Raw genomic sequence first — 144179 nt, forward strand, 5'->3', positions numbered from 1 at the left:
TGCCCTTGGTGACAGTGCCCATGAAGACAGTACTTATGGTGACAGTTTTCTCGCTGACAGTGCCCATGGTGAGAGTGCGCATGGTGGTAGTGCACATGGTGTCAGTGAAAAATGGTGAAAGGGCTCATGGTGACAGTTCTCACGGTAAAAACCCATGCTGACAGTACTCACAGAGACACTGCTCATGGTGGCAGTACCCATGGTGACAGTGCTCACAGTGACAGTGCCCACAGTATGAGTGCCCATGTTGACAGTGCTCATGGTGACACTGACCAAGGTGACATTGCCTATGGTGACAGTGCTCATGGTGACAGTGCCCATGGTGACACTGACCACAGTGAGAATGCTCACAGTGATAGTGCCAATGGTGACAGCACTCATGTTGACAGCCCCCATTGTGCAAGGTGCCATGGTGACAGTGACCATGGTGAGAGATCTCATGGTGATAGCGCTCACGGTTATAGTCTTCATTGTGACAGTGCAAATGGTGACAATACACAGGGTGACAGTACTCATGGTGAAAATACCCATGGTAGCAGTTCTCATAGTGACAGTGCTCATGGGGGAAGTGCCCATGCTGACAGTGCTCATTGTGGCAGTGCTCATGGTGACAGTACCAATGAGGCCAGTGATTATGGTGATGGTGTTCACAGTGGCTGTGCTCATGGAGATATTGCTCACGGTGAACTTGCCCATGATGACAGTGCCCAGGGTGACAGTGCTCACGGGGAAAGTGCCAATGATAACATTAACAATGGTGATAGTGCCCCTGGTGACATGTCCCACAGTGACATTGCTCATGGCGATAGTGCCTTTGGTGACAGTGCTCATGGTGAAATTGCCCATCCTGACAATGCTCATGGTGACATTGCCCTTTGAGATAGTACCCATGTTGACAGTGCCCATGGTGACGTGCTCATGTTGACAGTGCTCACAGTGATAGTGCCCATGGTGACATTGCCCATGGTGGAAGTGGCCATGGTGCCTTGCCAACAGTGACAGTGCCCACGCTGACAGTTCTCATTGTGATAGTGCTCATGGTGACAGTGCACATGGTGATACTCGCAATGGTGACAGTGCTCATGGTGACAGTGCTCATGGTTGCAGTACCCATGGTGACAGTGCTCAAAATGACAGTGACAGTGGTGGTAGTGACCATGGTGACAGTGCCCACAGTGACATTGCCTATGGTGAAACTTCTCACAGTGACATTGCCCATGGTGACAGGGCTCATGGTGACGTGCTCATGTTGAGAGTGCTCACAACGTTAGTGCCCATGGTGACATTGCCCATGTTGGAATTGCTCACGATGGCAGTGCCCACAGTGACAGTGCTCACTCTGAGAGTTGTCATGGTGATAGTGCCCATGGTGACAGTGCGCCTGGTGATACTGCCAATGGTGACAGTACTCATGGTGACAGTACTCATGGTTGCAGTACCCATGGTGACAGTGCTCAAAATGGCATTTCCCATGGTGACATTGCCCATGGTGACATTGTCTATGGTGACACATCTCACGGTGACATTTCCCATGGTGACATGGCTCATGGTGACACTCCACATTGTGACAGTGCCCATGGTGACAGTGCTCACAGTGAAAGTGCTCATGGTAATACTGTTTACGTTGAGAGTGCCCAAGGTGAAAATACCCATGGTGAGAGTACTCATCGAGAAATTGCCCATGGTTACATTTCTCATAGTAACAGTTCTCATGGTGACAGTGCTCATGGTGGCAGTTCCCATGGTGAGAGTACCAATGGGGCATTGCACATCGTGACAGTGCCCATGGCAACCGTGCTCACGGTGATATGACCCATGGTGACAGTTATCACGCCTGTTGAGCCGATGCTGATAATGCTCCCGGTGATAGTGCCCATGGTTACGGTGCCCATGGTGACAGTGTTCAGAGTAATAGTGAGCATAGTGATAGTGTACTTGGTGAGTGTGCCCATGGTGACTGTGCCCAAGATGACAGTACACATGGTGATACAACTCAATGTGATAGTACCCTTGTGGACAGTGCGCATGGTGATAGTTCTCACGGTGACATTGCCTATGATGACAATGCTCATGGTGACAGTGCCCATGGTGACCGTTCTCACGTTCATAGTGCCCATGATGAGAGTTCTTATGGTGAAAGTGCTCATGATGACAGTGCCCATGTTGGTAGTTCCATTGGTGACTGTGCTCACAGTGATAGTGACCATGGTAAGATTGCAGATGGTGGCTGTGCCATTGCCCATGATGACAGTACTCATGGTGACAGTGATCGTGGTGATAGTGTCCAAGGTGACAGTGCACATGGTGGCACTGAAAAATAGTTATAGTGCCCATGGTGACAGTGCTCATGCTGACCGTGCACAAGGTGACAACCCATGCTGACAGTGCTCACGGTGACTGGGCTCATGGTTGCATTACCCATTGTGACAGTGCTCACAGTTACAATGCTCATGTTAACTGTGCTCACCATGATAGTGTCTATGGTGACAGTGATCACAGTGATAGTGCCGATGGTGATAGTGCTCACGGTGATAGTGCCCATGATTAAGGTGCCCATGGTGACAGTGTTCACGGTCATAGTGAGCATACTGAGACTGCACTTGTTGACCGTGACCACGCTGAGAGAACAAATGGTGATAATTCTCATGTTGGTAGTGTCCATGGTGGCAGTGCCCATGGACATCACCGTCAAAGTGATAGTGCTCACTGAGACAGGGCCCAAGGGGACAGTGCAAACCGTGACTTTGCCTATCGTGACAGTGCTCACAGTGACAAATTCCATCGTGACAGTGACCACGGTGACAGTTCTAATGCTGATAGTGCCCATGGCGATAATTCCCGTGGTGAGAGTCCTCACGGTGATAGTGCCCATTGTGACAGTTCCCGTTCTGAAAGTGCTCATGATGACAGTGCCTATGTTGGTAATTCCCATGGTGACACTTCTCACAGTGATACTGACAATGGTTACAGTTCACATGTTGGCCGTGCCCTTGGTGACAGTGCCCATGAAGACAGTACTTATGGTGACAGTTTTCTCGGTGACAGTGCCCATGGTGAGAGTGCGCATGGTGGTAGTGCACATGGTGTCACTGAAAAATGGTGACAGGGCACATGGTGACAGTGCTCACGGTAAAAACCCATGCTGACAGTACTCACAGAGACACTGCTCATGGTGGCAGTACCCATGGTGACAGTGCTCACAGTGACAGTGCCCACTGTATGAGTGCCCATGTTGACAGTGCTCATGGTGACACTGACCAAGGTGACATTGCCTATGGTGACAGTGCTCATGGTGACAGTGCCCATCGTGACACTGACCACAGTGAGAATGCTCACAGTGATAGTGCCAATGGTGACAGCACTCATGTTGACAGCCCCCATTGTGCAAGGTGCCATGGTGACAGTGACCATGGTGAGAGATCTCATGGTGATAGCGCTCACGGTTATAGTCTTCATGGTGACAGTGCAAATGGTGACAATACACAGGGTGACAGTACTCATGGTGAAAATACCCATGGTAGCAGTTCTCATAGTGACAGTGCTCATGGGGGATGTGCCCATGCTGACAGTGCTCATTGTGCGCAGTGCTCATGGTGACAGTACCGCTGAGGCCAGTGATTATGGTGATGGTGTTCACAGTGGCTGTGCTCATGGAGATATTGCTCACGGTGACCGTGCCCATGATGACAGTGCCCAGGGTGACAGTGCTCACGGGGAAAGTGCCAATGATGACATTAACCATGGTGATAGTGACCCTGGTGACACGGCCCACAGTGACATTGCTCATGGCGATAGTGCCTTTGGTGACAGTGCCCATGGTGAAATTGCCCATCCTGACAATGCTAATGGTGACATTGCCCTTTGAGATAGAACCCATGTTGACAGTGCCCATGATGACGTGCTCATATTGACAGTGCTCACAGTGATAGTGCCCATGGTGACATTGCCCATGGTGGAAGTGGCCATGGTGCCCTTGCCAACAGTGACAGTGCCCACCCTGACAGTGATCATTGTGATAGTGCTCATGGTGACAGTGCACATGGTGATACTCGCAATGGTGACAGTGCTCATGGTGACAGTGCTCATGGTTGCAGTACCCATGGTGACAGTGCTCAAAATGACAGTGACAGTGGTGGCAGTGACCATGGTCACAGTGCCCACAGTGACATTGCCTATGGTGAAACTTCTCACAGTGACATTGCCCATGGTGACAGGGCTCATGGTGACGTGCTCATGTTGAGAGTGCTCAAAACGTTAGTGCCCATGGTGACATTGCCCATGGTGGAATTGCTCACGATGGCAGTGCCCACAGTGACAGTGCTCACTCTGAGAGTTGTCATGGTGATAGTGCCCATGGTGACAGTGCGCCTGGTGATACTGCCAATGGTGACAGTACTCATGGTGACAGTACTCATGGTTGCAGTACCCATGGTGACAGTGCTCAAAATGGCATTTCACATGGTGACATTGCCCATGGTGACATTGCCTATGGTGACATTTCTCACGGTGACATTTCCCATGGTGACATGGCTCATTGTGACACTCCACATTGTGACAGTGCCCATGGTGACAGTGCTCACAGTGAAAGTGCTCATGGTAATACTGTTTACGTTGAGAGTGCCCAAGGTGAAAATACCCATGGTGAGAGTACTCATCGAGAAATTGCCCATGGTTACATTTCTCATAGTAACAGTTCTCATGGTGACAGTGCTCATGGTGGCAGTTCCCATGGTGAGAGTACCAATGGGGCATTGCACATCGTGACAGTGCCCATGGCAACCGTGCTCACGGTGATATGACCCATGGTGACAGTTATCACGCCTGTTGAGCCGATGCTGATAATGCTCCCGGTGATAGTGCCCATGGTTACGGTGCCCATGGTGACAGTGCTCAGAGTAATAGTGAGCATAGTGATAGTGTACTTGGTGAGTGTGCCCATGGTGACTGTGCCCAAGATGACAGTACACATGGCGATACAACTCAATGTGATAGTACCCTTGTGGACAGTGTGCATGGTGATAGTTCTCACGGTGACATTGCCTATGATGACAATGCTCATGGTGACAGTGCCCATGGTGACCGTTCTCACGTTCATAGTGCCCATGGTGAGAGTTCGTATGGTGAAAGTGCTCATGGTGACAGTGCCCATGTTGGTAGTTCCATTGGTGACAGTGCTCACAGTGATAGTGACCATGGTAAGATTGCAGATGGTGGCTGTGCCATTGCCCATGATGACAGTACTCATGGTGACAGTGCTCGTGGTGATAGTGTCCAAGGTGACAGTGCACATGGTGGCACTGGAAAATAGTTATAGTGCCCATGGTGACAGTGCTCATGCTGACCGTGCACAAGGTGACAACCCATGCTGACAGTGCTCACGGTGACTGGGCTCATGGTTGCATTACCCATTGTGACAGTGCTCACAGTTACAATGCTCATGTTAACTGTGCTCACCATGATAGTGTCTATGGTGACAGTGATCACAGTGATAGTGCCGATGGTGATAGTGCTCACGGTGATAGTGCCCATGATTAAGGTGCCCATGGTGACAGTGTTCACGGTCATAGTGAGCATAGTGAGAGTGCCCTTGTTGACCGTGACAACGCTGAGAGAACAAATGTTGATAATTCTCAAGTTGGTAGTGTCCATGGTGGCAGTGCCCATGGCCACCACCGTCAAAGTGATAGTGCTCGCTGTGACAGGGCCCAAGGGGACAGTGCAAACCGTGACTTTGCCTATCGTGACAGTATTCACAGTGACAAATTCCATCGTGACAGTGACCACGGTGACAGTTCTAATGCTGATAGTGCCCATGGCGATAATTCCCATGGTGAGAGTCCTCACGGTTATAGTGCCCATGTTGACAGTTCCCGTTCTGAAAGTGCTCATGATGACAGTGCCTATGTTGGTAATTCCCATGGTGACACTTCTCACGGTGATACTGACAATGGTTACAGTTCACATGTTGGCCGTGCCTTTGGTGACAGTGCCCATGAAGACAGTACTTATGGTGACAGTTTTCTCGGTGACAGTGCCCATGGTGAGAGTGCGCATGGTGGTAGTGCACATGGTGTCACTAAAAAATGGTGACAGGGCTCATGGTGACAGTGCTCACGGTAAAAACCCATGCTGACAGTACTCACAGAGACACTGCTTATGGTGGCAGTACCCATGGTGACAGTGCTCACAGTGACAGTGCCCACTGTATGAGTGCCCATGTTGACAGTGCTCATGGTGACACTGACCACGGTGACATTGCCTATGGTGACAGTGCTCATGGTGACCGTGCCCATGGTGACACTGACCACAGTGAGAATGCTCACAGTGAGAGTGCCAATGGTGACAGCACTCATGTTGACAGCCCCCATTGTGCAAGGTGCCATGGTGACAGTGACCATGGTGAGAGATCTCATGGTGATAGAGCTCACGGTTATAGTCTTCATGGTGACAGTGCAAATGGTGACAATACACAGGGTGACAGTACTCATGGTGAAAATACCCATGGTAGCAGTTCTCATAGTGACAGTGCTCATGGGGGAAGTGCCCATGCTGACAGTGCTCATTGTGGCAGTGCTCATGGTGACAGTACCAATGAGGCCAGTGATTATGGTGATGGTGTTCACAGTGGCTGTGCTCATGGAGATAGTGCTCACGGTGACCGTGCCCATGATGACAGTGCCCAGGGTGACAGTGCTCACGGGGAAAGTGCCAATGATAACTTTAACCATGGGGATAGTGCCCCTGGTGACACGGCCCACAGTGACATTGCTCATGGCGATAGTGCCTTTGGTGACAGTGCTCATGGTGAAATTGCCCATCCTGACAATGCTCATGGTGACATTGCCCTTTGAGATAGTACTCATGTTGACAGTGCCCATGGTGACGTGCTCATGTTGACAGTGCTCACAGTGATAGTGCCCATGTTGACATTGCCCATGTTGGAAGTGGCCATGGTGCCCTTGCCAACAGTGACAGTGCCCACGCTGACAGTTCTCATTGTGATAGTGCTCATGGTGACAGTGCACATGGTGATACTCGCAATGGTGACAGTGCTCATGGTGACAGTGCTCATGGTTGCAGTACCCATGGTGACAGTGCTCAAAATGACAGTGACAGTGGTGGCAGTGACCATGGTGACAGTGCCCACGGTGACATTGCCTATGGTGAAACTTCTCACAGTGACATTGCCCATGGTGACAGGGCTCATGGTGACGTGCTCATGTTGAGAGTGCTCACAACGTTAGTGCCCATGGTGACATTGCCCATGGTGTAATTGCTCACGATGGCAGTGCCCACAGTGACAGTGCTCACTCTGAGAGTTGTCATGGTGATAGTGCCCATGGTGACAGTGCGCCTGGTGATACTGCCAATGGTGACAGTACTACTCATGGTGACAGTAGTCATGGTTGCAGTACCCATGTTGACAGTGCTCAAAATGGCATTTCCCATGGTGACATTGCCCATGGTGACATTGCCTATGGTGACACTTCTCACCGTGACATTTCCCATGGTGACATGGATCATGGTGACACTCCGCATTGTGACAGTGCCCTTGGTGACAGTGCTCACAGTGAAAGTGCTCATGGTAATACTGTTTACGTTGAGAGTGCCCAAGGTGAAAATACCCATGGTGAGAGTACTCATCGAGAAATTGCCCATGGTTACATTTCTCGTAGTAACAGTTCTCATGGTGACAGTGCTCATGGTTGCAGTGCCCTCGGTGGCAGTGATGGTGGTGTCAGTGCTCATGGTGACAGTGCTCATGGTGGCAGTTCCCATGGTGAGAGTACCAATGGGGCATTGCACATCGTGACAGTGCCCATGGCAACCGTGCTCACGGTGATATGACCCATGGTGACAGTTATCACGCCTGTTGTGCCGATGCTGATAATGCTCCCGGTGATAGTGCCCATGGTTACGGTGCCCATGGTGACAGTGTTCAGAGTAATAGTGAGCATAGTGATAGTGTACTTGGTGAGTGTGCCCATGGTGACTGTGCCCAAGATGACAGTACACATGGTGATACAACTCAATGTGATAGTGCCCTTGTGGACAGTGCGCATGGTGATAGTTCTCACGGTGACATTGCCTATGATGACAATGCTCAAGGTGACAGTGCCCATGGTGACCGTTCTCACGTTTATAGTGCCCATGTTGAGAGTTCGCATGGTGAAAGTGCCCATGATGACAGTGCCCATGTTGGTAGTTCCATTGGTGACAGTGCTCACAGTGATAGTGACCATGGTAAGATTTCAGATGGTGGCTGTGCCATTGCCCATGTTGACAGTACTCATGGTGACACTGCTCGTGGTGATAGTGTCCAAGGTGACAGTGCACATGTTGGCACTGAAAAATAGTTATAGTGCCCATGGTGACAGTGCTCATGCTGACCGTGCACAAGGTGACAACCCATGCTGATAGTGCTCACGGTGACTGGGCTCATGCTTGCATTACCCATTGTGACAGTGCTCACAGTTACAATGCTCATGTTAACTGTGCTCACCATGATAGTGTCTATGGTGACAGTGATCACAGTGATAGTGCCGATGGTGATAGTGCTCACGGTGATTGTGCCCATGATTAAGGTGCCCATGGTGACAGTGTTCACGGTCATAGTGAGCATACTGAGACTGCACTTGTTGACCGTGACCACGCTGAGAGAACAAATGGTGATAATTCTCAAGGTGGTAGTGTCCATGGTGGCAGTGCCCATGGCCACCACCGTCAAAGTGATAGTGCTCACTGTGACAGGGCCCAAGGGGACAGTGCAAACCGTGACTTTGCCTATCGTGACACTGCTCACCGTGACAAATTCCATCGTGACAGTGACCACGGTGACAGTTCTAATGCTGATAGTGCCCATGGCGATAATTCCCATGGTGAGAGTCCTCACGGTGATAGTGCCCATGGTGACAGTTCCCGTTCTGAAAGTGCTCATGATGACAGTGCCTATGTTGGTAATTCCCATGGTGACACTTCTCACGGTGATACTGACAATGGTTACAGTTCACATGTTGGCCGTGCCCTTGGTGACAGTGCCCATGAAGACAGTACTTATGGTGACAGTTTTCTCGGTGACAGTGCCCATGGTGAGAGTGCGCATGGTGGTAGTGCACATGGTGTCACTAAAAAATGGTGACAGGGCTCATGGTGACAGTGCTCACGGTAAAAACCCATGCTGACAGTACTCACAGAGACACTGCTTATGGTGGCAGTACCCATGGTGACAGTGATCACAGTGACAGTGCCCACTGTATGAGTGTCCCTGTTGACAGTGCTCATGGTGACACTGACCACGGTGACATTGCCTATAGTGACAGTGCTCATGGTGACCGTGCCCATGGTGACACTGACCACAGTGAGAATGCTCACAGTGATAGTGCCAATGGTGACAGCACTCATGTTGACAGCCCCCATTGTGCAAGGTGCCATGGTGACAGTGACCATGGTGAGAGATCTCATGGTGATAGCGCTCACGGTTATAGTCTTCATGGTGACAGTGCAAATGGTGACAATACACAGGGTGACAGTACTCATGGTGAAAATACCCATGGTAGCAGTTCTCATAGTGACAGTGCTCATGGGGGAAGTGCCCATGCTGACAGAGCTCATTGTGGCAGTGCTCATGGTGACAGTACCGATGAGGCCAGTGATTATGGTGATGGTGTTCACAGTGGCTGTGCTCATGGAGATAGTGCTCATGGTGACCGTGCCCATGATGACAGTGCCCAGGGTGACAGTGCTCACGGGGAAAGTGCCAATGATAACATTAACCATGGTGATAGTGCCCCTGGTGACACGGCCCACAGTGACATTGCTCATGGCGTTAGTGCCTTTGGTGACAGTGCTCATGGTGAAATTGCCCATCCTGACAATGCTCATGGTGACATTGCCCTTTGAGATAGTACCCATGTTGACGGTGCCCATGGTGACGTGCTCATGTTGACAGTGCTCACAGTGATAGTGCCCATGGTGACATTGCCCATGGTGGAAGTGGCCATGGTGCCCTTGCCAACAGTGACAGTGCCCACGCTGACAGTTCTCATTGTGATATTGCCCATGGTGACAGTGCACATGGTGATACTCGCAATGGTGACAGTGCTCATGGTGACAGTGCTCATGGTTGCAGTACCCATGGTGACAGTGCCCAAAATGACAGTGACAGTGGTGGCATTGACCATGCTGACAGTGCCCACGGTGACATTGCCTATGGTGAAACTTCTCACAGTGACATTTTCCATGGTGACAGGGCTCATGGTGACATGCTCATGTTGAGAGTGCTCACAGCGTTAGTGCCCATGGTGGAATTGCTCACGATGGCAGTGCCCACAGTGACAGTGCTCACTCTGAGAGTTGTCATGGTGATAGTGCCCATGGTGACAGTGCGCCTGGTGATACTGCCAATGGTGACAGTACTCATGGTGACAGTACTCATGGTTGCAGTACCCATGGTGACAGTGCTCAAAATGGCATTTCCCATGGTGACATTACCCATGGTGACATTGCCTATGGTGACACATCTCACGGTGACATTTCCCATGGTGACATGGCTCATGGTGACACTCCGCATTGTGACAGTGCCCATGGTGACAGTGCTCACAGTGAAAGTGCTCATGGTAATACTGTTTACGTTGAGAGTGCCCAAGGTGAAAATACCCATGGTGAGAGTACTCATCGAGAAATTGCCCATGGTTACATTTCTCATAGTAACAGTTCTCATGGTGACAGTGCTCATGGTGGCAGTTCCCATGGTGAGAGTACCAATGGGGCATTGCACATCGTGACAGTGCCCATGGCAACCGTGCTCACGGTGATATGACCCATGGTGACAGTTATCACGCCTGTTGAGCCGATGCTGATAATGCTCCCGGTGATAGTGCCCATGGTTACGGTGCCCATGGTGACAGTGTTCAGAGTAATAGTGAGCATAGTGATAGTGTACTTGGTGAGTGTGCCCATGGTGACTGTGCCCAAGATGACAGTACACATGGTGATACAACTCAATGTGATAGTACCCTTGTGGACAGTGCGCATGGTGATAGTTCTCACGGTGACATTGCCTATGATGACAATGCTCATGGTGACAGTGCCCATGGTGACCGTTCTCACGTTCATAGTGCCCATGATGAGAGTTCTTATGGTGAAAGTGCTCATGATGACAGTGCCCATGTTGGTAGTTCCATTGGTGACAGTGCTCACAGTGATAGTGACCATGGTAAGATTGCAGATGGTGGCTGTGCCATTGCCCATGATGACAGTACTCATGGTGACAGTGATCGTGGTGATAGTGTCCAAGGTGACAGTGCACATGGTGGCACTGAAAAATAGTTATAGTGCCCATGGTGACAGTGCTCATGCTGACCGTGCACAAGGTGACAACCCATGCTGACAGTGCTCACGGTGACTGGGCTCATGGTTGCATTACCCATTGTGACAGTGCTCACAGTTACAATGCTCATGTTAACTGTGCTCACCATGATAGTGTCTATGGTGACAGTGATCACAGTGATAGTGCCGATGGTGATAGTGCTCACGGTGATAGTGCCCATGATTAAGGTGCCCATGGTGAGAGTGTTCACGGTCATAGTGAGCATAGTGAGAGTGCCCTTGTTGACCGTGACCACGCTGAGAGAACAAATGGTGATAATTCTCAAGTTGGTAGTGTCCATGGTGGCAGTGCCCATGGACATCACCGTCAAAGTGATAGTGCTCACTGAGACAGGGCCCAAGGGGACAGTGCAAACCGTGACTTTGCCTATCGTGACAGTGCTCACAGTGACAAATTCCATCGTGACAGTGACCACGGTGACAGTTCTAATGCTGATAGTGCCCATGGCGATAATTCCCGTGGTGAGAGTCCTCACGGTGATAGTGCCCATTGTGACAGTTCCCGTTCTGAAAGTGCTCATGATGACAGTGCCTATGTTGGTAATTCCCATGGTGACACTTCTCACAGTGATACTGACAATGGTTACAGTTCACATGTTGGCCTTGCCCTTGGTGACAGTGCCCATGAAGACAGTACTTATGGTGACAGTTTTCTCGGTGACAGTGCCCATGGTGAGAGTGCGCATGGTGGTAGTGCACATGGTGTCACTGAAAAATGGTGACAGGGCTCATGGTGACAGTGCACACGGTAAAAACCCATGCTGACAGTACTCACAGAGACACTGCTCATGGTGGCAGTACCCATGGTGACAGTGCTCACAGTGACAGTGCCCACTGTATGAGTGCCCACCTTGACAGTGCTCATGGTGACACTGACCAAGGTGACATTGCCTATGGTGACAGTGCTCATGGTGACAGTGCCCATCGTGACACTGACCACAGTGAGAATGCTCACAGTGATAGTGCCAATGGTGACAGCACTCATGTTGACAGCCCCCATTGTGCAAGGGGCCATGGTGACAGTGACCATGGTGAGAGATCTCATGGTGATAGCGCTCACGGTTATAGTCTTCATGGTGACAGTGCAAATGGTGACAATACACAGGGTGACAGTACTCATGGTGAAAATACCCATGGTAGCAGTTCTCATAGTGACAGTGCTCATGGGGGATGTGCCCATGCTGACAGTGCTCATTGTGCGCAGTGCTCATGGTGACAGTACCGCTGAGGCCAGTGATTATGGTGATGGTGTTCACAGTGGCTGTGCTCATGGAGATATTGCTCACGGTGACCGTGCCCATGATGACAGTGCCCAGGGTGACAGTGCTCACGGGGAAAGTGCCAATGATGACATTAACCATGGTGATAGTGACCCTGGTGACACGGCCCACAGTGACATTGCTCATGGCGATTGTGCCTTTGGTGACAGTGCTCATGGTGAAATTGCCCATCCTGACAATGCTAATGGTGACATTGCCCTTTGAGATAGAACCCATGTTGACAGTGCCCATGATGACGTGCTCATATTGACAGTGCTCACAGTGATAGTGCCCATGGTGACATTGCCCATGGTGGAAGTGGCCATGGTGCCCTTGCCAACAGTGACAGTGCCCACCCTGACAGTGATCATTGTGATAGTGCTCATGGTGACAGTGCACATGGTGATACTCGCAATGGTGACAGTGCTCATGGTGACAGTGCTCATGGTTGCAGTACCCATGGTGACAGTGCTCAAAATGACAGTGACAGTGGTGGCAGTGACCATGGTGACAGTGCCCACGGTGACATTGCCTATGGTGAAACTTCTCACAGTGACATTGCCCATGGTGACAGGGCTCATGGTGACGTGCTCATGTTGAGAGTGCTCACAACGTTAGTGCCCATGGTGACATTGCCCATGGTGGAATTGCTCACGATGGCAGTGCCCACAGTGACAGTGCTCACTCTGAGAGTTGTCATGGTGATAGTGCCCATGGTGACAGTGCGCCTGGTGATACTGCCAATGGTGACAGTACTCATGGTGACAGTACTCATGGTTGCAGTACCCATGGTGACAGTGCTCAAAATGGCATTTCACATGGTGACATTGCCCATGGTGACATTGCCTATGGTGACATTTCTCACGGTGACATTTCCCATGGTGACATGGCTCATAGTGACACTCCACATTGTGACAGTGCCCATGGTGACAGTGCTCACAGTGAAAGTGCTCAAGGTAATACTGTTTACGTTGAGAGTGCCCAAGGTGAAAATACCCATGGTGAGAGTACTCATCGAGAAATTGCCCATGGTTACATTTCTCATAGTAACAGTTCTCATGGTGACAGTGCTCATGGTGGCAGTTCCCATGGTGAGAGTACCAATGGGGCATTGCACATCGTGACAGTGCCCATGGCAACCGTGCTCACGGTGATATGACCCATGGTGACAGTTATCACGCCTGTTGAGCCGATGCTGATAATGCTCCCGGTGATAGTGCCCATGGTTACGGTGCCCATGGTGACAGTGCTCAGAGTAATAGTGAGCATAGTGATAGTGTACTTGGTGAGTGTGCCCATGGTGACTGTGCCCAAGATGACAGTACACATGGTGATACAACTCAATGTGATAGTACCCTTGTGGACAGTGTGCATGGTGATAGTTCTCACGGTGACATTGCCTATGATGACAATGCTCATGGTGACAGTGCCCATGGTGACCGTTCTCACGTTCATAGTGCCCATGGTGAGAGTTCGTATGGTGAAAGTGCTCATGGTGACAGTGCCCATGTTGGTAGTTCCATTGGTGACAGTGCTCACAGTGATAGTGACCATGGTAAGATTGCAGATGGTGGCTGTGCCATTGCCCATGATGACAGTACTCATGGTGACAGTGCTCGTGGTGATAGTGTCCAAGGTGACAGTGCACATGGTGGCAATGAAAAATAGTTATAGTGCCCATGGTGACAGTGCTCATGCTGACCGTGCACAAGGTGACAACCCATGCTGACAGTGCTCACGGTGACTGGGCTCATGGTTGCATTACCCATTGTGACAGTGCTCACAGTTACAATGCTCATGTTAACTGTGCTCACCATGATAGTGTCTATGGTGACAGTGATCACAGTGATAGTGCCGATGGTGATAGTGCTCACGGTGATAGTGCCCATGATTAAGGTGCCCATGGTGACAGTGTTCACGGTCATAGTGAGCATAGTGAGAGTGCCCTTGTTGACCGTGACCACGCTGAGAGAACAAATGTTGATAATTCTCAAGTTGGTAGTGTCCATGGTGGCAGTGCCCATGGCCACCACCGTCAAAGTGATAGTGCTCGCTGTGACAGGGCCCAAGGGGACAGTGCAAACCGTGACTTTGCCTATCGTGACAGTATTCACAGTGACAAATTCCATCGTGACAGTGACCACGGTGACAGTTCTAATGCTGATAGTGCCCATGGCGATAATTCCCATGGTGAGAGTCCTCACGGTTATAGTGCCCATGTTGACAGTTCCCGTTCTGAAAGTGCTCATGATGACAGTGCCTATGTTGGTAATTCCCATGGTGACACTTCTCACGGTGATACTGACAATGGTTACAGTTCACATGTTGGCCGTGCCTTTGGTGACAGTGCCCATGAAGACAGTACTTATGGTGACAGTTTTCTCGGTGACAGTGCCCATGGTGAGAGTGCGCATGGTGGTAGTGCACATGGTGTCACTAAAAAATGGTGACAGGGCTCATGGTGACAGTGCTCACGGTAAAAACCCATGCTGACAGTACTCACAGAGACACTGCTTATGGTGGCAGTACCCATGGTGACAGTGCTCACAGTGACAGTGCCCACTGTATGAGTGCCCATGTTGACAGTGCTCATGGTGACACTGACCACGGTGACATTGCCTATGGTGACAGTGCTCATGGTGACCGTGCCCATGGTGACACTGACCACAGTGAGAATGCTCACAGTGAGAGTGCCAATGGTGACAGCACTCATGTTGACAGCCCCCATTGTGCAAGGTGCCATGGTGACAGTGACCATGGTGAGAGATCTCATGGTGATGGAGCTCACGGTTATAGTCTTCATGGTGACAGTGCAAATGGTGACAATACACAGGGTGACAGTACTCATGGTGAAAATACCCATGGTAGCAGTTCTCATAGTGACAGTGCTCATGGGGGAAGTGCCCATGCTGACAGTGCTCATTGTGGCAGTGCTCATGGTGACAGTACCAATGAGGCCAGTGATTATGGTGATGGTGTTCACAGTGGCTGTGCTCATGGAGATAGTGCTCACGGTGACCGTGCCCATGATGACAGTGCCCAGGGTGACAGTGCTCACGGGGAAAGTGCCAATGATAACTTTAACCATGGGGATAGTGCCCCTGGTGACACGGCCCACAGTGACATTGCTCATGGCGATAGTGCCTTTGGTGACAGTGCTCATGGTGAAATTGCCCATCCTGACAATGCTCATGGTGACATTGCCCTTTGAGATAGTACTCATGTTGACAGTGCCCATGGTGACGTGCTCATGTTGACAGTGCTCACAGTGATAGTGCCCATGTTGACATTGCCCATGTTGGAAGTGGCCATGGTGCCCTTGCCAACAGTGACAGTGCCCACGCTGACAGTTCTCATTGTGATAGTGCTCATGGTGACAGTGCACATGGTGATATTCGCAATGGTGACAGTGCTCATGGTGACAGTGCTCATGGTTGCAGTACCCATGGTGACAGTGCTCAAAATGACAGTGACAGTGGTGGCAGTGACCATGGTGACAGTGCCCACGGTGACATTGCCTATGGTGAAACTTCTCACAGTGACATTGCCCATGGTGACAGGGCTCATGGTGACGTGCTCATGTTGAGAGTGCTCACAACGTTAGTGCCCATGGTGACATTGCCCATGGTGTAATTGCTCACGATGGCAGTGCCCACAGTGACAGTGCTCACTCTGAGAGTTGTCATGGTGATAGTGCCCATGGTGACAGTGCGCCTGGTGATACTGCCAATGGTGACAGTACTACTCATGGTGACAGTAGTCATGGTTGCAGTACCCATGTTGACAGTGCTCAAAATGGCATTTCCCATGGTGACATTGCCCATGGTGACATTGCCTATGGTGACACTTCTCACCGTGACATTTCCCATGGTGACATGGATCATGGTGACACTCCGCATTGTGACAGTGCCCTTGGTGACAGTGCTCACAGTGAAAGTGCTCATGGTAATACTGTTTACGTTGAGAGTGCCCAAGGTGAAAATACCCATGGTGAGAGTACTCATCGAGAAATTGCCCATGGTTACATTTCTCGTAGTAACAGTTCTCATGGTGACAGTGCTCATGGTTGCAGTGCCCTCGGTGGCAGTGATGGTGGTGTCAGTGCTCATGGTGACAGTGCTCATGGTGGCAGTTCCCATGGTGAGAGTACCAATGGGGCATTGCACATCGTGACAGTGCCCATGGCAACCGTGCTCACGGTGATATGACCCATGGTGACAGTTATCACGCCTGTTGTGCCGATGCTGATAATGCTCCCGGTGATAGTGCCCATGGTTACGGTGCCCATGGTGACAGTGTTCAGAGTAATAGTGAGCATAGTGATAGTGTACTTGGTGAGTGTGCCCATGGTGACTGTGCCCAAGATGACAGTACACATGGTGATACAACTCAATGTGATAGTGCCCTTGTGGACAGTGCGCATGGTGATAGTTCTCACGGTGACATTGCCTATGATGACAATGCTCAAGGTGACAGTGCCCATGGTGACCGTTCTCACGTTTATAGTGCCCATGTTGAGAGTTCGCATGGTGAAAGTGCTCATGATGACAGTGCCCATGTTGGTAGTTCCATTGGTGACAGTGCTCACAGTGATAGTGACCATGGTAAGATTTCAGATGGTGGCTGTGCCATTGCCCATGTTGACAGTACTCATGGTGACACTGCTCGTGGTGATAGTGTCCAAGGTGACAGTGCACATGTTGGCACTGAAAAATAGTTATAGTGCCCATGGTGACAGTGCTCATGCTGACCGTGCACAAGGTGACAACCCATGCTGACAGTGCTCACGGTGACTGGGCTCATGGTTGCATTACCCATTGTGACAGTGCTCACAGTTACAATGCTCATGTTAACTGTGCTCACCATGATAGTGTCTATGGTGACAGTGATCACAGTGATAGTGCCGATGGTGATAGTGCTCACGGTGATAGTGCCCATGATTAAGGTGCCCATGGTGACAGTGTTCACGGTCATAGTGAGCATAGTGAGAGTGCCCTTGTTGACCGTGACCACGCTGAGAGAACAAATGTTGATAATTCTCAAGTTGGTAGTGTCCATGGTGGCAGTGCCCATGGCCACCACCGTCAAAGTGATAGTGCTCGCTGTGACAGGGCCCAAGGGGACAGTGCAAACCGTGACTTTGCCTATCGTGACAGTATTCACAGTGACAAATTCCATCGTGACAGTGACCACGGTGACAGTTCTAATGCTGATAGTGCCCATGGCGATAATTCCCATGGTGAGAGTCCTCACGGTTATAGTGCCCATGTTGACAGTTCCCGTTCTGAAAGTGCTCATGATGACAGTGCCTATGTTGGTAATTCCCATGGTGACACTTCTCACGGTGATACTGACAATGGTTACAGTTCACATGTTGGCCGTGCCTTTGGTGACAGTGCCCATGAAGACAGTACTTATGGTGACAGTTTTCTCGGTGACAGTGCCCATGGTGAGAGTGCGCATGGTGGTAGTGCACATGGTGTCACTAAAAAATGGTGACAGGGCTCATGGTGACAGTGCTCACGGTAAAAACCCATGCTGACAGTACTCACAGAGACACTGCTTATGGTGGCAGTACCCATGGTGACAGTGCTCACAGTGACAGTGCCCACTGTATGAGTGCCCATGTTGACAGTGCTCATGGTGACACTGACCACGGTGACATTGCCTATGGTGACAGTGCTCATGGTGACCGTGCCCATGGTGACACTGACCACAGTGAGAATGCTCACAGTGAGAGTGCCAATGGTGACAGCACTCATGTTGACAGCCCCCATTGTGCAAGGTGCCATGGTGACAGTGACCATGGTGAGAGATCTCATGGTGATGGAGCTCACGGTTATAGTCTTCATGGTGACAGTGCAAATGGTGACAATACACAGGGTGACAGTACTCATGGTGAAAATACCCATGGTAGCAGTTCTCATAGTGACAGTGCTCATGGGGGAAGTGCCCATGCTGACAGTGCTCATTGTGGCAGTGCTCATGGTGACAGTACCAATGAGGCCAGTGATTATGGTGATGGTGTTCACAGTGGCTGTGCTCATGGAGATAGTGCTCACGGTGACCGTGCCCATGATGACAGTGCCCAGGGTGACAGTGCTCACGGGGAAAGTGCCAATGATAACTTTAACCATGGGGATAGTGCCCCTGGTGACACGGCCCACAGTGACATTGCTCATGGCAATAGTGCCTTTGGTGACAGTGCTCATGGTGAAATTGCCCATCCTGACAATGCTCATGGTGACATTGCCCTTTGAGATAGTACTCATGTTGACAGTGCCCATGGTGACGTGCTCATGTTGACAGTGCTCACAGTGATAGTGCCCATGTTGACATTGCCCATGTTGGAAGTGGCCATGGTGCCCTTGCCAACAGTGACAGTGCCCACGCTGACAGTTCTCATTGTGATAGTGCTCATGGTGACAGTGCACATGGTGATATTCGCAATGGTGACAGTGCTCATGGTGACAGTGCTCATGGTTGCAGTACCCATGGTGACAGTGCTCAAAATGACAGTGACAGTGGTGGCAGTGACCATGGTGACAGTGCCCACGGTGACATTGCCTATGGTGAAACTTCTCACAGTGACATTGCCCATGGTGACAGGGCTCATGGTGACGTGCTCATGTTGAGAGTGCTCACAACGTTAGTGCCCATGGTGACATTGCCCATGGTGTAATTGCTCACGATGGCAGTGCCCACAGTGACAGTGCTCACTCTGAGAGTTGTCATGGTGATAGTGCCCATGGTGACAGTGCGCCTGGTGATACTGCCAATGGTGACAGTACTACTCATGGTGACAGTAGTCATGGTTGCAGTACCCATGTTGACAGTGCTCAAAATGGCATTTCCCATGGTGACATTGCCCATGGTGACATTGCCTATGGTGACACTTCTCACCGTGACATTTCCCATGGTGACATGGATCATGGTGACACTCCGCATTGTGACAGTGCCCTTGGTGACAGTGCTCACAGTGAAAGTGCTCATGGTAATACTGTTTACGTTGAGAGTGCCCAAGGTGAAAATACCCATGGTGAGAGTACTCATCGAGAAATTGCCCATGGTTACATTTCTCGTAGTAACAGTTCTCATGGTGACAGTGCTCATGGTTGCAGTGCCCTCGGTGGCAGTGATGGTGGTGTCAGTGCTCATGGTGACAGTGCTCATGGTGGCAGTTCCCATGGTGAGAGTACCAATGGGGCATTGCACATCGTGACAGTGCCCATGGCAACCGTGCTCACGGTGATATGACCCATGGTGACAGTTATCACGCCTGTTGTGCCGATGCTGATAATGCTCCCGGTGATAGTGCCCATGGTTACGGTGCCCATGGTGACAGTGTTCAGAGTAATAGTGAGCATAGTGATAGTGTACTTGGTGAGTGTGCCCATGGTGACTGTGCCCAAGATGACAGTACACATGGTGATACAACTCAATGTGATAGTGCCCTTGTGGACAGTGCGCATGGTGATAGTTCTCACGGTGACATTGCCTATGATGACAATGCTCAAGGTGACAGTGCCCATGGTGACCGTTCTCACGTTTATAGTGCCCATGTTGAGAGTTCGCATGGTGAAAGTGCTCATGATGACAGTGCCCATGTTGGTAGTTCCATTGGTGACAGTGCTCACAGTGATAGTGACCATGGTAAGATTTCAGATGGTGGCTGTGCCATTGCCCATGTTGACAGTACTCATGGTGACACTGCTCGTGGTGATAGTGTCCAAGGTGACAGTGCACATGTTGGCACTGAAAAATAGTTATAGTGCCCAGGGTGACAGTGCTCATGCTGACCGTGCACAAGGTGACAACCCATGCTGATAGTGCTCACGGTGACTGGGCTCATGCTTGCATTACCCATTGTGACAGTGCTCACAGTTACAATGCTCATGTTAACTGTGCTCACCATGATAGTGTCTATGGTGACAGTGATCACAGTGATAGTGCCGATGGTGATAGTGCTCACGGTGATTGTGCCCATGATTAAGGTGCCCATGGTGACAGTGTTCACGGTCATAGTGAGCATACTGAGACTGCACTTGTTGACCGTGACCACGCTGAGAGAACAAATGGTGATAATTCTCAAGGTGGTAGTGTCCATGGTGGCAGTGCCCATGGCCACCACCGTCAAAGTGATAGTGCTCACTGTGACAGGGCCCAAGGGGACAGTGCAAACCGTGACTTTGCCTATCGTGACACTGCTCACCGTGACAAATTCCATCGTGACAGTGACCACGGTGACAGTTCTAATGCTGATAGTGCCCATGGCGATAATTCCCATGGTGAGAGTCCTCACGGTGATAGTGCCCATGGTGACAGTTCCCGTTCTGAAAGTGCTCATGATGACAGTGCCTATGTTGGTAATTCCCATGGTGACACTTCTCACGGTGATACTGACAATGGTTACAGTTCACATGTTGGCCGTGCCCTTGGTGACAGTGCCCATGAAGACAGTACTTATGGTGACAGTTTTCTCGGTGACAGTGCCCATGGTGAGAGTGCGCATGGTGGTAGTGCACATGGTGTCACTAAAAAATGGTGACAGGGCTCATGGTGACAGTGCACACGGTAAAAACCCATGCTGACAGTACTCACAGAGACACTGCTTATGGTGGCAGTACCCATGGTGACAGTGCTCACAGTGACAGTGCCCACTGTATGAGTGTCCCTGTTGACAGTGCTCATGGTGACACTGACCACGGTGACATTGCCTATAGTGACAGTGCTCATGGTGACCGTGCCCATGGTGACACTGACCACAGTGAGAATGCTCACAGTGATAGTGCCAATGGTGACAGCACTCATGTTGACAGCCCCCATTGTGCAAGGTGCCATGGTGACAGTGACCATGGTGAGAGATCTCATGGTGATAGCGCTCACGGTTATAGTCTTCATGGTGACAGTGCAAATGGTGACAATACACAGGGTGACAGTACTCATGGTGAAAATACCCATGGTAGCAGTTCTCATAGTGACAGTGCTCATGGGGGAAGTGCCCATGCTGACAGTGCTCATTGTGGCAGTGCTCATGGTGACAGTACCAATGAGGCCAGTGATTATGGTGATGGTGTTCACAGTGGCTGTGCTCATGGAGATAGTGCTCACGGTGACCGTGCCCATGATGACAGTGCCCAGGGTGACAGTGCTCACGGGGAAATTGCCAATGATAACTTTAACCATGGGGATAGTGCCCCTGGTGACACGGCCCACAGTGACATTGCTCATGGCGATAGTGCCTTTGGTGACAGTGCTCATGGTGAAATTGCCCATCCTGACAATGCTCATGGTGACATTGCCCTTTGAGATAGTACTCATGTTGACAGTGCCCATGGTGACGTGCTCATGTTGACAGTGCTCACAGTGATAGTGCCCATGTTGACATTGCCCATGTTGGAAGTGGCCATGGTGCCCTTGCCAACAGTGACAGTGCCCACGCTGACAGTTCTCATTGTGATAGTGCTCATGGTGACAGTGCACATGGTGATATTCGCAATGGTGACAGTGCTCATGGTGACAGTGCTCATGGTTGCAGTACCCATGGTGACAGTGCTCAAAATGACAGTGACAGTGGTGGCAGTGACCATGGTGACAGTGCCCACGGTGACATTGCCTATGGTGAAACTTCTCACAGTGACATTGCCCATGGTGACAGGGCTCATGGTGACGTGCTCATGTTGAGAGTGCTCACAACGTTAGTGCCCATGGTGACATTGCCCATGGTGGAATTGCTCACGATGGCAGTGCCCACAGTGACAGTGCTCACTCTGAGAGTTGTCATGGTGATAGTGCCCATGGTGACAGTGCGCCTGGTGATACTGCCAATGGTGACAGTACTACTCATGGTGACAGTAGTCATGGTTGCAGTACCCATGTTGACAGTGCTCAAAATGGCATTTCCCATGGTGACATTGCCCATGGTGACATTGCCTATGGTGACACTTCTCACCGTGACATTTCCCATGGTGACATGGATCATGGTGACACTCCGCATTGTGACAGTGCCCTTGGTGACAGTGCTCACAGTGAAAGTGCTCATGGTAATACTGTTTACGTTGAGAGTGCCCAAGGTGAAAATACCCATGGTGAGAGTACTCATCGAGAAATTGCCCATGGTTACATTTCTCGTAGTAACAGTTCTCATGGTGACAGTGCTCATGGTTGCAGTGCCCTCGGTGGCAGTGATGGTGGTGTCAGTGCTCATGGTGACAGTGCTCATGGTGGCAGTTCCCATGGTGAGAGTACCAATGGGGCATTGCACATCGTGACAGTGCCCATGGCAACCGTGCTCACGGTGATATGACCCATGGTGACAGTTATCACGCCTGTTGTGCCGATGCTGATAATGCTCCCGGTGATAGTGCCCATGGTTACGGTGCCCATGGTGACAGTGTTCAGAGTAATAGTGAGCATAGTGATAGTGTACTTGGTGAGTGTGCCCATGGTGACTGTGCCCAAGATGACAGTACACATGGTGATACAACTCAATGTGATAGTGCCCTTGTGGACAGTGCGCATGGTGATAGTTCTCACGGTGACATTGCCTATGATGACAATGCTCAAGGTGACAGTGCCCATGGTGACCGTTCTCACGTTTATAGTGCCCATGTTGAGAGTTCGCATGGTGAAAGTGCCCATGATGACAGTGCCCATGTTGGTAGTTCCATTGGTGACAGTGCTCACAGTGATAGTGACCATGGTAAGATTTCAGATGGTGGCTGTGCCATTGCCCATGTTGACAGTACTCATGGTGACACTGCTCGTGGTGATAGTGTCCAAGGTGACAGTGCACATGTTGGCACTGAAAAATAGTTATAGTGCCCATGGTGACAGTGCTCATGCTGACCGTGCACAAGGTGACAACCCATGCTGATAGTGCTCACGGTGACTGGGCTCATGCTTGCATTACCCATTGTGACAGTGCTCACAGTTACAATGCTCATGTTAACTGTGCTCACCATGATAGTGTCTATGGTGACAGTGATCACAGTGATAGTGCCGATGGTGATAGTGCTCACGGTGATTGTGCCCATGATTAAGGTGCCCATGGTGACAGTGTTCACGGTCATAGTGAGCATACTGAGACTGCACTTGTTGACCGTGACCACGCTGAGAGAACAAATGGTGATAATTCTCAAGGTGGTAGTGTCCATGGTGGCAGTGCCCATGGCCACCACCGTCAAAGTGATAGTGCTCACTGTGACAGGGCCCAAGGGGACAGTGCAAACCGTGACTTTGCCTATCGTGACACTGCTCACCGTGACAAATTCCATCGTGACAGTGACCACGGTGACAGTTCTAATGCTGATAGTGCCCATGGCGATAATTCCCATGGTGAGAGTCCTCACGGTGATAGTGCCCATGGTGACAGTTCCCGTTCTGAAAGTGCTCATGATGACAGTGCCTATGTTGGTAATTCCCATGGTGACACTTCTCACGGTGATACTGACAATGGTTACAGTTCACATGTTGGCCGTGCCCTTGGTGACAGTGCCCATGAAGACAGTACTTATGGTGACAGTTTTCTCGGTGACAGTGCCCATGGTGAGAGTGCGCATGGTGGTAGTGCACATGGTGTCACTAAAAAATGGTGACAGGGCTCATGGTGACAGTGCTCACGGTAAAAACCCATGCTGACAGTACTCACAGAGACACTGCTTATGGTGGCAGTACCCATGGTGACAGTGCTCACAGTGACAGTGCCCACTGTATGAGTGTCCCTGTTGACAGTGCTCATGGTGACACTGACCACGGTGACATTGCCTATAGTGACAGTGCTCATGGTGACCGTGCCCATGGTGACACTGACCACAGTGAGAATGCTCACAGTGATAGTGCCAATGGTGACAGCACTCATGTTGAGAGCCCCCATTGTGCAAGGTGCCATGGTGACAGTGACCATGGTGAGAGATCTCATGGTGATAGCGCTCACGGTTATAGTCTTCATGGTGACAGTGCAAATGGTGACAATACACAGGGTGACAGTACTCATGGTGAAAATACCCATGGTAGCAGTTCTCATAGTGACAGTGCTCATGGGGGAAGTGCCCATGCTGACAGAGCTCATTGTGGCAGTGCTCATGGTGACAGTACCGATGAGGCCAGTGATTATGGTGATGGTGTTCACAGTGGCTGTGCTCATGGAGATAGTGCTCATGGTGACCGTGCCCATGATGACAGTGCCCAGGGTGACAGTGCTCACGGGGAAAGTGCCAATGATAACATTAACCATGGTGATAGTGCCCCTGGTGACACGGCCCACAGTGACATTGCTCATGGCGTTAGTGCCTTTGGTGACAGTGCTCATGGTGAAATTGCCCATCCTGACAATGCTCATGGTGACATTGCCCTTTGAGATAGTACCCATGTTGACGGTGCCCATGGTGACGTGCTCATGTTGACAGTGCTCACAGTGATAGTGCCCATGGTGACATTGCCCATGGTGGAAGTGGCCATGGTGCCCTTGCCAACAGTGACAGTGCCCACGCTGACAGTTCTCATTGTGATATTGCCCATGGTGACAGTGCACATGGTGATACTCGCAATGGTGACAGTGCTCATGGTGACAGTGCTCATGGTTGCAGTACCCATGGTGACAGTGCCCAAAATGACAGTGACAGTGGTGGCATTGACCATGGTGACAGTGCCCACGGTGACATTGCCTATGGTGAAACTTCTCACAGTGACATTTTCCATGGTGACAGGGCTCATGGTGACATGCTCATGTTGAGAGTGCTCACAGCGTTAGTGCCCATGGTGGAATTGCTCACGATGGCAGTGCCCACAGTGACAGTGCTCACTCTGAGAGTTGTCATGGTGATAGTGCCCATGGTGACAGTGCGCCTGGTGATACTGCCAATGGTGACAGTACTCATGGTGACAGTACTCATGGTTGCAGTACCCATGGTGACAGTGCTCAAAATGGCATTTCCCATGGTGACATTACCCATGGTGACATTGCCTATGGTGACACATCTCACGGTGACATTTCCCATGGTGACATGGCTCATGGTGACACTCCGCATTGTGACAGTGCCCATGGTGACAGTGCTCACAGTGAAAGTGCTCATGGTAATACTGTTTACGTTGAGAGTGCCCAAGGTGAAAATACCCATGGTGAGAGTACTCATCGAGAAATTGCCCATGGTTACATTTCTCATAGTAACAGTTCTCATGGTGACAGTGCTCATGGTGGCAGTTCCCATGGTGAGAGTACCAATGGGGCATTGCACATCGTGACAGTGCCCATGGCAACCGTGCTCACGGTGATATGACCCATGGTGACAGTTATCACGCCTGTTGAGCCGATGCTGATAATGCTCCCGGTGATAGTGCCCATGGTTACGGTGCCCATGGTGACAGTGTTCAGAGTAATAGTGAGCATAGTGATAGTGTACTTGGTGAGTGTGCCCATGGTGACTGTGCCCAAGATGACAGTACACATGGTGATACAACTCAATGTGATAGTACCCTTGTGGACAGTGCGCATGGTGATAGTTCTCACGGTGACATTGCCTATGATGACAATGCTCATGGTGACAGTGCCCATGGTGACCGTTCTCACGTTCATAGTGCCCATGATGAGAGTTCTTATGGTGAAAGTGCTCATGATGACAGTGCCCATGTTGGTAGTTCCATTGGTGACAGTGCTCACAGTGATAGTGACCATGGTAAGATTGCAGATGGTGGCTGTGCCATTGCCCATGATGACAGTACTCATGGTGACAGTGCTCGTGGTGATAGTGTCCAAGGTGACAGTGCACATGGTGGCACTGAAAAATAGTTATAGTGCCCATGGTGACAGTGCTCATGCTGACCGTGCACAAGGTGACAACCCATGCTGACAGTGCTCACGGTGACTGGGCTCATGGTTGCATTACCCATTGTGACAGTGCTCACAGTTACAATGCTCATGTTAACTGTGCTCACCATGATAGTGTCTATGGTGACAGTGATCACAGTGATAGTGCCGATGGTGATAGTGCTCACGGTGATAGTGCCCATGATTAAGGTGCCCATGGTGAGAGTGTTCACGGTCATAGTGAGCATAGTGAGAGTGCCCTTGTTGACCGTGACCACGCTGAGAGAACAAATGGTGATAATTCTCAAGTTGGTAGTGTCCATGGTGGCAGTGCCCATGGACATCACCGTCAAAGTGATAGTGCTCACTGAGACAGGGCCCAAGGGGACAGTGCAAACCGTGACTTTGCCTATCGTGACAGTGCTCACAGTGACAAATTCCATCGTGACAGTGACCACGGTGACAGTTCTAATGCTGATAGTGCCCATGGCGATAATTCCCGTGGTGAGAGTCCTCACGGTGATAGTGCCCATTGTGACAGTTCCCGTTTTGAAAGTGCTCATGATGACAGTGCCTATGTTGGTAATTCCCATGGTGACACTTCTCACAGTGATACTGACAATGGTTACAGTTCACATGTTGGCCGTGCCCTTGGTGACAGTGCCCATGAAGACAGTACTTATGGTGACAGTTTTCTCGGTGACAGTGCCCATGGTGAGAGTGCGCATGGTGGTAGTGCACATGGTGTCACTGAAAAATGGTGACAGGGCTCATGGTGACAGTGCACACGGTAAAAACCCATGCTGACAGTACTCACAGAGACACTGCTCATGGTGGCAGTACCCATGGTGACAGTGCTCACAGTGACAGTGCCCACTGTATGAGTGCCCACCTTGACAGTGCTCATGGTGACACTGACCACGGTGACATTGCCTATGGTGACAGTGCTCATGGTGACAGTGCCCATGGTGACACTGACCACAGTGAGAATGCTCACAGTGAGAGTGCCAATGGTGACAGCACTCATGTTGACAGCCCCCATTGTGCAAGGTGCCATGGTGACAGTGACCATGGTGAGAGATCTCATGGTGATAGAGCTCACGGTTATAGTCTTCATGGTGACAGTGCAAATGGTGACAATACACAGGGTGACAGTACTCATGGTGAAAATACCCATGGTAGCAGTTCTCATAGTGACAGTGCTCATGGGGGAAGTGCCCATGCTGACAGTGCTCATTGTGGCAGTGCTCATGGTGACAGTACCAATGAGGCCAGTGATTATGGTGATGGTGTTCACAGTGGCTGTGCTCATGGAGATAGTGCTCACGGTGACCGTGCCCATGATGACAGTGCCCAGGGTGACAGTGCTCACGGGGAAAGTGCCAATGATAACTTTAACCATGGGGATAGTGCCCCTGGTGACACGGCCCACAGTGACATTGCTCATGGCGATAGTGCCTTTGGTGACAGTGCTCATGGTGAAATTGCCCATCCTGACAATGCTCATGGTGACATTGCCCTTTGAGATAGTACTCATGTTGACAGTGCCCATGGTGACGTGCTCATGTTGACAGTGCTCACAGTGATAGTGCCCATGTTGACATTGCCCATGTTGGAAGTGGCCATGGTGCCCTTGCCAACAGTGACAGTGCCCACGCTGACAGTTCTCATTGTGATAGTGCTCATGGTGACAGTGCACATGGTGATACTCGCAATGGTGACAGTGCTCATGGTGACAGTGCTCATGGTTGCAGTACCCATGATGACAGTGCTCAAAATGACAGTGACAGTGGTGGCAGTGACCATGGTGACAGTGCCCACGGTGACATTGCCTATGGTGAAACTTCTCACAGTGACATTGCCCATGGTGACAGGGCTCATGGTGACGTGCTCATGTTGAGAGTGCTCAAAACGTTAGTGCCCATGGTGACATTGCCCATGGTGTAATTGCTCACGATGGCAGTGCCCACAGTGACAGTGCTCACTCTGAGAGTTGTCATGGTGATAGTGCCCATGGTGACAGTGCGCCTGGTGATACTGCCAATGGTGACAGTACTACTCATGGTGACAGTAGTCATGGTTGCAGTACCCATGTTGACAGTGCTCAAAATGGCATTTCCCATGGTGACATTGCCCATGGTGACATTGCCTATGGTGACACTTCTCACCGTGACATTTCCCATGGTGACATGGATCATGGTGACACTCCGCATTGTGACAGTGCCCTTGGTGACAGTGCTCACAGTGAAAGTGCTCATGGTAATACTGTTTACGTTGAGAGTGCCCAAGGTGAAAATACCCATGGTGAGAGTACTCATCGAGAAATTGCCCATGGTTACATTTCTCGTAGTAACAGTTCTCATGGTGACAGTGCTCATGGTTGCAGTGCCCTCGGTGGCAGTGATGGTGGTGTCAGTGCTCATGGTGACAGTGCTCATGGTGGCAGTTCCCATGGTGAGAGTACCAATGGGGCATTGCACATCGTGACAGTGCCCATGGCAACCGTGCTCACGGTGATATGACCCATGGTGACAGTTATCACGCCTGTTGTGCCGATGCTGATAATGCTCCCGGTGATAGTGCCCATGGTTACGGTGCCCATGGTGACAGTGTTCAGAGTAATAGTGAGCATAGTGATAGTGTACTTGGTGAGTGTGCCCATGGTGACTGTGCCCAAGATGACAGTACACATGGTGATACAACTCAATGTGATAGTGCCCTTGTGGACAGTGCGCATGGTGATAGTTCTCACGGTGACATTGCCTATGATGACAATGCTCAAGGTGACAGTGCCCATGGTGACCGTTCTCACGTTTATAGTGCCCATGTTGAGAGTTCGCATGGTGAAAGTGCCCATGATGACAGTGCCCATGTTGGTAGTTCCATTGGTGACAGTGCTCACAGTGATAGTGACCATGGTAAGATTTCAGATGGTGGCTGTGCCATTGCCCATGTTGACAGTACTCATGGTGACACTGCTCGTGGTGATAGTGTCCAAGGTGACAGTGCACATGTTGGCACTGAAAAATAGTTATAGTGCCCATGGTGACAGTGCTCATGCTGACCGTGCACAAGGTGACAACCCATGCTGATAGTGCTCACGGTGACTGGGCTCATGCTTGCATTACCCATTGTGACAGTGCTCACAGTTACAATGCTCATGTTAACTGTGCTCACCATGATAGTGTCTATGGTGACAGTGATCACAGTGATAGTGCCGATGGTGATAGTGCTCACGGTGATTGTGCCCATGATTAAGGTGCCCATGGTGACAGTGTTCACGGTCATAGTGAGCATACTGAGACTGCACTTGTTGACCGTGACCACGCTGAGAGAACAAATGGTGATAATTCTCAAGGTGGTAGTGTCCATGGTGGCAGTGCCCATGGCCACCACCGTCAAAGTGATAGTGCTCACTGAGACAGGGCCCAAGGGGACAGTGCAAACCGTGACTTTGCCTATCGTGACACTGCTCACCGTGACAAATTCCATCGTGACAGTGACCACGGTGACAGTTCTAATGCTGATAGTGCCCATGGCGATAATTCCCATGGTGAGAGTCCTCACGGTGATAGTGCCCATGGTGACAGTTCCCGTTCTGAAAGTGCTCATGATGACAGTGCCTATGTTGGTAATTCCCATGGTGACACTTCTCACGGTGATACTGACAATGGTTACAGTTCACATGTTGGCCGTGCCCTTGGTGACAGTGCCCATGAAGACAGTACTTATGGTGACAGTTTTCTCGGTGACAGTGCCCATGGTGAGAGTGCGCATGGTGGTAGTGCACATGGTGTCACTAAAAAATGGTGACAGGGCTCATGGTGACAGTGCTCACGGTAAAAACCCATGCTGACAGTACTCACAGAGACACTGCTTATGGTGGCAGTACCCATGGTGACAGTGCTCACAGTGACAGTGCCCACTGTATGAGTGTCCATGTTGACAGTGCTCATGGTGACACTGACCACGGTGACATTGCCTATGGTGACAGTGCTCATGGTGACCGTGCCCATGGTGACACTGACCACAGTGAGAATGCTCACAGTGATAGTGCTAATGGTGACAGCACTCATGTTGACAGCCCCCATTGTGCAAGGTGCCATGGTGACAGTGACCATGGTGAGAGATCTCATGGTGATAGCGCTCACGGTTATAGTCTTCATGGTGACAGTGCAAATGGTGACAATACACAGGGTGACAGTACTCATGGTGAAAATACCCATGGTAGCAGTTCTCATAGTGACAGTGCTCATGGGGGAAGTGCCCATGCTGACAGAGCTCATTGTGGCAGTGCTCATGGTGACATTACCGATGAGGCCAGTGATTATGGTGATGGTGTTCACAGTGGCTGTGCTCATGGAGATAGTGCTCACGGTGACCGTGCCCATGATGACAGTGCCCAGGGTGACAGTGCTCACGGGGAAAGTGCCAATGATAACATTAACCATGGTGATAGTGCCCCTGGTGACACGGCCCACAGTGACATTGCTCATGGCGTTAGTGCCTTTGGTGACAGTGCTCATGGTGAAATTGCCCATCCTGACAATGCTCATGGTGACATTGCCCTTTGAGATAGTACCCATGTTGACAGTGCCCATGGTGACGTGCTCATGTTGACAGTGCTCACAGTGATAGTGCCCATGGTGACATTGCCCATGGTGGAAGTGGCCATGGTGCCCTTGCCAACAGTGACAGTGCCCAGGCTGACAGTTCTCTTTGTGATAGTGCTCATGGTGACAGTGCACATGGTGATACTCGCAATGGTGACAGTGCTCATGGTGACAGTGCTCATGGTTGCAGTACCCATGGGACAGTGCTCAAAATGACAGTGACAGTGGTGGCAGTGACCATGGTGACAGTGCCCACGGTGACATTGCCTATGGCGAAACTTCTCACAGTGACATTGCCCATGGTGACAGGGCTCATGGTGACGTGCTCATGTTGAGAGTGCTCACAACGTTAGTGCCCATGGTGACATTGCCCATGGTGGAATTGCTCACGATGGCAGTGCCCAGAGTGACAGTGCTCACTCTGAGAGTTGTCATGGTGATAGTGCCCATGGTGACAGTGCGCCTGGTGATACTGCCAATGGTGACAGTACTCATGGTGACAGTACTCATGGTTGCAGTACCCATGGTGACAGTGCTCAAAATGGCATTTCCCATGGTGACATTGCCCATGGTGACATTGCCTATGGTGACAGTTCTCACGGTGACATTTCCCATGGTGACATGGCTCATGGTGACACTCCGCAGTGTGACAGTGCCCATGGTGACAGTGCTCACAGTGAAAGTGCTCATGGTAATACTGTTTACGTTGAGAGTGCCCAAGGTGAAAATACCCATGGTGAGAGTACTGATCGAGAAATTGCCCATGGTTACATTTCTCATAGTAACAGTTCTCATGGTGACAGTGCTCATGGTGGCAGTGCCCTCGGTGGCAGTGATCGTGGTGTCAGTGCTCATGGTGACAGATCTCATGGTGGCAGTTCCCATGGTGAGAGTACCAATGGGGCATTGCACATCGTGACAGTGCCCATGGCAACCGTGCTCACGGTGATATGACCCATGGTGACAGTTATCACGCCTGTTGTGCCGATGCTGATAATGCTCCCGGTGATAGTGCCCATGGTTACGGTGCCCATGGTGACAGTGTTCAGAGTAATAGTGAGCATAGTGATAGTGTACTTCGTGAGTGTACCCATGGTGACTGTGCCCAAGATGACAGTACACATGGTGATACAACTCAATGTGATAGTGCCCTTGTGGACAGTGCGCATGGTGATAGTTCTCACGGTGACATTGCCTATGATGACAATGCTCATGGTGACAGTGCCCATGGTGACCGTTCTCACGTTCATAGTGCCCATGGTGAGAGTTCGTATGGTGAAAGTGCTCATGATGACAGTGCCCATGTTGGTAGTTCCATTGGTGACAGTGCTCACAGTGATAGTGACCATGGTAAGATTGCAGATGGTGGCTGTGCCATTGCCCATGATGACAGTACTCATGGTGACAATGCTCGTGGTTATAGTGTCCAAGGTGACAGTGCACATGGTGACACTGAAAAATAGTTATAGTCCCTTGGTGACAGTGCTCATGCTGACCGTGCACAAGGTGACAACCCATGCTGACAGTGCTCACGGTGACTGGGCTCATGGTTGCATTACCCATTGTGACAGTGCTCACAGTTACAATGCTCATGTTAACTGTGCTCACCATGATAGTGTCTATGGTGACAGTGATCACAGTGATAGTGCCGATGGTGATAGTGCTCACAGTGATAGTGCCCATGATTAAGGTGCCCATGGTGACAGTGTTCACGGTCATAGTGAGCATACTGAGACTGCACTTGTTGACCGTGACCACGCTGAGAGAACAAATGGTGATAATTCTCAAGGTGGTAGTGTCCATGGTGGCAGTGCCCATGGCCACCACCGTCAAAGTGATAGTGCTCACTGTGACAGGGCCCAAGGGGACAGTGCAAACCGTGACTTTGCCTATCGTGACACTGCTCACCGTGACAAATTCCATCGTGACAGTGACCACGGTGACAGTTCTAATGCTGATAGTGCCCATGGCGATACCTCCCATGGTGAGAGTCCTCACGGTGATAGTGCCCATGGTGACAGTTCCCGTTCTGAAAGTGCTCATGATGACAGTGCCTATGTTGGTAATTCCCATGGTGACACTTCTCACGGTGATACTGACAATGGTTACAGTTCACATGTTGGCCGTGCCCTTGGTGACAGTGCCCATGAAGACAGTACTTATGGTGACAGTTTTCTCGGTGACAGTGACCATGGTGAGAGTGCGCATGGTGGTAGTGCACATGGTGTCACTAAAAAATGGTGACAGGGCTCATGGTGACAGTGCTCACGGTAAAAACCCATGCTGACAGTATTCACAGAGACAGTGCTCATGGTGGCAGTACCCATGGTGACAGTGCTCACAGTGACAGTGCCCACTGTATGAGTGCCCATGTTGACAGTGCTCATGGTGACACTGACCACGGTGACATTGCCTATGGTGACAGTGCTCATGGTGACCGTGCCCATGGTGACACTGACCACAGTGAGAATGCTCACAGTGATAGTGCCAATGGTGACAGCACTCATGTTGACAGCCCCCATTGTGCAAGGTGCCATGGTGACAGTGACCATGGTGAGAGATCTCATGGTGATAGCGCTCACGGTTATAGTCTTCATGGTGACAGTGCAAATGGTGACAATACACAGGGTGACAGTACTCATGGTGAAAATACCCATGGTAGCAGTTCTCATAGTGACAGTGCTCATGGGGGAAGTGCCCATGCTGACAGTGCTCATTGTGGCAGTGCTCATGGTGACAGTACCGATGAGGCCAGTGATTATGGTGATGGTGTTCACAGTGGCTGTGCTCATGGAGATAGTGCTCACGGTGACCGTGCCCATGAAGACAGTGCCCAGGGTGACAGTGCTCACGGGGAAAGTGCCAATGATAACATTAACCATGGTGATAGTGCCCCTGGTGACACGGCCCACAGTGACATTGCTCATGGCGATAGTGCCTTTGGTGACAGTGCCCATGGTGAAATTGCCCATCCTGACAATGCTCATGGTGACATTGCCCTTTGAGATAGTACCCATGTTGACAGTGCCCATGGTGACGTGCTCATGTTGACAGTGCTCACAGTGATAGTGCCCATGGTGACATTGCCCATGGTGGAAGTGGCCATGGTGCCCTTGCCAACAGTGACAGTGCCCACGCTGACAGTTCTCATTGTGATAGTGCCCATGGTGACAGTGCACATGGTGATACTCGCAATGGAGACAGTGCTCATGGTGACAGTGCTCATGGTTGCAGTACCCATGGTGACAGTGCCCAAAATGACAGTGACAGTGGTGGCAGTGACCATGGTGACAGTGCCCACGGTGACATTGCCTATGGTGAAACTTCTCACAGTGACATTGCCCATGGTGACAGGGCTCATGGTGACGTGCTCATGTTGAGAGTGCTCACAGCGTTAGTGCCCATGGTGACATTGCCCATGGTGGAATTGCTCACGATGGCAGTGCCCACAGTGACAGTGCTCACTCTGAGAGTTGTCATGGTGATAGTGCCCGTGGTGACAGTGCGCCTGGTGATACTGCCAATGGTGACAGTACTCATGGTGACAGTACTCATGGTTGCAGTACCCATGGTGACAGTGTTCAAAATGGCATTTCCCATGGTGACATTGCCCATGGTGACATTGCCTATGGTGACACTTCTCACGGTGACATTTCCCATGGTGACATGGCTCATGGTGACACTCCGCATTGTGACAGTGCCCATGGTGACAGTGCTCACAGTGAAAGTGCTCATGGTAATACTGTTTACGTTGAGAGTGCCCAAGGTGAAAATACCCATGGTGAGAGTACTCATGGAGAAATTGCCCATGGTTACATTTCTCATAGTAACAGTTCTCATGGTGACAGTGCTCATGGTGTCAGTTCCCATTGTGAGAGTACCAATGGGGCATTGCACATCGTGACAGTGCCCATGGCAACCGTGCTCACGGTGATATGACCCATGGTGACAGTTATCACGCCTGTTGAGCCGATGCTGATAATGCTCCCGGTGATAGTGCCCATGGTTACGGTGCCCATGGTGACAGTGCTCAGAGTAATAGTGAGCATAGTGATAGTGTACTTGGTGAGTGTGCCCATGGTGACTGTGCCCAACATGACAGTACACATGGTGATACAACTCAATGTGATAGTACCCTTGTGGACAGTGTGCATGGTGATAGTTCTCACGGTGACATTGCCTATGATGACAATTCTCATGGTGACAGTGCCCATGGTGACCGTTCTCACGTTCATAGTGCCCATGGTGAGAGTTCGTATGGTGAAAGTGCTCATGGTGACAGTGCCCATGTTGGTAGTTCCATTGGTGACAGTGCTCACAGTGATAGTGACCATGGTAAGATTGCAGATGGTGGCTGTGCCATTGCCCATGATGACAGTACTCATGGTGACAGTGCTCGTGGTGATAGTGTCCAAGGTGACAGTGCACATGGTGGCACTGAAAAATAGTTATAGTGCCCATGGTGACAGTGCTCATGCTGACCGTGCACAAGGTGACAACCCATGCTGACAGTGCTCACGGTGACTGGGCTCATGGTTGCATTACCCATTGTGACAGTGCTCACAGTTACAATGCTCATGTTAACTGTGCTCACCATGATAGTGTCTATGGGGACAGTGATCACAGTGATAGTGCCGATGGTGATAGTGCTCACGGTGATAGTGCCCATGATTAAGGTGCCCATGGTGACAGTGTTCACGGTCATAGTGAGCATAGTGAGAGTGCACTTGTTGACCGTGACCACGCTGAGAGAACAAATGTTGATAATTCTCAAGTTGGTAGTGTCCATGGTGGCAGTGCCCATGGCCACCACCGTCAAAGTGATAGTGCTCACTGTGACAGGGCCCAAGGGGACAGTGCAAACCGTGACTTTGCCTATCGTGACAGTATTCACAGTGACAAATTCCATCGTGACAGTGACCACGGTGACAGTTCTAATGCTGATAGTGCCCATGGCGATAATTCCCATGGTGAGAGTCCTCACGGTGATAGTGCGCATGGTGACAGTTCCCGTTCTGAAAGTGCTCATGATGACAGTGCCTATGTTGGTAATTCCCATGGTGACACTTCTCACGGTGATACTGACAATGGTTACAGTTCACATGTTGGCCGTGCCTTTGGTGACAGTGCCCATGAAGACAGTACTTATGGTGACAGTTTTCTCGGTGACAGTGCCCATGGTGAGAGTGCGCATGGTGGTAGTGCACATGGTGTCACTAAAAAATTGTGACAGGGCTCATGGTGACAGTGCTCACGGTAAAAACCCATGCTGACAGTACTCACAGAGACACTGCTTATGGTGGCAGTACCCATGGTGACAGTGCTCACAGTGACAGTGCCCACTATATGAGTGCCCATGTTGACAGTGCTCATGGTGACACTGACCACGGTGACATTGCCTATTGTGACAGTGCTCATGGTGACCGTGCCCATGATGACACTGACCACAGTGAGAATGCTCACAGTGATAGTGCCAATGGTGACAGCACTCATGTTGACAGCCCCCATTGTGCAAGGTGCCATGGTGACAGTGACCATGGTGAGAGATCTCATGGTGATAGCGCTCACGGTTATAGTCTTCATGGTGACAGTGCAAATGGTGACAATACACAGGGTGACAGTACTCATGGTGAAAATACCCATGGTAGCAGTTCTCATAGTGACAGTGCTCATGGGGGAAGTGCCCATGCTGACAGTGCTCATTGTGGCAGTGCTCATGGTGACAGTACCGATGAGGCCAGTGATTATGGTGATGGTGTTCACAGTGGCTGTGCTCATGGAGATAGTGCTCACGGTGACCGTGCCCATGATGACAGTGCCCAGGGTGACAGTGCTCACGGGGAAAGTGCCAATGATAACTTTAACCATGGGGATAGTGCCCCTGGTGACACGGCCCAGAGTGACATTGCTCATGGCGATAGTGCCTTTGGTGACAGTGCTCATGGTGAAATTGCCCATCCTGACAATGCTCATGGTGACATTGCCCTTTGAGATAGTACCCATGTTGACAGTGCCCATGGTGACGTGCTCATGTTGACAGTGCTCACAGTGATAGTGCCCATGGTGACATTGCCCATGGTGGAAGTGGCCATGGTGCCCTTGCCAACAGTGACAGTGCCCACGCTGACAGTTCTCATTGTGATAGTGCTCATGGTGAAAGAGCACATGGTGATACTCGCAATGGTGACAGTGCTCATGGTGACAGTGCTCATGGTTGCAGTACCCATGGTGACAGTGCTCAAAATGACAGTGACAGTGGTGGCAGTGACCATGGTGACAGTGCCCACGGTGACATTGCCTATGGTGAAACTTCTCAGAGTGACATTGCCCATGGTGACAGGGCTCATGGTGACGTGCTCATGTTGAGAGTGCTCACAACGTTAGTGCCCATGGTGACATTGCCCATGGTGGAATTGCTCACGATGGCAGTGCCCACAGTGACAGTGCTCACTCTGAGAGTTGTCATGGTGATAGTGCCCATGGTGACAGTGCGCCTGGAGATACTGCCAATGGTGACAGTACTACTCATTTTGACAGTACTCATGGTTGCAGTACCCATGTTGACAGTGCTCAAAATGGCATTTCCCATGGTGACATTGCCCATGGTGACATTGCCTATGGTGACACTTCTCACCGTGACAATTCCCATGGTGACATGGATCATGGTGACACTCCGCCTTGTGACAGTGCCCTTGGTGACAGTGCTCACAGTGAAAGTGCTCATGGTAATACTGTTTACGTTGAGAGTGCCCAAGGTGAAAATACCCATGGTGAGAGTACTCATCGAGAAATTGCCCATGGTTACATTTCTCATAGTAACAGTTCTCATGGTGACAGTGCTCATGGTTGCAGTGCCCTCGGTGGCAGTGATGGTGGTGTCAGTGCTCATGGTGACAGTGCTCATGGTGGCAGTTCCCATGGTGAGAGTACCAATGGGGCATTGCACATCGTGACAGTGCCCATGGCAACCGTGCTCACGGTGATATGACCCATGGTGACAGTTATCACGCCTGTTGTGCCGAAGCTGATAATGCTCCCGGTGATAGTGCCCATGGTTACGGTGCCCATGGTGACAGTGTTCAGAGTAATCGTGAGCATAGTGATAGTGTACTTGGTGAGTGTGCCCATGGTGACTGTGCCCAATATGACAGTACACATGGTGATACAACTCAATGTGATAGTACCCTTGTGGACAGTGCACATGGTGATAGTTCTCACGGTGACATTGCCTATGATGACAATGCTCATGGTGACAGTGCCCATGGTGACCGTTCTCACGTTCATAGTGCCCATGGTGAGAGTTCGTATGGTGAAAGTGCTCATGATGACAGTGCCCATGTTGGTAGTTCCATTGGTGACAGTGCTCACAGTGATAGTGACCATGGTAAGATTGCAGATGGTGGCTGTGCCATTGCCCATGATGACAGTACTCATGGTGACAGTGCTCGTGGTGATAGTGTCCAAGGTGACAGTGCACATGGTGGCACTGAAAAATAGTTATAGTGCCCATGGTGACAGTGCTCATGCTGACCGTGCACAAGGTGACAACCCATGCTGACAGTGCTCACGGTGACTGGGCTCATGGTTGCATTACCCATTGTGACAGTGCTCACAGTTACAATGCTCATGTTAACGGTGCTCACCATGATAGCGTCTATGGTGACAGTGATCACAGTGATAGTGCCGATGGTGATAGTGCTCACAGTGATAGTGCCCATGATTAAGGTGCCCATGGTGACAGTGTTCACGGTCATAGTGAGCATAGTGAGAGTGCACTTGTTTACCGTGACCACGCTGAGAGAACAAATGGTGATAATTCTCAAGTTGGTAGTGTCCATGGTGGCAGTGCCCATGGACATCACCGTCAAAGTGATAGTGCTCACTGTGACAGGGCCCAAGGGGACAGTGCAAACCGTGACTTTGCCTATCGTGATAGTGCTCACAGTGACAAATTCCATCGTGACAGTGACCACGGTGACAGTTCTAATGCTGATAGTGCCCATGGCGATAATTCCCGTGGTGAGAATCCTCACGGTGATAGTGCCCATTGTGAGAGTTCCCGTTCTGAAAGTGCTAAGGATGACAGTGCCTATGTTGGTAATTCCCATGGTGACACTTCTCACAGTGATACTGACAATGGTTACAGTTCACATGTTGGCCGTGCCCTTGGTGACAGTGCCCATGAAGACAGTACTTATGGTGACAGTTTTCTCGGTGACAGTGCCCATGGTGAGAGTGCGCATGGTGGTAGTGCACATGGTGTCACTGAAAAATGTTGACAGGGCTCATGGTGACAGTGCTCACGGTAAAAACCCATGCTGACAGTACTCACAGAGACACTGCTCATGGTGGCAGTACCCATGGTGACAGTGCTCACAGTGACAGTGCCCACTGTATGAGTGCCCATGTTGACAGTGCTCATGGTGACACTGACCTAGGTGACATTGCCTATGGTGACAGTGCTCATGGTGACAGTGCCCATCGTGACACTGACCACAGTGAGAATGCTCACAGTGATAGTGCCAATGGTGACAGCACTCATGTTGACAGCCCCCATTGTGCAAGGTGCCATGGTGACAGTGACCATGGTGAGAGATCTCATGGTAATAGCGCTCACGGTTATAGTCTTCATGGTGACAGTGCAAATGGTGACAATACACAGGGTGGCAGTACTCATGGGGAAAATACCCATGGTAGCAGTTCTCATAGTGACAGTGCTCATGGGGGAAGTGCCCATGCTGACAGTGCTCATTGTGGCAGTGCTCATGGTGACAGTACCGATGAGGCCAGTGATTATGGTGATGGTGTTCACAGTGGCTGTGCTCATGGAGATAGTGCTCACGGTGACCGTGCCCATGATGACAGTGCCCAGGGTGACAGTGCTCACGGGGAAAGTGCCAATGATAACATTAACCACGGTGATAGTGCCCCTGGTGACACGGCCCACAGTGACATTGCTCATGGCGATAGTGCCTTTGGTGACAGTGCCCATGGTGAAATTGCCCATCCTGACAATGCTCATGGTGACATTGCCCTTTGAGATAGTACCCATGTTGACAGTGCCCATGGTGACGTGCTCATGTTGACAGTGCTCACAGTGATAGTGCCCATGGTGACATTGCCCATGGTGGAAGTGGCCATGGTGCCCTTGCCAACAGTGACAGTGCCCACGCTGACAGTTCTCATTGTGATAGTGCCCATGGTGACAGTGCACATGGTGATACTCGCAATGGTGACAGTGCTCATGGTGACAGTGCTCATGGTTGCAGTACCCATGGTGACAGTGCTCAAAATGACAGTGACAGTGGTGGCAGTGACCATGGTGACAGTGCCTACGGTGACATTGCCTATGGTGAAACTTCTCACAGTGACATTGTCCATGGTGACAGGGCTCATGGTGACGTGCTCATGCTGAGAGTGCTCACAGTGTTAGTGCCCATGGTGACATTGCCCATGGTGGAATTGCTCACGATGGCAGTGCCCACAGTGACAGTGCTCACTCTGAGAGTTGTCATGGTGATAGTGCCCATGGTGACAGTGCGCCTGGTGATACTGCCAATGGTGACAGTACTCATGGTGACAGTACTCATGGTTGCAGTACCCATGGTGACAGTGCTCAAAATGGCATTTCCCATGGTGACATTGCCCATGGTGACATTGCCTATGGTGACACTTCTCACGGTGACATTTCCCATGGTGACAGGCCTCATGGTGACACTCTGCATTGTGACAGTGCCCATGGTGACAGTGCTCACAGTGAAAGTGCTCATGGTAATACTGTTTACGTTGAGAGTGCCCAAGGTGAAAATACCCATGGTGAGAGTACTCATCGAGAAATTGCCCATGGTTACATTTCACATAGTAACCGTTCTCATGGTGACAGTGCTCATGGTGGCAGTTCCCATGGTGAGAGTACCAATGGGGCATTGCACATCGTGACAGTGCCCATGGCAACCGTGCTCCGGTGATATGACCCATGGTGACAGTTATCACGCCTGTTGTGCCGATGCTGATAATGCTCCCGGTGATAGTGCCCATGGTTACGGTTCCCGTGGTGACAGTGTTCAGAGTAATAGTGAGCATAGTGATAGTGTACTTGGTGAGTGTGCCCATGGTGACTGTGCCCAAGATGACAGTACACATGGTGATACAACTCAATGTGATAGTACCCTTGTGGACAGTGTGCATGGTGATAGTTCTCACGGTGACATTGCCTATGATGACAATGCTCATGGTGACAGTGCCCATGGTGACCGTTCTCACGTTCATAGTGCCCATGGTGAGAGTTCGTATGGTGAAAGTGCTCATGATGACAGTGCCCATGTTGGTAGTTCCATTGGTGACAGTGCTCACAGTGATAGTGACCATGGTAAGATTGCAGATGGTGGCTGTGCCATTGCCCATGATGACAGTACTCATGGTGACAGTGCTCGTGGTGATAGTGTCCAAGGTGACAGTGCACATGTTGGCACTGAAAAATAGTTACAGTGCCCATGGCGACAGTGCTCATGCTGACCGTGCACAAGGTGACAACCCATGCTGACAGTGCTCACGGTGACTGGGCTCATGGTTGCATTACCCATTGTGACAGTGCTCACAGTTACAATGCTCATGTTAACTGTGCTCACCATGATAGTGTCTATGGTGACAGTGATCACAGTGATAGTGCCGATGGTGATAGTGCTCACAGTGATAGTGCCAATGATTAAGGTGCCCATGGTGTCAGAGTTCACGGTCATAGTGAGCACAGTGAGAGTGCACTTGTTGACCGTGACAATGCTGAGAGATCAAATGGTGATAATTCTCAAGTTGGTAGTGTCCATGGTGGCAGAGCCCATGGCCACAACCTTCAAAGTGATAGTGCTCACTGTGACAGGGCCCAAGGGGACAGTGCAAACCGTGACTTTGCCTATCGTGACAGTGCTCACCGTGACAAATTCCATCGTGACAGTGACCACGGTGACAGTTCTAATGCTGATAGTGCCCATGGCGATAATTCCCATGGTGAGAGTCCTCACGGTGATAGTGCCCATGGTGACATTTCCCGTTCTGAAAGTGCTAAGGATGACAGTGCCTATGTTGGTAATTCCCATGGTGACACTCCTCACAGTGATACTGACAATGGTTACATTTCACATGTTGGCCGTGCCCTTGGTGACAGTGCCCATGAAGACAGTACTTATGGTGACAGTTTTCTCAGTGACAGTGCCCATGGTGAGAGTGTGCATGGTGGTAGTGCACATGGTGTCACTAAAAAATGGTGACAGGGCTCATGGTGACAGTGCTCACGGTAAAAACCCATGCTGACAGTACTCACAGAGACACTGCTCATGGTGGCAGTACCCATGGTGACAGTGCTCATAGTGACAGTGCCCACTGTATGAGTGCCCATGTTGACAGTGCTCATGGTGACACTGACCACGGTGACATTGCCTATGGTGACAGTGCTCATGGTGACACTGACCACGGTGACATTGCCTATGGTGACAGTGCTCATGGTGACCGTGCCCATGGTGACACTGACCACAGTGAGAATGCTCACAGTGATAGTGCCAATGGTGACAGAACTCATGTTGACAGCCCCCATTGTGCAAGGTGCCATGGTGACAGTGACCATGGTGAGAGATCTCATGGTGATAGCGCTCACGGTTATAGTCTTCATGGTGACAGTGCAAATGGTGACAATACACAGGGTGACAGTACTCATGGTGAAAATACCCATGGTAGCAGTTCTCATAGTGACAGTGCTCATGGGGGAAGTGCCCATGCTGACAGTGCTCATTGTGGCAGTGCTCATGGTGACAGTACCGATGAGGCCAGTGATTATGGTGATGGTGTTCACAGTGGCTGTGCTCATGGAGATAGTGCTCACGGTGACCGTGCCCATGATGACAGTACCCAGGGTGACAGTGCTCACGGGGAAAGTGCCAATGATAACATTAACCATGGTGATAGTGCCCCTGGTGACACGGCCCACAGTGACATTGCTCATGGCGATAGTGCCTTTGGTGACAGTGCCCATGGTGAAATTGCCCATCCTGACAATGCTCATGGTGACATTGCCCTTTGAGATAGTACCCATGTTGACAGTGCCCATGGTGACGTGCTCATGTTGACAGTGCTCACAGTGATAGTGCCCATGGTGACATTGCCCATGGTGGAAGTGGCCATGGTGCCCTTGCCAACAGTGACAGTGCCCACGCTGACAGTTCTCATTGTGATAGTGCCCATGGTGACAGTGCACATGGTGATACTCGCAATGGTGACAGTGCTCATGGTGACAGTGCTCATGGTTGCAGTACCCATGGTGACAGTGCTCAAAATGACAGTGACAGTGGTGGCAGTGACCATGGTGACAGTGCCCACGGTGACATTGCCTATGGTGAAACTTCTCACAGTGACATTGTCCATGGTGACAGGGCTCATGGTGACGTGCTCATGCTGAGAGTGCTCACAGTGTTAGTGCCCATGGTGACATTGCCCATGGTGGAATTGCTCACGATGGCAGTGCCCACAGTGACAGTGCTCACTCTGAGAGTTGTCATGGTGATAGTGCCCATGGTGACAGTGCGCCTGGTGATACTGCCAATGGTGACAGTACTCATGGTGACAGTACTCATGGTTGCAGTACCCATGTTGACAGTGCTCAAAATGGCATTTCCCATGGTGACATTGCCCATGGTGACATTGCCTATGGTGACACTTCTCACGGTGACATTTCCCATGGTGACATGGCTCATGGTGACACTCCGCATTGTGACAGTGCCCATGGTGACTGTGCTCACAGTGAAACTGCTCATGGTAATACTGTTTACGTTGAGAGTGCCCAAGGTGAAAATACCCATGGTGAGAGTACTCATCGAGAAATTGCCCATGGTTACATTTCACATAGTAACCGTTCTCATGGTGACAGTGCTCATGGTTGCAGTGCCCTCGGTGGCAGTGATCGTGGTGTCAGTGCTCATGGTGACAGTGCTCATGGTGGCAGTTCCCATGGTGAGAGTACCAATGGGGCATTGCACATCGTGACAGTGCCCATGGCAACCGTGCTCACGGTGATATGACCCATGGTGACAGTTATCACGCCTGTTGAGCTGATGCTGATAATGCTCCCGGTGATAATGCCCATGGTTACAGTGCCCATGGTGACAGTGTTCAGAGTAATCGTGAGCATAGTGATAGTGTACTTGGTGAGTGTGCCCATGGTGACTGTGCCCAATATGACAGTACACATGGTGATACAACTCAATGTGATAGTACCCTTGTGGACAGTGCACATGGTGATAGTTCTCACGGTGACATTGCCTATGATGACAATGCTCATGGTGACAGTGCCCATGGTGACCGTTCTCACGTTCATAGTGCCCATGGTGAGAGTTCGTATGGTGAAAGTGCTCATGATGACAGTGCCCATGTTGGTAGTTCCATTGTTGACAGTGCTCACAGTGATAGTGACCATGGTAAGATTGCAGATGGTGGCTGTGCCATTGCCCATGATGACAGTACTCATGGTGACAGTGCTCGTGGTGATAGTGTCCAAGGTGACAGTGCACATGGTGGCACTGAAAAATAGTTATAGTGCCCATGGTGACAGTGCTCATGCTGACCGTGCACAAGGTGACAACCCATGCTGACAGTGCTCACGGTGACTGGGCTCATGGTTGCATTACCCATTGTGACAGTGCTCACAGTTACAATGCTCATGTTAACGGTGCTCACCATGATAGCGTCTATGGTGACAGTGATCACAGTGATAGTGCCGATGGTGATAGTGCTCACAGTGATAGTGCCCATGATTAAGGTGCCCATGGTGACAGTGTTCACGGTCATAGTGAGCATAGTGAGAGTGCACTTGTTGACCGTGACCACGCTGAGAGAACAAATGGTGATAATTCTCAAGTTGGTAGTGTCCATGGTGGCAGTGCCCATGGACATCACCGTCAAAGTGATAGTGCTCACTGTGACAGGGCCCAAGGGGACAGTGCAAACCGTGACTTTGCCTATCGTGATAGTGCTCACAGTGACAAATTCCATCGTGACAGTGACCACGGTGACAGTTCTAATGCTGATAGTGCCCATGGCGATAATTCCCGTGGTGAGAATCCTCACGGTGATAGTGCCCATTGTGACAGTTCCCGTTCTGAAAGTGCTAAGGATGACAGTGCCTATGTTGGTAATTCCCATGGTGACACTTCTCACAGTGATACTGACAATGGTTACAGTTCACATGTTGGCCGTGCCCTTGGTGACAGTGCCCATGAAGACAGTACTTATGGTGACAGTTTTCTCGGTGACAGTGCCCATGGTGAGAGTGCGCATGGTGGTAGTGCACATGGTGTCACTCAAAAATGGTGACAGGGCTCATGGTGACAGTGCTCACGGTAAAAACCCATGCTGACAGTACTCACAGAGACACTGCTCATGGTGGCAGTACCCATGGTGACAGTGCTCACAGTGACAGTGCCCACTGTATGAGTGCCCATGTTGACAGTGCTCATGGTGACACTGACCAAGGTGACATTGCCTATGGTGACAGTGCTCATGGTGACAGTGCCCATCGTGACACTGACCACAGTGAGAATGCTCACAGTGATAGTGCCAATGGTGACAGCACTCATGTTGACAGCCCCCATTGTGCAAGGTGCCATGGTGACAGTGACCATGGTGAGAGATCTCATGGTAATAGCGCTCACGGTTATAGTCTTCATGGTGACAGTGCAAATGGTGACAATACACAGGGTGGCAGTACTCATGGGGAAATTACCCATGGTAGCAGTTCTCATAGTGACAGTGCTCATGGGGGAAGTGCCCATGCTGACAGTGCTCATTGTGGCAGTGCTCATGGTGACAGTACCGATGAGGCCAGTGATTATGGTGATGGTGTTCACAGTGGCTGTGCTCATGGAGATAGTGCTCACGGTGACCGTGCCCATGATGACAGTGCCCAGGGTGACAGTGCTCACGGGGAAAGTGCCAATGATAACATTAACCATGGTGATAGTGCCCCTGGTGACACGGCCCACAGTGACATTGCTCATGGCGATAGTGCCTTTGGTGACAGTGCCCATGGTGAAATTGCCCATCCTGACAATGCTCATGGTGACATTGCCCTTTGAGATAGTACCCATGTTGACAGTGCCCATGGTGACGTGCTCATGTTGACAGTGCTCACAGTGATAGTGCCCATGGTGACATTGCCCATGGTGGAAGTGGCCATGGTGCCCTTGCCAACAGTGACAGTGCCCACGCTGACAGTTCTCATTGTGATAGTGCCCATGGTGACAGTGCACATGGTGATACTCGCAATGGTGACAGTGCTCATGGTGACAGTGCTCATGGTTGCAGTACCCATGGTGACAGTGCTCAAAATGACAGTGACAGTGGTGGCAGTGACCATGGTGACAGTGCCCACGGTGACATTGCCTATGGTGAAACTTCTCACAGTGACATTGTCCATGGTGACAGGGCTCATGGTGACGTGCTCATGCTGAGAGTGCTCACAGTGTTAGTGCCCATGGTGACATTGCCCATGGTGGAATTGCTCACGATGGCAGTGCCCACAGTGACAGTGCTCACTCTGAGAGTTGTCATGGTGATAGTGCCCATGGTGACAGTGCGCCTGGTGATACTGCCAATGGTGACAGTACTCATGGTGACAGTACTCATGGTTGCAGTACCCATGTTGACAGTGCTCAAAATGGCATTTCCCATGGTGACATTGCCCATGGTGACATTGCCTATGGTGACACTTCTCACGGTGACAATTCCCATGGTGACATGGCTCATGGTGACACTCCGCCTTGTGACAGTGCCCATGGTGACTGTGCTCACAGTGAAACTGCTCATGGTAATACTGTTTACGTTGAGAGTGCCCAAGGTGAAAATACCCATGGTGAGAGTACTCATCGAGAAATTGCCCATGGTTACATTTCACATAGTAACCGTTCTCATGGTGACAGTGCTCATGGTTGCAGTGCCCTCGGTGGCAGTGATCGTGGTGTCAGTGCTCATGGTGACAGTGCTCATGGTGGCAGTTCCCATGGTGAGAGTACCAATGGGGCATTGCACATCGTGACAGTGCCCATGGCAACCGTGCTCACGGTAATATGACCCATGGTGACAGTTATCACGCCTGTTGAGCTGATGCTGATAATGCTCCCGGTGATAATGCCCATGGTTACAGTGCCCATGGTGACAGTGTTCAGAGTAATCGTGAGCATAGTGATAGTGTACTTGGTGAGTGTGCCCATGGTGACTGTGCCCAATATGACAGTACACATGGTGATACAACTCAATGTGATAGTACCCTTGTGGACAGTGCACATGGTGATAGTTCTCACGGTGACATTGCCTATGATGACAATGCTCATGGTGACAGTGCCCATGGTGACCGTTCTCACGTTCATAGTGCCCATGGTGAGAGTTCGTATGGTGAAAGTGCTCATGATGACAGTGCCCATGTTGGTAGTTCCATTGGTGACAGTGCTCACAGTGATAGTGACCATGGTAAGATTGCAGATGGTGGCTGTGCCATTGCCCATGATGACAGTACTCATGGTGACAGTGCTCGTGGTGATAGTGTCCAAGGTGACAGTGCACATGTTGGCACTGAAAAATAGTTACAGTGCCCATGGCGACAGTGCTCATGCTGACCGTGCACAAGGTGACAACCCATGCTGACAGTGCTCACGGTGACTGGGCTCATGGTTGCATTACCCATTGTGACAGTGCTCACAGTTACAATGCTCATGTTAACTGTGCTCACCATGATAGTGTCTATGGTGACAGTGATCACAGTGATAGTGCCGATGGTGATAGTGCTCACAGTGATAGTGCCAATGATTAACGTGCCCATGGTGTCAGAGTTCACGGTCATAGTGAGCACAGTGAGAGTGCACTTGTTGACCGTGACAATGCTGAGAGATCAAATGGTGATAATTCTCAAGTTGGTAGTGTCCATGGTGGCAGAGCCCATGGCCACAACCTTCAAAGTGATAGTGCTCACTGTGACAGGGCCCAAGGGGACAGTGCAAACCGTGACTTTGCCTATCGTGACAGTGCTCACCGTGACAAATTCCATCGTGACAGTGACCACGGTGACAGTTCTAATGCTGATAGTGCCCATGGCGATAATTCCCATGGTGAGAGTCCTCACGGTGATAGTGCCCATGGTGACATTTCCCGTTCTGAAAGTGCTAAGGATGACAGTGCCTATGTTGGTAATTCCCATGGTGACACTCCTCACAGTGATACTGACAATGGTTACATTTCACATGTTGGCCGTGCCCTTGGTGACAGTGCCCATGAAGACAGTACTTATGGTGACAGTTTTCTCAGTGACAGTGCCCATGGTGAGAGTGCGCATGGTGGTAGTGCACATGGTGTCACTTAAAAATGGTGACAGGGCTCATGGTGACAGTGCTCACGGTAAAAACCCATGCTGACAGTACTCACAGAGACACTGCTCATGGTGGCAGTACCCATGGTGACAGTGCTCATAGTGACAGTGCCCACTGTATGAGTGCCCATGTTGACAGTGCTCATGGTGACACTGACCACGGTGACATTGCCTATGGTGACAGTGCTCATGGTGACACTGACCACGGTGACATTGCCTATGGTGACCTTGCTCATGGTGACCGTGCCCATGGTGACACTGACCACAGTGAGAATGCTCACAGTGATAGTGCCAATGGTGACAGAACTCATGTTGACTGCCCCCATTGTGCAAGGTGCCATGGTGACAGTGACCATGGTGAGAGATCTCATGGTGATAGCGCTCACGGTTACAGTCTTCATGGTGACAGTGCAAATGGTGACAATACACAGGGTGACAGTACTCATGGTGAAAATACCCATGGTAGCAGTTCTCATAGTGACAGTGCTCATGGGGGAAGTGCCCATGCTGACAGTGCTCATTGTGGCAGTGCTCATGGTGACAGTACCGATGAGGCCAGTGATTATGGTGATGGTGTTCACAGTGGCTGTGCTCATGGAGATAGTGCTCACGGTGACCGTGCCCATGATGACAGTGCCCAGGGTGACAGTGCTCACGGGGAAAGTGCCAATGATAACATTAACCATGGTGATAGTGCCCCTGGTGACACGGCCCACAGTGACATTGCTCATGGCGATAGTGCCTTTGGTGACAGTGCCCATGGTGAAATTGCCCATCCTGACAATGCTCATGGTGACATTGCCCTTTGAGATAGTACCCATGTTGACAGTGCCCATGGTGACGTGCTCATGTTGACAGTGCTCACAGTGATAGTGCCCATGGTGACATTGCCCATGGTGGAAGTGGCCATGGTGCCCTTGCCAACAGTGACAGTGCCCACGCTGACAGTTCTCATTGTGATAGTGCCCATGGTGACAGTGCACATGGTGATACTCGCAATGGTGACAGTGCTCATGGTGACAGTGCTCATGGTTGCAGTACCCATGGTGACAGTGCTCAAAATGACAGTGACAGTGGTGGCAGTGACCATGGTGACAGTGCCCACGGTGACATTGCCTATGGTGAAACTTCTCACAGTGACATTGTCCATGGTGACAGGGCTCATGGTGACGTGCTCATGCTGAGAGTGCTCACAGTGTTAGTGCCCATGGTGACATTGCCCATGGTGGAATTGCTCACGATGGCAGTGCCCACAGTGACAGTGCTCACTCTGAGAGTTGTCATGGTGATAGTGCCCATGGTGACAGTGCGCCTGGTGATACTGCCAATGGTGACAGTACTCATGGTGACAGTACTCATGGTTGCAGTACCCATGTTGACAGTGCTCAAAATGGCATTTCCCATGGTGACATTGCCCATGGTGACATTGCCTATGGTGACACTTCTCACGGTGACATTTCCCATGGTGACATGGCTCATGGTGACACTCCGCATTGTGACAGTGCCCATGGTGACTGTGCTCACAGTGAAACTGCTCATGGTAATACTGTTTACGTTGAGAGTGCCCAAGGTGAAAATACCCATGGTGAGAGTACTCATCGAGAAATTGCCCATGGTTACATTTCACATAGTAACCGTTCTCATGGTGACAGTGCTCATGGTTGCAGTGCCCTCGGTGGCAGTGATCGTGGTGTCAGTGCTCATGGTGACAGTGCTCATGGTGGCAGTTCCCATGGTGAGAGTACCAATGGGGCATTGCACATCGTGACAGTGCCCATGGCAACCGTGCTCACGGTGATATGACCCATGGTGACAGTTATCACGCCTGTTGAGCTGATGCTGATAATGCTCCCGGTGATAATGCCCATGGTTACAGTGCCCATGGTGACAGTGTTCAGAGTAATCGTGAGCATAGTGATAGTGTACTTGGTGAGTGTGCCCATGGTGACTGTGCCCAATATGACAGTACACATGGTGATACAACTCAATGTGATAGTACCCTTGTGGACAGTGCACATGGTGATAGTTCTCACGGTGACATTGCCTATGATGACAATGCTCATGGTGACAGTGCCCATGGTGACCGTTCTCACGTTCATAGTGCCCATGGTGAGAGTTCGTATGGTGAAAGTGCTCATGATGACAGTGCCCATGTTGGTAGTTCCATTGGTGACAGTGCTCACAGTGATAGTGACCATGGTAAGATTGCAGATGGTGGCTGTGCCATTGCCCATGATGACAGTACTCATGGTGACAGTGCTCGTGGTGATAGTGTCCAAGGTGACAGTGCACATGGTGGCACTGAAAAATAGTTATAGTGCCCATGGTGACAGTGCTCATGCTGACCGTGCACAAGGTGACAACCCATGCTGACAGTGCTCACGGTGACTGGGCTCATGGTTGCATTACCCATTGTGACAGTGCTCACAGTTACAATGCTCATGTTAACGGTGCTCACCATGATAGCGTCTATGGTGACAGTGATCACAGTGATAGTGCCGATGGTGATAGTGCTCACAGTGATAGTGCCCATGATTAAGGTGCCCATGGTGACAGTGTTCACGGTCATAGTGAGCATAGTGAGAGTGCACTTGTTTACCGTGACCACGCTGAGAGAACAAATGGTGATAATTCTCAAGTTGGTAGTGTCCATGGTGGCAGTGCCCATGGACATCACCGTCAAAGTGATAGTGCTCACTGTGACAGGGCCCAAGGGGACAGTGCAAACCGTGACTTTGCCTATCGTGATAGTGCTCACAGTGACAAATTCCATCGTGACAGTGACCACGGTGACAGTTCTAATGCTGATAGTGCCCATGGCGATAATTCCCGTGGTGAGAATCCTCACGGTGATAGTGCCCATTGTGACAGTTCCCGTTCTGAAAGTGCTAAGGATGACAGTGCCTATGTTGGTAATTCCCATGGTGACACTTCTCACAGTGATACTGACAATGGTTACAGTTCACATGTTGGCCGTGCCCTTGGTGACAGTGCCCATGAAGACAGTACTTATGGTGACAGTTTTCTCGGTGGCAGTGCCCATGGTGAGAGTGCGCATGGTGGTAGTGCACATGGTGTCACTGAAAAATGTTGACAGGGCTCATGGTGACAGTGCTCACGGTAAAAACCCATGCTGACAGTACTCACAGAGACACTGCTCATGGTGGCAGTACCCATGGTGACAGTGCTCACAGTGACAGTGCCCACTGTATGAGTGCCCATGTTGACAGTGCTCATGGTGACACTGACCTAGGAGACATTGCCTATGGTGACAGTGCTCATGGTGACAGTGCCCATCGTGACACTGACCACAGTGAGAATGCTCACAGTGATAGTGTCAATGGTGACAGCACTCATGTTGACAGCCCCCATTGTGCAAGGTGCCATGGTGACAGTGACCATGGTGAGAGATCTCATGGTAATAGCGCTCACGGTTATAGTCTTCATGGTGACAGTGCAAATGGTGACAATACACAGGGTGGCAGTACTCATGGGGAAAATACCCATGGTAGCAGTTCTCATAGTGACAGTGCTCATGGGGGAAGTGCCCATGCTGACAGTGCTCATTGTGGCAGTGCTCATGGTGACAGTACCGATGAGGCCAGTGATTATGGTGATGGTGTTCACAGTGGCTGTGCTCATGGAGATAGTGCTCACGGTGACCGTGCCCATGATGACAGTGCCCAGGGTGACAGTGCTCACGGGGAAAGTGCCAATGATAACATTAACCACGGTGATAGTGCCCCTGGTGACACGGCCCACAGTGACATTGCTCATGGCGATAGTGCCTTTGGTGACAGTGCCCATGGTGAAATTGCCCATCCTGACAATGCTCATGGTGACATTGCCCTTTGAGATAGTACCCATGTTGACAGTGCCCATGGTGACGTGCTCATGTTGACAGTGCTCACAGTGATAGTGCCCATGGTGACATTGCCCATGGTGGAAGTGGCCATGGTGCCCTTGCCAACAGTGACAGTGCCCACACTGACAGTTCTCATTGTGATAGTGCCCATGGTGAAAGTGCACATGGTGATACTCGCAATGGTGACAATGCTCATGGTGACAGTGCTCATGGTTGCAGTACCCATGGTGACAGTGCTCAAAATGACAGTGACAGTGGTGGCAGTGACCATGGTGACAGTGCCCACGGTGACATTGCCTATGGTGAATATTCTCACAGTGACATTGCCCATGGTGACAGGGCTCATGGTGATGTGCTCATGTTGAGAGTGCTCACAACGTTAGTGCCCATGGTGACATTGCCCATGGTGGAATTGCTCACGATGGCAGTGCCCACAGTGACAGTGCTCACTCTGAGAGTTGTCATGGTGATAGTGCCCATGGTGACAGTGCGCCTGGTGATACTGCCAATGGTGACAGTACTCATGGTGACAGTACTCATGGTTGCAGTACCCATGGTGACAGGGCTCAAAATGGCATTTCCCATGGTGACATTGCCCATGGTGACATTGCCTATGGTGACACTTCTCACGGTGACATTTCCCATGGTGACATGGCTCATGGTGACACTCCGCATTGTGACAGTGCCCATGGTGACAGTGCTCACAGTGAAAGTGCTCATGGTAATACTGTTTACGTTGAGAGTGCCCAAGGTGAAAATACCCATGGTGAGAGTACTCATCGAGAAATTGCCCATGGTTACATTTCTCATAGTAACAGTTCTCATGGTGACAGTGCTCATGGTTGCAGTGCCCTCGGTGGCAGTGATCGTGGTGTCAGTGCTCATGGTGACAGTGCTCATGGTGGCAGTTCCCATGGTGAGAGTACCAATGGGGCATTGCACATCGTGACAGTGCCCATGGCAACCGTGCTCCGGTGATATGACCCATGGTGACAGTTATCACGCCTGTTGTGCCGATGCTGATAATGCTCCCGGTGATAGTGCCCATGGTTACGGTGCCCATGGTGACAGTGTTCAGAGTAATAGTGAGCATAGTGATAGTGTACTTCGTGAGTGTACCCATGGTGACTGTGCCCAAGATGACAGTACACATGGTGATACAACTCAATGTGATAGTACCCTTGTGGACAGTGCGCATGGTGATAGTGCTCACGGTGACATTGCCTATGATGACAATGCTCATGGTGACAGTGCCCATGGTGACCGTTCTCACGTTCATAGTGCCCATGGTGAGAGTTCGTATGGTGAAAGTGCTCATGATGACAGTGCCCATGTTGGTAGTTCCATTGGTGACAGTGCTCACAGTGATAGTGACCATGGTAAGATTGCAGATGGTGGCTGTGCCATTGCCCATGATGACAGTACTCATGGTGACAGTGCTCGTGGTGATAGTGTCCAAGGTGACAGTGCACATGGCGGCACTGAAAAATAATTATAGTCCCTTGGTGACAGTGCTCATGCTGACCGTGCACAAGGTGACAACCCATGCTGACAGTGCTCACGGTGACTGGGCTCATGGTTGCATTACCCATTGTGACAGTGCTCACAGTTACAATGCTCATATTAACATGCTCACCATGATAGTGTCTATGGTGACAGTGATAACAGTGATAGTGCCGATGGTGATAGTGTTCACGGTGATAGTGCCCATGATTAAGGTGCCCATGGTGTCAGAGTTCACGGTCATAGTGAGCACAGTGAGAGTGCACTTGTTGACCGTGACAATGCTGAGAGAACAAATGTTGATAATTCTCAAGTTGGTAGTGTCCATGGTGGCAGAGCCCATGGCCACCACCGTCAAAGTGATAGTGCTCACTGTGACAGGGCCCAAGGGGACAGTGCAAACCGTGACTTTGCCTATCGTGACACTGCTCACCGTGACAAATTCCATCGTGACAGTGACCACGGTGACAGTTCTAATGCTGATAGTGCCCATGGCGATAATTCCCATGGTGAGAGTCCTCACGGTGATAGTGCCCATGGTGACAGTTCCCGTTCTGAAAGTGCTCATGATGACAGTGCCTATGTTGGTAATTCCCATGGTGACACTTCTCACGGTGATACTGACAATGGTTACAGTTCACATGTTGGCCGTGCCTTTGGTGACAGTGCCCATGAAGACAGTACTTATGGTGACAGTTTTCTCGGTGACAGTGCCCATGGTGAGAGTGCGCATGGTGGTAGTGCACATGGTGTCACTAAAAAATGGTGACAGGGCTCATGGTGACAGTGCTCACGGTAAAAACCCATGCTGACAGTACTCACAGAGACACTGCTTATGGTGGCAGTACCCATGGTGACAGTGCTCACAGTGACAGTGCCCACTGTATGAGTGCCCATGTTGACAGTGCTCATGGTGACACTGACCACGGTGACATTGCCTATGGTGACAGTGCTCATGGTGACACTGACCACGGTGACATTGCCTATGGTGACAGTGCTCATGGTGGCCGTGCCCATGGTGACACTGACCACAGTGAGAATGCTCACAGTGATAGTGCCAATGGTGACAGAACTCATGTTGACAGCCCCCATTGTGCAAGGTGCCATGGTGACAGTGACCATGGTGAGAGATCTCATGGTGATTGTGCTCACGGTTATAGTCTTCATGGAGACAGTGCAAATGGTGACAATACACAGTGTGACAGTACTCATGGTGAAAATACCCATGGTAGCAGTTCTCATAGTGACAGTGCTCATGGGGGAAGTGCCCATGCTGACAGTGCTCATTGTGGCAGTGCTCATGGTGACAGTACCGATGAGGCCAGTGATTATGGTGATGGTGTTCACAGTGGCTGTGCTCATGGAGATAGTGCTCACGGTGACCGTGCCCATGATGACAGTGCCCAGGGTGACAGTGCTCACGGGGAAAGTGCCAATGATAACATTAACCATGGTGATAGTGCCCCTGGTGACACGGCCCACAGTGACATTGCTCATGGCGATAGTGCCTTTGGTGACAGTGCCCATGGTGAAATTGCCCATCCTGACAATGCTCATGGTGACATTGCCCTTTGAGATAGTACCCATGTTGACAGTGCCCATGGTGACGTGCTCATGTTGACAGTGCTCACAGTGATAGTGCCCATGGTGACATTGCCCATGGTGGAAGTGGCCATGGTGCCCTTGCCAACAGTGACAGTGCCCACGCTGACAGTTCTCATTGTGACAGTGCCCACGGTGACATTGCCTATGGTGAAACTTCTCACAGTGACATTGCCCATGGTGACAGGGCTCATGGTGACGTGCTCATGTTGAGAGTGCTCACAACGTTAGTGCCCATGGTGACATTGCCCATGGTGGAATTGCTCACGATGGCAGTGCCCACAGTGACAGTGCTCACTCTGAGAGTTGTCATGGTGATAGTGCCCATGGTGACAGTGCGCCTGGTGATACTGCCAATGGTGACAGTACTCATGGTGACAGTACTCATGGTTGCAGTACCCATGGTGACAGTGCTCAAAATGGCATTTCCCATGGTGACATTGCCCATGGTGACATTGCCTATGGTGACACTTCTCACGGTGACATTTCCCATGGTGACATGGCTCATGGTGACACTCCGCATTGTGACAGTGCCCATGGTGACAGTGCTCACAGTGAAAGTGCTCATGGTAATACTGTTTACGTTGAGAGTGCCCAAGGTGAAAATACCCATGGTGAGAGTACTCATGGAGAAATTGCCCATGGTTACATTTCTCATAGTAACAGTTCTCATGGTGACAGTGCTCATGGTGGCAGTTCCCATGGTGAGAGTACCAATGGGGCATTGCACATCGTGACAGTGCCCATGGCAACCGTGCTCACGGTGATATGACCCATGGTGACAGTTATCACGCCTGTTGTGCCGATGCTGATAATGCTTCCGGTGATAGTGCCCATGGTTACGGTGACCATGGTGACAGTGTTCAGAGTAATAGTGAGCATAGTGATAGTGTACTTGGTGAGTGTGCCCATGGTGACTGTGCCCAAGATGACAGTACACATGGTGATACAACTCAATGTGATAGTGCCCTTGTGGACAGTGCGCATGGTGATAGTTCTCACGGTGACATTGCCTATGATGACAATGCTCATGGTGACAGTGCCCATGGTGACCGTTCTCACGTTCATAGTGCCCATGGTGAGAGTTCGTATGGTGAAAGTGCTCATGATGACAGTGCCCATGTTGGTAGTTCCATTGTTGACAGTGCTCACAGTGATAGTGACCATGGTAAGATTGCAGATGGTGGCTGTGCCATTGCCCATGATGACAGTACTCATGGTGACAGTGCTCGTGGTGATAGTGTCCAAGGTGACAGTGCACATGTTGGCACTGAAAAATAGTTATAGAGCCCTTGGTGACAGTGCTCATGCTGACCGTGCACAAGGTGACAACCCATGCTGACAGTGCTCACGGTGACTGGGCTCATGGTTGCATTACCCATTGTGACAGTGCTCACAGTTACAATGCTCATGTTAACTGTGCTCACCATGATAGTGTCTATGGGGACAGTGATCACAGTGATAGTGCCGATGGTGATAGTGCTCACGGTGATAGTGCCCATGATTAAGGTGCCCATGGTGACAGTGTTCACGGTCATAGTGAGCATACTGAGACTGCACATGTTGACCGTGACCACGCTGAGAGAACAAATGGTGATAATTCTCATGTTGGTAGTGTCCATGGTGGCAGTGCCCATGGCCACCACCGTCAAAGTGATAGTGCTCACTGTGACAGGGCCCAAGGGGACAGTGTAAACCGTGACTTTGCATACCGTGACAGTGCTCACCGTGACAAATTCCATCGTGACAGTGACCACGGTGACAGTTCTAATGCTGATAGTGCCCATGGCGGTAACTCCCATGGTGAGAGTCCTCACGGTGATAGTGCCCATGGTGACAGTTCCCGTTCTGAAAGTGCTCATGATGACAGTGCCTATGTTGGTAATTCCCATGGTGACACTTCTCACAGTGATACTGACAATGGTTACAGTTCACATGTTGGCCGTGCCCTTGGTGACAGTGCCCATGAAGACAGTACTTATGGTGACAGTTTTCTCGGTGACAGTGCCCATGGTGAGAGTGCGCATGGTGGTAGTGCACATGGTGTCACTAAAAAATGGTGACAGGGCTCATGGTGACAGTGCTCACGGTAAAAACCCATGCTGACAGTATTCACAGAGACACTGCTCATGGTGGCAGTACCCATGGTGACAGTGCTCACAGTGACAGTGCCCACTGTCTGAGTGCCCATGTTGACAGTGCTCATGGTGACACTGACCACGGTGACATTGCCTATGGTGACAGTGCTCATGGTGACCGTGCCCATGGTGACACTGACCACAGTGAGAATGCTCACAGTGATAGTGCCAATGGTGACAGCACTCATGTTGACAGCCCCCATTGTGCAAGGTGCCATGGTGACAGTGACCATGGTGAGAGATCTCATGGTGATAGCGCTCACGGTTATAGTCTTCATGGTGACAGTGCAAATGGTGACAATACACAGGGTGACAGTACTCATGGTGAAAATACCCATGGTAGCAGTTCTCATAGTGACAGTGCTCATGGGGGAAGTGCCCATGCTGACAGTGCTCATTGTGGCAGTGCTCATGGTGACAGTACCGATGAGGCCAGTAATTATGGTGATGGTGTTCACAGTGGCTGTGCTCATGGAGATAGTGCTCACGGTGACCGTGCCCATGATGACAGTGCCCAGGGTGACAGTGCTCACGGGGAAAGTGCCAATGATAACATTAACCATGGTGATAGTGCCCCTGGTGACACGGCCCACAGTGACATTGCTCATGGCGATAGTGCCTTTGGTGACAGTGCCCATGGTGAAATTGCCCATCCTGACAATGCTCATGGTGACATTGCCCTTTGAGATAGTACCCATGTTGACAGTGCCCATGGTGACGTGCTCATGTTGACAGTGCTCACAGTGATAGTGCCCATGGTGACATTGCCCATGGTGGAAGTGGCCATGGTGCCCTTGCCAACAGTGACAGTGCCCACGCTGACAGTTCTCATTGTGACAGTGCCCACGGTGACATTGCCTATGGTGAAACTTCTCACAGTGACATTGCCCATGGTGACAGGGCTCATGGTGACGTGCTCATGTTGAGAGTGCTCACAACGTTAGTGCCCATGGTGACATTGCCCATGGTGGAATTGCTCACGATGGCAGTGCCCACAGTGACAGTGCTCACTCTGAGAGTTGTCATGGTGATAGTGCCCATGGTGACAGTGCGCCTGGTGATACTGCCAATGGTGACAGTACTCATGGTGACAGTACTCATGGTTGCAGTACCCATGGTGACAGTGCTCAAAATGGCATTTCCCATGGTGACATTGCCCATGGTGACATTGCCTATGGTGACACTTCTCACGGTGACATTTCCCATGGTGACATGGCTCATGGTGACACTCCGCATTGTGACAGTGCCCATGGTGACAGTGCTCACAGTGAAAGTGCTCATGGTAATACTGTTTACGTTGAGAGTGCCCAAGGTGAAAATACCCATGGTGAGAGTACTCATGGAGAAATTGCCCATGGTTACATTTCTCATAGTAACAGTTCTCATGGTGACAGTGCTCATGGTGGCAGTTCCCATGGTGAGAGTACCAATGGGGCATTGCACATCGTGACAGTGCCCATGGCAACCGTGCTCACGGTGATATGACCCATGGTGACAGTTATCACGCCTGTTGTGCCGATGCTGATAATGCTTCCGGTGATAGTGCCCATGGTTACGGTGACCATGGTGACAGTGTTCAGAGTAATAGTGAGCATAGTGATAGTGTACTTGGTGAGTGTGCCCATGGTGACTGTGCCCAAGATGACAGTACACATGGTGATACAACTCAATGTGATAGTGCCCTTGTGGACAGTGCGCATGGTGATAGTTCTCACGGTGACATTGCCTATGATGACAATGCTCATGGTGACAGTGCCCATGGTGACCGTTCTCACGTTCATAGTGCCCATGGTGAGAGTTCGTATGGTGAAAGTGCTCATGATGACAGTGCCCATGTTGGTAGTTCCATTGTTGACAGTGCTCACAGTGATAGTGACCATGGTAAGATTGCAGATGGTGGCTGTGCCATTGCCCATGATGACAGTACTCATGGTGACAGTGCTCGTGGTGATAGTGTCCAAGGTGACAGTGCACATGTTGGCACTGAAAAATAGTTATAGAGCCCTTGGTGACAGTGCTCATGCTGACCGTGCACAAGGTGACAACCCATGCTGACAGTGCTCACGGTGACTGGGCTCATGGTTGCATTACCCATTGTGACAGTGCTCACAGTTACAATGCTCATGTTAACTGTGCTCACCATGATAGTGTCTATGGGGACAGTGATCACAGTGATAGTGCCGATGGTGATAGTGCTCACGGTGATAGTGCCCATGATTAAGGTGCCCATGGTGACAGTGTTCACGGTCATAGTGAGCATACTGAGACTGCACATGTTGACCGTGACCACGCTGAGAGAACAAATGGTGATAATTCTCATGTTGGTAGTGTCCATGGTGGCAGTGCCCATGGCCACCACCGTCAAAGTGATAGTGCTCACTGTGACAGGGCCCAAGGGGACAGTGTAAACCGTGACTTTGCATACCGTGACAGTGCTCACCGTGACAAATTCCATCGTGACAGTGACCACGGTGACAGTTCTAATGCTGATAGTGCCCATGGCGGTAACTCCCATGGTGAGAGTCCTCACGGTGATAGTGCCCATGGTGACAGTTCCCGTTCTGAAAGTGCTCATGATGACAGTGCCTATGTTGGTAATTCCCATGGTGACACTTCTCACAGTGATACTGACAATGGTTACAGTTCACATGTTGGCCGTGCCCTTGGTGACAGTGCCCATGAAGACAGTACTTATGGTGACAGTTTTCTCGGTGACAGTGCCCATGGTGAGAGTGCGCATGGTGGTAGTGCACATGGTGTCACTAAAAAATGGTGACAGGGCTCATGGTGACAGTGCTCACGGTAAAAACCCATGCTGACAGTATTCACAGAGACACTGCTCATGGTGGCAGTACCCATGGTGACAGTGCTCACAGTGACAGTGCCCACTGTCTGAGTGCCCATGTTGACAGTGCTCATGGTGACACTGACCACGGTGACATTGCCTATGGTGACAGTGCTCATGGTGACCGTGCCCATGGTGACACTGACCACAGTGAGAATGCTCACAGTGATAGTGCCAATGGTGACAGCACTCATGTTGACAGCCCCCATTGTGCAAGGTGCCATGGTGACAGTGACCATGGTGAGAGATCTCATGGTGATAGCGCTCACGGTTATAGTCTTCATGGTGACAGTGCAAATGGTGACAATACACAGGGTGACAGTACTCATGGTGAAAATACCCATGGTAGCAGTTCTCATAGTGACAGTGCTCATGGGGGAAGTGCCCATGCTGACAGTGCTCATTGTGGCAGTGCTCATGGTGACAGTACCGATGAGGCCAGTAATTATGGTGATGGTGTTCACAGTGGCTGTGCTCATGGAGATAGTGCTCACGGTGACCGTGCCCATGATGACAGTGCCCAGGGTGACAGTGCTCACGGGGAAAGTGCCAATGATAACATTAAGCACGGTGATAGTGCCCCTGGTGACACGGCCCACAGTGACATTGCTCATGGCGATAGTGCCTTTGGTGACAGTGCCCATGGTGAAATTGCCCATCCTGACAATGCTCATGGTGACATTGCCCTTTGAGATAGTACCCATGTTGACAGTGCCCATGGTGACGTGCTCATGTTGACAGTGCTCACAGTGATAGTGCCCATGGTGACATTGCCCATGGTGGAAGTGGCCATGGTGCCCTTGCCAACAGTGACAGTGCCCACACTGACAGTTCTCATTGTGATAGTGCCCATGGTGAAAGTGCACATGGTGATACTCGCAATGGTGACAGTGCTCATGGTGACAGTGCTCATGGTTGCAGTACCCATGGTGACAGTGCTCAAAATGACAGTGACAGTGGTGGCAGTGACCATGGTGACAGTGCCCACGGTGACATTGCCTATGGTGAATATTCTCACAGTGACATTGCCCATGGTGACAGGGCTCATGGTGACGTGCTCATGTTGAGAGTGCTCACAACGTTAGTGCCCATGGTGACATTGCCCATGGTGGAATTGCTCACGATGGCAGTGCCCACAGTGACAGTGCTCACTCTGAGAGTTGTCATGGTGATAGTGCCCATGGTGACAGTGCGCCTGGTGATACTGCCAATGGTGACAGTACTCATGGTGACAGTACTCATGGTTGCAGTACCCATGGTGACAGGGCTCAAAATGGCATTTCCAATGGTGACATTGCCCATGGTGACATTGCCTATGGTGACACTTCTCACGGTGACATTTCCCATGGTGACATGGCTCATGGTGACACTCCGCATTGTGACAGTGCCCATGGTGACAGTGCTCACAGTGAAAGTGCTCATGGTAATACTGTTTACGTTGAGAGTGCCCAAGGTGAAAATACCCATGGTGAGAGTACTGATCGAGAAATTGCCCATGGTTACATTTCTCATAGTAACAGTTCTCATGGTGACAGTGCTCATGGTTGCAGTGCCCTCGGTGGCAGTGATCGTGGTGTCAGTGCTCATGGTGACAGTGCTCATGGTGGCAGTTCCCATGGTGAGAGTACCAATGGGGCATTGCACATCGTGACAGTGCCCATGGCAACCGTGCGCACGGTGATATGACCCATGGTGACAGTTATCACGCCTGTTGTGCCGATGCTGATAATGCTCCCGGTGATAGTGCCCATGGTTACGGTGCCCATGGTGACAGTGTTCAGAGTAATAGTGAGCATAGTGATAGTGTACTTGGTGAGTGTGCCCATGGTGACTGTGCCCAAGATGACAGTACACATGGTGATACAACTCAATGTGATAGTGCCCTTGTGGACAGTGCGCATGGTGATAGTTCTCACGGTGACATTGCCTATGATGATAATGCTCATGGTGACAGTGCCCATGGTGACCGTTCTCACGTTCATAGTGCCCATGGTGAGAGTTCGTATGGTGAAAGTGCTCATGATGACAGTGCCCATGTTGGTAGTTCCATTGGTTACAGTGCTCACAGTGATAGTGACCATGGTAAGATTGCAGATGGTGGCTGTGCCATTGCCCATGATGACAGTACTCATGGTGACAGTGCTCGTGGTGATAGTGTCCAAGGTGACAGTGCACATGGCGGCACTGAAAAATAATTATAGTCCCTTGGTGACAGTGCTCATGCTGACCGTGCACAAGGTGACAACCCATGCGGACAGTGCTCACGGTGACTGGGCTCATGGTTGCATTACCCATTGTGACAGTGCTCACAGTTACAATGCTCATATTAACATGCTCACCATGATAGTGTCTATGGTGACAGTGATCACAGTGATAGTGCCGATGGTGATAGTGCTCACGGTGATAGTGCCCATGATTAAGGTGCCCATGGTGTCAGAGTTCACGGTCATAGTGAGCACAGTGAGAGTGCACTTGTTGACCATGACAATGCTGAGAGAACAAATGGTGATAATTCTCAAGTTGGTAGTGTCCATGGTGGCAGAGCCCATGGCCACCACCGTCAAAGTGATAGTGCTCACTGTGACAGGGCCCAAGGGGACAGTGCAAACCGTGACTTTGCCTATCGTGACACTGCTCACCGTGACAAATTCCATCGTGACAGTGACCACGGTGTCAGTTCTAATGCTGATAGTGCCCATGGCGATAATTCCCATGGTGAGAGTCCTCACGGTGATAGTGCCCATGGTGACAGTTCCCGTTCTGAAAGTGCTCATGATGACAGTGCCTATGTTGGTAATTCCCATGGTGACACTTCTCACGGTGATACTGACAATGGTTACAGTTCACATGTTGGCCGTGCCTTTGGTGACAGTGCCCATGAAGACAGTACTTATGGTGACAGTTTTCTCGGTGACAGTGCCCATGGTGAGAGTGCGCATGGTGGTAGTGCACATGGTGTCACTAAAAAATGGTGACAGGGCTCATGGTGACAGTGCTCACGGTAAAAACCCATGCTGACAGTACTCACAGAGACACTGCTTATGGTGGCAGTACCCATGGTGACAGTGCTCACAGTGACAGTGCCCACTGTATGAGTGCCCAAGTTGACAGTGCTCATGGTGACACTGACCACGGTGACATTGCCTATGGTGACAGTGCTCATGGTGACTGTGCCCATGGTGACACTGACCACAGTGAGAATGCTCACAGTGATAGTGCCAATGGTGACAGCACTCATGTTGACAGCCCCCATTGTGCAAAGTGCCATGGTGACAGTGACCATGGTGAGAGATCTCATGGTGATAGCGCTCACGGTTATAGTCTTCATGGTGACAGTGCAAATGGTGACAATACACAGGGTGACAGTACTCATGGTGAAAATACCCATGGTAGCAGTTCTCATAGTGACAGTGCTCATGGGGGAAGTGCCCATGCTGACAGTGCTCATTGTGGCAGTGCTCATGGTGACAGTACCGATGAGGCCAGTGATTATGGTGATGGTGTTCACAGTGGCTGTGCTCATGGAGATAGTGCTCACGGTGACCGTGCCCATTATGACAGTGCCCTGGGTGACAGTGCTCACGGGGAAAGTGCCAATTATAACATTAACCATGGGGATAGTGCCCCTGGTGACACGGCCCACAGTGACATTGCTCATGGCGATAGTGCCTTTGGTGACAGTGCTCATGGTGAAATTGCCCATCCTGACAATGCTCATGGTGACATTGCCCTTTGAGATAGTACCCATGTTGACAGTGCCCATGGTGACGTGCTCATGTTGACAGTGCTCACAGTGATAGTGCCCATGGTGACATTGCCCATGGTGGAAGTGGCCATGGTGCCCTTGCCAACAGTGACAGTGCCCACGCTGACAGTTCTCATTGTGATAGTGCTCATGGTGACAGTGCACATGGTGATACTCGCAATGGTGACAGTGCTCATGGTGACAGTGCTCATGGTTGCAATACCCATGGTGACAGTGCTCAAAATGACAGTGACAGTGGTGGCAGTGACCATGGTGACAGTGCCCACGGTGACATTGCCTATGGTGAAACTTCTCACAGTGACATTGCCCATGGTGACAGGGCTCATGGTGACGTGCTCATGTTGAGAGTGCTCACAACGTTAGTGCCCATGGTGACATTGCCCATGGTGGAATTGCTCACGATGGCAGTGCCCACAGTGACAGTGCTCACTCTGAGAGTTGTCATGGTGATAGTGCCCATGGTGACAGTGCGCCTGGTGATACTGCCAATGGTGACAGTACTCATGGTGACAGTACTCATGGTTGCAGTACCCATGTTGACAGTGCTCAAAATGGCATTTCCCATGGTGACATTGCCCATGGTGACATTGCCTATGGTGACACTTCTCACGGTGACATTTCCCATGGTGACATGGCTCATGGTGACACTCCGCATTGTGACAGTGCCCATGGTGACTGTGCTCACAGTGAAAATGCTCATGGTAATACTGTTTACGTTGAGAGTGCCCAAGGTGAAAATACCCATGGTGAGAGTACTCATCGAGAAATTGCCCATGGTTACATTTCACATAGTAACCGTTCTCATGGTGACAGTGCTCATGGTTGCAGTGCCCTCGGTGGCAGTGATCGTGGTGTCAGTGCTCATGGTGACAGTGCTCATGGTGGCAGTTCCCATGGTGAGAGTACCAATGGGGCATTGCACATCGTGACAGTGCCCATGGCAACCGTGCTCACGGTGATATGACCCATGGTGACAGTTATCACGCCTGTTGAGCTGATGCTGATAATGCTCCCGGTGATAATGCCCATGGTTACAGTGCCCATGGTGACAGTGTTCAGAGTAATCGTGAGCATAGTGATAGTGTACTTGGTGAGTGTGCCCATGGTGACTGTGCCCAATATGACAGTACACATGGTGATACAACTCAATGTGATAGTACCCTTGTGGACAGTGCACATGGTGATAGTTCTCACGGTGACATTGCCTATGATGACAATGCTCATGGTGACAGTGCCCATGGTGACCGTTCTCACGTTCATAGTGCCCATGGTGAGAGTTCGTATGGTGAAAGTGCTCATGATGACAGTGCCCATGTTGGTAGTTCCATTGGTGACAGTGCTCACAGTGATAGTGACCATGGTAAGATTGCAGATGGTGGCTGTGCCATTGCCCATGATGACAGTACTCATGGTGACAGTGCTCGTGGTGATAGTGTCCAAGGTGACAGTGCACATGGTGGCACTGAAAAATAGTTATAGTGCCCATGGTGACAGTGCTCATGCTGACCGTGCACAAGGTGACAACCCATGCTGACAGTGCTCACGGTGACTGGGCTCATGGTTGCATTACCCATTGTGACAGTGCTCACAGTTACAATGCTCATGTTAACGGTGCTCACCATGATAGCGTCTATGGTGACAGTGATCACAGTGATAGTGCCGATGGTGATAGTGCTCACAGTGATAGTGCCCATGATTAAGGTGCCCATGGTGACAGTGTTCACGGTCATAGTGAGCATAGTGAGAGTGCACTTGTTTACCGTGACCACGCTGAGAGAACAAATGGTGATAATTCTCAAGTTGGTAGTGTCCATGGTGGCAGTGCCCATGGACATCACCGTCAAAGTGATAGTGCTCACTGTGACAGGGCCCAAGGGGACAGTGCAAACCGTGACTTTGCCTATCGTGATAGTGCTCACAGTGACAAATTCCATCGTGACAGTGACCACGGTGACAGTTCTAATGCTGATAGTGCCCATGGCGATAATTCCCGTGGTGAGAATCCTCACGGTGATAGTGCCCATTGTGACAGTTCCCGTTCTGAAAGTGCTAAGGATGACAGTGCCTATGTTGGTAATTCCCATGGTGAGACTTCTCACAGTGATACTGACAATGGTTACAGTTCACATGTTGGCCGTGCCCTTGGTGACAGTGCCCATGAAGACAGTACTTATGGTGACAGTTTTCTCGGTGACAGTGCCCATGGTGAGAGTGCGCATGGTGGTAGTGCACATGGTGTCACTCAAAAATGGTGACAGGGCTCATGGTGACAGTGCTCACGGTAAAAACCCATGCTGACAGTACTCACAGAGACACTGCTCATGGTGGCAGTACCCATGGTGACAGTGCTCACAGTGACAGTGCCCACTGTATGAGTGCCCATGTTGACAGTGCTCATGGTGACACTGACCAAGGTGACATTGCCTATGGTGACAGTGCTCATGGTGACAGTGCCCCTCGTGACACTGACCACAGTGAGAATGCTCACAGTGATAGTGCCAATGGTGACAGCACTCATGTTGACAGCCCCCATTGTGCAAGGTGCCATGGTGACAGTGACCATGGTGAGAGATCTCATGGTAATAGCGCTCACGGTTATAGTCTTCATGGTGACAGTGCAAATGGTGACAATACACAGGGTGACAGTACTCATGGGGAAAATACCCATGGTAGCAGTTCTCATAGTGACAGTGCTCATGGGGGAAGTGCCCATGCTGACAGTGCTCATTGTGGCAGTGCTCATGGTGACAGTACCGATGAGGCCAGTGATTATGGTGATGGTGTTCACAGTGGCTGTGCTCATGGAGATAGTGCTCACGGTGACCGTGCCCATGATGACAGTGCCCAGGGTGACAGTGCTCACGGGGAAAGTGCCAATGATAACGTTAACCACGGTGATAGTGCCCCTGGTGACACGGCCCACAGTGACATTGCTCATGGCGATAGTGCCTTTGGTGACAGTGCCCATGGTGAAATTGCCCATCCTGACAATGCTCATGGTGACATTGCCCTTTGAGATAGTACCCATGTTGACAGTGCCCATGGTGACGTGCTCATGTTGACAGTGCTCACAGTGATAGTGCCCATGGTGACATTGCCCATGGTGGAAGTGGCCATGGTGCCCTTGCCAACAGTGACAGTGCCCACGCTGACAGTTCTCATTGTGATAGTGCCCATGGTGACAGTGCACATGGTGATACTCGCAATGGTGACAGTGCTCATGGTGACAGTGCTCATGGTTGCAGTACCCATGGTGACAGTGCTCAAAATGACAGTGACAGTGGTGGCAGTGACCATGGTGACAGTGCCCACGGTGACATTGCCTATGGTGAATATTCTCACAGTGACATTGCCCATGGTGACAGGGCTCATGGTGACGTGCTCATGTTGAGAGTGCTCACAACGTTAGTGCCCATGGTGACATTGCCCATGGTAGAATTGCTCACGATGGCAGTGCCCACAGTGACAGTGCTCACTCTGAGAGTTGTCATGGTGATAGTGCCCATGGTGACAGTGCGCCTGGTGATACTGCCAATGGTGACAGTACTCATGGTGACAGTACTCATGGTTGCAGTACCCATGGTGACAGGGCTCAAAATGGCATTTCCCATAGTGACATTGCCCATGGTGACATTGCCTATGGTGACACTTCTCACGGTGACATTTGCCATGGTGACATGACTCATGGTGACTCTCCGCATTGTGACAGTGCCCATGGTGACAGTGCTCACAGTGAAAGTGCTCATGGTAATACTGTTTACGTTGAGAGTGCCCAAGGTGAAAATACCCATGGTGAGAGTACTCATCGAGAAATTGCCCATGGTTACATTTCTCATAGTAACAGTTCTCATGGTGACAGTGCTCATGGTTGCAGTGCCCTCGGTGGCAGTGATCGTGGTGTCAGTGCTCATGGTGACAGTGCTCATGGTGGCAGTTCCCATGGTGAGAGTACCAATGGGGCATTGCACATCGTGACAGTGCCCATGGCAACCGTGCTCACGGTGATATGACCCATGGTGACAGTTATCACGCCTGTTGTGCCGATGCTGATAATGCTCCCGGTGATAGTGCCCATGGTTACGGTGCCCATGGTGACAGTGTTCAGAGTAATAGTGAGCATAGTGATAGTGTACTTCGTGAGTGTACCCATGGTGACTGTGCCCAAGATGACAGTACACATGGTGATACAACTCAATGTGATAGTACCCTTGTGGACAGTGCGCATGGTGATAGTTCTCACGGTGACATTGCCTATGATGACAATGCTCATGGTGACAGTGCCCATGGTGACCGTTCTCACGTTCATAGGGCCCATGGTGAGAGTTCGTATGGTGAAAGTGTTCATGATGACAGTGCCCATGTTGGTAGTTCCATTGGTGACAGTGCTCACAGTGATAGTGCCCATGGTGACATTGCCCATGGTGGAAGTGGCCATGGTGCCCTTGCCAACAGTGACAGTGCCCACGCTGACAGTTCTCATTGTGATAGTGCCCATGGTGACAGTGCACATGGTGATACTCGCAATGGTGACAGTGCTCATGGTGACAGTGCTCATGGTTGCAGTACCCATGGTGACAGTGCTCAAAATGACAGTGACAGTGGTGGCAGTGACCATGGTGACAGTGCCCACGGTGACATTGCCTATGGTGAATATTCTCACAGTGACATTGCCCATGGTGACAGGGCTCATGGTGACGTGCTCATGTTGAGAGTGCTCACAACGTTAGTGCCCATGGTGACATTGCCCATGGTGGAATTGCTCACGATGGCAGTGCCCACAGTGACAGTGCTCACTCTGAGAGTTGTCATGGTGATAGTGCCCATGGTGACAGTGCGCCTGGTGATACTGCCAATGGTGACAGTACTCATGGTGACAGTACTCATGGTTGCAGTACCCATGGTGACAGGGCTCAAAATGGCATTTCCCATAGTGACATTGCCCATGGTGACATTGCCTATGGTGACACTTCTCACGGTGACATTTGCCATGGTGACATGGCTCATGGTGACACTCCGCATTGTGACAGTGCCCATGGTGACAGTGCTCACAGTGAAAGTGCTCATGGTAATACTGTTTACGTTGAGAGTGCCCAAGGTGAAAATACCCATGGTGAGAGTACTCATCGAGAAATTGCCCATGGTTACATTTCTCATAGTAACAGTTCTCATGGTGACAGTGCTCATGGTTGCAGTGCCCTCGGTGGCAGTGATCGTGGTGTCAGTGCTCATGGTGACAGTGCTCATGGTGGCAGTTCCCATGGTGAGAGTACCAATGGGGCATTGCACATCGTGACAGTGCCCATGGCAACCGTGCTCACGGTGATATGACCCATGGTGACAGTTATCACGCCTGTTGTGCCGATGCAGATAATGCTCCCGGTGATAGTGCCCATGGTTACGGTGCCCATGGTGACAGTGTTCAGAGTAATAGTGAGCATAGTGATAGTGTACTTCGTGAGTGTACCCATGGTGACTGTGCCCAAGATGACAGTACACATGGTGATACAACTCAATGTGATAGTACCCTTGTGGACAGTGCGCATGGTGATAGTTCTCACGGTGACATTGCCTATGATGACAATGCTCATGGTGACAGTGCCCATGGTGACCGTTCTCACGTTCATAGGGCCCATGGTGAGAGTTCGTATGGTGAAAGTGTTCATGATGACAGTGCCCATGTTGGTAGTTCCATTGGTGACAGTGCTCACAGTGATAGTGACCATGGTGACATTGCCCATGGTGGAAGTGGCCATGGTGCCCTTGCCAACAGTGACAGGGCCCACGCTGACAGTTCTCATTGTGATAGTGCCCATGGTGACAGTGCACATGGTGATACTCGCAATGGTGACAGTGCTCATGGTGACAGTGCTCATGGTTGCAGTACCCATGCTGACAGTGCTCAAAATGACAGTGACAGTGGTGGCAGTGACCATGGTGACAGTGCCCACGGTGACATTGCCTATGGTGAATATTCTCACAGTGACATTGCCCATGGTGACAGGGCTCATGGTGACGTGCTCATGTTGAGAGTGCTCACAACGTTAGTGCCCATGGTGACATTGCCCATGGTGGAATTGCTCACGATGGCAGTGCCCACAGTGACAGTGCTCACTCTGAGAGTTGTCATGGTGATAGTGCCCATGGTGACAGTGCGCCTGGTGATACTGCCAATGGTGACAGTACTCATGGTGACAGTACTCATGGTTGCAGTACCCATGGTGACAGGGCTCAAAATGGCATTTCCCATGGTGACATTGCCCATGGTGACATTGCCTATGGTGACACTTCTCACGGTGACATTTCCCATGGTGACATGGCTCATGGTGACACTCCGCATTGTGACAGTGCCCATGGTGAGAGTCCTCACAGTGAAAGTGCTCATGGTAATACTGTTTACGTTGAGAGTGCCCAAGGTGAAAATACCCATGGTGAGAGTACTCATCGAGAAATTGCCCATGGTTACATTTCTCATAGTAACAGTTCTCATGGTGACAGTGCTCATGGTTGCAGTGCCCTCGGTGGCAGTGATCGTGGTGTCAGTGCTCATGGTGACAGTGCTCACGGTGGCAGTTCCCATGGTGAGAGTACCAATGGGGCATTGCACATCGTGACAGTGCCCATGGCAACCGTGCTCACGGTGATATGACCCATGGTGACAGTTATCACGCCTGTTGTGCCGATGCTGATAATGCTCCCGGTGATAGTGCCCATGGTTACGGTGCCCATGGTGACAGTGTTCAGAGTAATAGTGAGCATAGTGATAGTGTACTTCGTGAGTGTACCCATGGTGACTGTGCCCAAGATGACAGTACACATGGTGATACAACTCAATGTGATAGTACCCTTGTGGACAGTGCGCATGGTGATAGTTCTCACGGTGACATTGCCTATGATGACAATGCTCATGGTGACAGTGCCCATGGTGACCGTTCTCACGTTCATAGGGCCCATGGTGAGAGTTCGTATGGTGAAAGTGCTCATGATGACAGTGCCCATGTTGGTAGTTCCATTGGTGACAGTGCTCACAGTGATAGTGACCATGGTAAGATTGCAGATGGTGGCTGTGCCATTGCCCATGATGACAGTACTCATGGTGACAGTGCTCGTGGTGATAGTGTCCAAGGTGACAGTGCACATGGCGGCACTGAAAAATAATTATAGTCCCTTGGTGACAGTGCTCATGCTGACCGTGCACAAGGTGACAACCCATGCTGACAGTGCTCACGGTGACTGGGCTCATGGTTGCATTACCCATTGTGACAGTGCTCACAGTTACAATGCTCATATTAACATGCTCACCATGATAGTGTCTATGGTGACAGTGATCACAGTGATAGTGCCGATGGTGATAGTGCTCACGGTGATAGTGCCCATGATTAAGGTGCCCATGGTGTCAGAGTTCACGGTCATAGTGAGCACAGTGAGAGTGCACTTGTTGACCGTGACAATGCTGAGAGAACAAATGGTGATAATTCTCAAGTTGGTAGTGTCCATGGTGGCAGAGCCCATGGCCACCACCGTCAAAGTGATAGTGCTCACTGTGACAGGGCCCAAGGGGACAGTGCAAACCGTGACTTTGCCTATCGTGACACTGCTCACCGTGACAAATTCCATCGTGACAGTGACCACGGTGACAGTTCTAATGCTGATAGTGCCCATGGCGATAATTCCCATGGTGAGAGTCCTCACGGTGATAGTGCCCATGGTGACAGTTCCCGTTCTGAAAGTGCTCATGATGACAGTGCCTATGTTGGTAATTCCCATGGTGACACTTCTCACGGTGATACTGACAATGGTTACAGTTCACATGTTGGCCGTGCCTTTGGTGACAGTGCCCATGAAGACAGTACTTATGGTGACAGTTTTCTCGGTGACAGTGCCCATGGTGAGAGTGCGCATGGTGGTAGTGCACATGGTGTCACTAAAAAATGGTGACAGGGCTCATGGTGACAGTGCTCACGGTAAAAACCCATGCTGACAGTACTCACAGAGACACTGCTTATGGTGGCAGTACCCATGGTGACAGTGCTCACAGTGACAGTGCCCACTGTATGAGTGCCCATGTTGACAGTGCTCATGGTGACACTGACCACGGTGACATTGCCTATGGTGACAGTGCTCATGGTGACTGTGCCCATGGTGACACTGACCACAGTGAGAATGCTCACAGTGATAGTGCCAATGGTGACAGCACTCATGTTGACAGCCCCCATTGTGCAAGGTGCCATGGTGACAGTGACCATGGTGAGAGATCTCATGGTGATAGCGCTCACGGTTATAGTCTTCATGGTGACAGCGCAAATGGTGACAATACACAGGGTGACAGTACTCATGGTGAAAATACCCATGGTAGCAGTTCTCATAGTGACAGTGCTCATGGGGGAAGTGCCCATGCTGACAGTGCTCATTGTGGCAGTGCTCATGGTGACAGTACCGATGAGGCCAGTGATTATGGTGATGGTGTTCACAGTGGCTGTGCTCATGGAGATAGCGCTCACGGTGACCGTGCCCATGATGACAGTGCCCTGGGTGACAGTGCTCACGGGGAAAGTGCCAATTATAACATTAACCATGGGGATAGTGCCCCTGGTGACACGGCCCAGAGTGACATTGCTCATGGCGATAGTGCCTTTGGTGACAGTGCTCATGGTGAAATTGCCCATCCTGACAATGCTCATGGTGACATTGCCCTTTGAGATAGTACCCATGTTGACAGTGCCCATGGTGACGTGCTCATGTTGACAGTGCTCACAGTGATAGTGCCCATGGTGACATTGCCCATGGTGGAAGTGGCCATGGTGCCCTTGCCAACAGTGACAGTTCCCACGCTGACAGTTCTCATTGTGATAGTGCTCATGGTGACAGTGCACATGGTGATACTCGCAATGGTGACAGTGCTCATGGTGACAGTGCTCATGGTTGCAATACCCATGGTGACAGTGCTCAAAATGACAGTGACAGTGGTGGCAGTGACCATGGTGACAGTGCCCACGGTGACATTGCCTATGGTGAAACTTCTCACAGTGACATTGCCCATGGTGACAGGGCTCATGGTGACGTGCTCATGTTGAGAGTGCTCACAACGTTAGTGCCCATGGTGACATTGCCCATGGTGGAATTGCTCACGATGGCAGTGCCCACAGTGACAGTGCTCACTCTGAGAGTTGTCATGGTGATAGTGCCCATGGTGACAGTGCGCCTGGTGATACTGCCAATGGTGACAGTACTCATGGTGACAGTACTCATGGTTGCAGTACCCATGGTGACAGTGCTCAAAATGGCATTTCCCATGGTGACATTGCCCATGGTGACATTGCCTATGGTGACACTTCTCACGGTGACATTTCCCATGGTGACATGGCTCATGGTGACACTCCGCATTGTGACAGTGCCCATGGTGACAGTGCTCACAGTGAAAGTGCTCATGGTAATACTGTTTACGTTGAGAGTGCCCAAGGTTTAAATACCCATGGTGAGAGTACTCATGGAGAAATTGCCCATGGTTACATTTCTCATAGTAACAGTTCTCATGGTGACAGTGCTCATGGTGGCAGTTCCCATGGTGAGAGTACCAATGGGGCATTGCACATCGTGACAGTGCCCATGGCAACAGTGCTCACGGTGATATGACCCATGGTGACAGTTATCACGCCTGTTGTGCCGATGCTGATAATGCTCCCGGTGATAGTGCCCATGGTTACGGTGACCATGGTGACAGTGTTCAGAGTAATACTGAGCATAGTGATAGTGTACTTGGTGAGTGTGCCCATGGTGACTGTGCCCAAGATGACAGTACACATGGTGATACAACTCAATGTGATAGTGCCCTTGTGGACAGTGCGCATGTTGATAGTTCTCACGGTGACATTGCCTATGATGACAATGCTCATGGTGACAGTGCCCATGGTGACGGTTCTCACGTTCATAGTGCCCATGGTGAGAGTTCGTATGGTGAAAGTGCTCATGATGACAGTGCCCATGTTGGTAGTTCCATTGGTGACAGTGCTCACAGTGATAGTGACCATGGTAAGATTGCAGATGGTGGCTGTGCCATTGCCCATGATGACAGTACTCATGGTGACAGTGCTCGTGGTGATAGTGTCCAAGGTGACAGTGCACATGTTGGCACTGAAAAATAGTTATAGTGCCCTTGGTGACAGTGCTCATGCTGACCGTGCACAAGGTGACAACCCATGCTGACAGTGCTCACGGTGACTGGGCTCATGGTTGCATTACCCATTGTGACAGTGCTCACAGTTACAATGCTCATGTTAACTGTTCTCACCATGATAGTGTCTATGGGGACAGTGATCACAGTGATAGTGCCGATGGTGATAGTGCTCACGGTGATAGTGCCCATGATTAAGGTGCCCATGGTGACAGTGTTCACGGTCATAGTGAGCATACTGAGACTGCACATGGTGACCGTGACCACGCTTAGAGAACAAATGGTGATAATTCTCATGTTGGTAGTGTCCATGGTGGCAGTGCCCATGGCCACCACCGTCAAAGTGATAGTGCTCACTGTGACAGGGCCCAAGGGGAGAGTGGAAACCGTGACTTTGCATACCGTGACAGTTCTCACCGTGACAAATTCCATCGTGACAGTGACCACGGTGACAGTTCTAATGCTGATAGTGCCCATGGCGGTAACTCCCATGGTGAGAGTCCTCACGGTGATAGTGCCCATGGTGACAGTTCCCGTTCTGAAAGTGCTCATGATGACAGTGCCTATGTTGGTAATTCCCATGGTGACACTTCTCACGGTGATACTGACAATGGTTACAGTTCACATGTTGGCCGTGCCCTTGGTGACAGTGCCCATGAAGACAGTACTTATGGTGACAGTTTTCTCGGTGACAGTGCCCATGGTGAGAGTGCGCATGGTGGTAGTGCACATGGTGTCACTAAAAAATGGTGACAGGGCTCATGGTGACAGTGCTCACGGTAAAAACCCATGCTGACAGTACTCACAGAGACACTGCTTATGGTGGCAGTACCCATGGTGACAGTGCTCACAGTGACAGTGCCCACTGTATGAGTGCCCAAGTTGACAGTGCTCATGGTGACACTGACCACGGTGACATTGCCTATGGTGACAGTGCTCATGGTGACTGTGCCCATGGTGACACTGACCACAGTGAGAATGCTCACAGTGATAGTGCCAATGGTGACAGCACTCATGTTGACAGCCCCCATTGTGCAAAGTGCCATGGTGACAGTGACCATGGTGAGAGATCTCATGGTGATAGCGCTCACGGTTATAGTCTTCATGGTGACAGTGCAAATGGTGACAATACACAGGGTGACAGTACTCATGGTGAAAATACCCATGGTAGCAGTTCTCATAGTGACAGTGCTCATGGGGGAAGTGCCCATGCTGACAGTGCTCATTGTGGCAGTGCTCATGGTGACAGTACCGACGAGGCCAGTGATTATGGTGATGGTGTTCACAGTGGCTGTGCTCATGGAGATAGTGCTCACGGTGACCGTGCCCATTATGACAGTGCCCTGGGTGACAGTGCTCACGGGGAAAGTGCCAATTATAACATTAACCATGGGGATAGTGCCCCTGGTGACACGGCCCACAGTGACATTGCTCATGGCGATAGTGCCTTTGGTGACAGTGCTCATGGTGAAATTGCCCATCCTGACAATGCTCATGGTGACATTGCCCTTTGAGATAGTACCCATGTTGACAGTGCCCATGGTGACGTGCTCATGTTGACAGTGCTCACAGTGATAGTGCCCATGGTGACATTGCCCATGGTGGAAGTGGCCATGGTGCCCTTGCCAACAGTGACAGTGCCCACGCTGACAGTTCTCATTGTGATAGTGCTCATGGTGACAGTGCACATGGTGATACTCGCAATGGTGACAGTGCTCATGGTGACAGTGCTCATGGTTGCAATACCCATGGTGACAGTGCTCAAAATGACAGTGACAGTGGTGGCAGTGACCATGGTGACAGTGCCCACGGTGACATTGCCTATGGTGAAACTTCTCACAGTGACATTGCCCATGGTGACAGGGCTCATGGTGACGTGCTCATGTTGAGAGTGCTCACAACGTTAGTGCCCATGGTGACATTGCCCATGGTGGAATTGCTCACGATGGCAGTGCCCACAGTGACAGTGCTCACTCTGAGAGTTGTCATGGTGATAGTGCCCATGGTGACAGTGCGCCTGGTGATACTGCCAATGGTGACAGTACTCATGGTGACAGTACTCATGGTTGCAGTACCCATGTTGACAGTGCTCAAAATGGCATTTCCCATGGTGACATTGCCCATGGTGACATTGCCTATGGTGACACTTCTCACGGTGACATTTCCCATGGTGACATGGCTCATGGTGACACTCCGCATTGTGACAGTGCCCATGGTGACTGTGCTCACAGTGAAAATGCTCATGGTAATACTGTTTACGTTGAGAGTGCCCAAGGTGAAAATACCCATGGTGAGAGTACTCATCGAGAAATTGCCCATGGTTACATTTCACATAGTAACCGTTCTCATGGTGACAGTGCTCATGGTTGCAGTGCCCTCGGTGGCAGTGATCGTGGTGTCAGTGCTCATGGTGACAGTGCTCATGGTGGCAGTTCCCATGGTGAGAGTACCAATGGGGCATTGCACATCGTGACAGTGCCCATGGCAACCGTGCTCACGGTGATATGACCCATGGTGACAGTTATCACGCCTGTTGAGCTGATGCTGATAATGCTCCCGGTGATAATGCCCATGGTTACAGTGCCCATGGTGACAGTGTTCAGAGTAATCGTGAGCATAGTGATAGTGTACTTGGTGAGTGTGCCCATGGTGACTGTGCCCAATATGACAGTACACATGGTGATACAACTCAATGTGATAGTACCCTTGTGGACAGTGCACATGGTGATAGTTCTCACGGTGACATTGCCTATGATGACAATGCTCATGGTGACAGTGCCCATGGTGACCGTTCTCACGTTCATAGTGCCCATGGTGAGAGTTCGTATGGTGAAAGTGCTCATGATGACAGTGCCCATGTTGGTAGTTCCATTGGTGACAGTGCTCACAGTGATAGTGACCATGGTAAGATTGCAGATGGTGGCTGTGCCATTGCCCATGATGACAGTACTCATGGTGACAGTGCTCGTGGTGATAGTGTCCAAGGTGACAGTGCACATGGTGGCACTGAAAAATAGTTATAGTGCCCATGGTGACAGTGCTCATGCTGACCGTGCACAAGGTGACAACCCATGCTGACAGTGCTCACGGTGACTGGGCTCATGGTTGCATTACCCATTGTGACAGTGCTCACAGTTACAATGCTCATGTTAACGGTGCTCACCATGATAGCGTCTATGGTGACAGTGATCACAGTGATAGTGCCGATGGTGATAGTGCTCACAGTGATAGTGCCCATGATTAAGGTGCCCATGGTGACAGTGTTCACGGTCATAGTGAGCATAGTGAGAGTGCACTTGTTTACCGTGACCACGCTGAGAGAACAAATGGTGATAATTCTCAAGTTGGTAGTGTCCATGGTGGCAGTGCCCATGGACATCACCGTCAAAGTGATAGTGCTCACTGTGACAGGGCCCAAGGGGACAGTGCAAACCGTGACTTTGCCTATCGTGATAGTGCTCACAGTGACAAATTCCATCGTGACAGTGACCACGGTGACAGTTCTAATGCTGATAGTGCCCATGGCGATAATTCCCGTGGTGAGAATCCTCACGGTGATAGTGCCCATTGTGACAGTTCCCGTTCTGAAAGTGCTAAGGATGACAGTGCCTATGTTGGTAATTCCCATGGTGAGACTTCTCACAGTGATACTGACAATGGTTACAGTTCACATGTTGGCCGTGCCCTTGGTGACAGTGCCCATGAAGACAGTACTTATGGTGACAGTTTTCTCGGTGACAGTGCCCATGGTGAGAGTGCGCATGGTGGTAGTGCACATGGTGTCACTGAAAAATGGTGACAGGGCTCATGGTGACAGTGCTCACGGTAAAAACCCATGCTGACAGTACTCACAGAGACACTGCTCATGGTGGCAGTACCCATGGTGACAGTGCTCACAGTGACAGTGCCCACTGTATGAGTGCCCATGTTGACAGTGCTCATGGTGACACTGACCAAGGTGACATTGCCTATGGTGACAGTGCTCATGGTGACAGTGCCCCTCGTGACACTGACCACAGTGAGAATGCTCACAGTGATAGTGCCAATGGTGACAGCACTCATGTTGACAGCCCCCATTGTGCAAGGTGCCATGGTGACAGTGACCATGGTGAGAGATCTCATGGTAATAGCGCTCACGGTTATAGTCTTCATGGTGACAGTGCAAATGGTGACAATACACAGGGTGACAGTACTCATGGGGAAAATACCCATGGTAGCAGTTCTCATAGTGACAGTGCTCATGGGGGAAGTGCCCATGCTGACAGTGCTCATTGTGGCAGTGCTCATGGTGACAGTACCGATGAGGCCAGTGATTATGGTGATGGTGTTCACAGTGGCTGTGCTCATGGAGATAGTGCTCACGGTGACCGTGCCCATGATGACAGTGCCCAGGGTGACAGTGCTCACGGGGAAAGTGCCAATGATAACGTTAACCACGGTGATAGTGCCCCTGGTGACACGGCCCACAGTGACATTGCTCATGGCGATAGTGCCTTTGGTGACAGTGCCCATGGTGAAATTGCCCATCCTGACAATGCTCATGGTGACATTGCCCTTTGAGATAGTACCCATGTTGACAGTGCCCATGGTGACGTGCTCATGTTGACAGTGCTCACAGTGATAGTGCCCATGGTGACATTGCCCATGGTGGAAGTGGCCATGGTGCCCTTGCCAACAGTGACAGTGCCCACGCTGACAGTTCTCATTGTGATAGTGCCCATGGTGACAGTGCACATGGTGATACTCGCAATGGTGACAGTGCTCATGGTGACAGTGCTCATGGTTGCAGTACCCATGGTGACAGTGCTCAAAATGACAGTGACAGTGGTGGCAGTGACCATGGTGACAGTGCCCATGGTGACATTGCCTATGGTGAATATTCTCACAGTGACATTGCCCATGGTGACAGGGCTCATGGTGACGTGCTCATGTTGAGAGTGCTCACAACGTTAGTGCCCATGGTGACATTGCCCATGGTGGAATTGCTCACGATGGCAGTGCCCACAGTGACAGTGCTCACTCTGAGAGTTGTCATGGTGATAGTGCCCATGGTGACAGTGCGCCTGGTGATACTGCCAATGGTGACAGTACTCATGGTGACAGTACTCATGGTTGCAGTACCCATGGTGACAGGGCTCAAAATGGCATTTCCCATAGTGACATTGCCCATGGTGACATTGCCTATGGTGACACTTCTCACGGTGACATTTGCCATGGTGACATGACTCATGGTGACACTCCGCATTGTGACAGTGCCCATGGTGACAGTGCTCACAGTGAAAGTGCTCATGGTAATACTGTTTACGTTGAGAGTGCCCAAGGTGAAAATACCCATGGTGAGAGTACTCATCGAGAAATTGCCCATGGTTACATTTCTCATAGTAACAGTTCTCATGGTGACAGTGCTCATGGTTGCAGTGCCCTCGGTGGCAGTGATCGTGGTGTCAGTGCTCATGGTGACAGTGCTCATGGTGGCAGTTCCCATGGTGAGAGTACCAATGGGGCATTGCACATCGTGATAGTGCCCATGGCAACCGTGCTCACGGTGATATGACCCATGGTGACAGTTATCACGCCTGTTGTGCCGATGCTGATAATGCTCCCGGTGATAGTGCCCATGGTTACGGTGCCCATGGTGACAGTGTTCAGAGTAATAGTGAGCATAGTGATAGTGTACTTCGTGAGTGTACCCATGGTGACTGTGCCCAAGATGACAGTACACATGGTGATACAACTCAATGTGATAGTACCCTTGTGGACAGTGCGCATGGTGATAGTTCTCACGGTGACATTGCCTATGATGACAATGCTCATGGTGACAGTGCCCATGGTGACCGTTCTCACGTTCATAGGGCCCATGGTGAGAGTTCGTATGGTGAAAGTGTTCATGATGACAGTGCCCATGTTGGTAGTTCCATTGGTGACAGTGCTCACAGTGATAGTGCCCATGGTGACATTGCCCATGGTGGAAGTGGCCATGGTGCCCTTGCCAACAGTGACAGTGCCCACGCTGACAGTTCTCATTGTGATAGTGCCCATGGTGACAGTGCACATGGTGATACTCGCAATGGTGACAGTGCTCATGGTGACAGTGCTCATGGTTGCAGTACCCATGGTGACAGTGCTCAAAATGACAGTGACAGTGGTGGCAGTGACCATGGTGACAGTGCCCACGGTGACATTGCCTATGGTGAATATTCTCACAGTGACATTGCCCATGGTGACAGGGCTCATGGTGACGTGCTCATGTTGAGAGTGCTCACAACGTTAGTGCCCATGGTGACATTGCCCATGGTGGAATTGCTCACGATGGCAGTGCCCACAGTGACAGTGCTCACTCTGAGAGTTGTCATGGTGATAGTGCCCATGGTGACAGTGCGCCTGGTGATACTGCCAATGGTGACAGTACTCATGGTGACAGTACTCATGGTTGCAGTACCCATGGTGACAGGGCTCAAAATGGCATTTCCCATAGTGACATTGCCCATGGTGACATTGCCTATGGTGACACTTCTCACGGTGACATTTGCCATGGTGACATGGCTCATGGTGACACTCCGCATTGTGACAGTGCCCATGGTGACAGTGCTCACAGTGAAAGTGCTCATGGTAATACTGTTTACGTTGAGAGTGCCCAAGGTGAAAATACCCATGGTGAGAGTACTCATCGAGAAATTGCCCATGGTTACATTTCTCATAGTAACAGTTCTCATGGTGACAGTGCTCATGGTTGCAGTGCCCTCGGTGGCAGTGATCGTGGTGTCAGTGCTCATGGTGACAGTGCTCATGGTGGCAGTTCCCATGGTGAGAGTACCAATGGGGCATTGCACATCGTGACAGTGCCCATGGCAACCGTGCTCACGGTGATATGACCCATGGTGACAGTTATCACGCCTGTTGTGCCGATGCTGATAATGCTCCCGGTGATAGTGCCCATGGTTACGGTGCCCATGGTGACAGTGTTCAGAGTAATAGTGAGCATAGTGATAGTGTACTTCGTGAGTGTACCCATGGTGACTGTGCCCAAGATGACAGTACACATGGTGATACAACTCAATGTGATAGTACCCTTGTGGACAGTGCGCATGGTGATAGTTCTCACGGTGACATTGCCTATGATGACAATGCTCATGGTGACAGTGCCCATGGTGACCGTTCTCACGTTCATAGGGCCCATGGTGAGAGTTCGTATGGTGAAAGTGTTCATGATGACAGTGCCCATGTTGGTAGTTCCATTGGTGACAGTGCTCACAGTGATAGTGACCATGGTGACATTGCCCATGGTGGAAGTGGCCATGGTGCCCTTGCCAACAGTGACAGTGCCCACGCTGACAGTTCTCATTGTGATAGTGCCCATGGTGACAGTGCACATGGTGATACTCGCAATGGTGACAGTGCTCATGGTGACAGTGCTCATGGTTGCAGTACCCATGGTGACAGTGCTCAAAATGACAGTGACAGTGGTGGCAGTGACCATGGTGACAGTGCCCACGGTGACATTGCCTATGGTGAATATTCTCACAGTGACATTGCCCATGGTGACAGGGCTCATGGTGACGTGCTCATGTTGAGAGTGCTCACAACGTTAGTGCCCATGGTGACATTGCCCATGGTGGAATTGCTCACGATGGCAGTGCCCACAGTGACAGTGCGCACTCTGAGAGTTGTCATGGTGATAGTGCCCATGGTGACAGTGCGCCTGGTGATACTGCCAATGGTGACAGTACTCATGGTGACAGTACTCATGGTTGCAGTACCCATGGTGACAGGGCTCAAAATGGCATTTCCCATGGTGACATTGCCCATGGTGACATTGCCTATGGTGACACTTCTCACGGTGACATTTCCCATGGTGACATGGCTCATGGTGACACTCCGCATTGTGACAGTGCCCATGGTGAGAGTCCTCACAGTGAAAGTGCTCATGGTAATACTGTTTACGTTGAGAGTGCCCAAGGTGAAAATACCCATGGTGAGAGTACTCATCGAGAAATTGCCCATGGTTACATTTCTCATAGTAACACTTCTCATGGTGACAGTGCTCATGGTTGCAGTGCCCTCGGTGGCAGTGATCGTGGTGTCAGTGCTCATGGTGACAGTGCTCATGGTGGCAGTTCCCATGGTGAGAGTACCAATGGGGCATTGCACATCGTGACAGTGCCCATGGCAACCGTGCTCACGGTGATATGACCCATGGTGACAGTTTTCACGCCTGTTGTGCCGATGCTGATAATGCTCCCGGTGATAGTGCCCATGGTTACGGTGCCCATGGTGACAGTGTTCAGAGTAATAGTGAGCATAGTGATAGTGTACTTCGTGAGTGTACCCATGGTGACTGTGCCCAAGATGACAGTACACATGGTGATACAACTCAATGTGATAGTACCCTTGTGGACAGTGCGCATGGTGATAGTTCTCACGGTGACATTGCCTATGATGACAATGCTCATGGTGACAGTGCCCATGGTGACCGTTCTCACGTTCATAGGGCCCATGGTGAGAGTTCGTATGGTGAAAGTGCTCATGATGACAGTGCCCATGTTGGTAGTTCCATTGGTGACAGTGCTCACAGTGATAGTGACCATGGTAAGATTGCAGATGGTGGCTGTGCCATTGCCCATGATGACAGTACTCATGGTGACAGTGCTCGTGGTGATAGTGTCCAAGGTGACAGTGCACATGGCGGCACTGAAAAATAATTATATTCCCTTGGTGACAGTGCTCATGCTGACCGTGCACAAGGTGACAACCCATGCTGACAGTGCTCACGGTGACTGGGCTCATGGTTGCATTACCCATTGTGACAGTGCTCACAGTTACAATGCTCATATTAACATGCTCACCATGATAGTGTCTATGGTGACAGTGATCACAGTGATAGTGCCGATGGTGATAGTGCTCACGGTGATAGTGCCCATGATTAAGGTGCCCATGGTGTCAGAGTTCACGGTCATAGTGAGCACAGTGAGAGTGCACTTGTTGACCGTGACAATGCTGAGAGAACAAATGGTGATAATTCTCAAGTTGGTAGTGTCCATGGTGGCAGAGCCCATGGCCACCACCGTCAAAGTGATAGTGCTCACTGTGACAGGGCCCAAGGGGACAGTGCAAACCGTGACTTTGCCTATCGTGACACTGCTCACCGTGACAAATTCCATCGTGACAGTGACCACGGTGACAGTTCTAATGCTGATAGTGCCCATGGCGATAATTCCCATGGTGAGAGTCCTCACGGTGATAGTGCCCATGGTGACAGTTCCCGTTCTGAAAGTGCTCATGATGACAGTGCCTATGTTGGTAATTCCCATGGTGACACTTCTCACGGTGATACTGACAATGGTTACAGTTCACATGTTGGCCGTGCCTTTGGTGACAGTGCCCATGAAGACAGTACTTATGGTGACAGTTTTCTCGGTGACAGTGCCCATGGTGAGAGTGCGCATGGTGGTAGTGCACATGGTGTCACTAAAAAATGGTGACAGGGCTCATGGTGACAGTGCTCACGGTAAAAACCCATGCTGACAGTACTCACAGAGACACTGCTTATGGTGGCAGTACCCATGGTGACAGTGCTCACAGTGACAGTGCCCACTGTATGAGTGCCCATGTTGACAGTGCTCATGGTGACACTGACCACGGTGACATTGCCTATGGTGACAGTGCTCATGGTGACTGTGCCCATGGTGACACTGACCACAGTGAGAATGCTCACAGTGATAGTGCCAATGGTGACAGCACTCATGTTGACAGCCCCCATTGTGCAAGGTGCCATGGTGACAGTGACCATGGTGAGAGATCTCATGGTGATAGCGCTCACGGTTATAGTCTTCATGGTGACAGTGCAAATGGTGACAATACACAGGGTGACAGTACTCATGGTGAAAATACCCATGGTAGCAGTTCTCATAGTGACAGTGCTCATGGGGGAAGTGCCCATGCTGACAGTGCTCATTGTGGCAGTGCTCATGGTGACAGTACCGATGAGGCCAGTGATTATGGTGATGGTGTTCACAGTGGCTGTGCTCATGGAGATAGCGCTCACGGTGACCGTGCCCATGATGACAGTGCCCTGGGTGACAGTGCTCACGGGGAAAGTGCCAATTATAACATTAACCATGGGGATAGTGCCCCTGGTGACACGGCCCACAGTGACATTGCTCATGGCGATAGTGCCTTTGGTGACAGTGCTCATGGTGAAATTGCCCATCCTGACAATGCTCATGGTGACATTGCCCTTTGAGATAGTACCCATGTTGACAGTGCCCATGGTGACGTGCTCATGTTGACAGTGCTCACAGTGATAGTGCCCATGGTGACATTGCCCATGGTGGAAGTGGCCATGGTGCCCTTGCCAACAGTGACAGTTCCCACGCTGACAGTTCTCATTGTGATAGTGCTCATGGTGACAGTGCACATGGTGATACTCGCAATGGTGACAGTGCTCATGGTGACAGTGCTCATGGTTGCAATACCCATGGTGACAGTGCTCAAAATGACAGTGACAGTGGTGGCAGTGACCATGGTGACAGTGCCCACGGTGACATTGCCTATGGTGAAACTTCTCACAGTGACATTGCCCATGGTGACAGGGCTCATGGTGACGTGCTCATGTTGAGAGTGCTCACAACGTTAGTGCCCATGGTGACATTGCCCATGGTGGAATTGCTCACGATGGCAGTGCCCACAGTGACAGTGCTCACTCTGAGAGTTGTCATGGTGATAGTGCCCATGGTGACAGTGCGCCTGGTGATACTGCCAATGGTGACAGTACTCATGGTGACAGTACTCATGGTTGCAGTACCCATGGTGACAGTGCTCAAAATGGCATTTCCCATGGTGACATTGCCCATGGTGACATTGCCTATGGTGACACTTCTCACGGTGACATTTCCCATGGTGACATGGCTCATGGTGACACTCCGCATTGTGACAGTGCCCATGGTGACAGTGCTCACAGTGAAAGTGCTCATGGTAATACTGTTTACGTTGAGAGTGCCCAAGTTTTAAATACCCATGGTGAGAGTACTCATGGAGAAATTGCCCATGGTTACATTTCTCATAGTAACAGTTCTCATGGTGACAGTGCTCATGGTGGCAGTTCCCATGGTGAGAGTACCAATGGGGCATTGCACATCGTGACAGTGCCCATGGCAACAGTGCTCACGGTGATATGACCCATGGTGACAGTTATCACGCCTGTTGTGCCGATGCTGATAATGCTCCCGGTGATAGTGCCCATGGTTACGGTGACCATGGTGACAGTGTTCAGAGTAATACTGAGCATAGTGATAGTGTACTTGGTGAGTGTGCCCATGGTGACTGTGCCCAAGATGACAGTACACATGGTGATACAACTCAATGTGATAGTGCCCTTGTGGACAGTGCGCATGTTGATAGTTCTCACGGTGACATTGCCTATGATGACAATGCTCATGGTGACAGTGCCCATGGTGACCGTTCTCACGTTCATAGTGCCCATGGTGAGAGTTCGTATGGTGAAAGTGCTCATGATGACAGTGCCCATGTTGGTAGTTCCATTGGTGACAGTGCTCACAGTGATAGTGACCATGGTAAGATTGCAGATGGTGGCTGTGCCATTGCCCATGATGACAGTACTCATGGTGACAGTGCTCGTGGTGATAGTGTCCAAGGTGACAGTGCACATGTTGGCACTGAAAAATAGTTATAGTGCCCTTGGTGACAGTGCTCATGCTGACCGTGCACAAGGTGACAACCCATGCTGACAGTGCTCACGGTGACTGGGCTCATGGTTGCATTACCCATTGTGACAGTGCTCACAGTTACAATGCTCATGTTAACTGTGCTCACCATGATAGTGTCTATGGGGACAGTGATCACAGTGATAGTGCCGATGGTGATAGTGCTCACGGTGATAGTGCCCATGATTAAGGTGCCCATGGTGAGAGTGTTCACGGTCATAGTGAGCATACTGAGACTGCACATGTTGACCGTGACCACGCTTAGAGAACAAATGGTGATAATTCTCATGTTGGTAGTGTCCATGGTGGCAGTGCCCATGGCCACCACTGTCAAAGTGATAGTGCTCACTGTGACAGGGCCCAAGGGGAGAGTGGAAACCGTGACTTTGCATACCGTGACAGTTCTCACCGTGACAAATTCCATCGTGACAGTGACCACGGTGACAGTTCTAATGCTGATAGTGCCCATGGCGGTAACTCCCATGGTGAGAGTCCTCACGGTGATAGTGCCCATGGTGACAGTTCCCGTTCTGAAAGTGCTCATGATGACAGTGCCTATGTTGGTAATTCCCATGGTGACACTTCTCACAGTGATACTGACAATGGTTACAGTTCACATGTTGGCCGTGCCCTTGGTGACAGTGCCCATGAAGACAGTACTTATGGTGACAGTTTTCTCGGTGACAGTGCCCATGGTGAGAGTGCGCATGGTGGTAGTGCACATGGTGTCACTAAAAAATGGTGACAGGGCTCATGGTGACAGTGCTCACGGTAAAAACCCATGCTGACAGTATTCACAGAGACACTGCTCATGGTGGCAGTACCCATGGTGACAGTGCTCACAGTGACAGTGCCCACTGTCTGAGTGCCCATGTTGACAGTGCTCATGGTGACACTGACCACGGTGACATTGCCTATGGTGACAGTGCTCATGGTGACCGTGCCCATGGTGACACTGACCACAGTGAGAATGCTCACAGTGATAGTGCCAATGGTGACAGCACTCATGTTGACAGCCCCCATTGTGCAAGGTGCCATGGTGACAGTGACCATGGTGAGAGATCTCATGGTGATAGCGCTCACGGTTATAGTCTTCATGGTGACAGGGCAAATGGTGACAATACACAGGGTGACAGTACTCATGGTGAAAATACCCATGGTAGCAGTTCTCATAGTGACAGTGCTCATGGGGGAAGTGCCCATGCTGACAGTGCTCATTGTGGCAGTGCTCATGGTGACAGTACCGATGAGGCCAGTGATTATGGTGATGGTGTTCACAGTGGCTGTGCTCATGGAGATAGTGCTCACGGTGACCGTGCCCATGATGACAGTGCCCAGGGTGACAGTGCTCACGGGGAAAGTGCCAATGATAACATTAACCACGGTGATAGTGCCCCTGGTGACACGGCCCACAGTGACATTGCTCATGGCGATAGTGCCTTTGGTGACAGTGCCCATGGTGAAATTGCCCATCCTGACAATGCTCATGGTGACATTGCCCTTTGAGATAGTACCCATGTTGACAGTGCCCATGGTGACGTGCTCATGTTGACAGTGCTCACAGTGATAGTGCCCATGGTGACATTGCCCATGGTGGAAGTGGCCATGGTGCCCTTGCCAACAGTGACAGTGCCCACACTGACAGTTCTCATTGTGATAGTGCCCATGGTGAAAGTGCACATGGTGATACTCGCAATGGTGACAGTGCTCATGGTGACAGTGCTCATGGTTGCAGTACCCATGGTGACAGTGCTCAAAATGACAGTGACAGTGGTGGCAGTGACCATGGTGACAGTGCCCACGGTGACATTGCCTATGGTGAATATTCTCACAGTGACATTGCCCATGGTGACAGGGCTCATGGTGACGTGCTCATGTTGAGAGTGCTCACAACGTTAGTGCCCATGGTGACATTGCCCATGGTGGAATTGCTCACGATGGCAGTGCCCACAGTGACAGTGCTCACTCTGAGAGTTGTCATGGTGATAGTGCCCATGGTGACAGTGCGCCTGGTGATACTGCCAATGGTGACAGTACTCATGGTGACAGTACTCATGGTTGCAGTACCCATGGTGACAGGGCTCAAAATGGCATTTCCCATGGTGACATTGCCCATGGTGACATTGCCTATGGTGACACTTCTCACGGTGACATTTCCCATGGTGACATGGCTCATGGTGACACTCCGCATTGTGACAGTGCCCATGGTGACAGTGCTCACAGTGAAAGTGCTCATGGTAATACTGTTTACGTTGAGAGTACCCAAGGTGAAAATACCCATGGTGAGAGTACTCATGGAGAAATTGCCCATGGTTACATTTCTCATAGTAACAGTTCTCATGGTGACAGTGCTCATGGTTGCAGTGCCATCGGTGGCAGTGATCGTGGTGTCAGTGCTCATGGTGACAGTGCTCATGGTGGCAGTTCCCATGGTGAGAGTACCAATGGGGCATTGCACATCGTGACAGTGCCCATGGCAACCGTGCTCACGGTGATATGACCCATGGTGACAGTTATCACGCCTGTTGTGCCGATGCTGATAATGCTCCCGGTGATAGTGCCCATGGTTACGGTGCCCATGGTGACAGTGTTCAGAGTAATAGTGAGCATAGTGATAGTGTACTTCGTGAGTGTACCCATGGTGACTGTGCCCAAGATGACAGTACACATGGTGATACAACTCAATGTGATAATACCCTTGTGGACAGTGCACATGGTGATAGTTCTCACGGTGACATTGCCTATGATGACAATGCTCATGGTGACAGTGCCCATGGTGACCGTTCTCACGTTCATAGTGCCCATGGTGAGAGTTCGTATGGTGAAAGTGCTCATGATGACAGTGCCCATGTTGGTACTTCCATTGGTGACAGTGCTCACAGTGATAGTGACCATGGTAAGATTGCAGATGGTGGCTGTGCCATTGCCCATGATGACAGTACTCATGGTGACAGTGCTCGTGGTGATAGTGTCCAAGGTGACAGTGCACATGGCGGCACTGAAAAATAATTATAGTCCCTTGGTGACAGTGCTCATGCTGACCGTGCACAAGGTGACAACCCATGCTGACAGTGCTCACGGTGACTGGGCTCATGGTTGCATTACCCATTGTGACAGTGCTCACAGTTACAATGCTCATATTAACATGCTCACCATGATAGTGTCTATGGTGACAGTGATCACAGTGATAGTGCCGATGGTGATAGTGCTCACGGTGATAGTGCCCATGATTAAGGTGCCCATGGTGTCAGTGTTCACGGTCATAGTGAGCACAGTGAGAGTGCACTTGTTGACCGTGACAATGCTGAGAGAACAAATGGTGATAATTCTCAAGTTGGTAGTGTCCATGGTGGCAGAGCCCATGGCCACCACCGTCAAAGTGATAGTGCTCACTGTGACAGGGCCCAAGGGGACAGTGCAAACCGTGACTTTGCCTATCGTGACACTGCTCACCGTGACAAATTCCATCGTGACAGTGACCACGGTGACAGTTCTAATGCTGATAGTGCCCATGGCGATAATTCCCATGGTGAGAGTCCTCACGGTGATAGTGCCCATGGTGACAGTTCCCGTTCTGAAAGTGCTCATGATGACAGTGCCTATGTTGGTAATTCCCATGGTGACACTTCTCACGGTGATACTGACAATGGTTACAGTTCACATGTTGGCCGTGCCTTTGGTGACAGTGCCCATGAAGACAGTACTTATGGTGACAGTTTTCTCGGTGACAGTGCCCATGGTGAGAGTGCGCATGGTGGTAGTGCACATGGTGTCACTAAAAAATGGTGACAGGGCTCATGGTGACAGTGCTCACGGTAAAAACCCATGCTGACAGTACTCACAGAGACACTGCTCATGGTGGCAGTACCCATGGTGACAGTGCTCACAGTGACAGTGCCCACTGTCTGAGTGCCCATGTTGACAGTGCTCATGGTGACACTGACCACGGTGACATTGCCTATGGTGACAGTGCTCATGGTGACCGTGCCCATGGTGACACTGACCACAGTGAGAATGCTCACAGTGATAGTGCCAATGGTGACAGCACTCATGTTGACAGCCCCCATTGTGCAAGGTGCCATGGTGACAGTGACCATGGTGAGAGATCTCATGGTGATAGCGCTCACGGTTATAGTCTTCATGGTGACAGTGCAAATGGTGACAATACACAGGGTGACAGTACTCATGGTGAAAATACCCATGGTAGCAGTTCTCATAGTGACAGTGCTCATGGGGGAAGTGCCCATGCTGACAGTGCTCATTGTGGCAGTGCTCATGGTGACAGTACCGATGAGGCCAGTGATTATGGTGATGGTGTTCACAGTGGCTGTGCTCATGGAGATAGTGCTCACGGTGACCGTGCCCATGATGACAGTGCCCTGGGTGACAGTGCTCACGGGGAAAGTGCCAATTATAACATTAACCATGGGGATAGTGCCCCTGGTGACACGGCCCACAGTGACATTGCTCATGGCGATAGTGCCTTTGGTGACAGTGCTCATGGTGAAATTGCCCATCCTGACAATGCTCATGGTGACATTGCCCTTTGAGATAGTACCCATGTTGACAGTGCCCATGGTGACGTGCTCATGTTGACAGTGCTCACAGTGATAGTGCCCATGGTGACATTGCCCATGGTGGAAGTGGCCATGGTGCCCTTGCCAACAGTGACAGTGCCCACGCTGACAGTTCTCATTGTGATAGTGCTCATGGTGACAGTGCACATGGTGATACTCGCAATGGTGACAGTGCTCATGGTGACAGTGCTCATGGTTGCAATACCCATGGTGACAGTGCTCAAAATGACAGTGACAGTGGTGGCAGTGACCATGGTGACAGTGCCCACGGTGACATTGCCTATGGTGAAACTTCTCACAGTGACATTGCCCATGGTGACAGGGCTCATGGTGACGTGCTCATGTTGAGAGTGCTCACAACGTTAGTGCCCATGGTGACATTGCCCATGGTGGAATTGCTCACGATGGCAGTGCCCACAGTGACAGTGCTCACTCTGAGAGTTGTCATGGTGATAGTGCCCATGGTGACAGTGCGCCTGGTGATACTGCCAATGGTGACAGTACTCATGGTGACAGTACTCATGGTTGCAGTACCCATGGTGACAGTGCTCAAAATGGCATTTCCCATGGTGACATTGCCCATGGTGACATTGCCTATGGTGACACTTCTCACGGTGACATTTCCCATGGTGACATGGCTCATGGTGACACTCCGCATTGTGACAGTGCCCATGGTGACAGTGCTCACAGTGAAAGTGCTCATGGTAATACTGTTTACGTTGAGAGTGCCCAAGGTGAAAATACCCATGGTGAGAGTACTCATGGAGAAATTGCCCATGGTTACATTTCTCATAGTAACAGTTCTCATGGTGACAGTGCTCATGGTGGCAGTTCCCATGGTGAGAGTACCAATGGGGCATTGCACATCGTGACAGTGCCCATGGCAACCGTGCTCACGGTGATATGACCCATGGTGACACTTATCACGCCTGTTGTGCCGATGCTGATAATGCTCCCGGTGATAGTGCCCATGGTTACGGTGACCATGGTGACAGTGTTCAGAGTAATAGTGAGCATAGTGATAGTGTACTTGGTGAGTGTGCCCATGGTGACTGTGCCCAAGATGACAGTACACATGGTGATACAACTCAATGTGATAGTGCCCTTGTGGACAGTGCGCATGTTGATATTTCTCACGGTGACATTGCCTATGATGACAATGCTCATGGTGACAGTGCTCGTGGTGATAGTGTCCAAGGTGACAGTGCACATGTTGGCACTGAAAAATAGTTATAGTGCCCTTGGTGACAGTGCTCATGCTGACCGTGCACAAGGTGACAACCCATGCTGACAGTGCTCACGGTGACTGGGCTCATGGTTGCATTACCCATTGTGACAGTGCTCACAGTTACAATGCTCATGTTAACGGTGCTCACCATGATAGCGTCTATGGGGACAGTGATCACAGTGATAGTGCCGATGGTGATAGTGCTCACGGTGATAGTGCCCATGATTAAGGTGCCCATGGTGACAGTGTTCACGGTCATAGTGAGCATACTGAGACTGCACTTGTTGACCGTGACCACGCTGAGAGAACAAATGGTGATAATTCTCATGTTGGTAGTGTCCATGGTGGCAGTGCCCATGGCCACCACCGTCAAAGTGATAGTGCTCACTGTGACAGGGCCCAAGGGGACAGTGGAAACCGTGACTTTGCATACCGTGACAGTGCTCACCGTGACAAATTCCATCGTGACAGTGACCACGGTGACAGTTCTAATGCTGATAGTGCCCATGGCGGTAACTCCCATGGTGAGAGTCCTCACGGTGATAGTGCCCATGGTGACAGTTCCCGTTCTGAAAGTGCTCATGATGACAGTGCCTATGTTGGTAATTCCCATGGTGACACTTCTCACAGTGATACTGACAATGGTTACAGTTCACATGTTGGCCGTGCCCTTGGTGACAGTGCCCATGAAGACAGTACTTATGGTGACAGTTTTCTCGGTGACAGTGCCCATGGTGAGAGTGCGCATGGTGGTAGTGCACATGGTGTCACTAAAAAATGGTGACAGGGCTCATGGTGACAGTGCTCACGGTAAAAACCCATGCTGACAGTATTCACAGAGACACTGCTCATGGTGGCAGTACCCATGGTGACAGTGCTCACAGTGACAGTGCCCACTGTCTGAGTGCCCATGTTGACAGTGCTCATGGTGACACTGACCACGGTGACATTGCCTATGGTGACAGTGCTCATGGTGACCGTGCCCATGGTGACACTGACCACAGTGAGAATGCTCACAGTGATAGTGCCAATGGTGACAGCACTCATGTTGACAGCCCCCATTGTGCAAGGTGCCATGGTGACAGTGACCATGGTGAGAGATCTCATGGTGATAGCGCTCACGGTTATAGTCTTCATGGTGACAGTGCAAATGGTGACAATACACAGGGTGACAGTACTCATGGTGAAAATACCCATGGTAGCAGTTCTCATAGTGACAGTGCTCATGGGGGAAGTGCCCATGCTGACAGTGCTCATTGTGGCAGTGCTCATGGTGACAGTACCGATGAGGCCAGTGATTATGGTGATGGTGTTCACAGTGGCTGTGCTCATGGAGATAGTGCTCACGGTGACCGTGCCCATGATGACAGTGCCCAGGGTGACAGTGCTCACGGGGAAAGTGCCAATGATAACATTAACCACGGTGATAGTGCCCCTGGTGACACGGCCCACAGTGACATTGCTCATGGCGATAGTGCCTTTGGTGACAGTGCCCATGGTGAAATTGCCCATCCTGACAATGCTCATGGTGACATTGCCCTTTGAGATAGTACCCATGTTGACAGTGCCCATGGTGACGTGCTCATGTTGACAGTGCTCACAGTGATAGTGCCCATGGTGACATTGCCCATGGTGGAAGTGGCCATGGTGCCCTTGCCAACAGTGACAGTGCCCACACTGACAGTTCTCATTGTGATAGTGCCCATGGTGAAAGTGCACATGGTGATACTCGCAATGGTGACAGTGCTCATGGTGACAGTGCTCATGGTTGCAGTACCCATGGTGACAGTGCTCAAAATGACAGTGACAGTGGTGGCAGTGACCATGGTGACAGTGCCCACGGTGACATTGCCTATGGTGAATATTCTCACAGTGACATTGCCCATGGTGACAGGGCTCATGGTGACGTGCTCATGTTGAGAGTGCTCAAAACGTTAGTGCCCATGGTGACATTGCCCATGGTGGAATTGCTCACGATGGCAGTGCCCACAGTGACAGTGCTCACTCTGAGAGTTGTCATGGTGATAGTGCCCATGGTGACAGTGCGCCTGGTGATACTGCCAATGGTGACAGTACTCATGGTGACAGTACTCATGGTTGCAGTACCCATGGTGACAGTGCTCAAAATGGCATTTCCCATGGTGACATTGCCCATGGTGACATTGCCTATGGTGACACTTCTCACGGTGACATTTCCCATGGTGACATGGCTCATGGTGACACTCCGCATTGTGACAGTGCCCATGGTGACAGTGCTCACAGTGAAAGTGCTCATGGTAATACTGTTTACGTTGAGAGTGCCCAAGGTGAAAATACCCATGGTGAGAGTACTCATGGAGAAATTGCCCATGGTTACATTTCTCATAGTAACAGTTCTCATGGTGACAGTGCTCATGGTGGCAGTTCCCATGGTGAGAGTACCAATGGGGCATTGCACATCGTGACAGTGCCCATGGCAACCGTGCTCACGGTGATATGACCCATGGTGACACTTATCACGCCTGTTGTGCCGATGCTGATAATGCTCCCGGTGATAGTGCCCATGGTTACGGTGACCATGGTGACAGTGTTCAGAGTAATAGTGAGCATAGTGATAGTGTACTTGGTGAGTGTGCCCATGGTGACTGTGCCCAAGATGACAGTACACATGGTGATACAACTCAATGTGATAGTGCCCTTGTGGACAGTGCGCATGTTGATATTTCTCACGGTGACATTGCCTATGATGACAATGCTCATGGTGACAGTGCTCGTGGTGATAGTGTCCAAGGTGACAGTGCACATGTTGGCACTGAAAAATAGTTATAGTGCCCTTGGTGACAGTGCTCATGCTGACCGTGCACAAGGTGACAACCCATGCTGACAGTGCTCACGGTGACTGGGCTCATGGTTGCATTACCCATTGTGACAGTGCTCACAGTTACAATGCTCATGTTAACGGTGCTCACCATGATAGCGTCTATGGGGACAGTGATCACAGTGATAGTGCCGATGGTGATAGTGCTCACGGTGATAGTGCCCATGATTAAGGTGCCCATGGTGACAGTGTTCACGGTCATAGTGAGCATACTGAGACTGCACTTGTTGACCGTGACCACGCTGAGAGAACAAATGGTGATAATTCTCATGTTGGTAGTGTCCATGGTGGCAGTGCCCATGGCCACCACCGTCAAAGTGATAGTGCTCACTGTGACAGGGCCCAAGGGGACAGTGGAAACCGTGACTTTGCATACCGTGACAGTGCTCACCGTGACAAATTCCATCGTGACAGTGACCACGGTGACAGTTCTAATGCTGATAGTGCCCATGGCGGTAACTCCCATGGTGAGAGTCCTCACGGTGATAGTGCCCATGGTGACAGTTCCCGTTCTGAAAGTGCTCATGATGACAGTGCCTATGTTGGTAATTCCCATGGTGACACTTCTCACAGTGATACTGACAATGGTTACAGTTCACATGTTGGCCGTGCCCTTGGTGACAGTGCCCATGAAGACAGTACTTATGGTGACAGTTTTCTCGGTGACAGTGCCCATGGTGAGAGTGCGCATGGTGGTAGTGCACATGGTGTCACTAAAAAATGGTGACAGGGCTCATGGTGACAGTGCTCACGGTAAAAACCCATGCTGACAGTATTCACAGAGACACTGCTCATGGTGGCAGTACCCATGGTGACAGTGCTCACAGTGACAGTGCCCACTGTCTGAGTGCCCATGTTGACAGTGCTCATGGTGACACTGACCACGGTGACATTGCCTATGGTGACAGTGCTCATGGTGACCGTGCCCATGGTGACACTGACCACAGTGAGAATGCTCACAGTGATAGTGCCAATGGTGACAGCACTCATGTTGACAGCCCCCATTGTGCAAGGTGCCATGGTGACAGTGACCATGGTGAGAGATCTCATGGTGATAGCGCTCACGGTTATAGTCTTCATGGTGACAGTGCAAATGGTGACAATACACAGGGTGACAGTACTCATGGTGAAAATACCCATGGTAGCAGTTCTCATAGTGACAGTGCTCATGGGGGAAGTGCCCATGCTGACAGTGCTCATTGTGGCAGTGCTCATGGTGACAGTACCGATGAGGCCAGTGATTATGGTGATGGTGTTCACAGTGGCTGTGCTCATGGAGATAGTGCTCACGGTGACCGTGCCCATTATGACAGTGCCCTGGGTGACAGTGCTCACGGGGAAAGTGCCAAATATAACATTAACCATGGGGATAGTGCCCCTGGTGACACGGCCCACAGTGACATTGCTCATGGCGATAGTGCCTTTGGTGACAGTGCTCATGGTGAAATTGCCCATCCTGACAATGCTCATGGTGACATTGCCCTTTGAGATAGTGCCCATGTTGACAGTGCCCATGGTGACGTGCTCATGTTGACAGTGCTCACAGTGATAGTGCCCATGGTGACATTGCCCATGGTGGAAGTGGCCATGGTGCCCTTGCCAACAGTGACAGTGCCCACACTGACAGTTCTCATTGTGATAGTGCCCATGGTGAAAGTGCACATGGTGATACTCGCAATGGTGACAGTGCTCATGGTGACAGTGCTCATGGTTGCAGTACCCATGGTGACAGTGCTCAAAATGACAGTGACAGTGGTGGCAGTGACCATGGTGACAGTGCCCACGGTGACATTGCCTATGGTGAAACTTCTCACAGTGACATTGCCCATGGTGACAGGGCTCATGGTGACGTGCTCATGTTGAGAGTGCTCACAACGTTAGTGCCCATGGTGACATTGCCCATGGTGGAATTGCTCACGATGGCAGTGCCCACAGTGACAGTGCTCACTCTGAGAGTTGTCATGGTGATAGTGCCCATGGTGACAGTGCGCCTGGTGATACTGCCAATGGTGACAGTACTCATGGTGACAGTACTCATGGTTGCAGTACCCATGGTGACAGGGCTCAAAATGGCATTTCCCATGGTGACATTGCCCATGGTGACATTGCCTATGGTGACACTTCTCACGGCGGCATTTCCCATGGTGACATGGCTCATGGTGACACTCCGCATTGTGACAGTGCCCATGGTGACAGTGCTCACAGTGAAAGTGCTCATGGTAATACTGTTTACGTTGAGAGTGCCCAAGGTGAAAATACCCATGGTGAGAGTACTCATCGAGAAATTGCCCATGGTTACATTTCTCATAGTAACAGTTCTCATGGTGACAGTGCTCATGGTTGCAGTGCCCTCGGTGGAAGTGATCGTGGTGTCAGTGCTCATGGTGACAGTGCTCATGGTGGCAGTTCCCATGGTGAGAGTACCAATGGGGCATTGCACATCGTGACAGTGCCCATGGCAACCGTGCTCACGGTGATATGACCCATGGTGACAGTTATCACGCCTGTTGTGCCGATGCTGATAATGCTCCCGGTGATAGTGCCCATGGTTACGGTGCCCATGGTGACAGTGTTCAGAGTAATAGTGAGCATAGTGATAGTGTACTTCGTGAGTGTACCCATGGTGACTGTGCCCAAGATGACAGTACACATGGTGATACAACTCAATGTGATAATACCCTTGTGGACAGTGCGCATGGTGATAGTTCTCACGGTGACATTGCCTATGATGACAATGCTCATGGTGACAGTGCCCATGGTGACCGTTCTCACGTTCATAGTGCCCATGGTGAGAGTTCGTATGGTGAAAGTGCTCATGATGACAGTGCCCATGTTGGTAGTTCCATTGGTGACAGTGCTCACAGTGATAGTGACCATGGTAAGATTGCAGATGGTGGCTGTGCCATTGCCCATGATGACAGTACTCATGGTGAGAGTGCTCGTGGTGATAGTGTCCAAGGTGACAGTGCACATGGCGGCACTGAAAAATAATTATAGTCCCTTGGTGACAGTGCTCATGCTGACCGTGCACAAGGTGACAACCCATGCGGACAGTGCTCACGGTGACTGGGCTCATGGTTGCATTACCCATTGTGACAGTGCTCACAGTTACAATGCTCATATTAACATGCTCACCATGATAGTGTCTATGGTGACAGTGATCACAGTGATAGTGCCGATGGTGATAGTGCTCACGGTGATAGTGCCCATGATTAAGGTGCCCATGGTGTCAGAGTTCACGGTCATAGTGAGCACAGTGAGAGTGCACTTGTTGACCGTGACAATGCTGAGAGAACAAATGGTGATAATTCTCAAGTTGGTAGTGTCCATGGTGGCAGAGCCCATGGCCACCACCGTCAAAGTGATAGTGCTCACTGTGACAGGGCCCAAGGGGACAGTGGAAACCGTGACTTTGCCTATCGTGACACTGCTCACCGTGACAAATTCCATCGTGACAGTGACCACGGTGACAGTTCTAATGCTGATAGTGCCCATGGCGATAATTCCCATGGTGAGAGTCCTCACGGTGATAGTGCCCATGGTGACAGTTCCCGTTCTGAAAGTGCTCATGATGACAGTGCCTATGTTGGTAATTCCCATGGTGACACTTCTCACAGTGATACTGACAATGGTTACAGTTCACATGTTGGCCGTGCCCTTGGTGACAGTGCCCATGAAGACAGTACTTATGGTGACAGTTTTCTCGGTGACAGTGCCCATGGTGAGAGTGCGCATGGTGGTAGTGCACATGGTGTCACTAAAAAATGGTGACAGGGCTCATGGTGACAGTGCTCACGGTAAAAACCCATGCTGACAGTATTCACAGAGACACTGCTCATGGTGGCAGTACCCATGGTGACAGTGCTCACAGTGACAGTGCCCACTGTCTGAGTGCCCATGTTGACAGTGCTCATGGTGACACTGACCACGGTGACATTGCCTATGGTGACAGTGCTCATGGTGACCGTGCCCATGGTGACACTGACCACAGTGAGAATGCTCACAGTGATAGTGCCAATGGTGACAGCACTCATGTTGACAGCCCCCATTGTGCAAGGTGCCATGGTGACAGTGACCATGGTGAGAGATCTCATGGTGATAGCGCTCACGGTTATAGTCTTCATGGTGACAGGGCAAATGGTGACAATACACAGGGTGACAGTACTCATGGTGAAAATACCCATGGTAGCAGTTCTCATAGTGACAGTGCTCATGGGGGAAGTGCCCATGCTGACAGTGCTCATTGTGGCAGTGCTCATGGTGACAGTACCGATGAGGCCAGTGATTATGGTGATGGTGTTCACAGTGGCTGTGCTCATGGAGATAGTGCTCACGGTGACCGTGCCCATGATGACAGTGCCCAGGGTGACAGTGCTCACGGGGAAAGTGCCAATGATAACATTAACCACGGTGATAGTGCCCCTGGTGACACGGCCCACAGTGACATTGCTCATGGCGATAGTGCCTTTGGTGACAGTGCCCATGGTGAAATTGCCCATCCTGACAATGCTCATGGTGACATTGCCCTTTGAGATAGTACCCATGTTGACAGTGCCCATGGTGACGTGCTCATGTTGACAGTGCTCACAGTGATAGTGCCCATGGTGACATTGCCCATGGTGGAAGTGGCCATGGTGCCCTTGCCAACAGTGACAGTGCCCACACTGACAGTTCTCATTGTGATAGTGCCCATGGTGAAAGTGCACATGGTGATACTCGCAATGGTGACAGTGCTCATGGTGACAGTGCTCATGGTTGCAGTACCCATGGTGACAGTGCTCAAAATGACAGTGACAGTGGTGGCAGTGACCATGGTGACAGTGCCCACGGTGACATTGCCTATGGTGAATATTCTCACAGTGACATTGCCCATGGTGACAGGGCTCATGGTGACGTGCTCATGTTGAGAGTGCTCACAACGTTAGTGCCCATGGTGACATTGCCCATGGTGGAATTGCTCACGATGGCAGTGCCCACAGTGACAGTGCTCACTCTGAGAGTTGTCATGGTGATAGTGCCCATGGTGACAGTGCGCCTGGTGATACTGCCAATGGTGACAGTACTCATGGTGACAGTACTCATGGTTGCAGTACCCATGGTGACAGGGCTCAAAATGGCATTTCCCATGGTGACATTGCCCATGGTGACATTGCCTATGGTGACACTTCTCACGGCGACATTTCCCATGGTGACATGGCTCATGGTGACACTCCGCATTGTGACAGTGCCCATGGTGACAGTGCTCACAGTGAAAGTGCTCATGGTAATACTGTTTACGTTGAGAGTGCCCAAGGTGAAAATACCCATGGTGAGAGTACTCATGGAGAAATTGCCCATGGTTACATTTCTAATAGTAACAGTTCTCATGGTGACAGTGCTCATGGTTGCAGTGCCCTCGGTGGCAGTGATCGTGGTGTCAGTGCTCATGGTGACAGTGCTCATGGTGGCAGTTCCCATGGTGAGAGTACCAATGGGGCATTGCACATCGTGACAGTGCCCATGGCAACCGTGCTCACGGTGATATGACCCATGGTGACAGTTATCACGCCTGTTGTGCCGATGCTGATAATGCTCCCGGTGATAGTGCCCATGGTTACGGTGCCCATGGTGACAGTGTTCAGAGTAATAGTGAGCATAGTGATAGTGTACTTCGTGAGTGTACCCATGGTGACTGTGCCCAAGATGACAGTACACATGGTGATACAACTCAATGTGATAATACCCTTGTGGACAGTGCACATGGTGATAGTTCTCACGGTGACATTGCCTATGATGACAATGCTCATGGTGACAGTGCCCATGGTGACCGTTCTCACGTTCATAGTGCCCATGGTGAGAGTTCGTATGGTGAAAGTGCTCATGATGACAGTGCCCATGTTGGTAGTTCCATTGGTGACAGTGCTCACAGTGATAGTGACCATGGTAAGATTGCAGATGGTGGCTGTGCCATTGCCCATGATGACAGTACTCATGGTGACAGTGCTCGTGGTGATAGTGTCCAAGGTGACAGTGCACATGGCGGCACTGAAAAATAATTATAGTCCCTTGGTGACAGTGCTCATGCTGACCGTGCACAAGGTGACAACCCATGCTGACAGTGCTCACGGTGACTGGGCTCATGGTTGCATTACCCATTGTGACAGTGCTCACAGTTACAATGCTCATATTAACATGCTCACCATGATAGTGTCTATGGTGACAGTGATCACAGTGATAGTGCCGATGGTGATAGTGCTCACGGTGATAGTGCCCATGATTAAGGTGCCCATGGTGTCAGTGTTCACGGTCATAGTGAGCACAGTGAGAGTGCACTTGTTGACCGTGACAATGCTGAGAGAACAAATGGTGATAATTCTCAAGTTGGTAGTGTCCATGGTGGCAGAGCCCATGGCCACCACCGTCAAAGTGATAGTGCTCACTGTGACAGGGCCCAAGGGGACAGTGCAAACCGTGACTTTGCCTATCGTGACACTGCTCACCGTGACAAATTCCATCGTGACAGTGACCACGGTGACAGTTCTAATGCTGATAGTGCCCATGGCGATAATTCCCATGGTGAGAGTCCTCACGGTGATAGTGCCCATGGTGACAGTTCCCGTTCTGAAAGTGCTCATGATGACAGTGCCTATGTTGGTAATTCCCATGGTGACACTTCTCACGGTGATACTGACAATGGTTACAGTTCACATGTTGGCCGTGCCTTTGGTGACAGTGCCCATGAAGACAGTACTTATGGTGACAGTTTTCTCGGTGACAGTGCCCATGGTGAGAGTGCGCATGGTGGTAGTGCACATGGTGTCACTAAAAAATGGTGACAGGGCTCATGGTGACAGTGCTCACGGTAAAAACCCATGCTGACAGTACTCACAGAGACACTGCTCATGGTGGCAGTACCCATGGTGACAGTGCTCACAGTGACAGTGCCCACTGTCTGAGTGCCCATGTTGACAGTGCTCATGGTGACACTGACCACGGTGACATTGCCTATGGTGACAGTGCTCATGGTGACCGTGCCCATGGTGACACTGACCACAGTGAGAATGCTCACAGTGATAGTGCCAATGGTGACAGCACTCATGTTGACAGCCCCCATTGTGCAAGGTGCCATGGTGACAGTGACCATGGTGAGAGATCTCATGGTGATAGCGCTCACGGTTATAGTCTTCATGGTGACAGTGCAAATGGTGACAATACACAGGGTGACAGTACTCATGGTGAAAATACCCATGGTAGCAGTTCTCATAGTGACAGTGCTCATGGGGGAAGTGCCCATGCTGACAGTGCTCATTGTGGCAGTGCTCATGGTGACAGTACCGATGAGGCCAGTGATTATGGTGATTGTGTTCACAGTGGCTGTGCTCATGGAGATAGTGCTCACGGTGACCGTGCCCATGATGACAGTGCCCTGGGTGACAGTGCTCACGGGGAAAGTGCCAATTATAACATTAACCATGGGGATAGTGCCCCTGGTGACACGGCCCACAGTGACATTGCTCATGGCGATAGTGCCTTTGGTGACAGTGCTCATGGTGAAATTGCCCATCCTGACAATGCTCATGGTGACATTGCCCTTTGAGATAGTACCCATGTTGACAGTGCCAATGGTGACGTGCTCATGTTGACAGTGCTCACAGTGATAGTGCCCATGTTGACATTGCCCATGGTGGAAGTGGCCATGGTGCCCTTGCCAACAGTGACAGTGCCCAGGCTGACAGTTCTCTTTGTGATAGTGCTCATGGTGACAGTGCACATGGTGATACTCGCAATGGTGACAGTGCTCATGGTGACAGTGCTCATGGTTGCAGTACCCATGGGGACAGTGCTCAAAATGACAGTGACAGTGGTGGCAGTGACCATGGTGACAGTGCCCACGGTGACATTGCCTATGGTGAAACTTCTCACAGTGACACTGCCCATGGTGACAGGGCTCATGGTGACGTGCTCATGTTGAGAGTGCTCACAACGTTAGTGCCCATGGTGACATTGCCCATGGTGGAATTGCTCACGATGGCAGTGCCCACAGTGACAGTGCTCACTCTGAGAGTTGTCATGGTGATAGTGCCCATGGTGACAGTGCGCCTGGTGATACTGCCAATGGTGACAGTACTCATGGTGACAGTACTCATGGTTGCAGTACCCATGGTGACAGTGCTCAAAATGGCATTTCCCATGGTGACATTGCCCATGGTGACATTGCCTATGGTGACAGTTCTCACGGTGACATTTCCCATGGTGACATGGCTCATGGTGACACTCCGCAGTGTGACAGTGCCCATGGTGACAGTGCTCACAGTGAAAGTGCTCATGGTAATACTGTTTACGTTGAGAGTGCCCAAGGTGAAAATACCCATGGTGAGAGTACTCATGGAGAAATTGCCCATGGTTACATTTCTCATAGTAACAGTTCTCATGGTGACAGTGCTCATGGTGGCAGTTCCCATGGTGAGAGTACCAATGGGGCATTGCACATCGTGACAGTGCCCATGGCAACCGTGCTCACGGTGATATGACCCATGGTGACACTTATCACGCCTGTTGTGCCGATGCTGATAATGCTCCCGGTGATAGTGCCCATGGTTACGGTGACCATGGTGACAGTGTTCAGAGTAATAGTGAGCATAGTGATAGTGTATTTGGTGAGTGTGCCCATGGTGACTGTGCCCAAGATGACAGTACACATGGTGATACAACTCAATGTGATAGTGCCCTTGTGGACAGTGCGCATGTTGATATTTCTCACGGTGACATTGCCTATGATGACAATGCTCATGGTGACAGTGCTCGTGGTGATAGTGTCCAAGGTGACAGTGCACATGTTGGCACTGAAAAATAGTTATAGTGCCCTTGGTGACAGTGCTCATGCTGACCGTGCACAAGGTGACAACCCATGCTGACAGTGCTCACGGTGACTGGGCACATGGTTGCATTACCCATTGTGACAGTGCTCACAGTTACAATGCTCATGTTAACGGTGCTCACCATGATAGCGTCTATGGGGACAGTGATCACAGTGATAGTGCCGATGGTGATAGTGCTCACGGTGATAGTGCCCATGATTAAGGTGCCCATGGTGACAGTGTTCACGGTCATAGTGAGCATACTGAGACTGCACTTGTTGACCGTGACCACGCTGAGAGAACAAATGGTGATAATTCTCATGTTGGTAGTGTCCATGGTGGCAGTGCCCATGGCCACCACCGTCAAAGTGATAGTGCTCACTGTGACAGGGCCCAAGGGGACAGTGGAAACCGTGACTTTGCATACCGTGACAGTGCTCACCGTGACAAATTCCATCGTGACAGTGACCACGGTGACAGTTCTAATGCTGATAGTGCCCATGGCGGTAACTCCCATGGTGAGAGTCCTCACGGTGATAGTGCCCATGGTGACAGTTCCCGTTCTGAAAGTGCTCATGATGACAGTGCCTATGTTGGTAATTCCCATGGTGACACTTCTCACAGTGATACTGACAATGGTTACAGTTCACATGTTGGCCGTGCCCTTGGTGACAGTGCCCATGAAGACAGTACTTATGGTGACAGTTTTCTCGGTGACAGTGCCCATGGTGAGAGTGCGCATGGTGGTAGTGCACATGGTGTCTCTAAAAAATGGTGACAGGGCTCATGGTGACAGTGCTCACGGTAAAAACCCATGCTGACAGTATTCACAGAGACACTGCTCATGGTGGCAGTACCCATGGTGACAGTGCTCACAGTGACAGTGCCCACTGTATGAGTGCCCATGTTGACAGTGCTCATGGTGACACTGACCACGGTGACATTGCCTATGGTGACAGTGCTCATGGTGACCGTGCCCATAGTGACACTGACCACAGTGAGAATGCTCACAGTGATAGTGCCAATGGTGACAGCACTCATGTTGACAGCCCCCATTGTGCAAGGTGCCATGGTGACAGTGACCATGGTGAGAGATCTCATGGTGATAGCGCTCACGGTTATAGTCTTCATGGTGACAGTGCAAATGGTGACAATACACAGGGTGACAGGACTCATGGTGAAAATACCCATGGTAGCAGTTCTCATAGTGACAGTGCTCATGGGGGAAGTGCCCATGCTGACAGTGCTCATTGTGGCAGTGCTCATGGTGACAGTACCGATGAGGCCAGTGATTATGGTGATGGTGTTCACAGTGGCTGTGCTCATGGAGATAGTGCTCACGGTGACCGTGCCCATGATGACAGTGCCCAGGGTGACAGTGCTCACGGGGAAAGTGCCAATGATAACATTAACCACGGTGATAGTGCCCCTGGTGACACGGCCCACAGTGACATTGCTCATGGCGATAGTGCCTTTGGTGACAGTGCCCATGGTGAAATTGCCCATCCTGACAATGCTCATGGTGACATTGCCCTTTGAGATAGTACCCATGTTGACAGTGCCCATGGTGACGTGCTCATGTTGACAGTGCTCACAGTGATAGTGCCCATGGTGACATTGCCCATGGTGGAAGTGGCCATGGTGCCCTTGCCAACAGTGACAGTGCCCACGCTGACAGTTCTCATTGTGATAGTGCCCATGGTGAGAGTGCACATGGTGATACTCGCAATGGTGACAGTGCTCATGGTGACAGTGCTCATGGTTGCAGTACCCATGGTGACAGTGCTCAAAATGACAGTGACAGTGGTGGCAGTGACCATGGTGACAGTGCCCACGGTGACATTGCCTATGGTGAAACTTCTCACTGTGACATTGTCCATGGTGACAGGGCTCATGGTGACGTGCTCATGTTGAGAGTGCTCACAGCGTTAGTGCCCATGGTGACATTGCCCATGGTGGAATTGCTCACGATGGCAGTGCCCACAGTGACAGTGCTCACTCTGAGAGTTGTCATGGTGATAGTGCCCATGGTGACAGTGCGCCTGGTGATACTGCCAATGGTGACTGTACTCATGGTGACAGTACTCATGGTTGCAGTACCCATGGTGACAGGGCTCAAAATGGCATTTCCCATGGTGACATTGCCCATGGTGACATTGCCTATGGTGACACTTCTCACGGTGGCATTTCCCATGGTGACATGGCTCATGGTGACAGTCCGCATTGTGACAGTGCCCATGGTGACAGTGCTCACAGTGAAAGTGCTCATGGTAATACTGTTTACGTTGAGAGTGCACAAGGTGAAAATACCCATGGTGAGAGTACTCATCGAGAAATTGCCCATGGTTACATTTCTCATAGTAACAGTTCTCATGGTGACAGTGCTCATGGTGGCAGTGCCCTCGGTGGCAGTGATCGTGGTGTCAGTGCTCATGGTGACAGTGCTCATGGTGGCAGTTCCCATGGTGAGAGTACCAATGGGGCATTGCACATCGTGACAGTGCCCATGGCAACCGTGCTCACGGTGATATGACCCATGGTGACAGTTATCACGCCTGTTGTGCCGATGCTGATAATGCTCCCGGTGATAGTGCCCATGGTTACGGTGCCCATGGTGACAGTGTTCAGAGTAATAGTGAGCATAGTGATGGCGTACTTCGTGAGTGTACCCATGGTGACTGTGCCCAAGATGACAGTACACATGGTGATATAACTCAATGTGATAGTGCCCTTGTGGACAGTGCGCATGGTGATAGTTCTCACGGTGACATTGCCTATGATGACAATGCTCATGGTGACAGTGCCCATGGTGACCGTTCTCACGTTCATAGTGCCCATGGTGAGAGTTCGTATGGTGAAAGTGCTCATGATGACAGTGCCCATGTTGGTAGTTCCATTGGTGACAGTGCTCACAGTGATAGTGACCATGGTAAGATTGCAGATGGTGGCTGTGCCATTGCCCATGATGACAGTACTCATGGTGACAGTGCTCGTGGTATAGTGTTCAAGGTGACAGAGCACATGGCGGCACGGAAAAATATTTATAGTCCCTTGGTGACAGTGCTCATGCTGACCGTGCACAAGGTGACAACCCATGCTGACAGTGCTCACGGTGACTGGGCTCATGGTTGCATTACCCATTGTGACAGTGCTCACAGTTACAATGCTCATATTAACTGTGCTCACCATGATAGTGTCTATGGTGTCAGTGATCACAGTGATAGTGCCGATGGTGATAGTGCTCACGGTGATAGTGCCCATGATTAAGATGCCCATGGTGTCAGAGTTCACGGTCATAGTGAGCACAGTGAGAGTGCACTTGTTGACCGTGACAATGCTGATAGAACTAATGGTGATAATTCTCAAGTTGGTAGTGTCCTTGGTGGCAGAGCCCATGGCCACCACCGTCAAAGTGATAGTGCTCACTGTGACAGGGCCCAAGGGGACAGTGCAAACCGTGACTTTGCCTATCGTGACAGTGCTCACCGTGACAAATTCCATCGTGACAGTGACCACGGTGACAGTTCTAATGCTGATAGTGCCCATGGCGATAATTCCCATGATGAGTGTCCTCACGGTGATAGTGCCCATGGTGACAGTTCCCGTTCTGAAAGTGCTCATGATGACAGTGCCTATGTTGGTAATTCCCATGGTGACACTTCTCACGGTGATACTGACAATGGTTACAGTTCACATGTTGGCCGTGCCTTTGGTGACAGTGCCCATGAAGACAGTACTTATGGTGACAGTTTTCTCGGTGACAGTGCCCATGGTGAGAGTGCGCATGGTGGTAGTGCACATGGTGTCACTAAAAAATGGTGACAGGGCTCATGGTGACAGTGCTCACGGTAAAAACCCATGCTGACAGTACTCACAGAGACACTGCTTATGGTGGCAGTACCCATGGTGACAGTGCTCACAGTGACAGTGCCCACTGTATGAGTGCCCATGTTGACAGTGCTCATGGTGACACTGACCACGGTGACATTGCCTATGGTGACAGTGCTCATGGTGACCGTGCCCATGGTGACACTGACCACAGTGAGAATGCTCACAGTGATAGTGCCAATGGTGACAGCACTCATGTTGACAGCCCCCGTTGTGCAAGGTGCCATGGTGACAGTGACCATGGTGAAAGATCTCAAGGTGATAGCGCTCACGGTTATAGTCTTCATGGTGACAGTGCAAATGGTGACAATACACAGGGTGACAGTACTCATGGTGAAAATACCCATGGTAGCAGTTCTCATAGTGACAGTGCTCATGGGGGAAGTGCCCATGCTGACAGTGCTCATTGTGGCCGTGCTCATGGTGACAGTACCAATGAGGCCAGTGATTATGGTGATGGTGTTCACAATGGCTGTGCTCATGGAGATATTGCTCACGGTGACCGTGCCCATGATGACAGTGCCCAGGGTGACAGTGCTCACGGGGAAAGTGCCAATGATAACATTAACCATGGTGATAGTGCCCCTGGTGACACGGCCCACAGTGACATTGCTCATGGCGATAGTGCCTTTGGTGACAGTGCTCATGGTGAAATTGCCCATCCTGACAATGCTCATGGTGACATTGCCCTTTGAGATAGTACCCATGTTGACAGTGCCCATGGTGACGTGCTCATGTTGACAGTGCTCACAGTGATAGTGCCCATGGTGACATTGCCCATGGTGGAAGTGGCCATGGTGCCCTTGCCAACAGTGACAGTGCCCACGCTGACAGTTCTCATTGTGATAGTGCTCATGGTGACAGTGCACATGGTGATACTCGCAATGGTGACAGTGCTCATGGTGACAGTGCTCATGGTTGCAGTACCCATGGTGACAGTGCTCAAAATGACAGTGACAGTGGAGGCAGTGACCATGGTGACAGTGCCCACGGTGACATTGCCTATGGTGAAACTTCTCACAGTGACATTGCCCATGGTGACAGGGCTCATGGTGACGTGCTCATGTTGAGAGTGCTCACAACGTTAGTGCCCATGGTGACATTGCCCATGGTGGAATTGCTCACGATGGCAGTGCCCACAGTGACAGTGCTCACTCTGAGAGTTGTCATGGTGATAGTGCCCATGGTGACAGTGCGCCTGGTGATACTGCCAATGGTGACAGTACTCATGGTGACAGTACTCATGGTTGCAGTACCCATGGTGACAGTGCTCAAAATGGCATTTCCCATGGTGACATTGCCCATGGTGACATTGCCTATGGTGACACTTCTCACGGTGACATTTCCCATGGTGACATGGCTCATGGTGACACTCCGCATTGTGACAGTGCCCATGGTGACAGTGCTCACCGTGAAAATGCTCATGGTAATACTGTTTACGTTGAGAGTGCCCAAGGTGAAAATACCCATGGTGAGAGTACTCATCGAGAAATTGCCCATGGTTACATTTCTCATAGTAACAGTTCTCATGGTGACAGTGCTCATGGTTGCAGTGCCCTCGGTGGCAGTGATCGTGGTGTCAGTGCTCATGGTGACAGTGCTCATGGTGGCAGTTCCCATGGTGAGAGTACCAATGGGGCATTGCACATCGTGACAGTGCCCATGGCAACCGTGCTCACGGTGATATGACCCATGGTGACATTTATCACGCCTGTTGAGCTGATGCTGATAATGCTCCCGGTGATAATGCCCATGGTTACAGTGCCCATGGTGACAGTGTTCAGAGTAATAGTGAGCATAGTGATAGTGTACTTGGTGAGTGTGCCCATGGTGACTGTGTCCAAGATGACAGTACACATGGTGATACAACTCAATGTGATAGTGCCCTTGTGGACCGTGCGCATGGTGATAGTTCTCACGGTGACATTGCCTATGATGACAATGCTCATGGGGACAGTGCGCATGGTGACCGTTCTCACGTTCATAGTGCCCATGGTGAGAGTTCGTATGGTGAAAGTGTTCATGATGACAGTGCCCATGTTGGTAGTTCCATTGGTGACAGTGCTCACAGTGATAGTGACCATGGTGACATTGCCCATGGTGGAAGTGGCCATGGTGCCCTTGCCAACAGTGACAGTGCCCACGCTGACAGTTCTCATTGTGATAGTGCCCATGGTGACAGTGCACATGGTGATACTCGCAATGGTGACAGTGCTCATGGTGACAGTGCTCATGGTTGCAGTACCCATGGTGACAGTGCTCAAAATGACAGTGACAGTGGTGGCAGTGACCATGGTGACAGTGCCCACGGTGACATTGCCTATGGTGAAACTTCTCACAGTGACATTGTCCATGGTGACAGGGCTCATGGTGACGTGCTCATGTTGAGAGTGCTCACAGTGTTAGTGCCCATGGTGACATTGCCCATGGTGGAATTGCTCACGATGGCAGTGCCCACAGTGACAGTGCTCACTCTGAGAGTTGTCATGGTGATAGTGCCCATGGTGACAGTGCGCCTGGTGATACTGCCAATGGTGACAGTACTCATGGTGACAGAACTCATGGTTGCAGTACCCATGTTGACAGTGCTCAAAATGGCATTTCCCATGGTGACATTGCCCATGGTGACATTGCCTATGGTGACACTTCTCACGGTGACATTTCCCATGGTGACATGGCTCATGGTGACACTCCGCATTGTGACAGTGCCCATGGTGACTGTGCTTACAGTGAAACTGCTCATGGTAATACTGTTTACGTTGAGAGTGCCCAAGGTGAAAATACCCATGGTGAGAGTACTCATCGAGAAATTGCCCATGGTTACATTTCACATAGTAACAGTTCTCATGGTGACAGTGCTCATGGTTGCAGTGCCCTCGGTGGCAGTGATGGTGGTGTCAGTGCTCATGGTGACAGCTCTCATGGTGGCAGTTCCCATGGTGAGAGTACCAATGGGGCATTGCACATCGTGACAGTGCCCATGGCAACCGTGCTCACGGTGATATGACCCATGGTGACAGTTATCACGCCTGTTGAGCTGATGCTGATAATGCTCCCGGTGATAATGCCCATGGTTACAGTGCCCATGGTGACAGTGTTCAGAGTAATAGTGAGCATAGTGATAGTGTACTTGGTGAGTGTGCCCATGGTGACTGTGCCCAAGATGACAGTACACATGGTGATACAACTCAATGTGATAGTGCCCTTGTGGACAGTGCGCATGGTGATAGTTCTCACGGTGACATTGCCTATGATGACAATGCTCATGGGGACAGTGCCCATGGTGACCGTTCTCACGTTCATAGTGCCCATGGTGAGAGTTCGTATGGTGAAAGTGCTCATGATGACAGTGCCCATGTTGGTAGTTCCATTGGTGACAGTGCTCACAGTGATAGTGACCATGGTAAGATTGCAGATGGTGGCTGTGCCATTGCCCATGATGACAGTACTCATGGTGACAGTGCTCGTGGTGATAGTGTCCAAGGTGACAGTGCACATGGTGACACTGAAAAATAGTTATAGTGCCCATGGTGACAGTGCTCATGCTGACCGTGCACAAGGTGACAACCCATGCTGACAGTGCTCATGGTGACTGGGCTCATGGTTGCATTACCCATTGTGACAGTGCTCACAGTTACAATGCTCATGTTAACTGTGCTCACCATGATAGTGTCTATGGTGACAGTGATCACAGTGATAGTGCCGATGGTGATAGTGCTCACGGTGATAGTGCCCATGATTAAGGTGCCCATGGTGACAGTGTTCACGGTCATAGTGAGCATACTGAGACTGCACTTGTTGACCGTGACCACGCTGAGAGAACAAATGGTGATAATTCTCAAGGTGGTAGTGTCCATGGTGGCAGTGCCCATGGCCACCACCGTCAAAGTGATAGTGCTCACTGTGACAGGGCCCAAGGGGACAGTGCAAACCGTGACTTTGCCTATCGTGACACTGCTCACCGTGACAAATTCCATCGTGACAGTGACCACGGTGACAGTTCTAATGCTGATAGTGCCCATGGCGATAATTCCCATGGTGAGAGTCCTCACGGTGATAGTGCCCATGGTGACAGTTCCCGTTCTGAAAGTGCTCATGATGACAGTGCCTATGTTGGTAATTCCCATGGTGACACTTCTCACGGTGATACTGACAATGGTTACAGTTCACATGTTGGCCGTGCCCTTGGTGACAGTGCCCATGAAACAGTACTTATGGTGACAGTTTTCTCGGTGACAGTGCCCATGGTGAGAGTGCGCATGGTGGTAGTGCACATGGTGTCACTAAAAAATGGTGACAGGGCTCATGGTGACAGTGCTCACGGTAAAAACCCATGCTGACAGTACTCACAGAGACACTGCTTATGGTGGCAGTACCCATGGTGTCAGTGCTCACAGTGACACTGCCCACTGTATGAGTGTCCATGTTGACAGTGCTCATGGTGACACTGACCACGGTGACATTGTCTATGGTGACAGTGCTCATGGTGACAGTGCCCATGGTGACACTGACCACAGTGAGTATGCTCACAGTGATAGTGCCAATGGTGACAGCACTCATGTTGACAGCCCCCATTGTGCAAGGTGCCATGGTGACAGTGACCATGGTGAGAGATCTCATGGTGATAGCGCTCACGGTTATAGTCTTCATGGTGACAGTGCAAATGGTGACAATACACAGGGTGACAGTACTCATGGTGAAAATACCCATGGTAGCAGTTGTCATAGTGACAGTGCTCATGGGGGAAGTGCTCATGCTGACAGTGCTCATTGTGGCAGTGCTCATGGTGACAGTACCGATGAGGCCAGTGATTATGGTGATGGTGTTCGCAGTGGCTGTGCTCATGGAGATAGTGCTCACGGTGACCGTGCCCATGATGACAGTGCCCAGGGTGACAGTGCTCACGGGGAAAGTGCCAATGATAACATTAACCATGGTGATAGTGCCCCTGGTGACACGGCCCACAGTGACATTGCTCATGGCGTTAGTGCCTTTGGTGACAGTGCTCATGGTGAAATTGCCCATCCAGACAATGCTCATGGTGACATTGCCCTTTGAGATAGTACCCATGTTGACAGTGCCCATGGTGACGTGCTCATGTTGACAGTGCTCACAGTGATAGTGCCCATGGTGACATTGCCCATGGTGGAAGTGGCCATGGTGCCCTTGCCAACAGTGACAGTGCCCACGCTGACAGTTCTCATTGTGATAGTGCTCATGGTGACAGTGCACATGGTGATACTCGCAATGGTGACAGTGCTCATGGTGACAGTGCTCATGGTTGCAGTACCCATGGTGACAGTGCTCAAAATGACAGTGACAGTGGTGGCAGTGACCATGGTGACAGTGCCCACGGTGACATTGCCTATGGTGAAACTTCTCACAGTGATATTGCCCATGGTGACAGGGCTCATGGTGACGTGCTCATGTTGAGAGTGCTCACAACGTTAGTGCCCATGGTGACATTGCCCATGGTGGAATTCCTCACGATGGCAGTGCCCACAGTGACAGTGCTCACTCTGAGAGTTGTCATGGTGATAGTGCCCATGGTGACAGTGCGCCTGGTGATACTGCCAATGGTGACAGTACTCATGGTGACAGTACTCATGGTTGCAGTACCCATGGTGACAGTGCTCAAAATGGCATTTCCCATGGTGACATTGCCCATGGGGACATTGCCTATGGTGACAGTTCTCACGGTGACATTTCCCATGGTGACATGGCTCATGGTGACCCTCCGCATTGTGACAGTGCCCATGGTGACAGTGCTCACAGTGTAAGTGCTCATGGTAATACTGTTTACGTTGAGAGTGCCCAAGGTGAAAATACCCATGGTGAGAGTACTCATCGAGAAATTGCCCATGGTTACATTTCTCATAGTAACAGTTCTCATGGTGACAGTGCTCATGGTGGCAGTGCCCTCGGTGGCAGTGATCGTGGTGTCAGTGCTCATGGTGACAGTGCTCATGGTGGCAGTTCCCATGGTGAGAGTACCAATGGGGCATTGCACATCGTGACAGTGCCCATGGCAACCGTGCTCACGGTGATATGACCCATGGTGACAGTTATCACGCCTGTTGAGCTGATGCTGATAATGCTCCCGGTGATAATGCCCATGGTTACAGTGCCCATGGTGACAGTGTTCAGAGTAATAGTGAGCATAGTGATAGTGTACTTGGTGAGTGTGCCCATGGTGACTGTGCCCAATATGACAGTACACATGGTGATACAACTCAATGTGATAGTACCCTTGTGGACAGTGCACATGGTGATAGTTCTCACGGTGACATTGCCTATGATGACAATGCTCATGGTGACAGTGCCCATGGTGACCGTTCTCACGTTCATAGTGCCCATGGTGAGAGTTCGTATGGTGAAAGTGCTCATGATGACAGTGCCCATGTTGGTAGTTCCATTGGTGACAGTGCTCACAGTGATAGTGACCATGGTAAGATTGCAGATGGTGGCTGTGCCATTGCCCATGATGACAGTACTCATGGTGACAGTGCTCGTGGTGATAGTGTCCAAGGTGACAGTGCACATGGTGGCACTGAAAAATAGTTATAGTGCCCATGGTGACAGTGCTCATGCTGACCGTGCACAAGGTGACAACCCATGCTGACAGTGCTCACGGTGACTGGGCTCATGGTTGCATTACCCATTGTGACAGTGCTCACAGTTACAATGCTCATGTTAACGGTGCTCACCATGATAGTGTCTATGGTGACAGAGATCACAGTGATAGTGCCGATGGTGATAGTGCTCACGGTGATAGTGCCCATTATTAAGGTGCCCATGGTGACAGTGTTCACGGTCATAGTGAGCATAGTGAGAGTGCACTTGTTGACCGTGACCACGCTGAGAGAACAAATGGTGATAATTCTCAAGTTGGTAGTGTCCACGGTGGCAGTGCCCATGGCCACCACCGTCAAAGTGATAGTGCTCACTGTGACAGGGCCCAAGGGGACAGTGCAAACCGTGACTTTGCCTATCGTGACTGTGCTCACCGTGACAAATTCCATCGTGACAGTGACCACGGTGACAGTTCTAATGCTGATAGTGCCCATGGCGATAACTCCCGTGGTGAGAGTCCTCACGGTGATAGTGCCCATGGTGACAGTTCCCGTTCTGAAAGTGCTCATGATGACAGTGCCTATGTTGGTAATTCCCATGGTGACACTTCTCACAGTGATACTGACAATGGTTACAGTTCACATGTTGGCCGTGCCCTTGGTGACAGTGCCCATGAAGACAGTCCTTATGGTGACAGTTTTCTCGGTGACAGTGCCCATGGTGAGAGTGCGCATTGTGGTAGTGCACATGGTGTCACTAAAAAATGGTGACAGGGCTCATGGTGACAGTGCTCATGGTAAAAACCCATGCTGACAGTACTCACAGAGACACTGCTCATGGTGGCAGTACCCATGGTGTCAGTGCTCACAGTGACAGTGCCCACTGTATGAGTGCCCATGTTGACAGTGCTCATGGTGACACTGACCACGGTGACATTGCCTATGGTGACAGTGCTCATGGTGACCGTGCCCATGGTGACACTGACCACAGTGAGAATGCTCACAGTGATAGTGCCAATGGTGACAGCACTCATGTTGACAGCCCCCATTGTGCAAGGTGCCATGGTGACAGTGACCATGGTGAGAGATCTCATGGTGATAGCGCTCACGGTTATAGTCTTCATGGTGACAGTGCAAATGGTGACAATACACAGGGTGACAGTACTCATGGTGAAAATACCCATGGTAGCAGTTCTCATAGTGACAGTGCTCATGGGGGAAGTGCCCATGCTGACAGTGCTCATTGTGGCAGTGCTCATGGTGACAGTACCCATGAGGCCAGTGATTATGGTGATGGTGTTCACAGTGGCTGTGCTCATGGAGATATTGCTCACCGTGACCGTGCCCATGATGACAGTGCCCAGGGTGACAATGCTCACGGGGAAAGTGCCAATGATAACATTAACCATGGTGATAGTGCCCCTGGTGACACGGCCCACAGTGACATTGCTCATGGCGATAGTGCCTTTGGTGACAGTGCTCATGGTGAAATTGCCCATCCTGACAATGCTCATGGTGACTTGCCCTTTGAGATAGTACCCATGTTGACAGTGCCCATGGTGACGTGCTCATGTTGACAGTGCTCACAGTGATAGTGCCCATGGTGACATTGCCCATGGTGGAAGTGGCCATGGTGCCTTGCCAACAGTGACAGTGCCCAGGCTGACAGTTCTCATTGTGATAGTGCTCATGGTGACAGTGCACATGGTGATACTCGCAATGGTGACAGTGCTCATGGTGACAGTGCACATGGTGATACTCGCAATGGTGACAGTGCTCATGGTGACAGTGCTCATGGTTGCAGTACCCATGGTGACAGTGCTCAAAATGACAGTGACAGTGGTGGCAGTGACCATGGTGACAGTGCCCACGGTGACATTGCCTATGGTGAAACTTCTCACAGTGACATTGCCCATGGTGACAGGGCTCATGGTGACGTGCTCATGTTGAGAGTGCTCACAGCGTTAGTTCCCATGGTGACATTGCCCATGGTGGAATTGCTCACAATGGCAGTGCCCACAGTGACAGTGCTCACTCTGAGAGTTGTCATGGTGATAGTGCCCATTGTGACAGTGTGCCTGGTGATACTGCCAATGGTGACAGTACTCATGGTGACAGTACTCATGGTTGCAGTACCCATGGTGACAGTGCTCAAAATGGCATTTCCCATGGTGACATTGCCCATGGTGACATTGCCTATGGTGACACTTCTCACGGTGACATTTCCCATGGTGACATGGCTCATGGTGACACTCCGCATTGTGACAGTGCCCATGGTGACAGTGCTCACAGTGAAAGTGCTCATGGTAATACTGTTTACGTTGAGAGTGCCCAAGGTGAAAATACCCATGGTGAGAGTACTCATCGAGAAATTGCCCATGGTTACATTTCTCATAGTAACAGTTCTCATGGTGACAGTGCTCATGGTGGCAGTTCCCATGGTGAGAGTACCAATGGGGCATTGCACATCGTGACAGCGCCCATGGCAACCGTGCTCACGGTGATATGACCCATGGTGACAGTTATCACGCCTGTTGAGCCGATGCTGATAATGCTCCCGGTGATAGTGCCCATGGTTACGGTGCCCATGGTGACAGTGTTCAGAGTAATAGTGAGCATAGTGATAGTGTACTTGGTGAGTGTGCCCATGGTGACTGTGCCCAAGATGACAGTACACATGGTGATACAACTCAATGTGATAGTACCCTTGTGGACAGTGCGCATGGTGATAGTTCTCACGGTGACATTGCCTATGATGACAATGCTCATGGTGACAGTGCCCATGGTGACCGTTCTCACGTTCATAGTGTCCATGGTGAGAGTTCGTATGGTGAAAGTGCTCATGATGACAGTGTCCATGTTGGTAGTTCCATTGGTGTCAGTGCTCACAGTGATAGTGACCATGGTAAGATTGCAGATGGTGGCTGTGCCATTGCCCATGATGACAGTACTCATGGTGACAGTGCTCGTGGTGATAGTGTCCAAGGTGACAGTGCACATGGTGGCACTGAAAAATAGTTATAGTGCCCATGGTGACAGTGCTCATGCTGACCGTGCACAAGGTGACAACCCATGCTGACAGTGCTCACGGTGACTGGGCTCATGGTTGCATTATCCATTGTGACAGTGCTCACAGTTACAATGCTCATGTTAACTGTGCTCACCATGATAGCGTCTATGGTGACAGTGATCACAGTGATAGTGCCGATGGTGATAGTGCTCACAGTGATAGTGCCCATGATTAAGGTGCCCATGGTGACAGTGTTCACGGTCATAGTGAGCATAGTGATAGTGCACTTGTTGACCGTGACCACGCTAAGAGAACAAATGGTGATAATTCTCAAGTTGGTAGTGTCCATGGTGGCAGTGCCCAAGGACATCACCGTCAAAGTGATAGTGCTCACTGTGACAGGGCCCAAGGGGACAGTGCAAACCGTGACTTTGCCTATCGCTACAGTGCTCACAGTGACAAATTCCATCGTGACAGTGACCACGGTGACAGTTCTAATGCTGATAGTGCCCATGGCGATAATTCCCGTGGTGAGAGTCCTCACGGTGATAGTGCCCATTGTGACAGTTCCCGTTCTGAAAGTGCTCATGATGACAGTGCCTATGTTGGTAATTCCCATGGTGACACTTCTCACAGTGATACTGACAATGGTTACAGTTCACATGTTGGCCGTGCCCTTGGTGACAGTGCCCATGAAGACAGTACTTATGGTGACAGTTTTCTCGGTGACAGTGCCCATGGTGAAAGTGCGCATGGTGGTAGTGCACATGGTGTCACTGAAAAATGGTGACAGGGCTTATGGTGACAGTGCTCACGGTAATAACCCATGCTGACAGTGCTCACAGAGACACTGCTCAAGGTGGCAGTACCCATGTTGACAGAGCTCACAGTGACAGTGCCCACTGTATGAATGCCCATGTTGACAGTGCTCATGGTGACACTGACCAAGGTGACATTGCCTATGGTGACAGTGCTCATGGTGACAGTGCCCATCGTGACACTGACCACAGTGAGAATGCTCACAGTGATAATGCCAATGGTGACAGCACTCATGTTGACAGCCCCCATTGTGCAAGGTGCCATGGTGACAGTGACCATGGTGAGAGATCTCATGGTAATAGCGCTCACGGTTATAGTCTTCATGGTGACAGTGCAAATGGTGACAATACACAGGGTGACAGTACTCATGGTGAAAATACCCATGGTAGCAGTTCTCATAGTGACAGTGCTCATGGGGGAAGTGCCCATGCTGACAGTGCTCATTGTGGCAGTGCTCATGGTGACAGTACCAATGAGGCCAGTGATTATGGTGATGGTGTTCACAGTGGCTGTGCTCATGGAGATATTGCTCACGGTGACCGTGCCCATGATGACAGTGCCCAGGGTGACAGTGCTCACGGGGAAAGTGCCAATGATAACATTAACCATGGTGATAGTGCCCCTGGTGACACGGCCCACAGTGACATTGCTCATGGCGATAGTGCCTTTGGTGACAGTGCTCATGGTGAAATTGCCCATCCTGACAATGCTCATGGTGACATTGCCCTTTGAGATAGTACCCATGTTGATAGTGCCCATGGTGACGTGCTCATGTTGACAGTGCTCACAGTGATAGTGCCCATGGTGACATTGCCCATGGTGGAAGTGGCCATGGTGCCTTGCCAACAGTGACAGTGCCCACGCTGACAGTTCTCATTGTGATAGTGCTCATGGTGACAGTGCACATGGTGATACTCGCAATGGTGACAGTGCTCATGGTGACAGTGCTCATGGTTGCAGTACCCATGGTGACAGTGCTCAAAATGACAGTGACAGTGGTGGCAGTGACCATGGTGACAGTGCCCACGGTGACATTGCCTATGGTGAAACTTCTCACAGTGACATTGCCCATGGTGACAGGGCTCATGGTGACGTGCTCATGTTGAGAGTGCTCACAACGTTAGTGCCCATGGTGACATTGCCCATGGAGGAATTGCTCACGATGGCAGTGCGCACAGTGACAGTGCTCACTCTGAGAGTTGTCATGGTGATAGTGCCCATGGTGACAGTGCGCCTGGTGATACTGCCAATGGTGACAGTACTCATGGTGACAGTACTCATGGTTGCAGTACCCATGGTGACAGTGCTCAAAATGGCATTTCCCATGGTGACATTGCCCATGGTGACATTGCCTATGGTGACACTTCTCACGGTGACATTTCCCATGGTGACATGGCTCATGGTGACACTCCGCATTGTGACAGTGCCCATGGTGACAGTGCTCACAGTGAAAGTGCTCATGGTAATACTGTTTACGTTGAGAGTGCCCAAGGTGAAAATACCCATGGTGAGAGTACTCATCGAGAAATTGCCCATGGTTACATTTCTCATAGTAACAGTTCTCATGGTGACAGTGCTCATGGTGGCAGTTCCCATGGTGAGAGTACCAATGGGGCATTGCACATCGTGACAGTGCCCATGGCAAACGTGCTCACGGTGATATGACCCATGGTGACAGTTATCACGCCTGTTGTGCCGATGCTGATAATGCTCCCGGTGATAGTGCCAATGGTCACGGTGCTCATGGTGACAGTGTTCAGAGTAATAGTGAGCATAGTGATAGTGTACTTCGTGAGTGTACCCATGGTGACTGTGCCCAAGATGACAGTACACATGGTGATACAACTCAATGTGATAGTGCCCTTGTGGACAGTGCGCATAGTGATAGTTCTCACGGTGACATTGCCTATGATGACAATGCTCATGGTGACAGTGCCCATGGTGACCGTTCTCACGTTCATAGTGCCCACGGTGAGAGTTCGTATGGTGAAAGTGCTCATGATGACAGTGCCCATGTTGGTAGTTCCATTGGTGTCAGTGCTCACAGTGATAGTGACCATGGTAAGATTGCAGATGGTGGCTGTGCCATTGCCCATGTTGACAGTACTCATGGTGACAGTGCTCGTGGTGATAGTGTCCAAGGTGACAGTGCACATGGCGGCACTGAAAAATATTTATAGTCCCTTGGTGACAGTGCTCATGCTGACCGTGCACAAGGTGACAACCCATGCTGACAGTGCTCACGGTGACTGGGCTCATGGTTGCATTACCCATTGTGACAGTGCTCACAGTTACAATGCTCATATTAACTGTGCTCACCATGATAGTGTCTATGGTGACAGTGATCACAGTGATAGTGCCGATGGTAATAGTGCTCACGGTGATAGTGCCCATGATTAAGGTGCCCATGGTGTCAGAGTTCACGGTCATAGTGAGCACAGTGAGAGTGCACTTGTTGACCGTGACAATGCTGAGAGAACAAATGGTGATAATTCTCAAGTTGGTAGTGTCCATGGTGGCAGAGCCCATGGCCACCACCGTCAAAGTGATAGTGCTCACTGTGACAGGGCCCAAGGGGACAGTGCAAACCGTGACTTTGCCTATCGTGACAGTGCTCACCGTGACATATTCCATCGTGACAGTGACCACGGTGACAGTTCTAATGCTGATAGTGCCCATGGCGATAATTCCCATGGTGAGAGTCCTCACGGTGATAGTGCCCATGGTGACAGTTCCCGTTCTAAAGTGCTCATGATGACAGTGCCTATGTTGGTAATTCCCATGGTGACACTTCTCACGGTGATACTGACAATGGTTACAGTTCACATGTTGGCCGTGCCTTTGGTGAGAGTGCCCATGAAGACAGTACTTATGTTGACAGTTTTCTCGGTGACAGTGTCCATGGTGAGAGTGCGCATGGTGGTAGTGCACATGGTGTCACTAAAAAATGGTGACAGGGCTCATGGTGACAGTGCTCACGGTAAAAACACATGCTGACAGTACTCACAGAGACACTGCTTATGGTGGCAGTACCCATGGTGACAGTGCTCACAGTGACAGTGCCCACTGTATGAGTGCCCATGTTGACAGTGCTCATGGTGACACTGACCACGGTGACATTGCCTATGGTGACAGTGCTCATGGTGACAGTGCCCATGGTGACACTGACCACAGTGAGAATGCTCACAGTGATAGTGCCAATGGTGACAGCACTCATGTTGACAGCCCCCATTGTGCAAGGTGCCATGGTGACAGTGACCATGGTGAGAGATCTCATGGTGATAGCGCTCACGGTTATAGTCTTCATGGTGACAGTGCAAATGGTGACAATACACAGGGTGACAGTACTCATGGTGAAAATACCCATGGTAGCAGTTCTCATAGTGACAGTGCTCATGGGGGAAGTGCCCATGCTGACAGTGCTCATTGTGGCAGTGCTCATGGTGACAGTACCGATGAGGCCAGTGATTATGGTGATGGTGTTCACAGTGGCTGTGCTCATGGAGATAGTGCTCACGGTGACCGTGCACATGATGACAGTGCCCAGGGTGACAGTGCTCACGGGGAAACTGCCAATGATAAATTTAACCATGGGGATAGTGCCCCTGGTGACACGGCCCACAGTGACATTGCCCATGGCGATAGTGCCTTTGGTGACAGTGCTCATGGTGAAATTGCCCATCCTGACAATGCTCATGGTGACATTGCCCTTTGAGATAGTACCCATGTTGACAGTGCCCATGGTGACGTGCTCATGTTGACAGAGCTCACAGTGATAGTGCCCATGGTGACATTGCCCATGGTGGAAGTGGCCATGGTGCCCTTGCCAACAGTGACAGTGCCCACGCTGACAGTTCTCATTGTGATAGTGCTCATGGTGACAGTGCACATGGTGATACTCGCAATGGTGACAGTGCTCATGGTGACAGTGCTCATGGTTGCAGTACCCATGGTGACAGTGCTCAAAATGACAGTGACAGTGGTGGCAGTGACCATGGTGACAGTGCCCACGGTGACATTGCCTATGGTGAAACTTCTCACAGTGACATTGCCCATGGTGACAGGGCTCATGGTGACGTGCTCATGTTGAGAGTGCTCACAACGTTAGTGCCCATGGTGACATTGCCTATGGTGGAATTGCTCACGATGGCAGTGCCCACAGTGACAGTGCACACTCTGAGAGTTGTCATGGTGATAGTGCCCATGGTGACAGTGCACCTGGTGATACTGCCAATGGTGACAGTACTACTCATGGTGACTGTACTCATGGTTGCAGTACCCATGTTGACAGTGCTCAAAATGGCATTTCCCATGGTGACATTGCCCATGGTGACATTGCCTATGGTGACACTTCTCACCGTGACATTTCCCATGGTGACATGGATCATGGTGACACTCCGCATTGTGACAGTGCCCATGGTGACAGTGCTCACAGTGAAAGTGCTCATGGTAATACTGTTTACGTTGAGAGTGCCCAAGGTGAAAATACCCATGGTGAGAGTACTCATCGAGAAATTGCCCATGATTACATTTCTCATAGTAACAGTTCTCATGGTGACAGTGCTCATGGTTGCCGTGCCCTCGGTGGCAGTGATGGTGGTGTCAGTGCTCATGGTGACAGTGCTCATGGTGGCAGTTCCCATGGTGAGAGTACCAATGGGGCATTGCACATCGTGACAGTGCCCATGGCAACCGTGCTCACGGTGATATGACCAATGGTGACAGTTATCACGCCTGTTGTGCCGATGCTGATAATGCTCCCAGTGATAGTGCCCATGGTTACGGTGCCCATGGTGACAGTGTTCAGAGTAATAGTGAGCATAGTGATAGTGTAATTGGTGAGTGTGCCCATGGTGACTGTGCCCAAGATGACAGTACACATGGTGATACAACTCAATGTGATAGTGCCCTTGTGGACAGTGCGCATGGTGATAGTTCTCACGGTGACATTGCCTATGACGACAATGCTCATGGTGACAGTGCCCATGGTGACCGTTCTCACGTTTATAGTGCCCATGTTGAGAGTTCGCATGGTGAAAGTGCCCATGATGACAGTGCCCATGTTGGTAGTTCCATTGGTGACAGTGCTCACAGTGATAGTGACCATGGTAAGATTTCAGATGGTGGCTGTGCCATTGCCCATGTTGACAGTACTCATGGTGACACTGCTCGTGGTGATAGTGTCCAAGGTGACAGTGCACATGTTGGCACTGAAAAATAGTTATAGTGCCCATGGTGACAGTGCTCATGCTGACCGTGCACAAGGTGACAACCCATGCTGATAGTGCTCACGGTGACTGGGCTCATGCTTGCATTACCCATTGTGACAGTGCTCACAGTTACAATGCTCATGTTAACTGTGCTCACCATGATAGTGTCTATGGTGACAGTGATCACAGTGATAGTGCCGATGGTGATAGTGCTCACAGTGATAGTGCCCATGATTAAGGTGCCCATGGTGACAGTGTTCACGGTCATAGTGAGCATACTGAGACTGCACTTGTTGACCGTGACCACGCTGAGAGAACAAATGGTGATAATTCTCAAGGTGGTAGTGTCCATGGTGGCAGTGCCCATGGCCACCACCGTCAAAGTGATAGTGCTCACTGTGACAGGGCCCAAGGGGACAGTGCAAACCGTGACTTTGCCTATCGTGACACTGCTCACCGTGACAAATTCCATCGTGACAGTGACCACGGTGACAGTTCTAATGCTGATAGTGCCCATGGCGATAATTCCCATGGTGAGAGTCCTCACGGTGATAGTGCCCATGGTGACAGTTCCCGTTCTGAAAGTGCTCATGATGACAGTGCCTATGTTGGTAATTCCCATGGTGACACTTCTCACGGTGATACTGACAATGGTTACAGTTCACATGTTGGCCGTGCCCTTGGTGACAGTGCCCATGAAGACAGTACTTATGGTGACAGTTTTCTCGGTGACAGTGCCCATGGTGAGAGTGCGCATGGTGGTAGTGCACATGGTGTCACTAAAAAATGGTGACAGGGCTCATGGTGACAGTGCTCACGGTAAAAACCCATGCTGACAGTACTCACAGAGACACTGCTTATGGTGGCAGTACCCATGGTGACAGTGCTCACAGTGACAGTGCCCACTGTATGAGTGTCCCTGTTGACAGTGCTCATGGTGACACTGACCACGGTGACATTGCCTATAGTGACAGTGCTCATGGTGACCGTGCCCATGGTGACACTGACCACAGTGAGAATGCTCACAGTGATAGTGCCAATGGTGACAGCACTCATGTTGACAGCCCCCATTGTGCAAGGTGCCATGGTGACAGTGACCATGGTGAGAGATCTCATGGTGATAGCGCTCACGGTTATAGTCTTCATGGTGACAGTGCAAATGGTGACAATACACAGGGTGACAGTACTCATGGTGAAAATACCCATGGTAGCAGTTCTCATAGTGACAGTGCTCATGGGGGAAGTGCCCATGCTGACAGAGCTCATTGTGGCAGTGCTCATGGTGACAGTATCGATGAGGCCAGTGATTATGGTGATGGTGTTCACAGTGGCTGTGCTCATGGAGATAGTGCTCATGGTGACCGTGCCCATGATGACAGTGCCCAGGGTGACAGTGCTCACGGGGAAAGTGCCAATGATAACATTAACCATGGTGATAGTGCCCCTGGTGACACGGCCCACAGTGACATTGCTCATGGCGTTAGTGCCTTTGGTGACAGTGCTCATGGTGAAATTGCCCATCCTGACAATGCTCATGGTGACATTGCCCTTTGAGATAGTACCCATGTTGACGGTGCCCATGGTGACGTGCTCATGTTGACAGTGCTCACAGTGATAGTGCCCATGGTGACATTGCCCATGGTGGAAGTGGCCATGGTGCCCTTGCCAACAGTGACAGTGCCCACGCTGACAGTTCTCATTGTGATATTGCCCATGGTGACAGTGCACATGGTGATACTCGCAATGGTGACAGTGCTCATGGTGACAGTGCTCATGGTTGCAGTACCCATGGTGACAGTGCCCAAAATGACAGTGACAGTGGTGGCATTGACCATGGTGACAGTGCCCACGGTGACATTGCCTATGGTGAAACTTCTCACAGTGACATTTTCCATGGTGACAGGGCTCATGGTGACATGCTCATGTTGAGAGTGCTCACAGCGTTAGTGCCCATGGTGGAATTGCTCACGATGGCAGTGCCCACAGTGACAGTGCTCACTCTGAGAGTTGTCATGGTGATAGTGCCCATGGTGACAGTGCGCCTGGTGATACTGCCAATGGTGACAGTACTCATGGTGACAGTACTCATGGTTGCAGTACCCATGGTGACAGTGCTCAAAATGGCATTTCCCATGGTGACATTACCCATGGTGACATTGCCTATGGTGACACATCTCACGGTGACATTTCCCATGGTGACATGGCTCATGGTGACACTCCGCATTGTGACAGTGCCCATGGTGACAGTGCTCACAGTGAAAGTGCTCATGGTAATACTGTTTACGTTGAGAGTGCCCAAGGTGAAAATACCCATGGTGAGAGTACTCATCGAGAAATTGCCCATGGTTACATTTCTCATAGTAACAGTTCTCATGGTGACAGTGCTCATGGTGGCAGTTCCCATGGTGAGAGTACCAATGGGGCATTGCACATCGTGACAGTGCCCATGGCAACCGTGCTCACGGTGATATGACCCATGGTGACAGTTATCACGCCTGTTGAGCCGATGCTGATAATGCTCCCGGTGATAGTGCCCATGGTTACGGTGCCCATGGTGACAGTGTTCAGAGTAATAGTGAGCATAGTGATAGTGTACTTGGTGAGTGTGCCCATGGTGACTGTGCCCAAGATGACAGTACACATGGTGATACAACTCAATGTGATAGTACCCTTGTGGACAGTGCGCATGGTGATAGTTCTCACGGTGACATTGCCTATGATGACAATGCTCATGGTGACAGTGCCCATGGTGACCGTTCTCACGTTCATAGTGCCCATGATGAGAGTTCTTATGGTGAAAGTGCTCATGATGACAGTGCCCATGTTGGTAGTTCCATTGGTGACAGTGCTCACAGTGATAGTGACCATGGTAAGATTGCAGATGGTGGCTGTGCCATTGCCCATGATGACAGTACTCATGGTGACAGTGATCGTGGTGATAGTGTCCAAGGTGACAGTGCACATGGTGGCACTGAAAAATAGTTATAGTGCCCATGGTGACAGTGCTCATGCTGACCGTGCACAAGGTGACAACCCATGCTGACAGTGCTCACGGTGACTGGGCTCATGGTTGCATTACCCATTGTGACAGTGCTCACAGTTACAATGCTCATGTTAACTGTGCTCACCATGATAGTGTCTATGGTGACAGTGATCACAGTGATAGTGCCGATGGTGATAGTGCTCACGGTGATAGTGCCCATGATTAAGGTGCCCATGGTGAGAGTGTTCACGGTCATAGTGAGCATAGTGAGAGTGCCCTTGTTGACCGTGACCACGCTGAGAGAACAAATGGTGATAATTCTCAAGTTGGTAGTGTCCATGGTGGCAGTGCCCATGGACATCACCGTCAAAGTGATAGTGCTCACTGAGACAGGGCCCAAGGGGACAGTGCAAACCGTGACTTTGCCTATCGTGACAGTGCTCACAGTGACAAATTCCATCGTGACAGTGACCACGGTGACAGTTCTAATGCTGATAGTGCCCATGGCGATAATTCCCGTGGTGAGAGTCCTCACGGTGATAGTGCCCATTGTGACAGTTCCCGTTCTGAAAGTGCTCATGATGACAGTGCCTATGTTGGTAATTCCCATGGTGACACTTCTCACAGTGATACTGACAATGGTTACAGTTCACATGTTGGCCGTGCCCTTGGTGACAGTGCCCATGAAGACAGTACTTATGGTGACAGTTTTCTCGGTGACAGTGCCCATGGTGAGAGTGCGCATGGTGGTAGTGCACATGGTGTCACTGAAAAATGGTGACAGGGCTCATGGTGACAGTGCACACGGTAAAAACCCATGCTGACAGTACTCACAGAGACACTGCTCATGGTGGCAGTACCCATGGTGACAGTGCTCACAGTGACAGTGCCCACTGTATGAGTGCCCACCTTGACAGTGCTCATGGTGACACTGACCACGGTGACATTGCCTATGGTGACAGTGCTCATGGTGACCGTGCCCATCGTGACACTGACCACAGTGAGAATGCTCACAGTGAGAGTGCCAATGGTGACAGCACTCATGTTGACAGCCCCCATTGTGCAAGGTGCCATGGTGACAGTGACCATGGTGAGAGATCTCATGGTGATAGAGCTCACGGTTATAGTCTTCATGGTGACAGTGCAAATGGTGACAATACACAGGGTGACAGTACTCATGGTAAAAATACCCATGGTAGCAGTTCTCATAGTGACAGTGCTCATGGGGGAAGTGCCCATGCTGACAGTGCTCATTGTGGCAGTGCTCATGGTGACAGTACCGATGAGGCCAGTGATTATGGTGATGGTGTTCACAGTGGCTGTGCTCATGGAGATATTGCTCACGGTGACCGTGCCCATGATGACAGTGCCCAGGGTGACAGTGCTCACGGGGAAAGTGCCAATGATAACATTAACCATGGTGATAGTGCCACTGGTGACACGGCCCAAAGTGACATTGCTCATGGCGATAGTGCCTTTGGTGACAGTGCTCATGGTGAAATTGCCCATCCTGACAATGCTAATGGTGACATTGCCCTTTGAGATAGAACCCATGTTGACAGTGCCCATGATGACGTGCTCATATTGACAGTGCTCACAGTGATAGTGCCCATGGTGACATTGCCCATGGTGGAAGTGGCCATGGTGCCCTTGCCAACAGTGACAGTGCCCACGCTGACAGTCCTCATTGTGATAGTGCTCATGGTGACAGTGCACATGGTGATACTCGCAATGGTGACAGTGCTTATGGTGACAGTGCTCATGGTTGCAGTACCCATGGTGACAGTGCTCAAAATGACAGTGACAGTGGTGGCAGTGACCATGGTGACAGTGCCCACGGTGACATTGCCTATGGTGAAACTTCTCACAGTGACATTGCCCATGGTGACAGGGCTCATGGTGACGTGCTCATGTTGAGAGTGCTCACAACGTTAGTGCCCATGGTGACATTGCCCATGGTGGAATTGCTCACGATGGCAGTGCCCACAGTGACAGTGCTCACTCTGAGAGTTGTCATGGTGATAGTGCCCATGGTGACAGTGCGCCTGGTGATACTGCCAATGGTGACAGTACTCATGGTGACAGTACTCATGGTTGCAGTACCCATGGTGACAGTGCTCAAAATGGCATTTCCCATGGTGACATTGCCCATGGTGACATTGCCTATGGTGACACTTCTCACGGTGACATTTCCCATGGTGACATGGCTCATGGTGACACTCCGCATTGTGACAGTGACCATGGTGACAGTGCTCACAGTGAAAATGCTCATGGTAATACTGTTTACGTTGAGAGTGCCCAAGGTGAAAATACCCATGGTGAGAGTACTCATCGAGAAATTGCCCATGGTTACATTTCTCATAGTAACAGTTCTCATGGTGACAGTGCTCATGGTGGCAGTTCCCATGGTGAGAGTACCAATGGGGCATTGCACATCGTGACAGTGCCCATGGCAACCGTGCTCACGGTGATATGACCCATGGTGACAGTTATCACGCCTGTTGAGCCGATGCTGATAATGCTCCCGGTGATAGTGCCCATGGTTACGGTGCCCATGGTGACAGTGCTCAGAGTAATAGTGAGCATAGTGATAGTGTACTTGGTGAGTGTGCCCATGGTGACTGTGCCCAACATGACAGTACACATGGTGATACAACTCAATGTGATAGTACCCTTGTGGACAGTGTGCATGGTGATAGTTCTCACGGTGACATTGCCTATGATGACAATTCTCATGGTGACAGTGCCCATGGTGACCGTTCTCACGTTCATAGTGCCCATGGTGATAGTTCGTATGGTGAAAGTGCTCATGGTGACAGTGCCCATGTTGGTAGTTCCATTGGTGACAGTGCTCACAGTGATAGTGACCATGGTAAGATTGCAGATGGTGGCTGTGCCATTGCCCATGATGACAGTACTCATGGTGACAGTGCTCGTGGTGATAGTGTCCAAGGTGACAGTGCACATGGTGGCACTGAAAAATAGTTATAGTGCCCATGGTGACAGTGCTCATGCTGACCGTGCACAAGGTGACAACCCATGCTGACAGTGCTCACGGTGACTGGGCTCATGGTTGCATTACCCATTGTGACAGTGCTCACAGTTACAATGCTCATGTTAACTGTGCTCACCATGATAGTGTCTATGGTGACAGTGATCACAGTGATAGTGCCGATGGTGATAGTGCTCACGGTGATAGTGCCCATGATTAAGGTGCCCATGGTGACAGTGTTCACGGTCATAGTGAGCATAGGGAGACTGCACTTGTTGACCGTGACCACGCTGAGAGAACAAATGTTGATAATTCTCAAGTTGGTAGTGTCCATGGTGGCAGTGCCCATGGCCACCACCGTCAAAGTGATAGTGCTCACTGTGACAGGGCCCAAGGGGACAGTGCAAACCGTGACTTTGCCTATCGTGACAGTGTTCACAGTGACAAATTCCATCGTGACAGTGACCACGGTGACAGTTCTAATGCAGATAGAGCCCATGGCGATAATTCCCATGGTGAGAGTCCTCACGGTGATACTGCCCATGGTGACAGTTCCCGTTCTGAAAGTGCTCATGATGACAGTGCCTATGTTGGTAATTCCCATGGTAACACTTCTCACGGTGATACTGACAATGCTTACAGTTCACATGTTGGCCGTGCCTTTGGTGACAGTGCCCATGAAGACAGTACTTATGGTGACAGTTTTCTCTGTGACAGTGCCCATGGTGAGAGTGCGCATGGTGGTAGTGCACATGGTGTCACTAAAAAATGGTGACAGGGCTCATGGTGACAGTGCTCACAGTGATAGTGCCCATGGTGACATTGCCCATGGTGGAAGTGGCCATGGTGCCCTTGCCCACAGTGACAGTGCCCACGCTGACAGTTATCATTGTGATAGTGCCCATGGTGACAGTGCACATGGTGATACCCGCAATGGTGACAGTGCTCATGGTGACAGTGCTCATGGTTGCAGTACCCATGGTGACAGTGCCCAAAATGACAGTGACAGTGGTGGCAGTGACCATGGTGACAGTGCCCACGGTGACATTGCCTATGGTGAAACTTCTCACAGTGACATTGCCCATGGTGACAGGGCTCATGGTGACGTGCTCATGTTGAGAGTGCTCACAGCGTTAGTGCCCATGGTGACATTGCCCATGGTGGAATTGCTCACGATGGCAGTGCCCACAGTGACAGTGCTCACTCTGAGAGTTGTCATGGTGATAGTGCCCATGGTGACAGTGCGCCTGGTGATACTGCCAATGGTCACAGTACTCATGGTGACAGTACTCATGGTTGCAGTACCCATGGTGACAGTGCTCAAAATGGCATTTCCCATGGTGACATTGCCCATGGTGACATTGCCTATGGTGACAGTTCTCACGGTGACATTTCCCATGGTGACATGGCTCATGGTGACACTCCGCATTGTGACAGTGCCCATGGTGACAGTGCTCACAGTGAAAGTGCTCATGGTAATACTGTTTACGTTGAGAGTGCCCAAGGTGAAAATACCCATGGTGAGAGTACTGATCGAGAAATTGCCCATGGTTACATTTCTCATAGTAACAGTTCTCATGGTGACAGTGCTCATGGTGGCAGTGCCCTCGGTGGCAGTGATCGTGGTGTCAGTGCTCATGGTGACAGTGCTCATGGTGGCAGTTCCCATGGTGAGAGTACCAATGGGGCATTGCACATCGTGACAGTGCCCATGGCAACCGTGCTCACGGTGATATGACCCATGGTGACAGTTATCACGCCTGTTGTGCCGATGCTGATAATGATCCCGGTGATAGTGCCCATGGTTACGGTGCCCATGGTGACAGTGTTCAGAGTAATAGTGAGCATAGTGATAGTGTACTTGGTGAGTGTGCCCATGGTGACTGTGCCCAAGATGACAGTACACATGGTGATACAACTCAATGTGATAGTGCCCTTGTGGACAGTGCGCATGGTGATAGTTCTCACGGTGACATTGCCTATGATGACAATGCTCATGGTGACAGTGCCCATGGTGACCGTTCTCACGTTCATAGTGCCCATGGTGAGAGTTCGTATGGTGAAAGTGCTCATGATGACAGTGCCCATGTTGGTAGTTCCATTGGTGACAGTGCTCACAGTGATAGTGACCATGGTAAGATTGCAGATGGTGGCTGTGCCATTGCACATGATGACAGTACTCATGGTGACAGTGCTCGTGGTGATAGTGTCCAAGGTGACAGTGCACATGGTGGCACTGAAAAATAGTTATAGTGCCCATGGTGACAGTGCTCATGCTGACCGTGCACAAGGTGACAACCCATGCTGACAGTGCTCACGGTGACTGGGCTCATGGTTGCATTACCCATTGTGACAGTGCTCACAGTTACAATGCTCATGTTAACTGTGCTCACCATGATAGTGTCTATGGTGACAGTGATCACAGTGATAGTGCCGATGGTGATAGTGCTCACGGTGATACTGCCCATGATTAAGGTGCCCATGGTGACAGTGTTCACGGTCATAGTGAGCATAGTGAGAGTGCACTTGTTGACCGTGACCACGCTGAGAGAACAAATGGTGATAATTCTCAAGTTGGTAGTGTCCATGGTGGCAGTGCCCATGGACATCACCGTCAAAGTGATAGTGCTCACTGTGACAGGGCCCAAGGGGACAGTGCAAACCGTGACTTTGCCTATCGTGACAGTGCTCACAGTGACAAATTCCATCGTGACAGTGACCACGGTGACAGTTCTAATGCTGATAGTGCCCATGCCGAGAATTCCCGTGGTGAGAGTCCTCACGGTGATAGTGCCCATGGTGACAGTTCCAGTTCTGAAAGTTCTCATGATGACAGTGCCTATGTTGGTAATTCCCATGGTGACACTTCTCACAGTGATACTGACAATGGTTACAGTTCACATGTTGGCCGTGCCCTTGGTGACAGTGCCCATGAAGACAGTACTTATGGTGACAGTTTTCTCGCTGACAGTGCCCATGGTGAGAGTGCGCATGGTGGTAGTGCACATGGTGTCACTGAAAAATGGTGAAAGGGCTCATGGTGACAGTTCTCACGGTAAAAACCCATGCTGACAGTACTCACAGAGACACTGCTCATGGTGGCAGTACCCATGGTGACAGTGCTCACAGTGACAGTGCCCACAGTATGAGTGCCCATGTTGACAGTGCTCATGGTGACACTGACCAAGGTGACATTGCCTATGGTGACAGTGCTCATGGTGACAGTGCCCATGGTGACACTGACCACAGTGAGAATGCTCACAGTGATAGTGCCAATGGTGACAGCACTCATGTTGACAGCCCCCATTGTGCAAGGTGCCATGGTGACAGTGACCATGGTGAGAGATCTCATGGTGATAGCGCTCACGGTTATAGTCTTCATTGTGACAGTGCAAATGGTGACAATACACAGGGAGACAGTACTCATGGTGAAAATACCCATGGTAGCAGTTCTCATAGTGACAGTGCTCATGGGGGAAGTGCCCATGCTGACAGTGCTCATTGTGGCAGTGCTCATGGTGACAGTACCAATGAGGCCAGTGATTATGGTGATGGTGTTCACAGTGGCTGTGCTCATGGAGATATTGCTCACGGTGAACGTGCCCATGATGACAGTGCCCAGGGTGACAGTGCTCACGGGGAAAGTGCCAATGATAACATTAACAATGGTGATAGTGCCCCTGGTGACATGGCCCACAGTGACATTGCTCATGGCGATAGTGCCTTTGGTGACAGTGCTCATGGTGAAATTGCCCATCCTGACAATGCTCATGGTGACATTGCCCTTTGAGATAGTACCCATGTTGACAGTGCCCATGGTGACGTGCTCATGTTGACAGTGCTCACAGTGATAGTGCCCATGGTGACATTGCCCATGGTGGAAGTGGCCATGGTGCCTTGCCAACAGTGACAGTGCCCAGGCTGACAGTTCTCATTGTGATAGTGCTCATGGTGACAGTGCACATGGTGATACTCGCAATGGTGACAGTGCTCATGGTGACAGTGCTCATGGTTGCAGTACCCATGGTGACAGTGCTCAAAATGACAGTGACAGTGGTGGTAGTGACCATGGTGACAGTGCCCACAGTGACATTGCCTATGGTGAAACTTCTCACAGTGACATTGCCCATGGTGACAGGGCTCATGGTGACGTGCTCATGTTGAGAGTGCTCACAACGTTAGTGCCCATGGTGACATTGCCCATGTTGGAATTGCTCACGATGGCAGTGCCCACAGTGACAGTGCTCACTCTGAGAGTTGTCATGGTGATAGTGCCCATGGTGACAGTGCGCCTGGTGATACTGCCAATGGTGACAGTACTCATGGTGACAGTACTCATGGTTGCAGTACCCATGGTGACAGTGCTCAAAATGGCATTTCCCATGGTGACATTGCCCATGGTGACATTGTCTATGGTGACACATCTCACGGTGACATTTCCCATGGTGACATGGCTCATGGTGACACTCCGCATTGTGACAGTGCCCATGGTGACAGTGCTCACAGTGAAAGTGCTCATGGTAATACTGTTTACGTTGAGAGTGCCCAAGGTGAAAATACCCATGGTGAGAGTACTCATCGAGAAATTGCCCATGGTTACATTTCTCATAGTAACAGTTCTCATGGTGACAGTGCTCATGGTGGCAGTTCCCATGGTGAGAGTACCAATGGGGCATTGCACATCGTGACAGTGCCCATGGCAACCGTGCTCACGGTGATATGACCCATGGTGACAGTTATCACGCCTGTTGAGCCGATGCTGATAATGCTCCCGGTGATAGTGCCCATGGTTACGGTGCCCATGGTGACAGTGTTCAGAGTAATAGTGAGCATAGTGATAGTGTACTTGGTGAGTGTGCCCATGGTGACTGTGCCCAAGATGACAGTACACATGGTGATACAACTCAATGTGATAGTACCCTTGTGGACAGTGCGCATGGTGATAGTTCTCACGGTGACATTGCCTATGATGACAATGCTCATGGTGACAGTGCCCATGGTGACCGTTCTCACGTTCATAGTGCCCATGATGAGAGTTCTTATGGTGAAAGTGCTCATGATGACAGTGCCCATGTTGGTAGTTCCATTGGTGACTGTGCTCACAGTGATAGTGACCATGGTAAGATTGCAGATGGTGGCTGTGCCATTGCCCATGATGACAGTACTCATGGTGACAGTGATCGTGGTGATAGTGTCCAAGGTGACAGTGCACATGGTGGCACTGAAAAATAGTTATAGTGCCCATGGTGACAGTGCTCATGCTGACCGTGCACAAGGTGACAACCCATGCTGACAGTGCTCACGGTGACTGGGCTCATGGTTGCATTACCCATTGTGACAGTGCTCACAGTTACAATGCTCATGTTAACTGTGCTCACCATGATAGTGTCTATGGTGACAGTGATCACAGTGATAGTGCCGATGGTGATAGTGCTCACGGTGATTGTGCCCATGATTAAGGTGCCCATGGTGACAGTGTTCACGGTCATAGTGAGCATACTGAGACTGCACTTGTTGACCGTGACCACGCTGAGAGAACAAATGGTGATAATTCTCATGTTGGTAGTGTCCATGGTGGCAGTGCCCATGGACATCACCGTCAAAGTGATAGTGCTCACTGAGACAGGGCCCAAGGGGACAGTGCAAACCGTGACTTTGCCTATCGTGACAGTGCTCACAGTGACAAATTCCATCGTGACAGTGACCACGGTGACAGTTCTAATGCTGATAGTGCCCATGGCGATAATTCCCGTGGTGAGAGTCCTCACGGTGATAGTGCCCATTGTGACAGTTCCCGTTCTGAAAGTGCTCATGATGACAGTGCCTATGTTGGTAATTCCCATGGTGACACTTCTCACAGTGATACTGACAATGGTTACAGTTCACATGTTGGCCGTGCCCTTGGTGACAGTGCCCATGAAGACAGTACTTATGGTGACAGTTTTCTCGGTGACAGTGCCCATGGTGAGAGTGCGCATGGTGGTAGTGCACATGGTGTCACTGAAAAATGGTGACAGGGCTCATGGTGACAGTGCTCACGGTAAAAACCAATGCTGACAGTACTCACAGAGACACTGCTCATGGTGGCAGTACCCATGGTGACAGTGCTCACAGTGACAGTGCCCACTGTATGAGTGCCCATGTTGACAGTGCTCATGGTGACACTGACCAAGGTGACATTGCCTATGGTGACAGTGCTCATGGTGACAGTGCCCATCGTGACACTGACCACAGTGAGAATGCTCACAGTGATAGTGCCAATGGTGACAGCACTCATGTTGACAGCCCCCATTGTGCAAGGTGCCATGGTGACAGTGACCATGGTGAGAGATCTCATGGTGATAGCGCTCACGGTTATAGTCTTCATGGTGACAGTGCAAATGGTGACAATACACAGGGTGACAGTACTCATGGTGAAAATACCCATGGTAGCAGTTCTCATAGTGACAGTGCTCATGGGGGATGTGCCCATGCTGACAGTGCTCATTGTGCGCAGTGCTCATGGTGACAGTACCGCTGAGGCCAGTGATTATGGTGATGGTGTTCACAGTGGCTGTGCTCATGGAGATATTGCTCACGGTGACCGTGCCCATGATGACAGTGCCCAGGGTGACAGTGCTCACGGGGAAAGTGCCAATGATGACATTAACCATGGTGATAGTGACCCTGGTGACACGGCCCACAGTGACATTGCTCATGGCGATAGTGCCTTTGGTGACAGTGCTCATGGTGAAATTGCCCATCCTGACAATGCTAATGGTGACATTGCCCTTTGAGATAGAACCCATGTTGACAGTGCCCATGATGACGTGCTCATATTGACAGTGCTCACAGTGATAGTGCCCATGGTGACATTGCCCATGGTGGAAGTGGCCATGGTGCCCTTGCCAACAGTGACAGTGCCCACGCTGACAGTTCTCATTGTGATAGTGCTCATGGTGACAGTGCACATGGTGATACTCGCAATGGTGACAGTGCTCATGGTGACAGTGCTCATGGTTGCAGTACCCATGGTGACAGTGCTCAAAATGACAGTGACAGTGGTGGCAGTGACCATGGTGACAGTGCCCACAGTGACATTGCCTATGGTGAAACTTCTCACAGTGACATTGCCCATGGTGACAGGGCTCATGGTGACGTGCTCATGTTGAGAGTGCTCAAAACGTTAGTGCCCATGGTGACATTGCCCATGGTGGAATTGCTCACGATGGCAGTGCCCACAGTGACAGTGCTCACTCTGAGAGTTGTCATGGTGATAGTGCCCATGGTGACAGTGCGCCTGGTGATACTGCCAATGGTGACAGTACTCATGGTGACAGTACTCATGGTTGCAGTACCCATGGTGACAGTGCTCAAAATGGCATTTCACATGGTGACATTGCCCATGGTGACATTGCCTATGGTGACATTTCTCACGGTGACATTTCCCATGGTGACATGGCTCATAGTGACACTCCACATTGTGACAGTGCCCATGGTGACAGTGCTCACAGTGAAAGTGCTCATGGTAATACTGTTTACGTTGAGAGTGCCCAAGGTGAAAATACCCATGGTGAGAGTACTCATCGAGAAATTGCCCATGGTTACATTTCTCATAGTAACAGTTCTCATGGTGACAGTGCTCATGGTGGCAGTTCCCATGGTGAGAGTACCAATGGGGCATTGCACATCGTGACAGTGCCCATGGCAACCGTGCTCACAGTGATATGACCCATGGTGACAGTTATCACGCCTGTTGAGCCGATGCTGATAATGCTCCCGGTGATAGTGCCCATGGTTACGGTGCCCATGGTGACAGTGCTCAGAGTAATAGTGAGCATAGTGATAGTGTACTTGGTGAGTGTGCCCATGGTGACTGTGCCCAAGATGACAGTACACATGGTGATACAACTCAATGTGATAGTACCCTTGTGGACAGTGTGCATGGTGATAGTTCTCACGGTGACATTGCCTATGATGACAATGCTCATGGTGACAGTGCCCATGGTGACCGTTCTCACGTTCATAGTGCCCATGGTGAGAGTTCGTATGGTGAAAGTGCTCATGGTGACAGTGCCCATGTTGGTAGTTCCATTGGTGACAGTGCTCACAGTGATAGTGACCATGGTAAGATTGCAGATGGTGGCTGTGCCATTGCCCATGATGACAGTACTCATGGTGACAGTGCTCGTGGTGATAGTGTCCAAGGTGACAGTGCACATGGTGGCACTGAAAAATAGTTATAGTGCCCATGGTGACAGTGCTCATGCTGACCGTGCACAAGGTGACAACCCATGCTGACAGTGCTCACGGTGACTGGGCTCATGGTTGCATTACCCATTGTGACAGTGCTCACAGTTACAATGCTCATGTTAACTGTGCTCACCATGATAGTGTCTATGGTGACAGTGATCACAGTGATAGTGCCGATGGTGATAGTGCTCACTGTGATAGTGCCCATGATTAAGGTGCCCATGGTGACAGTGTTCACGGTCATAGTGAGCATAGTGAGAGTGCCCTTGTTGACCGTGACCACGCTGAGAGAACAAATGTTGATAATTCTCAAGTTGGTAGTGTCCATGGTGGCAGTGCCCATGGCCACCACCGTCAAAGTGATAGTGCTCGCTGTGACAGGGCCCAAGGGGACAGTGCAAACCGTGACTTTGCCTATCGTGACAGTATTCACAGTGACAAATTCCATCGTGACAGTGACCACGGTGACAGTTCTAATGCTGATAGTGCCCATGGCGATAATTCCCATGGTGAGAGTCCTCACGGTTATAGTGCCCATGTTGACAGTTCCCGTTCTGAAAGTGCTCATGATGACAGTGCCTATGTTGGTAATTCCCATGGTGACACTTCTCACGGTGATACTGACAATGGTTACAGTTCACATGTTGGCCGTGCCTTTGGTGACAGTGCCCATGAAGACAGTACTTATGGTGACAGTTTTCTCGGTGACAGTGCCCATGGTGAGAGTGCGCATGGTGGTAGTGCACATGGTGTCACTAAAAAATGGTGACAGGGCTCATGGTGACAGTGCTCACGGTAAAAACCCATGCTGACAGTACTCACAGAGACACTGCTTATGGTGGCAGTACCCATGGTGACAGTGCTCACAGTGACAGTGCCCACTGTATGAGTGCCCATGTTGACAGTGCTCATGGTGACACTGACCACGGTGACATTGCCTATGGTGACAGTGCTCATGGTGACCGTGCCCATGGTGACACTGACCACAGTGAGAATGCTCACAGTGAGAGTGCCAATGGTGACAGCACTCATGTTGACAGCCCCCATTGTGCAAGGTGCCATGGTGACAGTGACCATGGTGAGAGATCTCATGGTGATAGAGCTCACGGTTATAGTCTTCATGGTGACAGTGCAAATGGTGACAATACACAGGGTGACAGTACTCATGGTGAAAATACCCATGGTAGCAGTTCTCATAGTGACAGTGCTCATGGGGGAAGTGCCCATGCTGACAGTGCTCATTGTGGCAGTGCTCATGGTGACAGTACCGATGAGGCCAGTGATTATGGTGATGGTGTTCACAGTGGCTGTGCTCATGGAGATAGTGCTCACGGTGACCGTGCCCATGATGACAGTGCCCAGGGTGACAGTGCTCACGGGGAAAGTGCCAATGATAACTTTAACCATGGGGATAGTGCCCCTGGTGACACGGCCCACAGTGACATTGCTCATGGCGATAGTGCCTTTGGTGACAGTGCTCATGGTGAAATTGCCCATCCTGACAATGCTCATGGTGACATTGCCCTTTGAGATAGTACTCATGTTGACAGTGCCCATGGTGACGTGCTCATGTTGACAGTGCTCACAGTGATAGTGCCCATGTTGACATTGCCCATGTTGGAAGTGGCCATGGTGCCCTTGCCAACAGTGACAGTGCCCACGCTGACAGTTCTCATTGTGATAGTGCTCATGGTGACAGTGCACATGGTGATACTCGCAATGGTGACAGTGCTCATGGTGACAGTGCTCATGGTTGCAGTACCCATGGTGACAGTGCTCAAAATGACAGTGACAGTGGTGGCAGTGACCATGGTGACAGTGCCCACGGTGACATTGCCTATGGTGAAACTTCTCACAGTGACATTGCCCATGGTGACAGGGCTCATGGTGACGTGCTCATGTTGAGAGTGCTCACAACGTTAGTGCCCATGGTGACATTGCCCATGGTGTAATTGCTCACGATGGCAGTGCCCACAGTGACAGTGCTCACTCTGAGAGTTGTCATGGTGATAGTGCCCATGGTGACAGTGCGCCTGGTGATACTGCCAATGGTGACAGTACTACTCATGGTGACAGTAGTCATGGTTGCAGTACCCATGTTGACAGTGCTCAAAATGGCATTTCCCATGGTGACATTGCCCATGGTGACATTGCCTATGGTGACACTTCTCACGGTGCCATTTCCCATGGTGACATGGCTCATGGTGACACTCCGCATTGTGACAGTGCCCTTGGTGACAGTGCTCACAGTGAAAGTGCTCATGGTAATACTGTTTACGTTGAGAGTGCCCAAGGTGAAAATACCCATGGTGAGAGTACTCATCGAGAAATTGCCCATGGTTACATTTCTCGTAGTAACAGTTCTCATGGTGACAGTGCTCATGGTTGCAGTGCCCTCGGTGGGAGTGATGGTGGTGTCAGTGCTCATGGTGACAGTGCTCATGGTGGCAGTTCCCATGGTGAGAGTACCAATGGGGCATTGCACATCGTGACAGTGCCCATGGCAACCGTGCTCACGGTGATATGACCCATGGTGACAGTTATCACGCCTGTTGTGCCGATGCTGATAATGCTCCCGGTGATAGTGCCCATGGTTACGGTGCCCATGGTGACAGTGTTCAGAGTAATAGTGAGCATAGTGATAGTGTACTTGGTGAGTGTGCCCATGGTGACTGTGCCCAAGATGACAGTACACATGGTGATACAACTCAATGTGATAGTGCCCTTGTGGACAGTGCGCATGGTGATAGTTCTCACGGTGACATTGCCTATGATGACAATGCTCAAGGTGACAGTGCCCATGGTGACCGTTCTCACGTTTATAGTGCCCATGTTGAGAGTTCGCATGGTGAAAGTGCCCATGATGACAGTGCCCATGTTGGTAGTTCCATTGGTGACAGTGCTCACAGTGATAGTGACCATGGTAAGATTTCAGATGGTGGCTGTGCCATTGCCCATGTTGACAGTACTCATGGTGACACTGCTCGTGGTGATAGTGTCCAAGGTGACAGTGCACATGTTGGCACTGAAAAATAGTTATAGTGCCCATGGTGACAGTGCTCATGCTGACCGTGCACAAGGTGACAACCCATGCTGATAGTGCTCACGGTGACTGGGCTCATGCTTGCATTACCCATTGTGACAGTGCTCACAGTTACAATGCTCATGTTAACTGTGCTCACCATGATAGTGTCTATGGTGACAGTGATCACAGTGATAGTGCCGATGGTGATAGTGCTCACGGTGATTGTGCCCATGATTAAGGTGCCCATGGTGACAGTGTTCACGGTCATAGTGAGCATACTGAGACTGCACTTGTTGACCGTGACCACGCTGAGAGAACAAATGGTGATAATTCTCAAGGTGGTAGTGTCCATGGTGGCAGTGCCCATGGCCACCACCGTCAAAGTGATAGTGCTCACTGTGACAGGGCCCAAGGGGACAGTGCAAACCGTGACTTTGCCTATCGTGACACTGCTCACCGTGACAAATTCCATCGTGACAGTGACCACGGTGACAGTTCTAATGCTTATAGTGCCCATGGCGATAATTCCCATGGTGAGAGTCCTCACGGTGATAGTGCCCATGGTGACAGTTCCCGTTCTGAAAGTGCTCATGATGACAGTGCCTATGTTGGTAATTCCCATGGTGACACTTCTCACGGTGATACTGACAATGGTTACAGTTCACATGTTGGCCGTGCCCTTGGTGACAGTGCCCATGAAGACAGTACTTATGGTGACAGTTTTCTCGGTGACAGTGCCCATGGTGAGAGTGCGCATGGTGGTAGTGCACATGGTGTCACTAAAAAATGGTGACAGGGCTCATGGTGACAGTGCTCACGGTAAAAACCCATGCTGACAGTACTCACAGAGACACTGCTTATGGTGGCAGTACCCATGGTGACAGTGCTCACAGTGACAGTGCCCACTGTATGAGTGTCCCTGTTGACAGTGCTCATGGTGACACTGACCACGGTGACATTGCCTATAGTGACAGTGCTCATGGTGACCGTGCCCATGGTGACACTGACCACAGTGAGAATGCTCACAGTGATAGTGCCAATGGTGACAGCACTCATGTTGACAGCCCCCATTGTGCAAGGTGCCATGGTGACAGTGACCATGGTGAGAGATCTCATGGTGATAGCGCTCACGGTTATAGTCTTCATGGTGACAGTGCAAATGGTGACAATACACAGGGTGACAGTACTCATGGTGAAAATACCCATGGTAGCAGTTCTCATAGTGACAGTGCTCATGGGGGAAGTGCCCATGCTGACAGAGCTCATTGTGGCAGTGCTCATGGTGACAGTACCGATGAGGCCAGTGATTATGGTGATGGTGTTCACAGTGGCTGTGCTCATGGAGATAGTGCTCATGGTGACCGTGCCCATGATGACAGTGCCCAGGGTGACAGTGCTCACGGGGAAAGTGCCAATGATAACATTAACCATGGTGATAGTGCCCCTGGTGACACGGCCCACAGTGACATTGCTCATGGCGTTAGTGCCTTTGGTGACAGTGCTCATGGTGAAATTGCCCATCCTGACAATGCTCATGGTGACATTGCCCTTTGAGATAGTACCCATGTTGACGGTGCCCATGGTGACGTGCTCATGTTGACATTGCTCACAGTGATAGTGCCCATGGTGACATTGCCCATGGTGGAAGTGGCCATGGTGCCCTTGCCAACAGTGACAGTGCCCACGCTGACAGTTCTCATTGTGATATTGCCCATGGTGACAGTGCACATGGTGATACTCGCAATGGTGACAGTGCTCATGGTGACAGTGCTCATGGTTGCAGTACCCATGGTGACAGTGCCCAAAATGACAGTGACAGTGGTGGCATTGACCATGGTGACAGTGCCCACGGTGACATTGCCTATGGTGAAACTTCTCACAGTGACATTTTCCATGGTGACAGGGCTCATGGTGACATGCTCATGTTGAGAGTGCTCACAGCGTTAGTGCCCATGGTGGAATTGCTCACGATGGCAGTGCCCACAGTGACAGTGCTCACTCTGAGAGTTGTCATGGTGATAGTGCCCATGGTGACAGTGCGCCTGGTGATACTGCCAATGGTGACAGTACTCATGGTGACAGTACTCATGGTTGCAGTACCCATGGTGACAGTGCTCAAAATGGCATTTCCCATGGTGACATTACCCATGGTGACATTGCCTATGGTGACACATCTCACGGTGACATTTCCCATGGTGACATGGCTCATGGTGACACTCCGCATTGTGACAGTGCCCATGGTGACAGTGCTCACAGTGAAAGTGCTCATGGTAATACTGTTTACGTTGAGAGTGCCCAAGGTGAAAATACCCATGGTGAGAGTACTCATCGAGAAATTGCCCATGGTTACATTTCTCATAGTAACAGTTCTCATGGTGACAGTGCTCATGGTGGCAGTTCCCATGGTGAGAGTACCAATGGGGCATTGCACATCGTGACAGTGCCCATGGCAACCGTGCTCACGGTGATATGACCCATGGTGACAGTTATCACGCCTGTTGAGCCGATGCTGATAATGCTCCCGGTGATAGTGCCCATGGTTACGGTGCCCATGGTGACAGTGTTCAGAGTAATAGTGAGCATAGTGATAGTGTACTTGGTGAGTGTGCCCATGGTGACTGTGCCCAAGATGACAGTACACATGGTGATACAACTCAATGTGATAGTACCCTTGTGGACAGTGCGCATGGTGATAGTTCTCACGGTGACATTGCCTATGATGACAATGCTCATGGTGACAGTGCCCATGGTGACCATTCTCACGTTCATAGTGCCCATGATGAGAGTTCTTATGGTGAAAGTGCTCATGATGACAGTGCCCATGTTGGTAGTTCCATTGGTGACAGTGCTCACAGTGATAGTGACCATGGTAAGATTGCAGATGGTGGCTGTGCCATTGCCCATGATGACAGTACTCATGGTGACAGTGATCGTGGTGATAGTGTCCAAGGTGACAGTGCACATGGTGGCACTGAAAAATAGTTATAGTGCCCATGGTGACAGTGCTCATGCTGACCGTGCACAAGGTGACAACCCATGCTGACAGTGCTCACGGTGACTGGGCTCATGGTTGCATTACCCATTGTGACAGTGCTCACAGTTACAATGCTCATGTTAACTGTGCTCACCATGATAGTGTCTATGGTGACAGTGATCACAGTGATAGTGCCGATGGTGATAGTGCTCACGGTGATAGTGCCCATGATTAAGGTGCCCATGGTGAGAGTGTTCACGGTCATAGTGAGCATAGTGAGAGTGCCCTTGTTGACCGTGACCACGCTGAGAGAACAAATGGTGATAATTCTCAAGTTGGTAGTGTCCATGGTGGCAGTGCCCATGGACATCACCGTCAAAGTGATAGTGCTCACTGAGACAGGGCCCAAGGGGACAGTGCAAACCGTGACTTTGCCTATCGTGACAGTGCTCACAGTGACAAATTCCATCGTGACAGTGACCACGGTGACAGTTCTAATGCTGATAGTGCCCATGGCGATAATTCCCGTGGTGAGAGTCCTCACGGTGATAGTGCCCATTGTGACAGTTCCCGTTCTGAAAGTGCTCATGATGACAGTGCCTATGTTGGTAATTCCCATGGTGACACTTCTCACAGTGATACTGACAATGGTTACAGTTCACATGTTGGCCGTGCCCTTGGTGACAGTGCCCATGAAGACAGTACTTATGGTGACAGTTTTCTCGGTGACAGTGCCCATGGTGAGAGTGCGCATGGTGGTAGTGCACATGGTGTCACTGAAAAATGGTGACAGGGCTCATGGTGACAGTGCACACGGTAAAAACCCATGCTGACAGTACTCACAGAGACACTGCTCATGGTGGCAGTACCCATGGTGACAGTGCTCACAGTGACAGTGCCCACTGT

Source organism: Mesoplodon bidens (genome assembly GCF_964165515.1).
Source record: "Mesoplodon bidens genome assembly, chromosome: 14".
Lineage (NCBI taxonomy): Eukaryota > Metazoa > Chordata > Mammalia > Artiodactyla > Ziphiidae > Mesoplodon > Mesoplodon bidens.